Source organism: Triticum aestivum, chromosome 5B (genome assembly GCF_018294505.1).
Source record: "Triticum aestivum cultivar Chinese Spring chromosome 5B, IWGSC CS RefSeq v2.1, whole genome shotgun sequence".
NCBI lineage: Eukaryota > Viridiplantae > Streptophyta > Magnoliopsida > Poales > Poaceae > Triticum > Triticum aestivum.
This window is the reverse complement of record NC_057807.1, coordinates 287,786,056-287,930,234: the sequence shown is the minus strand read 5'-3', so window position 1 is coordinate 287,930,234 and position 144,179 is coordinate 287,786,056. Positions and strand designations below refer to the sequence as shown.

The window sequence follows — 144,179 nt, the reverse complement described above, 5'->3', positions numbered from 1 at the left end:
CTGGTGGTGGTAATCATTCCTTCTTGGCGGTGGCGGCAGAGGAGGAAGCCCTGCATTGCCCTGCGGGCGATCCTCACGAGGTTGATCCTTCCAAGCCCCCTCGCGAGGCTGGTCCTGCCAGTGATCCCCGCGAGGTCGGTCACGCCACTCCTGGCGAGGGCCTCGGTCATCCCATCGTCCTCCACCTCTTCCTCCTCCTCGATCGTAGCCTCGGTCATTATGCTCGGGGCGTCGACCGATGCGTCCTTCTCGAACGGCTCTGAGTTCCTGGCATTTGTTGGTGTTGTGGGTGTAGAGGTTGTGCTAGGCGCAGAATCGGCTACCCTTGGATGACTCTGGCTGGTCCCTGTCGCGCTTTGTATCTGGTTCTGCTGCAAGCACGACTGCTCCTTTCCACTTCACGTCCTTGGCCTTGGCTTTCTTCTCTTCTGGGTCAGCGGCTGGGAGCTCGAGGAGGGAGAGGCACCCTTCCTCAGCTCACGTGCACTTGGTCGCCAGGTTGAACAGCTCCAGAGATGTGCACAGATCCTCGTGGATGGCAAGCTCCTCCTTCATCTTGACGTCACGAACACCATCGGAGAACGCTGAGATGATGGCCTCCTCAGTCACCTTGGGAATCTTGAGGCGAGCGCTATTGAAGCGCTGGATGTACTTCTGCAGGGTCTCTCCAGGCTGCTGCTTGATGCGGCGCAGGTCACCCACGACCGGAGGATGGTCGCGAGTGCCCTGGAAGTTGGCGATGAAATGGCTGTGCATCTCGTCCCAAGTGGAGATCGAGCCGGGAGGCAGGTTCAGGAGCCAGGTGCGGGCACCGTCCTTGAGCGCCATGGGAAACCAGTTCGCCATGACCTTTTTGTCCCTGTTGGCCGCCTCGATGCCCAGCTCGTAGAGCTGCAGGAACTCTGCGGGGTCGGCAGTGTCGTCGTAGCAAGGAGGCAGATTCAACTTGAACTTGCTTGACCAAGCGACGCTGCATAGCTTGGTGGTGAAGGCACGACAACCTGCCGTGGCCACCGGAGTTTTTTGCAGACACGGGGCCTGCTCTGGATGGCTCCCACGTGCCGCCGCCAGGGGCAGCACAGGGTCTTGGCATGCCGGTGTAGGGATGCGGTCTTGCCATGCTGGAGCAGGGAGCACGTGAGCGCCTTCTTGAGGCCGAGGGATTTCTTGGCAGCTCCTTTCTTGTCGCCCGGGCACTGGACGCAGCGGGTCTCGTCCAGGGGCCGCGCGCCTTGGAGCCAGGGCGCCTTCTTGGGGAGGAGGTGGCGGAGGCACCCCCTAAGCCGCATCGCCCATGCAGGACGGAGGGCGAGACATCGAGAGGGACGGCGCAGGAGAGCCCCCTGCGGTGCTGACAAGCTTAGTGATGCGAGCAAGCCACTCCTCGTAGAGCTCATCGATGGGGCGGTAGTGCAGGAGCTCACGTGTCAGGAGCTACGCGGCCTGCGCGTCCGTGGGGGTGCGACGAGTGTGAGACAACGAACCAGCTGGGGTCAGCGATGGAGTGGCGGTGCGGCCTTCCCGCCGCACCGAGGTATGCAGCGACGATGCTTGCTGCTTGTTCCCCGCCGGTCCGGTGGTGGCGTTGGCGGCAGGCGACGGAGAACGACAAGGAGGCCCACCGACGGGAGCCGTCTGGGTGATGCGGGCGGCAAGACTAGCTCGATGCTCGACGTGAGCTCGGGGAGCATCCGCCATGGATGCGACGAAGCGATGGAACGCAGAACAGCGGAAGGAAGATTCCGGCGGACCCCTACCTGGCACGCCAAATGTCAGATATCGGGTTCTAGCAAAACCCTTGAGGTTCGAACTCTGGGGTGCGCACGAAGATCTTCTCCCTACCGATTCACGCCCCCAAAACCTCGCCGCGATTCTAAGCTAGCACGATGAACAACACAAGGGACACGAGATTTATATAGGTTTGAGCCACCGTTGTGGTGTAATACCCTACTCCTGTGTGTGGCGTGGTGGATTGCCTCTGGGGCTGATGATGAACGGTACAGAGGATGAACAACCTCGCGAGGGGTGTTCTTGTGGTGGTGGTCTATGGATCTCCCTCTCTACTGTGGTGGCTATCTCTATTTATAGAGGCCCTGGTCCTCTTCCCAAATATTGAGCGGGAAGGGAGCCAACAATGGCCATTTTGAAAGGGGACAGCTAGTACAAGCTATCCTGACTAAAGGTGGTCTTCGACTGCCAAAGGCACTGGCGATGACGCCGTCTTGGGCTCCACGGTGACCTCCGTCCTGCTGCTTTATTGGTCTTGGTCTTGTTGCACCGATATGGAAACCTTTGCCCGATGCCTCGGTACTCCGCGCCTGCGCTTGCCCCCTTTGCACCAAAGAGGAAACGAGGACACTGCGCAGGCTGGCGCCCGCCTGGTCTTGATCGTCATGGCTTGCGTCCTGAGCACCTCGCGAGGTACTCCTTGCCTTGATCTCTCCGCCTCCTGGCGAGGCCGCCCCTCAGGAGGCCTTGCGTCGTCCGCCCCGCGAGGCTTGGCCCCTCGCGAGGGTCGTGAGTGTTTGTAGATGAAGATGAGCCGTACTGGGCCACTGGTTGAGCCACGACGCAGGCCGCAGGCAGGCAAGTCTGGGGACCCCTGTTCCCAGAATGCCGACAGAGGCCGGAGGAGGTCGATGGTGGAGATAAACAACAGCCCATGGAGTCCCGTTTTGCGGTACGCCACACCCCTCCTGATGAATAGGACCCCCATTTTGACCATAGCGCTCGAACACAAGTCCATTTCCTCCCTTTTGTGGTACGCCACACCCCTCCCGATCAACAAGACTCTGTTTCGACCGTACGCACTCGAACACAAGTCTGTTTCCTCTGTTTTGTGGTACGCCAGACCCCTCCTGATGAACAGGATCCCGTTTCGACCCTAGGCTGTCGAACACAAGGTCGTTCCTCCGTTCTCCGGTACGCCAGGCCTTGTTTCGATCGGCTGTTCCGTCCAAGCCGGTTTCCTCCCGATGATCACAACGACGTAGTTTCTTCGATCTGAACCAACTGGTTGGCTGCCGATGAACAGGATGTCGTCGCTGCCTCTCCATGTACATGAGCCCTGGCCATATGTATGCGCGAGTAGGCGTTCGAGACCCCGCCCGTATGTACATATGTGGCCGTATTTACTTTCTTGCACCCTGGCTGTACATACATGTACATGCTACATGCGCGCCTCTACTACGACATGTGCGTGCCTCTACTATCACGTGCCCTTCCTTACTCGGCCACGGTTCATCGTTGCAGCCTACAGACAGAAGGATCGACAGTATGTACGTACACGTTCGCGACCAAAATGACAACGCTACGTACGCTTCGACCAGATGGGTCCCGACTGTCAGGCACTTCCTTGCGTGTGAAGATGTAGCTGGTGGGTCCCAGCAGTCAGGGAGAACGTTTTTTCACGAAATACGGTGGCCCGTCCGGTGGGTCCCTGCTGTCAGGTGGTGGAATCATTATTTTGCGCGTAATAAGGAGGCACTTCCTTGCTGCGGCCGTGGACCCAGCTGTCATCCTCTCCACGTACAGTACTCTTCAGATGGAAGTCGTTCCTTGACCACATTGACCACGTCGTGCCGAGAGCACCAAGGCGGTGGACAATGGCGAGGCCTAGAAAGGGGACGATGCAGAGCTGGGGAAGACGCGGAAGTGGATGCCCACGTGGAGAGGAGTATGAGGGTTCGCTGGTTCGGCTGCGGTTTGAGGCTGTCATCGGTGCAGAATACCAGGGGGTGTGGGTGAGTAGAGGGATGGCCTGGCCAGCGGCTGGAGTAGTAGGGGCGATGAGGCCTCCGCGGCAACATAGCCGGCCACGGAAGGCAGGAGCATGCGGCACGACCGGCGCTGGTTTGGGTCGCTGGAGCAGGAAGACTAGAGGTTGAAGAAGCACTACGGCCGTTGGATGGACATCGTATGGTCATTGGAGCTAGAATCATTCATGTTTATTAATTAAGTTGAGAAAGCCCTCCGTCCGCGTCAACTTAGTAGGCCCACAAGTCAGCCTCCCACTATGGTGGGTCCCAGGTAGCAAGGGGGGTATTCATTTTTTTGTGCGTAATAAGGAGGCACTTCCTTGCATGCAAAGGTATAGCTGGTGGGTCCGAGCTGTCAGCAGGGGGTATGTTTTTTCGCAAAATATAGAGGCCCTTCCGGTGGGTCCCATCTGTCAGGTGGAGGAATCATTATTTTGCACATAATAAGGAGGCATTTCCTTGTGTGCGGTCGTGGACCCAGCTGTCGGTCTCTCCATGTACAGTCCACTTTCGATGGATGTCGTTCGTTGACCACGCCACCTCGAGAGCACCAGGGCGGTGGACGAGGCGAGGCCTAGGAAGGAAACGACACGGAGCCAGGGAAGACTCGGCAGTTGTTTCCCACACGGAGGGGAGTATGAGGGTTTACTGGTTCATCTGCCATCGCTGGAGAATAACAACAGGTGTGGGTGAGTAGAGGGATGTCTAGGCCAGCGATGGGAGTATGGTGGGGTGGTGAGGCCTGCGCGGTAGCACAGCCGGCCGCGGGAGTAGGGAGCAGTCTTGCTGGCGCTTGTTTGAGTGGCTGGAGTAGGAAGTGCAGAGATTGAAGAAGCACGACGGCTGTTGGATGGACATCCAACAGTCACTGCTCTCGTGTGTTGACTAAGTTGACACGACGTTGCGTGTGCGTCAACCTTTTTTTAGGAAAGCATACGCGTCAACCTATAGTAGGTGCACAAGTCAGCCTCAAATGTGTGGAAAACAACATACAACCCATCTGCCATTATTTTTAATAATATACAACCCATTCGCTAATTCTTAAGGATATTTTTGGAGCCCATCTTCTTTTTGTTAGCGTTACAGCCCATATTATGGCCATGGTTAAAAATTATAAGAAATTTTGCATATTTCGGTGTGGTGAACTGTTTTTAATCCTGACATTCAAGTCACATTCAAACTAATTTGAAAAATAAATTCATATCAATATAAAATCCAAATAATTGTCCACACATAAAAATCAATGGAATTTAAAATCTCAATGAAAAAAAATTGAAACTAATTGCCGGTTTGATTTGTTTTAAAAATGTACAGCCCATTTCTCATTACTGATAGCCCATTTTCTCATCTTGAAAGATTTGCAGCCCAACAGGGCTGACAAAGCAAGTAGGCCTCGGTTGGGTATTCTGCAAAAGAACAAAAAAATTGGGCTAGCCATTTTCAAAAAGAAAAAAAACTACTGGGCTGGTCTTGTGGTAAACATAAAGAAAAGTCTGGCTAGACAGGCCAGAGTGCCCCACACAGCCCAGTTGACACCCTACTTTCGTCTAAAAAACAAAGATAACTGGGCAAGCTACTGGGTCCCTTGTGTCAGCTGCTCGTTGATCAATTCTCTCGTTTATTGACTACGTTGACAATGGCGTGGGACCCAGATGTCAGAAATCCATTAGGAGGAACCATTTTTCTGGCTTGAAATAAGGAGGCACTTGTTTGCATACTGCCATGACCCTGGTGGGTCCCTGATGTCATCCTCTCCACGTGCAATCATCTCCTGATTGTGTATGCGTCAACCTAGTAGGCCCAAAAGTCAGCCTCTAAACCTGTGGCCGACAAATACAGCCCATTTAAAAAAAATAACAGCCCATTCCATACGTTCACATGGAAAGTTCAACATACAGAGCAAAGTAACAGGTCTGACCAGATATAGAGTACTGAACTTCCACGTTGACAACCATCTACTCCCCTCTTTCTTCTAACGACCATCGGTAATTTTACTTGGAGCTATATTTTTATTCATCACATATCATGAGTTTTGATTGTAGCATCTTCTATTATATGAGTCTTTGCCTATTTTGCTTTTTAGTTTGTCGCAATAATCCTTGCTGGACACACCTATTTGAGAGAGCCATAATTATGTTATGATTTGCTCTGTGTGCTTCACTTAAACTTCTCGAGCTATGGAATTGCTCTAGTACTTCACTTATATCATTTTGAGCACGGTGGTGCTTTTAAAGAAATAGCCTTTCGTTTGTTTCACTTATATTATTTTGAGAGATGAAAATTATTTTGAAGAAATATTTGTGCTCTCGTTCTTCACTTAAATTTGTTCGAGAGCTTTGTTAGTAGCAATGTATGAAATTAGTCCCAAAGTGATAGCTAATCAAGAGGGATATAATAAAAACTTTCTTGAAGATCATTTGCTATTAAAAACTTGATTCCTTGCAATAGTTTTGAGATATGATGATGATGATGATATGTGAGTCATGTTAATGAGTAATTATGCCTTAGTAAGAATATTGGTGTTAAGGTTTGTGATTCCCTATGCAAGCACAAAAGTCAATAGTTATGCAATGAAGTTACAACCTACTTGTGGTGCATTATTCGGTGTTAGTTATGTTTAATGCTCTTTTATGATCGTTTTCATTTCTTGGTTGGTCGATTCTCAATCTATTTGCTAGCCTCCATTTGTACTAAGTGGGAATACTACTTGTGCACCCAAATCCTTAAACCCAAAGTTGTGCCAAATGAGTCCACCATAGCTACCTATATGCGGTGTTTCCATGACGTTCCAAGAAAATTTGTATGTGCCAACCCTAATGTTCAAAATAAACTTCCCTTTTGTGTGCCCGTACCGCTCATGAAGCAGCAGGGGGTGGCCAATATTTTCCATGCTAGATATTTTATTCTCAAGATGAGTGTTTATTCACTTGTCATTGCATGAGAGTGTGGCAAAGGTAATAGGGATGCCCATTCCCGAAATGCAAAAAAAATATTATTTATGTTGTTCAATAATAAATTCCTTGGAAAGTGTTGGTATGGAAGGCACCCGTGGATATGGCTAGCCATGGATTGTGAAAGAATGGTGGAAAAAGGAATAAACTTTATTTTCTGTTTGGGAACTGCCTATGATCTATCTAACATGGAAAGTATTGGGAATTTCGAGTAGTTTTCATTAAAGGGAAAAGCATGGCACTCAAAATAATTTTATCTCTCAATTTAACCCTTGAACTCTGGCACATCTATAAATCTCTTCTTCCCCCTGCGAAGGACCTATCTATTTACTTTATGCAATTTTTATTTTTATTGAGCCTCCATCTTCTCTTATAAAGCACCAACTAGGGAACACTATTATCATGCTTGTGCATTGGGCATAGTTAATATTTGAGTGTGTTTCATGAATGGATCAATGATTGAGCATAATGGGCTAGGGTTAGCTTTATTTAGCGTTGATATTTTGAATGACATGGTTGCTTGTTGATATGCTTGAGTATTGATGTCTTCATGTCAAATATAGACTATTGCTTTGAATCATCTAAAAGTCCAAATGTCAATGCTACAAAAGAAAATTTTATGATATGAACATTTTAGGCAGCATTACACATAAAAAATTCTGTTTTTTTATCATTTACCTACTCGAGGACGAGCAGGAATTAAGCTTGGGGATGCTGATACGTATCCAACGTATCTATAATTTTGTATTGTTCCATGTTGTTATATTATTAATCTTGGATGTTTTATACTCATTTTGTAGCTATTTTATATCATTTTATGGGACAAACCTATTGACATAGTGCCTAGTGCCAGTTGCTATTTTTGCTTATTTTTTACTTTGCAGAATATCAGTACCAAACGAAGTCCAAATGCCACGAAACTTTTTGGTGATTTTTTTCTGGATAGAAGACAACTTGGGAGCTAAGGAAATGCCCGAGGGGAGGCCCGTGGGGCCCACAAGGCACCAGGGCGCGCCAGAGGCCCCTAGCCTGCCCTAGTGGGTAGTGGGGCCCACAGGCCCCTCTCCACCACCTATCAGCTCTATAAATACTCTAAAATCCCAAAAACCCTAGGAGAGCAGAGAGATCAGAATTTCCATCGCTGCAAGTTCCAGAACCACGAGATCCAATCTAGAGGCCTTTTCCGGCACCTTGCCATAGGGGTCAACGATCACAGAGGGGTTCTTGATCAACACCCTTGCCCCTCTGATGATGTGTGAGTAGTTTACCACAGACCTACGGGTCTGTAGGCAGTAGCTAGATGGCTTCTTCTCTCTTTTTGATTCTCAATACAATGTTCTCCACGATGTTGTTGGAGATCTATTTGATGCAACTCTTTTTTGTGGTGTGTTTGTTTGGATCGGATGAATTGTGAGTTTATGATCAGATCTATCTATGAATATTATCTGAGTTTTTGTTGAACTCTCTTATACATGATTATTATAGCCCCGTATTTCTTCTCTAAAACTTTGATTTGGTTTGGCCAACTAGATTGATTTTTCTTGCAATGGGAAGAGGTTCTTTGTGATTGGTTCGATCTTACGGTGTCCTCACCCAGTGACAGAAGGAGTAGTGAGGCATGCATGTATCATTGCTATCAAGTATAAAAAGATGGGTTCTATTCCTACATGAATAGATCGTGTCTACATCATGTCACCGTTCTTATTGAATTACTCCATTTCTCCATGAACTTAATACACTAGATGCATGCTGGATAGCGGTCGATGTGTGGAGTAATAGTAGTAGGTGCAGGCAGGAGTCGGTCTACTAATCTTGGAAGTGATGCCTATATACATGATCATTACCTTGGATATCGTCATAATTATTTGCTCTTCTATTAATTTCCCAATAGTAATTTGTTTACCCACCGTATGCTATTTTCTTGAGAGAAGCCTCTAGTGAAATCTACGAACCCCAGGTCTATTTCCTATCATATTATTTTCAGATATATTATTCCAAAAATCCAAAAATACCTTGCTGCACTTTTTCTTTACCTATTTTATTTTGTGTTTTTGTTATATCTATTTATCCAATCTCATACAATTTAATCTATCTCAATACCGAGGAGGGATTGACATCCCCTCTTACGCATTGAGTTGCAAGTTTTTGTTATTTGTGTGAAGGTACTGCTTACATAGTTTGGTGGATCCTCCTACTGGATTGATACCTTGGTTTCATAACTGAGGGAAATACTTACCATTGTTGTGCTGCATCATCCTCTCCTCTTTGGGGAAATACCAACGCAGATACAAGCAATCAAGTCCCCCTTGCCACGCCGATATAAATGCCACTCCCTCGCAAAGATGTTGTTGACCATATGGGAGAAACAAAATCTTGATGATAACCCTGCAAAAACGGTCATGATCTCCACCTCGATGGGACATACCAGTAAAAAGGCCGCCTCGAGCCATGATTTAGGGGGAGCAGCAACTGCCCGACCGATCATGGGTTGTGTCGTTTCGACAAAGTTGTCAGACTAGGTGGAACTATTCACACCTAGGTCAGTGGCCTTCGAGGTTAAGTTACCCAATCTTTTCGGGCAGGTTACAAGCTCGGTTGAGCCTTGGTTGACACCGCTCCTTTAGGAGAGTGGTTTGAGAATCGTAAAGGGGCACTCTTCTGTAGAGCCAAGGACTTTGGATCTGATGTTGTTTTTGTCAAGAGCGCCATCCTCGACATGCAAGACCAGTTCGGGTGCTACTGGCGGTGTCCCGGACTAGGGGGTACTAACCCAGCCGGTCCATGCTCCTCGGATTGGGCCAATGGACCTTCATTCATATTCAAGATGGACTCCGGAGGATGTACGTCGGGGGCGTGCTCAAGATTATCTTCGTCGAGGACTTGTCATACACTCCAAGATTTCTCGTGCCGCCTTGTGCCTAGATACCGACCTTGTAACCCCAGATACCCTACCTGGCGTGTATATAAGCCGTGGGGTTTAGCCCGTAGGGGGAGAAAAAATGCTATATCATTCACCTAGCCCTAGAGTAAGACCACATCCTACGATCTCGAGGTAGATCAACTCTTTACTTGATAAATCCCCATTAATATAAACAAGAGAAGGACATAGGGTTTTACCTCCATTAAGAGGGCCCGAACCTGGGTAAAACATCATCTCTCTGTTCCTATTACCATTTGTCCGAGATCCACAGCTCGCGACCCCCTACCCCGAGGTCTGCCGGTTTTGACACCGACACCGTCTGACTCAACATCATAGTTGGTCATGTCATTATTAGAGCAACTCTAATAGTTGTCAAAACAAGAGCCATCATCAATTGGTCATATGTAGCGTGCTTAATAACGTTTTGGAGGCACGTGAGTCTGTGTGCAAACACAAAATCACCAAATGTGAGCCTCTATTATTTTTTCTTCAAATCTATAGTTCCAATTGAAGCGATATTTAATCCAACCAAACTGTGAATAAACATCATCAAATACGGCGCCTTAATAAGCAAATATATTAGTGACAAAAATTCATTGGGCCACATATATTTTGTGAATGTCGTTAAGTGACTATTTCCAAATATGCAATGTAAAAATGTCGCTATTTGACATTGCTAGCTACTACCACAACGAGCTACTCCGAAGCCAATGCCACCTAGTCATGATTGTTCTCATTTGAATCATTGAGCTCGTCTAAGTAGTCGAAGCAGTGGTCCTCGTCCTTGTTGGAATGACAAGTGAGGAGGGCGATCTTCTGCTCCTCCTCCTCCTTGTTGGTTGCAGAAATGGTGTCTTATATATAATAGACATCAAATATAGTTTTTAAATGGCCAACTTCTCAGTAAAAATAAAGACTTGTAGTTTAATTACTTTTAGGGTTTTGGGCGAGAAAATGGCTTTAAATATTTTTGGGCCAAAATAACTTGTAGGAAAATATTTTTTATGACCTAGCCACAAGGCATGGTCTTTGTGTGCAATATGAGGCAAAGGCATGGAAGGATTTGACCTAGGGATTTCTATGAATTATGAGCACACAATAGTAAGCATGATCCAGAAAATCCAAATAAAAGTCAAATGAAACTTAAAAACCTTTGAAGATCAAAATTAAATTCTTTATTATCTCAAAACATCTTATACAAAACATAGGGTGTTCTAGAAACCCAAGTTAATTCCCACGTATACACGGGGATCTTTATTGAGTAAACCTTTTATTTTCGGATACACTTCCCTTTGCTTCATGATACGTTACAAAGTCCGAGGCGAGACTTATCGGCATCTAATACTTTATCATCATTATTGGTTTTGTTCTCTTTTTATTCTTTCTACATTCTAGTATCCCCGTGATCAATATCATGCTTGTGCCTGGCCATACGATGATGGATACCATAATATTGACAGGGTCTGAAGAGTATCTCTCCATCGTTCAGCAAATCTCAGTCTTGAATCATCAACAACCTTAACATAATTTTCTGGTGCACCCTTATGTTATCCTTATGATCTCCCAGTTACGTGAAACATTTGGCAACCCCAAGTAACCATTTGGTATGAAGGTCGACGATATTCTCATGGTCTAAGGAGGTGAGCAAGCATTATTGTATGTTAATATCGATAACTAAGTTACAATGGGACCTCATGGTATATCATAAATTGAGTCCATCCAACCCAATCGTTCAACCAATAATGTGTTCTCATTATTTTTGGTCTTTGTTACTTTAGCAATGCCCGTGATCAAAAAAACATGATCATCTATAATATAAGAGCTAGTCTTAGAGGCAAGACTAGAAATTTATTTGGTGTTTATGTTTCCAGATATGCAAAGAAGTTTTCCTCCAAATTGTTGGGAAACATTGTAGAAAACAAAAAAATCGTCCTATGATCAAACCAGGAACACTATGAATATGCAATAACGATTTATATTGGAGCGTTACCAACTTCGAGATGCAGTGGAAGAAGAATTGGTGTAGATTGTTCTTTGAGTCCCTCGAACCGATCCCTCAAACAAAAGACTGAAAGCACAGTCTCTCTGCAGACTGTAAGCGTATAGGCTTCATGATCTAGCAGCGCTTCGCCGTCTGCTACTTGTGAGATGCACTGGGATTTCCTCAAAGAGGGGAGGATGATGCAGTACAGTAGAGATAAGTATTTCCTCAGTTAAGAACCAAGGTTAATTATCAATCCAGTAGGAGAACCACACAAGATGTCATGAACATCACCTACACACAAAAGAACAAATACTTGCACCCAATGCAAACAATGGGTTGTCAATTCCTTGGCAGTTAATTGCAAGGATAAAATCTCGTAGTGATAGATAGACAAACAAAACCAAAAAATAAAATAATGGTAAATAAATTGCAGCAAGGTATTTTTGGATTTAAATACATGATAAAGATAGACCCGGGGGCCATAGTTTTCCCTAGAGGCTTCTCTCTTGAACATATCATACATGGGTAAACAAATTACTCTAGGGCAATTAATAGAAAAGCGCATAGTTATGACGATATTCAAGGCAATGATCATGTATATAGGCATCACGTCCGAGACAAGTAGACCGACTCTGCCTACATTGATAACCCACAAGTGTAGGGGGTCAATTGTAGCTTTTTTGATAAATAAGAGTGTCAAACCTAATGAGAAGCTAATGGTAGAGTTTATATTCTCTTCAAGTTATATCGACCACCGATACAACTCTACGCACACTTAATGTTTGCTTTACCTAGAAAAGTATGAATCTAGAAGTACTTTGTAGGTGTGATGCTAGAACTACTTTGCAAGAATAAATCTAGGAGTACTTTGTGAGATAACAAAAGTTAGTTGTTTAGTAAAAAGATTTTTGTAACACAAGAGAAGGATTTGTCCCTAGGTAATCAATAACTAGACCGGTAGTCATTATTGCGATTGTATATGAGGGAGAGGCATGAGATAACATAGTTTTCGCACTTGTATCATATGAACGTATGATTGGAACTCTAGCAAGCATCCACAACTACTAAAGATCATTAAGGTAAAACCCAACCATAGCATTAAGTAGCAAGTCCTCTTTACTCCCATACGCAACAACCGCCTTACCCGGGTATAAGTTTCTGTCACTCTCGCCACCCACTATAAGGGAATCATGAACGTATTGTAACACCCTACAGCGGTAATCCCACATGATTGCGTGACACAGAGAGCACCATAGGACAGCACCAAAATAAAACATACAACTCAAACCAATCACGATCATCAATCAACCCATAGGACAAAAAGGATCAACTCAAACATCATAGGATGGCCATACGTCATTGGATAATAATATATAGCATTAAGCACGATGTTTAAGTAGAGATTACAACGGGGAGAAGAGGTGTTACACCGCTGCATACAGGGAGGAAGAGTTGGTGATAACGGGGGTAGAGTTGTTGGTGTAGATCGTCGTCATCACGATTGCCCAGGTGGTGTTCCAGTGCCACCGGGAGAGAGGGGGGAGAGCCCCCCTCCTTATTCTTATTACTTAGCCTCCTCCTAGATGGGAGGAGGGTTTCCCCTCTGGTTCATGGTCTCCATGGCTCCCGGAGGGCACGAGCCTCTCCGAGATTGGATCTCTCTCTCTCTCTCTCTCTCTCTCTCTCTGTTCTCTTCTATTTCACGTTCCTTTTTTCTGGCCCTTCACCGTTTCTTAAATTCTCAGAGATCCATAACTACCATTGGGCTGAAATTTTAACACCATTTTCTTCAGGATATTATCTTTCTTGCGGCGAAAGAAGGGCAACAACTGACTTATGAGGGCCCCACGAGCTACCTGGGCATGCCCAGATTCCTCGTGGCCCCCTCGGGTACTGTCTTGCGTTGATTCTTCTTCCCAAAAATCATATATATTTCAAAATAAATCTTCGTAATTTTTTATCGCATTTGGACTTCGTTTGGTATGGATATTCTGTGAAACAAAAAACATGCAACAAATAGGAGCTGGCACTGGGCACTGGATCAATAGGTTAGTCCTAAAAATAATATAAAATGTTGCCAAAAGTATATGAAAGTTGTAGAATATTGGCATGAAACAATCAAAAATTATAGATAGGAATCACGTCCAAGATTATTAGACCGGCTCCTGCCTGCATCTACTACTATTACTCCACACATCGACCGATATCTAGCATGCATCTAGAGTATTAAGTTCATAAGGAACGGAGTAATGCCTTAAGCAAGATGAGATGATGCAGACAAAGTAAACCCAATCAATATGAATAAACCACATCTTTTTATCCTTAATGGCCACGATACAAATACGTGTCATGTCCCTATTTGTCACTGGGATTGGTCCCCCTCACATATATATAGGTGGAGGGAGGGCTAGGTTGACTTGGAGGAGGGAAAACCCTCCCTTGGGTCGTGGCCAAGGTGGAGTACTTCTCCAACTCCCCTGCACCCCCATAGCTTCTCAAATAAGCTAAAAGGGGGCACCATCCTTACATGGGTCTTCATGGTCCATTAGCTCTTCACTAATAGGCCGATTGATATTTCCTTTAGCCCATTGACTCTAAATAAATTCTAGGGACTCCTAGATCATTATCTAAGTCTTCTATTATTTATTAGGTCCTCGAGAGCAACTTCCGCCTATATTGTCATTTCCCGGTACTACCCGTATTCCCCGAAATGCTTTCGGTTTCTCTCATAACTATTTCTAATGTTCCGGAAACTATTACGAGAATATTTTCTCATTACTCTTATTCCACTAAAACTCAACAGACCGTGATTCCCTTAAGCTTGTGACCCTATAGGTTTGGTAAGACATAGACATGAACAAAAACCCTTTCATTCAATGATTAATAGCGGAACCTTGGACATCCATATTGACCCCTGTGAATACAAGAATGGCATTCGAGTGAACCTTTGGTTATCATGTGCTATTTCCTTTGCTTTCTGATACTTTACAAAACCCGAGGTGAGATATATCGATATCCTCTTGAGTCATTCTCATGCTCATTATACCGGTCTCTTAGTTACCAGTTTTGTTCTTCTTTCTTGTTGGCATGTTCTGACCTCCTTGTGACCTAGTCACCTATGTCTGATCATACGATGATGGATGCCGTCACACCGAGAGGGCCCTAAGAATATCTCTTCATCGTCGGGGGAGCAAATCCCACTCTTAAGCTATCTAGCTCCTTGTCAAACTTTCGGATGAACCTGTAAGTTGTCATTATGATCACCGTGTTACAGATGATGTTTGAGAAACCCCAAAGTGCATCGTACGGTAATAAGTGATTATGATACTCTCGTGGTCTAAGGAAGTAAAGCATACGTTAACTATCCGTGTTATAATGATTGACTTATGATGATTGTATCTCAAAGTATAACAAACAAGTTTGGATCAATTCACCATTGTCCTTCTAACATCATATTCTCAAAGTTAATTTAGGACTATCGTTACACTTAACAATATCCTAAGGTCAAACATGATCACTAATAACACTTGAGCTAGTCTTAGAGGAAAAACTAGGAATCACGTTTTATCGTTTATCATTCTACACGTGCATATAAGTTTTTCATCGAATCGCATATTCCAGGATTTTAGCAGTTATAAAAAAGAACATAATCTTTTAATCATAACCATGGAAATATAATAATACAATATTACTGCATCTAGGGCATATTTCCAACATGAATCTCATATTCTAGAACCATTGCAATTATAGCATAGAATTATAAAATTAAATATGAACATGAAAGTAGCATAATAACATTTTATTATTGCATTTGTGGCATATTTTCAACAGGGACCACGGTGGTACATTGCTTGTTGGCTTGACATGACTGTATTGAGGAGTTTACCACGCCTGAATAAGCCGAGGCACTGGCGCTTCACCACGTAGCGCTCTCACTCGTCAAGATTTTCAGCCCATATTTGCTTCAGATAGTCTCTTGGTTATTAGAGAATTCAATCTTCATCCACGGGTTGTTCGAGCATTGGTACGGTGATCATCGATCCTGGTTTTGCCGAATAATTTCTGGTCTTGTAGCTTTAGTTATGTTAATTGCGTGTTCAATATCGTGACTCATGCATTAGCTCAACCTTGTGCTTTATCTGGTAATTCTATCCCGCACAATGTAACTCAAGATTGAATCTGGAAAAATCTTTGTAATGATATTTTTATACTCAATAAAGAGCGACATCTCTATCTCTACTTACCTAAAAAAGACGCAAGGTTCCATCTTACGTCAATTTTTGTTCCGCCAATCCTTCGTCCACCCTCCTTCCATATGTTACCTCCACCACTCCATCGGTTTTCTATCCCTCCCGATCTTCTTTGGCAATTTTTTTTATCTAACCGCTCAAACAAATTAATATTTTGTAACACAATGAATTCATAGTCGATAATCAATATCTTATTTGACAATAAATATTTGCTAACACAATAAATTCATGAGAAGAAATCAATCATGATCAGTAATTATTTGGTAACACAATGAATTCACGGGAAGGAATCGATCACAGTTGGTCATCGTTCCTTTCCTATCTCAGTCTCTATTATTAAAAATAAGTAAAGTTCTTTAATTATTTTGAGGCTCTCCAGTATGCCAACTGGTAGAAAAATGACATGTATAACTTAGCCATTTTGAATAGAAAATAGTGTTCTTAAGGAGAGAAAGATGAAACGACGCGAACGAGGATCCTAAAGGTGTATGTAAGATGTCCTACTCCCTCCGATCCATATTAATATGGATCAGAGAGCCCCGCAAAAAATTGGATTAGAGGGAGTAATTCTTTTTGAATCGATATAGACACATTAAGGTGCGTTTGTTTACTCATTTAAGTCCGTATGTATTTTTTGCGAGAGAAATTTACAATCTATTCATCAATTATGATAGAAATTTTCAATCTATTTATCAATCATGGTTGTACAGAGATCACTAGAAGTAATAAACATTACAACCAGGTCCATGGACCACCTTGCAACAACTACAAGCACTGGAGCGAGCCGAAGGCGTACTGCCGTCATCGTCCCTCGCTCACCGGAGCCAGGCAAACCTTCTAGTAGACAGTCGAGAAGTCGTCGTGCTAAGGCCCAAAGGACAAGCACACCAGAGCAGCAACCATCGCCGATGAAGGGAGTTGTAAATCGGAAAGATCAAACATGTAATCACACAAACGAAGACGAACTGGATCCAAATAGTTTCACCGAAGACCAACACCAACCGAATCCCATGAGATCATGTGTCAACGCCGTCTGTGTCAATTTCCTCCGCTCAAAAAACCAAAAACGAGCAATTTCCTCAGCAAAAGCCATGTCGCCGCCGGCCGTCCTGGTTTCCAACGGCGCCGTCTCCCCGCACGCTCCTCCTTCCGCGGCTGCTTTCCTCGAGTCCACTCCGGGCGCCTACACTACCGCGCGCGCATCCTCCACAGGCCTCATCCTCTGGTGGCCACGCCACCTCCTCCGCCTCGCCGACTCCGCGCGCCTCCTCGCCCAATCCCGTCCCCACCTCCTCGGCCTCCCTGCAAAGCCGCCGGGTGCCCTCTCCACAGCGCCCATCGAGCCTCTCGTTAACCAATCCGTGCGGGTCGGCGTCCACGAGATGCGGAGCCGGATGCTGGCGCTTGGGGAGTGCTGCCCGGGGGAAGATATGGCGCTCACAGCGTTGGTTCGAGCTGGTCGGGCGGCGGATGGGCTGGAGGTATGCGTCCACCTGGGTGTGTACGTGCCTCCGGTGTTCGGGGACGCCGGGGCGAAGCTTGCAGTGGCCGGGAGCGGAAGGGAGGCCGCCGCCGCCAAGTACGCTCCTTGGGCCAGGATGAGGAAGAGTATGGAGAAGATGAGGCCTCCTGGAGCCACGGAGCTCTTGCTGACCAACGATGGGGATCATCTTCTTGAAGGCAGTGTTACAAACTTCTTCGTCGTCTGCCAGAAGGTTAGAGACATTCTCACTTCAACGGCAACTGCAAGGATTCAGATTTCTCCCAGTGCAAACAAGTTAAAGTGGAACTAAACAACCCACCTAAAATTGGAACGCGATTTCATCTGTAGTTGCAATGCACAAGTGAAAGGCAATCTCTCAAATATCCTTAGGAGCGGTTCTAACTGGTACAAGGTTCACTCATATCTGTGTGACAGTCGGGTGGTTGTCATGTTGCCATATACTCCCTCCATCCCAAAATTCTTGTCTTAGATTTGCCTAAATACAGATGCATCAAGTCACATTTTAGTATTAGATACATCCGTATCTAGACAAATCTAAGACAAGAATTTTGGGACGGAGGGAGTAATATAAATCGTGATACTTGAGTCAGGTTAAAAGGATGAACCTTGGCGTCTCCTTTGCGTTAAATTTAAGATGGTGAAAACAAGGACCAAAGATCTTTATAGGTCTCTATGTTATTACTAATTTTACTCTTATCTTTTTATTGGTAGTTTCCTTGCTTGTCTTCCTGCACTCTATGAATAATAGCACTCCGAATTATTTACTCTGCCTTTTCAAGATAATAGTTATGTTATTCACTGTGTTTTTATTTTATAATCTCAACTTTTCTGTAGGAGGAACGTCAGTCAAAGGAACCCTTGTCTGTTCAAACAATGGCAAATAAGTTTGAAGTACAAACAGCTCCACTAAGAGATGGAGTTCTCCCTGGAATTATGCGCCAGATAGTCATTGAGTAAATATTCTCTGCTTGCTCTAAATTCTATGCTCTTTGTATAAATGACCAGATAGTGGAGGAAAATTCAGACTAACAAACATTAACTGGTGTCAACTTTGAGGTACCTGCATGTGTTTTTCTTGGTATCATGATGCGCAATGGTCCCTTCTATATGGAAGACTCCTAAGAATAGAATCCCAACTGTATTAACAAACCATAACTTTACCAACCTGTTCGACAGTGCCCTTGTCTTCATCTCACAAGTTTACAGACTTGTTATCACACTTACCTTGGCTATGCCCTATGTAATTTTCCTTTTGGTCAGGGTTGTTTCTGTAGGGCCAGTTTTGCCCCTAATTTGTTCTGTGAGATGAATTAATATACGGGGACGCCCTCCTTTGTAGGGTTTAATTTTGCCAAAAAAGTATTTGTTGCTAAAAAAGTTCATCATTAGAAACAATTGATTCTTGAATTCTTTTTTAGATTTTTTGTGTTGCACATACTGAACTCTTGTAACACAAGTTTATTTCTTTGGAATAGGGAGTGCCATGATCTTGGGATCCCAGTACGTGAGGTCTCACCGTCATGGTCCAAGCGTGAACTTTGGGAAGAAGCCTTTGTTACAAGTAAGAAGTCTTTTTCAAATGAGGAATGTGTCCCTCCTGAGACATTGTGATCCCCTTTTTAGCCTAATCTGCAGCTCACTCACTCCAATTTATCGTATAACAGGTAGCTTAAGGCTTATCCAGCACGTGGGGACAGTTCAAGCACCTTTACTATGGGAGGACATAGAAACAAAAACCTGGAGGGATGTATCTTGGGCGGTGAAGCAATTTCAGGTACACATTATTTCTTTCTCGGACTTCCGCAGTTATATTTTCTGCGATATTGTACTTGTTTTGTTAATAATATCATGCAATTTAAATTAGGGCGCTGGACACATCACCACACTGATACAGGTTAGTTCTCCTGTGCTCCCATGGCGTATTTAACCTCGTATCCAAGTTATATCGAATAGAACTTTTTAAGATATGAGAACAGGAGTGCTTGTATTCGATAGATCAATAGAAACTATCTATATGTTTCAAAGTACTCCGTCCATCCCAAAATAAGTGTCGCAGATTTAGTACAAAGTTATACTAAATCAGCGACGCTTATTTTGGGACGGAGGGAGTGTTAGATTAATAATTCAGCAACCCTGCATTTCTGCCTAATAATGACATCTGAACTGCCCACCTTGCAGAGGAAAATATCGGAGAGAGCAATAACTGAGGAATATGACATAAACTATTTCTTGTGATTTATCAGTTGTCATGATTTCTGGGTGATGGGTCTTGGCTTGACCTTCATTTGTTCTTCAGATAAGGTGAAGCTAACTTTGCTGTTATCTTATGTTTTGCTGAGACTCCTTTACAAAGTAATCCGTCCTTTTTTTTTTTTTTGAAACTTGCGATCCTTCCATTATTGAGACCAGGTTGTTACCAAGTCAAAACTATTCATTTGCTCCTCCGTTTACGCAGGCTGCCTAATCAAAACGGAGCTTCTAGTGTTGCCTTCATGCAAGGACTATTCAAGAATTTAGAGAAATGGTTCCATGTTGTACGTGAGAGATGCGTACCGTGTCCAGGGGCAGCTCGACTGGGCCGGCCCATGAAGCTTCACCGCGGGACGAAAAAGAAAAGTCAGGCGCAACGAGGATTCGAACTTGCGACCAAGTGCTTGCAACAGCGCATACGTCGCCAACACACTAGACGCCAACACACTAGACTAGCACAGTTGGTCAAAGTGCAGCGCATGTGTTAAAGAACTAAACCTGACTTGTGCACTGTAGCAAACAGTAACCAATTACTGCAGTGAACCCAAAATTACTTGTTGTATTGATTTGTTTTAAAGTATAGTTTCTTTGAATATGTCTCTTTAAAAAAGTGCGCACATTTTTTGAATTCATGAAAAAAATAGAGACAAGAACATTTTTCGAATATGTGAACAAAAAAATTGAAAAGTCAAAATTGTTTTTGTGATAACGTGAACAATTTTATGATTTTGTGAAAAAATTATGAAATTCTGAACAAATTTGAAACCGTGTGAACAAATTATAAAATTCCAAAGAAATTTTAACCATGAACATTTTTTGAATTTGTGAACAAATTATGAAATTGCAAACAAATTTGAAACCGAGAAGATTTTTTGAATTTGTGATTTTTTTTTGAAAAATGGAACATTTCGTGATATTCCAAACAAAAATTCAAACAACGAACATTTTTTGAATTGGTGAACAAAAAAATTAAAAATGGAAAATTTCATGAAAGTATGAACAAAAGTTTATAACCACAAACATTTTTTAAAATTCTTGAACATTTTTAAAATATCTATCCAATTTTTGAAAACGTGAACATTTTTTGAAAATGCGAATAATCTTTTGAAAAACACGAACAATTTTCAAAAATTGGGAACAAATCTGAAATTCCAAAACTATTTTGAAAATTAGAACAAATTTGAAAACACAAACACTTTTTGAAAATCACGAGCAAGTTTTGAAAAATGGGAACAAATGTAAAATTCCAAAACTTTTTGAAATCTAAACAAATTTGAGAACACGAACATTTTCTGAAAATCACGAACAAATTTTGAAACACCGAACACATTTTGAAACACGAACAAATTTTGTACATTTTTTAAAAGAACGGAATGTTATTTGAAACCTGAACAAAAAAATCAAACATTTTTTTTAAAAAGCCGAATAAAGTATTGAATATATTGAACTTTTTTGAAGTTGCGATATTTCTAAAACAAAAATAAAATAATGAAAGAAACAGGAAAATGAAAAACGAAAAAACGTGAAAGAAAGGAACATATAATAGGAGACCTCTTTGCAATCATAGAATACTATTATTGTTAAGGTCGAGTGGCTAGACTCGCATCTCCAGAAGTGGGAGATTTGAGCTTCGAGTCCTCCCTCTCTTCATTTTTTAGCGATTTTCTCTGTGGGATGCATCCGACACGGGCCGACCCACGAACGGTCGAGGGGTGTGCGGCAGGTCGACATTTTGCTGCAAAATGCGGCGGATAGGGAATTCCTGTTTGCTGTGCCTGGGAGGAGAGAACGACCAGCTCCACCTCTTCTAGGTCAGCACATGGGTAGGGTCCATACCGGTTTAACACTTCCTCTCAAGATGACAAGATGGATGGTAGATATAGATCAATTCCATCTTGTCACATGCAAGTTACAGTCCTTTTCTCCCAGTCGCTTTGTCAAGCAGTCTGCAACCTGCTGTCTAGAGCTGACATGAGTAAGCCTGATGATCACAATATTAAGTTTCTTATTACTGAAAAAGCGATCAATTTCTACATGTTTTTTCATGTCATGTTGAGCTGGGTTATTGACAATGCTTATAGCAGACTGATTGGCGCACCACACTCTCAAGGGTCTCTTCCTCGAAAGTTTCAACTCGCTCAGTTGATTCTTCACCTAAAGCATCTCACTCAACCCTTGAGATAATGCTCTAATCTTAGCTTCCTCTGTTGATCTAGACGCAACGGTCTTTTTCTTGCTTCCCCATGATACCAAATTTCCTCCCACAATCACACAATAGCATGAAGTTGATATTCTATCATCTTGACAACTGGCCAGATCAGAATCATTATTGTCATCCACCTTAAGATGTCCACTCTTCGCAAACCGCAACCCTTTGCTTCGAATGCCCTTCAAGAGTCTTGAAATTCTGTGTTGTATCAAGATGCCCACTCCTTGGTTCATGCTTGTATCTACTCACCACACACACATGGTATATGTGATGTAAGGCCTGGTGCGACACAAGTATAATAACCTCCCAACCAGTTTATGATAACCTTCTTTATGCACCAGCTCACTTGATTGTGTTGTAACTTGATGATTTTGTTCAATCTGATTAGGGGTTGCATGACATCTCATCATGCCCATATCACTTAAGAGATTCAAGGTGTGTTTTCATTGGCACGAAGATATTCCCTTCTCTCTCCAGGTCACTTCTATGATAAGGAAGTATTTTAGATTGCCCAAATCCTTTACCCCAAACTCCTTGCTCATACACCCCTTCAATCTCTTTATTTCCTCATTATCAACTTCAGTGATGATAATTTCATCAACATACACCACAAGAATGGCCATCTTATCAGTGTATCTATAGAACACCATTTGATCACCATTATATCGACCATACCCCATATCACAAACAACCCACCCGAACCTATAAAACCATGCCATCGGCGATTGTTTCAATAAACCTCGCCCCCTTGTCTTTCTTGGTGTAGTGCTCCCAATTTTCTTTGGGAACTTGTAAATGCTTAGAAAAATATTTTATGGTCTACAAAACAAAGTCAAAGTCCACATAAAAATCTCTGCTCATATAATCTATTTCGCCAGATTCAAAGAAGGTTTTAACACAACCATAACCAGGCTCTACTCTGTTACCCCCTTTACCTAAATCCCAAGATTCTTGATTCAATCGATTTTTTCTAGCAACCTCGAGCTCGAGTAACACTATAGTCCATAAATGTCCCTCCAGATGTGTCGGCGTTCTGGGAACGGGGGTCCCCAGACTTGCCTGCCTGCGGCCTGCGGCGTGGCTCAAGCGGAGGCCCAGTGCAGCCCAACTTCATCAGCTCAAATTCAAGACCCTCGCAAGGGGCCGAGCCTCGCGGGGCGGACGACAGGAAGCTTCCTCAGGAGCAGCCTCATCAGGCGGGCTCGCGAGGAGGCAGAGAGATCAAGGCAGGGTACCTCGCGAGGTGCCCGTGGCGCAAGCCATGACGATCGAGACCAGGCGGGCGCCGGCCTGCGCGGTGTCCTTGTTTCCCCTTCGGTGCAAAGGGGGCAAGCACAGTCCAAGGCATCAGGCAAAGGTTATCGTTTCGGTGCAACAAGACCAAGACCAGAGGGACGGCATGATGGAGGTCACCGTGGAGCCCAGGACGGCGTCACCGTCAGAGTCTTTGGCAGCCGAAGACCAACTTTAATCAGGATAAGTGTACTAGATGTTCCCCTTCAAAATGGCCAATTGTTGGCGCCCTTCCCGCTCATTTTTTGGGAAGAGGCCTAGGGCCTCCCTCTATAAATAGGACTAGCCACCACAGTAGAGAGGCAGCTGATCCAGACTTTGGGGAAGCCTACAGAGAGAGAGAGAGGCGATCGAACTCACCCAAGCAGTTCATCGCACCAGCTCAAGAACACCTCTCGCGAGGCTGTTCTTACTTTGTACTGTTCAGCATCAGCCCCTGAGGCAATCCACCACAGCACACACTGGAGTAGTGTCGGCGTTCTAGGAACAGGGGTCCCCAGTCTTGCCTGCCTGCGGCCTGCGGCGTGGCTCAAGTGGGGGCCCAGTGCAGCCCAGCTTCATCAGCTCAAGCTCAAGACCTTCACGAGGAGCCAAGCCTCGTGGGCCGGACGACAGGAAGCTTCCTCAGGAGCAGCCTCATCAGGTAGCCTCCACGAGGAGTCGGAGAGATCAAGGCAAGGGCACCTCGCGAGGAGCCCGTGATGCAAGCCATGACGATCGAGACCAGGCAGGCGCCAGGCGGGCGCTGGCCTGCGCAGTGTCCTTGTTTCCCCTTTGGTGTAAAGGGGGCAAGCACAGGCCAAGGCATCAGGCAAAGGTTACTATTTCGGTGCAACAAGACCAAGACCAGCAGAATGGCAGGATGGAGGTCATCGTGGAGCCTAGGACGGCGTCATCGTCAGAGCCTTTGGCAGTCGAAGACCAACTTTAGTTAGGATAAGTGTACTAGATGTTCCCCTTCAAAATGGCCAATTGTTGGCGCCCTTCCCGCTCATTATTTGGGAAGAGGCCCATGGCCTTCCTCTATAAATAGGACTAGCCACCACCGTAAAAGGGGGATCTGAGAGGGACACAGACAGATCGATCAAAGAGAGAGAGAGAAGCGATTGAATTCACCCAAGCTGTTCATCGCACTAGCTCAAGAACAGCCCCTCGCAAGGCTGTTCTCCCGTTGTATTGTTCATCATCAGCCCCTGAGGCAATCCACCACACACACACTGGAGTAGGGTATTACACCACAATGGTGGCCTGAACTAGTATAAATCTTGTGTCCCTTGTGTGTTCTTCTTTCTAGCCTAGATTCCTTGCGAGCCATCGAGACGTGAGCCGGTAGGGGAAAGATCTTCGTGCGCACCCCAGAGTTCGAACCTCAAGGGTCTGTCGGAACCCGAAATCTGACATTTGGCGCGCCAGGTAGGGGTGCGCCGGAATCTTTCTTCCGCTATTCGCGTGTGATCTTCTGTCGTGTCCATGGCTGACGCTCGTCGGGCTCGCGCCGAGCGTCGGGCTGCTCTCGCCACCCGCGTCGCCCAGACGGCGCCCGTTGGCGGTCGCCCCCGTCGTTCCCCGTCGCCTGCCGCCAACGCCGCCACTAGCTCGGTGGGGAACGAGCAGCAGGCCTCGTCCCTGCATCCTTCAGTGCGGCGGGAAGGCCTCACCACCACCCCGTCGCTGACTCCAGCCGGTTCGTCATCCCACGCCCGTCGCGCCCCCACGGACGCGCACGCTGCGCTGCTCCTGGCGCGTGAGCTCCTACACTACCGTCCCGTCGACGACCTCTATGAGGACTAGCTCGCCTGCATCACCGAGCTCGTCAGCACCGCAGTGGGCTCCCCTTTGCCATCCCTCTCGCTGCCTTGCCCTCCATCCTGCGCAGGAGGCGAGGATCAGGAGGTGCCTCCGCCACCTCCTCCCCAAGAAGGTACCCTGGCTCCAAGGCACGCGGTCCTAGGACGAGACCCTCCACGTCCGGCGCCTGCGTGGCAAGAAAGGAACTGCCAAGAAATCCCTCGTCCCCAAGAAGGTGCTCGCGTGCTCCCAGCACCGGTGCGCCATGACCGCATCCCTGCGCCACCACGTCAAGACCCTGCGCTGCTCCAAGCGGCGGCGCGTGGGAATTTCCAGGAGCAAGCCCAGCACCAGCAAAAGGCTCTGGTGGCCACAGCAAGCTACCGCGCCTTCACCCCCGAGCTATGCAGTGTCGCATGGCCAGGCAAGTTCAAGCCTGACCTGCCCCCTCGCTACGATGGCACTGCAGACCCCGCGAAGTTCCTACAGCTCTACAAGCTGGGCATCGAAGCCGCCAACGGGGATGAAAAGGTCATGGCGAACTGGTTTCCCATGGCGCTCAAGGACGGTGCCCGCACCTGGCTCCTGAACCTGGCTCCTGGCACGATCTCCTCCTGGGACGAGATGCATACTCGCTTCATCGCTAACTTCCAAGGTACTCGCGACCGGCCCCCGGCCATGAGCGACCTGCGCCGCATCAAGCAACAGCCAGGAGAGAACCTGCAGAAGTATATCCAGCGCTTCAACAACGCTCGCCTCAAGATCCCTAGGGTGACTGAAGAAGCCATCATCTCAGCCTTCTCCGATGGCGTGCGTGACATCAAGATGAAAGAGGAGCTAGAAATCCATGAAGACCTGTGCACATCCCTGGAGCTGTTCAACTTGGCGACCAAGTGCGCCAGGGCTGAGGAAGGGCGCCTCTCCCTCCTCGAGCTTCCGGCTACCGATCCAGAAGAGAAGAAGCCCAAGGTCAAGGACGTGAAGCGTAAGGGAGCCGCCGTGCTCGCAGCAGAGCCAGACACCAAGCAAGTGATATGTCTCCAACGTATCTATAATTTTTGATTGTTCCATGCTATTATATTACCTCTTTTGGATGTTTATGGGCTTTATTTTACACATTTATATCATTTTGGGACTAACCTACTAACCGGAGGCCCAACCCATATTGCTGTTTTTTTGCCTATTTCAGTATTTCGAAGAAAAGGAATATCAAACGGAGTCCAAACGGAATGAAACCTTCGGGAGCGTGATTTTTGGAACGAACGTGATCCGGAGAGCTTGGAGTGCAAGTCAAGAAGCAGTCGAGGCCCCCACGAGATAGGAGGCCGCCCCCACTGTAGGGTGCGCCCCCTGTCTCGTGGGCCCCTTGGGCAGCCACCGACGTACTTCTTCCTCCTATATATACCTACGTACCCCGAAAACATCCAGGGGCACCACGAAACACAATTTCCACCACCGTAACCTTCTGTATCCGCGAGATCTCATCTTGGAGCCTTCGCCGGCACTCTGCCGGAGGGGGAATCGACCATGGAGGGCCTCTACATCAACATCCTTGCCCCTCCGATGAGTTGTGAGTAGTTTACCACAGACCTACGGGTCCATAGTTATTAGCTAGATGGCTTCTTCTCTCTTTTTGGATCTCAATACAATGTTCTCCCCCTCTCTTGTGGAGATCTATTAGATGTAAACTCTTTTTGCGGTGTGTTTGTCGAGATCCGATGAATTGAAGGTTTATGATCAAGTTTATCTATGAATAATATTTGAATCTTCTCTTAATTCTTTTATTTATGATTGAGTTATCTTTGCAAGTCTCTTCGAATTATCAGTTTGGATTGGCCTACTAGATTGATCTTTCTTGCCATGGGAGAAGTGCTTAGCTTTGGGTTCAATCTTGCGGTGTCCTTACCCAGTGACAGAAAGGGTTGCAAGGCACGTATTGTATTGTTGCCATCGAGGATAACAAGATGGGGTTTATATTATATTGCTTGAGTTTATCCCTCTACATCATGTCATCTTGCTTAATGCGTTACTCTGTTCTTATGAACTTAATACTCTAGATGCAGGCAGGAGTCGGTCGATGTGTGGAGTAATAGTAGTAGATGCAGGCAGGAGTCGGTCTACTTGTTATGGACGTGAGGCCTATATACTTGATCATGCCTAGATAATCTCATAACTATGCGCTTTTCTATCAATTGCTCGACAGTAATTTGTTCACCGACCGTAATACTTATGCTATCTCGAGATAAGCCACTAGTGAAACCTATGGCCCCCGGGTCTATCTCCTATCATATTTGCTTTCAATCTACTTTTATTTGCATCTTTAATTTTTGCATCTATATTATAAAATACCAAAAATATATTTATCTTATCATACTATCTTTATTAGATCTCACTTTTGCAAGTGGTCGTGAAGGGATTGACAACCCCTTTATTGCGTTGGTTGCGAGTTCTCAGTTTGTTTGTGTAGGTGCGTGGGACTTTTGAGAAGCCTCCTACTGGATTGATACCTTGGTTCTCAAAACTGAGGGAAATACTTACGCTACACTTGCTGCATCACCCTCTCCTCTTCGAGGAAAACCAACACAAGCTCAAGACGTAGCAAGAAGGATTTCTGGCGCTGTTGCCGGGGAGGTCTTCGCTCAAGTCAAGACATACCAAGTACCCTCACAAACCCATCTCCCTCGCATTTACATTATTTGCCATTTGCCTCTCGTTTTCCTCTCCCCCACTTCACCCTTGCCGTTTTATTCGCCCTCTCTTTCCCAATCTTCTCTCCTCTCTTTTGCTTGCCCTTTCGTTTGCTTGTTTTGTTGGAATAGATGCTTATTTATTGCTAAACAGAGAACCTAAGATCTATGGATCCTCATCTGCTTGCTAATCTTTTTAAGAGATCCAATTATGATGAACACATTGCCAGTGAGTTTTGTGCACTAGATTATCTTTATGAAGTTTTGCTTGAAATTTATGAATCCGAAAACTGTGATGAAGAAATTTATGAAGAGATTCACGATGGCTCCTTGAATAAAAAGCATGATTGCAATGATTTTACTATAAATTCTCTTGATGCCAATTGTGCTAATAATATGCAAAACCCTAAGCTCGGGGTTGCTAGTTTTGCTATGTCTACTATTTGTTGCCATGATCATGATTGGGGTGATTCTTCTTATGATCTTGAAAATTTATTTAAGCCCCATGATGACTATGAGATTGATAATAGTGTTTGCAATAATATTGAAAGTGGGTTTGGAAGAGTGTCAACTTTAGATCCCACATATTTGGAGTATGTTCAGTCTTATGATATTTTTGATAAAAGTGGGTTTGGAGAGGTTATGGCTTTAGTTAATGTTAATCCCACTATCCTGGAAGAGTGTCAACTTCGCATGCATGTGGATCATGTTGGAAATATTTTATGTGATAGTTACTTTGTTGAATTTTCTTATGATCCTATACGCAATTATTATGAGAGAGGAAAATATGGTTGTAGAAATTTTGATGTTACTAAATTACCTCTCTTCATATTGAGATTGCTATCATCTTTTTGTTCTTCCTTGCATATGCTAGTTTTTGCTTACCTTGATAATTTGTTATCTTACAAGATGCCTATGCATAGGAAGTATGTTAGACTTAAGTGTGTTTGTCACATGTTTTATGATGCTCTCTTTGTGCTTCAATTCTTGTCTTTCATGTGAGCATCATTGAAATCTCAATGCCTAGCTAAAAAGGCTTTAAAGAAAAGCGCTAGTTGGGAGACAACCCAATATTCTTACTTGCTGTTATTTAATAAATCTTGAATCTACCTTCTGTTTAGATGTGTTTTTATCTTTTAATTAGTGTTTGTGCCAAGTAGAACCTATAGGATAACCTACGATGATAGTTGATTTGATTCTGCTGAAAAACAGAAACTTTGCACGCACGAATATAATTTTTTTAAATCACAGGAACGTGATTTTGCGTTGATTCTTTTTGATGTTGTTCAATAAACAAATTGTACAGGACTTCCTATTTTGGTAGGATTTTTAGAGTTCCAGAAGTTTGCGTTAGTTACAGATTGCTACAGACTGTTCTGTTTTTGACAGATTCTGTTTTTTCGTGTGTTGTTTGCTTATTTCAATGCATCTATGGCTAGTAAATTAGTTTATAAACCATAAGGAAGTTGGAATACAGTAGGTTTAACACCAAAATAAATAAATAATGAGTTAATTACAGTACCTTATGTGGTGGTTTTGTTTTCTTTCACTAACAGAGCTTATAAGATTTCCTGTTGAGTTTTGTGTGGTGAAGTTTTCAAGTTTTGGGTAAAGCTTTTATGGACTATGGAATAAAGGGTGGCAAGAGCCTAAGCTTGGGGATGCCCAAGGCACCCCAAGATATTCAAGAATAGCCAAAAGCCTAAGCTTGGGGATGCCCCGGGAAGGCATCCCCTCTTTCGTCTTCGTTCATTGGTAACTTTACTTGGAGCTATATTTTTATTCGCTACATGATATGTGTTTTGCTTGGAGCGTCGTGTATTATATTAGTCTTTGCCTTTTAGTTTACCACAATCGTCCTTGCTGTACACACCTTTTGGGAGAAGCCTATTTGATTAGAATTTGCTAGAATACTCTATGTGCTTCACTTATATCTTTTGAGCTTGATAGTTTTTGCTCTAGTGCTTCACTTATATCTTTCAGAGCACAGTGGTGTCTTAATTTGGAAGAAATTATTAGTCTTTTAGAACAGCATGGTATTTGCTATGGTCATAAAGTTGGTCCTAGAATGGTAGGCATCCAAGTTGGGTATAATAAAAACTATCATAGGAAGTGAATTGGATGCTATGATCAATTTGATACTAGATAATTGTTTTGAGATATGGAGGTAGTGATATTAAAGTCATGCTAGTTGGGTGATTATGAATTTAAAGAATGCTTGTGTTGAAGTTAGCAAGTCCCTTAGCATGCACGTATGGTTAAAGTTGTGTAACAAATTTGAAACATGAAGTGTACCTGGCTTGTGCATCCTTATGGGTGGCGGTCAGGGACAAGAGATGGTCTTTTCCTACCAATCTATCCCCCTAGGAGCATGCGCGTAGTACTTGGTTTTTGATTACTTCTAAATTTTTGCAATAAGTATATGAGTTCTTTTGACTAATGTTGAGTCCATGGATTATACGCACTTTTACCTTTCCGCCTTTGCTAGCCTCTTCGGTACCGTGCATTGCCCTGTCTCACCTTGAGAGTTGGTGCAAACTTCGCTGGTGCATCCAAACCCCGTGACACGATGCGCTCTATCACACATAAACCTTCCTATATCTTCCTCAAAACAGCCACCATACCTACCTATTATGGCATTTCCATAGCCATTCCGAGATATATTGCCATGCAACTTTCCACCGTTCCGCTCATCATTATCATGACATACTTTACTTTTGTCATATTGCCATTGCATGATCATGTAGTTGATATTGTATTTGTGGCAAAGCCACCATGCATTATTTTTCATACATGTCACTCTTGATTCATTGCACCATCCCCGTACACCGCCGGAGGCATTCATATAGAGTCATATCTTGTTCTAGTTTTGAGTTGTAATTCTTATGTTGTAATCAATAGAAGTGTGATGATCATCATTATTAGAACATTGCCCCAAAAAAGGCCAAAAAGAAAAAAAGAAAGGCCCAGAAAAAAGGAAAAAAAGAAAAAAAGAAAAAAAGAAAATAAATAAAAAGGGCAATATTACTATCTCTATTTCCACACTTGTGCTTCAAAGTAGCACCTTGTACTTCATGTAGTGAGTCTCATATATTGTGCTTCAAAGTAGCACCATGTTTATCATATAGTGAGTCTCATAAGTTGTCTTTTTCATACTAGTGGGAGTTTTTCATTATAGAACTTCGCTTGTATATTCCTACGATGGGCTTCCTCAAATGCCCTAGGTCTTCGTGAGCAAGCAAGTTGGATGCACACCCACTAGTTTTCTTTTGTTGAGCATTCATTTATAGCTCTAGTGCATCCATTGCATGGCAATCCCTACTCCTCATGTTGACATCAATTGATGGGCATCTCCATAGCCCGTTGATTATCCTCGTCAATGTGAGACTTTCTTTTTTTGTCTTCTCCACACAATCCCCATCATCATATTCTATTCCACCCATAGTGCTATATCCATGGCACACGCTCATGTATTGCGTGAAGGTTGAAAAAGTTTGAGATTATTTAAGTATGAAACAATTGCTTAGCTTGTCATCGGGGGTATAGAAGTTGGGAACATCTTTGTGTGACGAAAATGAAGCATACCCTAACTATATGATTTCGTAGGGATGAACTTTCTTTTGCCATGTTATTTTGAGAAGACATGATTACTTTGATTAGTATGCTTGAAGTGTTACTATTTCTTTTATCAATACGAACTTTTATTTGGAATCATTTGGATCTGAACATTCATGCCACAATAAAGAAAATTACATTATGAATTATGCTAGGTAGCATTCCACATCAAAAATTCTCTTTTTATCATTTACCTACTCGAGGACGAGCAGGAATTAAGCTTGGGGATGCTTGATACGCCTCCAACGTATCTATAATTTTTGATTGTTCCATGCTATTATATTACCTCTTTTGGATGTTTATGGGCTTTATTTTACACATTTATATCATTTTTGGGACTAACCTACTAACCGGAGGCCCAGCCCATATTGCTGTTTTTTGCCTATTTCAGTATTTCAAAGAAAAGGAATATCAAACAGAGTCCAAACGGAATGAAACCTTCGGGAGCGTGATTTTTGGAACGAACGTGATCCGGAGAGCTTGGAGTGCAAGTCAAGAAGCAGCTGAGGCCCCCACGAGATAGGTGGCCGCCCCCCCTGTAGGGTGCGCCCCCTGTCTCATGGGCCCCTTGGGCGGCCACCGACGTACTTCTTCCGCCTATATATACCTACGTACCCCGAAAACATTGAGGGGCACCACGAAACACAATTTCCACCACCGTAACCTTCTGTATCTATGAGATCTCATCTTGGAGCCTTCGCCGGCACTCTGCCGGAGGGGGAATCGACCATGGAGGGCCTCTAAATCAACATCCTTGCCCCTCCGATGAGTTTTGAGTAGTTTACCACAGACCTACGGGTCCTTAGTTATTAGCTAGATGGCTTCTTCTCTCTTTTTGGATCTCAATACAATGTTCCCCCCTCTCTTGTGGAGATCAATTCGATGTAAACTCTTTTTGCGGTGTGTTTGTCGAGATCCGATGAATTGTGGGTTTATGATCAAGTTTATCTATGAATAATATTTGAATCTTCTCTGAATTCTTTTATGTATGATTGAGTTATCTTTGCAAGTCTCTTATAATTATCAGTTTGGTTTGGCCTACTAGATTGATCTTTATTGCCATGGGAGAAGTGCTTAGCTTTAGGTTCAATCTTGCAGTGTCCTTACCCAGTGATAGAAAGGGTTGCAAGGCACGTATTGTATTGTTGCCATCGAGGATAACAAGATGGGGTTTATATCATATTGCTTGAGTTTATCCCTCTACATCATGTCATCTTGCTTAATGCGTTACTTTGTTCTTATGAACTTAATACTCTAGATGCAGGCAGGAGTCGGTCGATGTGTGGAGTAATAGTAGTAGATGCAGGTAGGAGTCGGTCTACTTGGTATGGACGTGATGCCTATATACATGATCATGCCTAGATAATCTCATAACTATGCGCTTTTCTATCAATTGCTCGACAATAATTTGTTCACCCACCGTAATACTTATGCTATCTTGAGAGAAGCCACTAGTGAAACCTATGGCCCCCCGGGTCTATCTCCTATCGTATTTGCTTTCAATCTACTTTTATTTGCATCTTTACTTTTTGCATCTATATTATAAAATACCAAAAATATATTTATCTTATCATACTATCTTTATTAGATCTCACTTTCGCAAGTGGCCGTGAAGGGATTGACAACCCCTTTATTGCATTGGTTGCGAGTTCTCAGTTTATTTGTGTAGGTGCGTGGGACTTTTGAGAAGCCTCCTACTGGATTGATACCTTGGTTCTCAAAACTGAGGGAAATACTTACGCTACACTTGCTGCATCACCCTCTCCTCTTCGAGGAAAACCAACACAAGCTCAAGACGTAGAAGCAAGGCAGGGATCAGCCTGAGTCATCCAAGGGCAGCCGGTACTGCGTATACCACGACCTCCACACCCACAACACCAATGAATGCCAAGAGCTCAGGGCCGTGCGAGATGGGCGTATCGGCCGACGCCCCGAGCGCAACGACCGGGGCTATGGCCAAGGAGGAGGAAGAGGTGGAGGACGATGGGAAGACCGTGGCCCTCGCCAAGGGTGGCGTGACCGACCCCGCGAGGATCGCTGGCAGGACCATCCTCGCGAGGGAGGCTGGAGTGATCAGCCTCGTGAGGATCGCCCGCACGACAACGCAGGCCTCCCTCCTCTGCCACCACCACCAAGGAGGAATGAAGACCAACATCAGGACGAGGGGGCTGGGGGCTTCCAGGAGCCGCGCGCAATCGCTTGCATCCTGGGCGGCGCCCAGGCCCCAGCCTCACAACGCATCTTCAAGCAGTTTGCTCGCCAGGTGAATGCAGTCCTTCCCAAGCTTGAGGCCACGCGCCCCCTCAGGTGGTCTGCATGCGCTATCACGTTCAGCTCAGTGGACCAGCTCAAGTGCGCAGCAATGGCTGAAGTGCTCCCGATGCTTTGCTCCCCAGTCATCAGCAATGTGCAAGTCACCAGGACCCTCATCGATGGCGGAGCAGGACTCAACGTCCTGTCCGTCGAGATGTTCAACAATCTCCAAGTGCCATATGATCAACTTCAGCCGACCAAGCCTTTCTCAGGAGTCACTGATGGTTCCACTGTTCCGATAGGGCAGGTTCGCCTTCCAGTCACCTTTGGGCAGCGCAACAACTACCGCATCGAGCTCATTGACTTCGACGTCACCCACATTCGCCTGCCATACAATGCCTTCCTCGTGGCCAAGTTCATGGCAGTGACTCACCATGGCTACAATGTCCTCAAGATGCCAGGAAGCGGTGGAGTCATCATAGTACCTTGTGAGGAAAGGGATGTAGTGTGTTCTCTTGAGTGTGCCTTCCAAGCCGCGGCAATCGAAGACCCAGATCGCAGGAGCGAAAGACTTCCCGAGGTGGTCCCTAAGAAGAAGAAGGCTTCGCTTGGCCCAAGCCATCAGGAGGCGGGTGCCTCCAGAGGCGTTGCGTCAGGATTCGCGCCCGTTCAGGGGGCGCCACCCTCTGTCGCATAGGAAGGCGTGCCCGACGCCCTCCTCGGGCAGGGCTCGGGGGCTCTTTCTTGGAGAGCCACCGACTTTGCCAAGGTCACGAGGGAGGCGCTCGAGCACCACTTGGAGGCGTGCTTCAAGGCACGTTTCCCTCAGGAAGGTATGAGGCAAGGAGGGCCAAACCCTCAGGAGTTCATCACGAAAAATACTCAGGAGCTGCAGGAGTCAAGAGTCATGCACGGCAGCAGCCGCCTGCCTGCCGTAGCCCCACATCCAGGCGAGGATGGTGGGCTGCGTGTCTGCATCGACGTACCAGGGCTCAACTGAGCCACGTCTCAGGAGCGCCTCTGGCCTTCGCGCGTGGGGCGTTGTGAGGGTCCACCTCACAACTATGTTCGCATGCCTTTCGGCCTGCCGAACGCGGTCGCCACTCATCAGCGCCTGCTGAGGAGCATTCTGGAGGCTCAGGAGGTCAGGCGTTGCGCGGTCCTCGCGGAGATGGAGATGGTCCTCGAAGATCCACTTGTGCCCCCGGAGCCTCCCGAGGCTCCTGGTCCCAGGAGCTCGTGAGGATCGGCTTCCTCACCGCGCGTCGCCCGCTACTTCAGCATCCCTTCATCTTCAACCGTATCAGGTGACATCTTTCAAGTTCCATTTTCAGCTGGGAGCGCCCACAGGGCTGCATCATTCCCATGTCGCGTGGATCCGTCCCTGCGGCATGTATCCGTTTTGCTTATGCTCTTTACCTACCTTGTTGGGAGCGCCCCTCGGGCTGCATTATCCCCAAGCTGCTCGGGCCTGACCCAGTGGCGTTTGCTTTTTCTGCATCTATCTAAATGGATTTGCTCCTTCATGCTTAACATGCTTGACCTAATCGCCTGCTCGATTGACACCAACCTTTGGAGCCGCTCGCTCTGGCACGACACTTGCGTACGGGTCCGTCCTTGCAATGCCGATAAATCTGAGTGGTCGAGCTCTGGCCGCGGCAGCCCCACAAGGCGCCACCTCACCAGGCCCTCAGTGCCCCAATCACTCCCTCGGAGCGACCAATGGTTGGCTGGCAACCTTAACGACAGACCTTGTTTCCCCTCGTGATTGGTATGCAGGACCCACTCCAGAAGCAATGATGGGGACGTCGCGAGCTTTCTCTCCTTCTCTCCGGCACGATCCGCTTGCACATTAAAAGGGGGGCGCCTGAGCATCACGAATCATGGGCTCTTACTCGCTCTCCAGCCCTTACCCCCTGGCCTTGACCCACGACATCACGACCTGTCATACCAGTGGTGGCTGAGCTCGCTCGAGGGCCGGGACCTGAGGATGTAGAGCATGAAGGAAAGTGCGGGGGAGAGGGAAGAAGCTCGCGAGGACCTAACCCAGCAACACCTCAGCTGCCGCCACGCAGGCCCGACACTTCGCCGAAAACTACCCCAACCTACAAGATAAGTCACACGAAAACTAAACCGACTCAGCGCTAAACCCTCGCCTACTACAGCTCTGTCACGGCGATGCTGCCTGCCTTTCTTGCCTAGCGGAGGCTGCTTGAGCGCTAAAGGGGACCTCCTGAGCATCGCAACTCATGGGCTCTTACTGGACCTTGGACCGCTCACCTCCCGGTCTTGACCACGGCATCGCGACCTGGCATACCAGCGACGGCTGAAGCTTGCCTGGGGACTGGGACCTATCGGCGTAGAGCACCGAGCCCTCGTGAGGAAAGAAAGGGGGAGCCGAGCTAGGACAGGACAAGCATCTCGCATCAATTCATAATGAGGATAAGAATATTCACAAAAGATATGACAGGCTCCTTACATACCCCCATGGGGTGTCATTTCGATTCCTCGCAGGGAGCAAAAGGTGCTAATCCTGAGGAGCGTTAACTACGCGCGCCTCCGTAGGAGACGCCATCATCAACAGTGGGCCGTCAGGCGCCGACGCCAACCCCATCCAGAACAGTGGCGTCGGCGACCTGATACGGCTGCCCTGCTTCGGGCGCGACGCGAGCTCGGGGGCTCGTAGCTGTCGTCGCTCGTCTCCGGAGTCACGTGAAGCTTGGCGGAGTCGCTGGACCCTCCGGCTCCTCCGCTGCTGCCTGAGGGGCTCCTGGGGAAGCGGTTGGCAGGCCTGGTCCTCGCCACTCCGATGCCCCGGCCGCCTTCCTTGGGGCAGCATTCCAGCCGGTGTCCTTCCACGTTGAAGACCTTGAAGAACATCAAGGAGGCACCATCGTATTCGAAATGAATCACGAGGGCACTTCCAGTTCGGCAGACCCGGGCGATCTCGCCCCAGCCTCGGGTCATGTAGACCCCGCCCGGAGCGACAACCTCAACCTCCGCTCCGGTCGCTGGGGTACTGCAGTCAGCATGCTGGAGCCAGAGCTCAAGAGGACCCCTCGGCGGGATCTCTAAGGCGAAGGAGGGAGGAAGGCGAATCCAAGATCGAGGAGGCATGGCGGCGTGAAGCACAAGCTCGCGAGAGGAGCCCTCGGCATGGACTCCAGGAGGAACGATGCGCACCGCCGTAACTCGCCGCCGGTGGCGGCGGCACCATCGGTGTTGCTCGACGCCTTCCTATCCAGGGCCCTCGATTCGGGCGTACAAGGGCAGCGGAAACCCAGGCGGCGGCCACTCGTACCAGGGCCTCGACGCCTCCTGCCGGGCACCCTCATCTCGGCGGCAAAGGACTAGCCGCTTCTTCGGTGGAAGCGGGTCGGGACCCTCTCGGGGGGCCTTTCCCTTCTCTTCTGTAGAAAATCGGCGGATTGGTGCCACTAGCGTAATGTGGAGCAAGGGCAAGGAAGAAGAAGAAAAGGAGTAGCAGGAAGGGATGGACTGGAAGGGCTCGCGCCGTTCCGTACTTATAGCCGGAGAAGGACAACCGTCGGCCACCACGACCGCAGGTAATCATGACCCATTTTTGCATGCACGGACTTGTCAAGTCGTGCGGTTGCCGAGGCATCATGGGAAAGTGGAGACGCCCATGTCCAATCAATCACCACGCGGCACCCAAGGCCGCAGGCTATTGGGGCCCGCGACGCTTCGCACTTGCCCCTTCGCTTCTCTGCTAAGCCAAGTCCGGGCACGCCTTGGGCCCGGGGGCTACTGTCAGCGTTCTGGGAATGGGGGTCCCCAGACTTGCTTGCCTGCAGCCTACGGCGTGGCTCAAGTGGGGGCCCAGTGCAGCCCAGCTTCATCAGCTCAAGCTCAAGACCCTCGCGAGGGGCCAAGCCTTGCAGGGCGGATGATAGGAAGCTTCCTCAGGAGCAGCCTCATCAGACAGGCTCGCAAGGAGGCGGACAGATCAAGGCAAGGGCACCTCGTGAGGAGCCCGTGACGCAAGCCATGACGATCGAGACCAGGCAGGCGCCAGGCGGGCGCCGGCCTGCGCAGTGTCCTTGTTTCCCCTTCGGTGCAAAGGGGGCAAGCACAGGCCAAGGCATCAGGCAAAGGTTACCGTTCCGGTGCAACAAGACCAAGACCAGCAGAACGGCAGGATGGATGTCATCGTGGAGCCCAGGACGGCGTCATTGTCAGAGCCTTTGGCAGTCGAAGACCAACTTTAGTCAGGATAAGTGTACTAGATTTTCCCCTTCGAAATGGCCAATTGTTGGCGCCCTTCCCGCTCATTATTTGGGAAGAGGCCCATGGCCTCCCTCTATAAATAGGACTAGCCACCACCGTATAAGGGGGGATCCGAGAGGGACACAGACAGATCGATCAGAGAGAAAGAGAGAGAGAGAGAGAGAGAGAGAGAGAGAGAGAGAGAGAGAGAGAGAGAGAGAGAGAGAGAGAAGCGATTGAACTCACCCAAGCACTTCATCGCACCAGCTCAAGAACAGCCCCTCGTTAGGCTGTTCTCCCGTTGTATTGTTCATCATCAGCCCCTGAGGCAATCCACCACACCACACACTGGAGTAGGGTATTACACCACAATGGTGGCCTGAACCAGTATAAATCTCGTGTCCCTTGTGTGTTCTTCTTTCTAGCCTAGATTCCTTTCAAGCCATCGAGATGTGAGCCGGTAGGGGAAAGATCTTCGTGCGCACCCCAGAGTTCGAACCTCAAGGGTCTGCCGGAACCCAAAATCCGACAAGTAGGGTATTACACCACAATGGTGGCCTGAACTAGTATAAACCTCGTGTCCCTTGTGTGTTCTTCTTTCTAGCCTAGATTCCTTGCGAGGCTTCGAGACGTGAGTTGGTAGGGGAAAGATCTTCGTGCGCACCCCAGAGTTTGAACCTCAAGGGTCTGCCGGAACCCAAAATCCGACATTTGGCACGCCAGGTAGGGGTGCGCCGGAATCCTTCTTCCACCACCTCGCGTTCGTCATCCGTCGCGCCCATGTCTGACGCTCGCCTAGCCCACGCCGAGCATCGGGCTGCTCTCGCGGCCCATGTTGCCCAGACGGCCCCTGTCGGTAGGCCTCCCTGTCGTTCCCCGTCGCCTGCCGCCCACGCTACCACCGGCCCGGCGGGGAACGAGCAGCAGGCATCGTCGCTGCATCCCTCGGTGCGGCGGGAAGGCCGCACCGCCATCTCGTCGCTGACTCCGGCAGGCTCGTCGTCGCACGCTCGTCGCGCTCCCACGGACGCGCACACCGCGTTGCTCCTGGCACGTGAGCTCCTACACCATCGCCCCGTCGACGACCTCTACGACGAGTGGCTCGCTCACATCACCGAGCTCATCAGCGCCGTAGGGGGCTCCCCTGCACCGTCCCTCTCGCTGCATCGCCCTCCACCCTGCGTGGGCAACGCAGCTCCGGAGGCACCTCCGCCGCCTCCTCCTCAAGAAGGCACCTTGCCCCCAAGGCGCGCGGTCCCTGGACGAGACCCACCGCGTCCAGCGCTCGCGCAGCAAGAAAGGCGTTGCCAAGAGGCCCCTCGCCCTCAAGAAGTCGCTCGCGTGCTCCCAGCGCCAGCACGCCATGACCGCGTTCCTGCTCCAGCACGCCAAGACCCCGTGCTGCTGCTGGCGACAGCGCGCGGGGACCTCCAAGATAAAGCCCTTCGTCACCAAAGGCCCCCTGTAGCCACTGTAGGCTGACGCGCCTTCACTGCGGAGCTGTGCAGCGTGGCCTGGCCAGGCAAGTTCAAGCCAGATCTTCCTCCTCACTACGACGGTACTGCCGACCCCACAGAGTTCCTCCAGCTCTACACCTGGCTCCTAAACCTGCCTCCCAGCATGATCTCCTCTTGGGACGAGATTGTTGGGGATCGTAGCAGAAATTAAAAAAATTCTATGCATCACCAAGATCAATCTATGGAGTTATCTAGAACCGAGAGAGAGAGAGGAGTGCATCTACATACCCTTGTAGATCGCGAGCGGAAGCGTTCAAGGGAACAGGGTTGATGGAGTCGTACTCGTCGTGATCCAAATCACCGATGATCCTAGCGCCGAACGGACGGCACCTCCGCGTTCAACACACATACGGAGCGGAGACGTCTCCCGTGACTTGATCCAGCAAGGAGGAGGGAGAGTTTGTGGAAGAGAGCTCCAACAGTAGCACGACGGCGTGGTGGTGATGAAGCGGCAGTACTCCGGCAGGGCTTCGCCAAGCTCTTAACGGAGGAGGAGAGGTGTTGGGAGGGGAGGGGCTGCGCCTTTGGTGTGGTGTTCAACCCTCCCCTCGCCCCTCTATTTATAGGGGAAGGGGGAAGGGGGCCGGCCCCCTCTAGATGAGATCTAGAGGGGGGGGCGGCGGCCAAGGGGAGGGGGCTTGCCCCCCAAGCAAGGGGGATGCCCCCTCTAGGGTTTCCCCCCCAACCCTAGGCACATGGGCCCAGGGGGGATGCGCCCAGCCCTCCAAGGGCTAGTTCCCTTTCCCCCACGGCCCATGAGGCCCTCCGAGAGAGGTGGCCCCTCCCGGTGGACCCCCGGAACCCCTCCGGTGGCCCCGGTATAATACCGATATGACCCCGAACTTTTCCGGTGACCGTATGACAACTTCCCATATATAAATCTTCACCTCCGGACCATTCCGGAACTCCTCGTGACATCCGAGATCTCATCTGGGACTCTGAACAACATTCAGTAATCACTCACAAGTCTTCCTAATAACCCTAGTGTCACCGAACCTTAAGTGTGTAGACCCTACGGGTTCGGGAATCATGCAGACATGACCGAGACAGCTCTCCGGCCAATAACCAACAACGGGATCTGGATACCCATGTTGGCTCCCACATGTTCCACGATGATCTCGTAGGATGAACCACGATGTCAAGGATTCAAGCAATCCCGTATACAATTCCCTTTGTCAATCGGTATGTTACTTGCCCGAGATTCGATCATCGGTATCCCAATACCTCGTTCAATCTCGTTACCGGCAAGTCACTTTACTTGTACCGTAATGCATGATCCCGTGACCAACCACTTGGTCAGATTGAGCTCATTATGATGATGCATTACCGAGTGGGCCCAGAGATACCTCTCCGTCATACGGAGTGACAAATCCCAGTCTCGATCCGTGTCAACCCAACAGACACCTTCGGAGATACCTGTAGTATACCTTTATAGCCACCCAGTTACGTTGTGACATTTGGTACACCCAAAGCACTCCTATGGTATCCGGGAGCTACATGATCTCATGGTCTAAGTAAATGATACTTGACATTAGAAAAGCTCTAGCAAACGAACTACACGATCTTGTGCTATGCTTAGGATTGGGTCTTGTCCATCACATCATTCTCCCAATGATGTGATCCCGTTATCAATGACATCCAATGTCCATGGTTAGCAAACCGTAACCATCCATTGATCAACGAGCTAGTCAACTAGAGGCTCACTAGGGACATGTTGTGGTCTATGTATTCACACATGTATTATGATTTCCGGATAACACAATTATAGCATGAACAATAGAAAATTATCATGAACAAGGAAATATAATAATAACCATTTTATTATTGCCTCTAGGGAATATTTCCAACAGTCTCCCACTTGCACTAGAGTCAATAATCTAGTTACATTGTGATGAATCGAACACCCATAGAGTTCTGGTGTTGATCATGTTTTGCTCGTGGAAGAGGTTTAGTCAACGGATCTGCGACATTCAGATCTGTATGCACTTTGCAAATATCTATGTCTCCATCTTGAACATTTTCACGAATGGAGTTGAAGCGACACTTGATGTGCCTGGTCTTTTTGTGAAACCTGGGCTCCTTGGAAAGGGCAATGGCTCCAGTGTTGTCACAGAAGAGAGTCATCGGCCCCGACGCATTTGGAATAACTCCTAGGTCGGTAATGAACTCCTTCATCCAGATTGCTTCATGTGCTGCCTCCGAGGCTGCCATGTACTCCGCTTCACATGTAGATCCCTCTAGGACGCTTTGCTTGCAAATGCACCAGCTTACTGCCCCACCATTCAAAATATATACGTATCTGGTTTGTGACTTAGAGTCATCCAGATCTGTGTCGAAGCTAGCATCGACGTATCCCTTTACGACAAGCTCTTCGTCACCTCCATAAACGAGAAACATATCCTTAGTCCTTTTCACGTACTTCAGGATACTCTTGACCGCTGTCTAGTGTTCCATGTCGGGATTACTTTGGTACCTTCCTACCAAACTTACGGCAAGGTTTACATCAGGTCTGGTACACAGCATGGCATACATAATAGACCCAATAGCCGAGGCATAGGGGATGACACTCATCTTTTCTCTATCTTCTGCCGTGGTCGGGCATTGAGCTGAGCTCAATTTCACACCTTGCAACACAGGCAAGAACCCCTTCTTGGACTGATCCATATTGAACTTCTTCAATATCTTATCAAGGTATGTACTTTGTGAAAGACCTATGAGGCGTCTCGATCTATCTCTATAGATCTTGATGCCTTATATGTAAGAAGCTTCTCCAAGGTCCTTCATTGAAAAACACTTATTCAAGTAGGCCTTAATGCTGTCCAAAAGTTCTATATCATTTCCCATCGGAAGTATGTCATCTACATATAATATGAGAAATGCTACAGAGCTCCCACTCACTTTCTTGTAAACGCAGGCTTCTCCATAAGTCTGCATAAACCCAAACGCTTTGATCATTTCATCAAAGAGAATGTTCCAACTCCGAGATGCTTGCACTAGCCCATAGATGGAGCGCTGGAGCTTGCATACCTTGTTAGCATTCTTAGGATCGACAAAACCTTCCGGCTGCATCATATACAATTCTTCCTTAAGGAAGCTATTAAGGAATGCCGTTTTGACGTCCATTTGCCATATCTCATAATCGTAGAATGCGGCAATTGCTAAAATGATTCGGACGGACTTCAGATTCACTACGGATGAGAAGGTCTCATCGTAGTCAACTCCTTGAACTTGTCGATAACCCTTAGCGACAAGTCAAGCTTTATAGATTGTAACATTACCATCCGCGTCCGTCTTCTTCTTAAAGATCCATTTATTTTCTATCGCTCGCCGATCATCGAGCAAGTCTGTCAAAGTCCATACTTTGTTTTCATACATGGATCCTATCTCGGATTGCATGGCTTCAAGCCATTTGTTGGAATCTGGGCCCGCCATCGCTTCTTCATAGTTCAAAGGTTCACCGTTGTCTAACAACATGATTTCCAGGACAGGGTTGCCATACCATTTTGGTGTGGAACGTGTCCTTGTGGACCTTTGAAGTTCAGTAGCAACTTGATCCGAAGTACCTTGATCATCATCATTAACTTCCTCTCTAGTCGGTGCAGGCACCACAGGAACATCTTCCTGAGCTGCGCTACTTTTCGGTTCAAGAGGTAGTACTTCATCGAGTTCTACTTTCGTCCCACTTATTTCTTTTGAGAGAAACTCTTTCTCCAGAGAGGACCCGTTCTTGGCAACAAAGATCTTGCCTTCGGATCTAAGGTAGAAGGTATACCCAATGGTTTCCTTAGGGTATCCTATGAAGACCTATTTTTCTGACTTGGGTTCGAGCTTTTCAGGTTGTAGTTTCTTGACATAAGCATCGCATCCCCAAACTTTTATAAATGACAACTTAGGTTTCTTCCCAAACCATAATTCATACAGGGTCGTCTCTACGGATTTAGACGGTGCCCTATTTAAAGTGAATGTAGCTGTCTCTAGAGCATATCCCCAAAATGATAGCGGTAAATCGGTGAGTGACATCATAGATCGCATCATATCTAATAGAGTGCGATTACGACGTTTGGACACACCATTACACTAAGGTGTTCCAGGCGGCGTGAGTTATGAAATGATTCCACATTTCCTTAAGTGTGTACCAAACTCGTGACTTAAATATTCTCCCCCACGATCTGATCGTAAGAACTTTATTTTTCGGTCACGTTGATTCTCTACCTCATTCTGAAATTCCTTGAACTTTTCAAAGGTCTCAGACTTGTGTTTCATCAAGTAGACATACCCATATCTACTTAAGTCATCAGTGAGGGTGAGAACGTAACTATAGCCACCGTGAGCCTCAACACTCATTGGACCACACACATCAGTATGTATAATTTCCAATAAATTGGTTGCTCGCTCCATTGTTCCGTAGAACGGAGTCTTGGTCATTTTGCCCATGAGGCATGGTTTGCATGTGTCAAATGATTCGTAATCAAGAGACTCCAAAAGTCCATCAGCATGGAGCTTCTTCATGCGTTTGACACCAATGTGACCAAGGTGGTAGTGCCATAAGTATGTGGGACTATCATTATCAACCTTACATCTTTTGGTATTCACACTATGAATATGTGTAACATCACGTTCGAGATTCATTAAGAATAAACCATTGACCAGCGGGGCATGAACATAAAACATATCTCTCATATAAATGGAACAACCATTATTCTCGGATTTAAACGAGTAGCCATCTCGTATTAAACGAGATCCAGATACAATGTTCATGCTCAAAGCTGGCACTAAATAACAATATTGAGGTTTAAAACTAATCCCGTAGGTAAATGTAGAGGTAGCGTGCCAATGGCGATCACATCAACCTTGGAACCATTCCCGACACGCAACGTCACCTCGTCCTTCGCCTGTCTCCGCTTATTCCGCAGCTCCTGTTTTGAGTTAAAAATATGAGCAACCGCACCGATATCAAATACCCAGGAGCTACTACGAGTACTGGTAAGGTACACATCAATTACATGTATATCACATATACCTTTGGTGTTGCCGGCCTTCTTGTCCGCTAAGTACTTGGGGCAGTTCCGTTTCCAGTGTCCGCTTCCCTTGCAATAAAAGCACTCAGTCTCAGTTTTGGGTCCATGCTTTGGCTTCTTCCCGGCAACTGGCTTACCAGGCGCGGCAACTCCCTTGCCGTCCTTCTTGAAGTTCTTCTTACCCTTTCCTTTCTTGAAACTAGTGGTTTTATTGACCATCAACACTTGATGTTCCTTTTTGATCTCCACCTCCGCTGATTTCAGCATTGAAAATACCTCAGGAATGGTTTTCACCATCCCCTACATATTGTAGTTCATCACAAAGCTCTTGTAGCTAGGTGGGAGCGACTGGAGGATTCTTTCAATGACCGCGTCATCCGGGAGATTAACTCCCAGTTGAGACAAGCGGTTGTGCAACCCAGACATTTTGAGTATGTGCTCGCTGACAGAACCATTCTCCTCCATCTTACAACTATAGAACTTGTCAGAGACTTCATATATCTCGACACGGGCATGAGCTTGGAAAACCATTTTCAGCTCTTGGAACATCTCATATGCTCCGTGCTGCTCAAAACGCTTTTGGAGCCTCGGTTCTAAGCTGTAAAGCATGCTGCACTGAACTAGGGAGTAATCATCACTATGCGACTGCCAGGCGTTCATAATGTCTTGAGTTGCTGGGAAAATGGGTGCTTCACCTAGCGGTGCATCTAGGACATATGTTCTTTTGGCAGCTATGAGGATGACCCTCAAGTTCCAGACCCAGTCCGTATAGTTGCTGCCATCGTCTTTCAGCTTGGTTTTCTCTAGGAATGCATTGAAGTTGAGGGCAACATTAGCGTGGGCCATTTGATCTACAAGACATATTGCAAAAGTTTTAGACTAAGTTCATGATAATTAAGTTCATCTAATCAAATTATTTAATGAACTCCCACTCAGATAGACATCCCTCTAGTCATCTAAGTGATCCATGATTCGAGTCAACTAGGCCGTGTCCGATCATCACGTGAGACGGACTAGTCATCATCGGTGAACATCTTCATGTTGATCGTATCTTCTATACGACTCATGTTTGACCTTTCGGTCTCTTGTGTTCCGAGGCCATGTCTGTACATGCCAGGCTCGTCAAGTCAACCTAAGTGTTTTTGCATGTGTAAATCTGTCTTACACCCGTTGTATGTGAACGTTAGAATCTATCACACCCGATCATCACGTGGTGCTTCGAAACAACGAACTTTCGCAATGGCGCACAATTAGGGGGGACACTTTCTTGAAGTTATTATGAGGGATTCATCTTATTTACTACCGTCGTTCTAAGCAAACAATATGCAAAAACATGATAAACATCACATGCAATCAAATAGTGACATGATATTGGCAATATCATTTTGCTCCTTTTGATCTCCATCTTCGGGGCGCCATGATCATCATCGTCACCGGCATGACACCATGATCTCCATCATCGTGTCTTCATGAAGTTGTCACGCCAACGATTACTTCTACTACTATGGCTAACGGTTTAGCAATGAAGTAAAGTAATTACATGGTGTTATTCAATGACACGCAGGTTAACAAAAAATAAAGACAACTCCTATGGCTCCTTCCGGTTGTCATACTCATCGACATGCAAGTCGTGATTCCTATTACAAGAACATGATCAATCTCATACATCACATATATTTCATTCATCACATCCTTTCGGCCATATCACATCACAAGGCATATGCTGCAAAAACAAGTTAGACGTCCTCTAATTGTTGTTGCATGTTTTTACGTGGCTGCAATAGGGTTCTAGCAAGAACGTTTCTTACCTACGCCAAAACCACAACATGATATGCCAATTTCTAATTACCCTTCATAAGGACCCTTTTCATCAAATCCGATCCGACTAAAGTGGGAGAGACAGACACCCGCTAGCCACCTTATGCAACTAGTGCATGTCAGTCGGTGGAACCTGTCTCACATAAGCGTACGTGTAAGGTCGGTCCGGGCCGCTTCATCCCACGATGCCGCCGAAACAAGATAAGACTAGTAGTGGCAAGAAAAATGACAACATCTACACCCACAACAAAATTATGTTCTACTCGTGCATAGAAACTACGCATAGACCTAGCTCATGATGCCACTGTTGGGGATCGTAGCAGAAATTAAAAAAAATTCTACGCATCACCAAGATCAATCTATGGACTTATCTAGCACCGAGAGAGAGAGGAGTGCATCTACATACCCTTGTAGATCGCGAGCGGAAGAGTTCAAGAGAACGGGGTTGATGGAGTCATACTCGTCGTGATCCAAATCACCAATGATCCTAGCGCTGAACGGACGGCACCTCCGCGTTCAACACACGTACGGAGCGGAGACGTCTCCCGCGCCTTGATCCAGCAATGAGGAGGGAGAGGTTGAGGAAGAGAGCTCCAACAGCAGCACGACGGCGTGGTGGTGATGAAGCGGCAGTACTCCGGCAGGGCTTTGCCAAGCTCTTAACGGAGGAGGAGAGGTGTTGGGGAGGGGAGGGGCTGCGCCTTTGGTGTGGTGTTCAGCCCTCCCCTCGCTCCTCAATTTATAGGGGAAGGGGGAAGGGGTCCGGCCCCCTCTAGATGAGATCTAGAGGGGGGGCGGCGGCCAAGGGGAGGGGGCTTAACCCCCAAGCAAGGGGGACGCCCCCTCTAGGGTTTCCCCCCAACCCTAGGCGCATGGGCCCAGGGGGGATGCGCCCAGCCCTCCAAGGGCTGGTTCCCTTTCCCCCACAGCCCATGAGGCCCTACGATAGAGGTGGCCCCTCCTGGTGGACCCCCGGAACCCCTCCGGTGGCCCCGGTACAATACCGATATGACCCCGAACTTTTCCGGTGACCGTATGACAACTTCCCATATATGAATCTTCACCTCCGGACCATTCCGGAACTCCTCGTGACGTCCGGGATCTCATCTGGGACTCCGAACAACATTTGGTAATCACTCACAAGTCTTCCTAATAACCCTAGCGTCACCGAACCTTAAGTGTGTAGATCCTACGGGTTCGGGAATCATGCAGACATGACTGAGACAGCTCTCCGGCCAATAACCAACAGCGGGATCTGGATACCCATGTTGGCTCCCACATGTTCCAATATGATCTCATCGGATGAACCACGATGTCAAGGATTCAAGCAATCCTGTATACAATTCCCTTTGTCATTTGGTACGTTACTTGCCCGAGATTCGATTGTCGGTATCCCAATACCTCGTTCAATCTCGTTACCGGCAAGTCACTTTACTCATACCGTAATGCATGAACCCATGACCAACCACTTGGTCACATTGAGCTCATTATGATGATACATTACCTAGTGGGCCCAGAGATACCTCTCCGTCATACGGAGTGACAAATCCCAGTCTCGATCCGTGTCAACCCAACAGACACCTTCGGAGATACCTGTACTATACCTTTATAGGCACCCAGTTACGTTGTGACGTTTGGTACACCCAAAGCACTCCTACGGTATCCGGGAGCTACACGATCTCATGGTCTAAGGAAATGATACTTGACATTAGAAAAGCTCTAGCAAACGAACTACACGATCTTGTGCTATGCTTAGGATTGGGTCTTGCCCATCACATCATTCTCCCAATGATGTGATCCCGTTATCAATGACATCCAATGTCCATGGTCAGGAAACTGTAACCATCCATTGATCAACGAGCTAGTCAACTAGAGGCTCACTAGGGACATGTTGTGGCCTGATAACCCACAAGTGTAGGGGATCGCAACAGCTTTCGAGGGTAAAGTATTCAACCCAGATTTATTGATTCGACACAAGGGGAGCCAAAGAATATTCTTGAGTATTAGCAGTTGAGTTGTCAATTCAACCACACCTGGATAACCTAGTATCTACAGCAAAGTATTTAGTAGCAAAAGTGGTATGATAATAAAGGTAATGGTAGCAGAAGTAAAGATAAATGTTTTTGAGTTTTTGTAGTAGTTGTAACAGTAGCAACGGAAAAGTAAATAAGCGAAGAACAATATGTGAAAAGCTCGTAGGCAATGGATCAGTGATGGATAATTATGCCGGATGCAATTCCTCATGTAATAGCTATAACATAGGGTGACACAGAACTAGCTCCAATTCATCAATGTAATGTAGGCATGTATTCCGTAAATAGTCATACGTGCTTATGGAAAAGAACTTGCATGACATCTTTTGTCCTACCCTCCCGTGGAAGCGGGGTCCTAGCGGAAAATAAGGGATATTAAGGCCTCCTTTTAATAGAGAACCGGAACAAAGCATTAGCACATAATGAATACATGAACTCATCAAACTACGGTCATCACCGAGAAGTATCCCGATTATTGTCACTTCGGGGTTGTCAGATCATAACACATAATAGGTGACTATAGACTTGCAAGATAGGATCAAGAACACACATATATCCATGAAAACAAAATAGGTTCAGATCTGAAATCATGGCACTCGGGCCCTAGTGACAAGCATTAAGCATATCAAAGTCATAGCAACGTCAATCTCAGAACATAGTGGATACTGGGGATCAAACCCTAACAAAACTAACTTGATTACATGGTAAATCTCATCCAACCCATCACCGTCCAGCAAGCCTATGATGGAATTACTCACGCACGGCGGTGAGCATCATGAAATTGGCGATGGAGGATGGTTGATGATGACGACGGCGACGAATCCCTCTCTCCGGAGCCCCAAATGGACTCTAGATCAGCCCTCCCGAGAGAGATTACGGCTTGGCGGCGGCTCCGTGTTGTAAAACACAATGAAACTTTCTCTTTGATTTTTTTCTCCCTGAACGTGAATATATGGAGTTGGAGTTGAGGTCGGTGGAGGTCTAGGGGGCACACAAGATAGGAGGGCACGCCCTAGGGGGGGCCCTGTCTCGTGGATAGCCTGTGGGCCCCCTGGTGTTGATTCTTTCGCCAAAAATTCTTATTAATTCCAAAAAGTGCCTCCGTGGATTTCCAGGACATTCCGAGAACTTTTCTTTTCTACACATAAAACAACATCATGGCAGTTCTGCTAAAAACAGCGTCAGTCCGGGTTAGTTTCATTCAAATCATGCAAGTTAGAGCCAAAACAAGAGCAAAAGTGTTTGGAAAAGTAGATACATTGGAGACGTATCAACTCCCCCAAGATTAACCCTTTGCTTGTCCTCAAGCAATTCAGTAGATAAACTAAAAGTGATAAAGAAAAAAAATTTACAAACTCTGTTTGCTCTTGTTGTTGTAAACATGAAAAGCAAGCATTCAAGTTTCAGCAAATATTATGAACTAGCCATACTCACAATAACACTTAGGTCTCACAATCACTTGTATCTATAGCATAATTAGCTAGCGAGCCATAATAATAAAACTCGGATGACAACACTTTCTCAAAATAATCATAACATGATATAGCAAAATGGTATCTCGCTAGCCCTTTCTGAGACTGCAAAACATAAATGCATAGCACCTTTAAAGATCAAGGACTGACTAAACATTGTAATTCATGGTAAAAGAGATCCAGTCAAGTCATACCCAATATAAACCAAAAGTAATGAATGCAAATGACAGTGTGCTCTCCAGCGGGTGCTTTTAATAAGAAGGGTGATGACTCAACATAAAAGTAAATAGATAGGCCCTTCGCAGAGGGAAGCAGGGATTTGTAGAGGTGCCAGAGCTCGATTTTAAAATAGAGATTGAATAACATTTTGAGCGGCATACTTTTGTTGTCAACGCAACAACTATGAGATGGTTGTATCTTCCATACTACATGCATTATAGGCGGTTCCCAAACAGAATGGTAAAGGTTTATACTCCCCCAACCACCAACATGCATCAATCCATGGCTTGCTCGAAACAACGAGTGCCTCCAACTAACAACAGCCCTGGGGGAGTTTTGTTTAATTATATTGATTTGCTTTGATCTTTTTGGATCATGGGACTGGGCATCCCGGTTACCGGCCCTTTCTCGTGAATGAGGAGCGGAGTCCACTCCTCTTGAGAATAACCCACCTAGCATGGAAGATATAGGCAGCCCTAGTTGAAACATGAGTTGCTCGAGCATACAAAACAGAATTTCATTTGAAGGTTTGGAGTTTGGCACATACAGATTTACTTGGAACGACAGATAAATACCGCATATAGGTAGGTATGGTGGACTCATATGGAATAACTTTGGGGTTTAAGGAGTTTGGATGCACAAGCAGTATTCCTGCTTAGTACAGGTGAAGGCTAGCAAAAGACTGGGAAGCGACCAACTGAGAGAGCAACAACAGTCATAAACATGCATTAAAATTAATTTACACCGAGTACAAGCATGAGTAGGATATAATCCACCATGAACATAAATATCGTGAAGGCTATGTTGATTTGATTCAACTACATGCGTGAACATGTGCCAAGTCGAGTCACTCAATTCATTCAAAGGAGGATACCATCCCATCATACCACATCATAATCATTCTAATAGCATGTTGGCACGCAAGGTAAACCATTATAACTCATAGCTAATCAAGCATGGCACAAGCAACTATAATCTCTAAATGTCATTGCAAATATGCTTACTTCATAATAAGCTGACTCAGAAACGATGAACTCATCATATTTACAAAAACAAGAGAGGTCGAGTTCATACCAGCTTTTCTCATCCCAATAAGTCCATCATATATCGTCATTTTTGCCTTTCACTCGCACGACCGAATGATGTGTATAATAATAAGGGTGCACGTGCATTGGACTAAGCTGGAATCTACAAGCATTCAACTCAAAAGAGAAGACAAGTAATATGGGCTCTAAGTTAAATAAACAATCATGCATATGAGAGCCACTAAACATTTTCAATATGGTCTTCTTGACCCCCAAAGGAAAGAAAATAAAATAAAACTATTTACACGGGAAAGCTCCCAACAAGTAAGAAGAAGAACCTAAAAATCTTTTTGGGTTTTCATATTAATTCTACTACAAGCATGGAAATTAAACTAACTCATTTTTTTGGTTTTTCTTAAGTTTATCAAACACACAAGAAGAAAACTAGAAAAAGAAATTTAAACTAGCATGGATAATACAATGAAAGAGTATGAGCACCGATGACTAGTGTGTGAACATGAATGTAAAGTCGGTGAGAAATACGTACTTCCCCAAGCTTAGGCTTTTGGCCTAAGTTGGTCTAGTACCAAGGACCGCCTGGCTGATAACCATAAGTGAAACTGGGGTTGTACTGAGATGCAGAGGCAACAACCTCCTGAGCAGCAGCGTGTTGGCGAGCTGCCTCCTTCCCCCTCTTGTATTCAGCTGCTTCTTCCCTGGTGACAACATATCTTCCTTTTTCCTGATAATCAAAAAGGTAGGGGATAGGAAGAGTAACAGGGACGACGTTGCGCCTGTCATAGATTAGTCGATAATGGAGGAATTGTTCATTCCTCTCAAGAAAATGATGATCGAACATAGCTTCTTTATCCAAATAAACAGGAGGTAAAATCATATCCCCTCTCGTGGGGCTATATTAAGAAAGTTAGCCACACGGGTTGCATAAATTCCTCCAAATAAATCCCCCCTTTTACTATTATTCTGCAACCTACGTGCAACTATTGCCCCCAAGTTATAACCTTTATAACCTGACACAGCACTCTTGAGGACACAAAGATCAGGGACACACATGTGACATGCTTCGTCCTTACCGTTAATTCATCTACCAATAAAGAGAGCAAAGTAATGTATAGCAGGAAAATGAATGCTTCCTATGGTAGCTTGTGCTATGTCCCTAGATTCTCCCACAGTAATACTAGCAAGAAAATCCCTAAATTCAGATTTGCGAGGATCATTAATATTACCCCACTGCGGGAGTTTGCAAGAGGTTGTAAAATCCTCTAAATCCATGGTATAAGATGTATCATAAATATCAAACATGACACTAGGAGAATTACGCGCACAGATATATTGGAACCTCCGCACAAAGGAATTAGTCAATTGATAGTATTGAGGACACTTATCTTGTAAGAAGTCCTCCAGTTCGGCATTACGCACATACATGTCAAATTCCTCCTTGAAGCCTGTTTCGACCATAAAATCATCGGATGGCCACTCACAAGCTCGTACATTTGCGTCCCTCGGCAATTCAACATCTTGCTCACGTATAGAAATCCTTGGCCCTTTCTTTGCCGAGGAACCACCTTGGTAAATTCTTCTAAGCATATTTCTTTTTCTGTAATTTTAGTAACTTCAAAATAAAAGTGAATAAAACTAAACAAGATTGATAGCAACTACTCCTACAAGAGCCTAGAGCCTATATCATGCATTGGAATTGCTTGGGACCTCAAAATTTTAACATGCAAGCTCAAGAACATGGTTACCTATGCAGCAAAAATTTGCAATGAATAAAGCACTAGAACAAAAACTAATTGGACGAATGGAAGAGTCACATACCAAGCAACAATCTCCCAAAGCAGTTTTGTGAATGGAGCTTTGAGCTAAGAGATCGAAAATCGCAGCAAAATGAGCTAGAACTCGTGCTTGAGCTGGATGGGGATTTTTTTGGGTAGAAGATGAAGTGTGTGGGTGCTGGCATAAGTGGAGGGGGGCCACCAGGGGCCCACGAGACAGGGGGTGCGCCCTATAGGGGGGGGCAGACCCTCCTCTCTGGTGGCCTGGTGCTTGCCCCTCCTGAAGTGTTTTCAGTGCCTAAAATCCTCAAATATTCCAGAAAAAATCATACTAAATTTACAGGGCATTTGGATCACTTTTATTTTCGAACTATTTTTTAATGCACGGATAATTCAGAAAACAGACAGATAATACTATTTTTCTTTATTTATTCTAAATAATAGAAAGGAAAAAGAGGGTACAGAAGGTTGTGCCTTCTAGTTTCATCCATCTCATGATCATCAAAATGAACCCACTAACAAGGTTGATCAAGTCTTGTTAACAAACTCATTCCGAATAACACAGAACCGGAGAAATTTCGAATAACACTAAGTTACCTCAACGGGGATATGAAAATCCCCAACAATAAGAATATCATACTTTTTCTTGACAGTAGGGAGAGGAAATTCAAAACCTCCAATAATAATAGTTGGAACTTGTCCAATAGAATTGATGCTATGAACTTGAGATTGTTTCCTCGGAAAGTGTACCGTATGCTCATTACCATTAACATGAAAAGTGACATTGCCTTTGTTGCAATCAATAACAGCCCCTGCAGTATTAAGAAAAGGTCTACCAAGGATAATAGACATACTATCATCCTCGGGAATATCAAGAATAACAAAGTCCGTTAAGATAGTGACATTTGCAACCACAACAGGCACATCCTCACAAACACCGACAGGTATAGCAGTTGATTTATCAGCCATTTGCAAAGATATTTCAGTAGGTGTCAACTTATTCAATTCAAGTCTACGATATAAAGAGAGAGGCATAACACTAACACCAGCTCCAAGATCACATAAAGTAGTTCTAACATAATTTCTTTTAATGGAGCATGGTATAGTTGGCACACCCGGATCTCGAAGTTTCTTTGGTATTCCACCCTTAAAAGTGTAATTAGCAAGCATGGTGGAAATTTCAGCTTCCGGTATCTTTCTTTTATTTGTGATGATATCATTCATATACTTCGCATAAGGATTTACTTTCAGCATATCAATTAAGCGCATACGTAAGAAAATAGGTCTAATCATTTCAGCAAAGCGCTCAAAATCCTCATCATCCTTTGTCTTGGATGGTTTAGGAGGAAAGGGCATGGGTTTCTGAACCCATGGTTCTCTTTCTTTACCGTGCTTCCTAGCAACAAAATCTCTCTTATCATAACATTGATTCTTTGATTGTGGGTTATCAAGATCAACAATAGGTACAATCTCTACATCATTGTTTTTGATAGGTTGAGCATCAACATGAACATTATCATTAACGTTATCACTAGGTTCATGTTCATCACCTAATTGAGTTTCAGTATCAGAAATAGAAATATCATTGGGATTCTCAGGTGTGTCTACAGTAGGTTCACTAGAAGCATGAAAGGTTCTATCATATTTCTTTTTCTTCTTTTTAGAAGAACTAGGTGCCTCTAAATTATTTCTCTGAGAATCTTGCTCGATTCTCTTAGGGTGGCCTTCAGGATACAAAGGTTCCTGAGTCATTCTACCAGTTCTAGTAGCCACTCTAACAGCAAAGTCATTTTTATTATTTAATTCATTAAGCAAATCATTTTGAGCTTTAAGTACTTGCTCAGCTTGAGTAGCAACCATAGAAGCATATTTGCTAACGAGGTGTGGTTCATCTTTAACTCTAGCCAGATTATCGCTTACACATCCTATCTCGAAAGCATTATTCTTTAACTCTCTACCAACATAAGCATTAAAACTTTCTTGTCTAGCCATAAAGTCATCAAATTCATCTAAGCATGGTCTATGAAATTTAGTAGAGGGAATTTCAACTTTATCATATCTATAGAGAGAATTTACCTTTACTACCTATGTCGGGTTATCAAGACAATATGGTTCTTCAACAGGCAGTATATTAAGACCATGTATTTCTTCAATAGGAGGTAAATTTTTAACATCTTCAGCTTTAACACCCTTTTCTTTCATTGATTTCTTTGCCTCTTGCATATCTTCAGGACTGAGAAATAAAACACCTCTCTTCTTCGGAGTGGGTTTAGGAATAGGCTCAGGAGTTGGCTCAATTAATTTAGGAATTGCTTCAGGAATTGGCTTAGGAAGAGTCCAATTATTTTCATTAGTCAACATATTATTCAATAATATTTCATCTTCGTTGATTGTTCTTTCCCTGAAAACACAACCAGCACAACTATCCAAGTAGTCCTTGGAAGCATCTGTTAGTCCATTATAAAAGATATCGAGTATTTCATTTTTCTTAAGAGGATGATCAGGAAAAGCATTAAGTAACCGGAGTAGCCTCCCCCAAGCTTGTGGGAGACTCTCTTCTTTGATTTGCACAGAATTATATATTTCTTGCAAGGCAGCTTGTTTCTTATGAGCAGGGAAATATTTAGCAGAGAAGTAATAAATCATATCCTGGGGACTACGCACACAACCAGGAGCAAGAGAATTATACCAAGTCTTAGCATCACCCTTTAATGAGAACGGAAATATCTTAAGGATATAAAAATAGCGAGACTTCTCATCATTAGTAAACAGGGTGGCTATATCATTCAACTTGGTAAGATGTGCCACAGCAGTTTCAGATTCAAGGCCATAAAAAGGATCAGATTCAACTAAAGTAATAATTTCAGGATCAACAGAGAATTCATAATCCTTATCAGTAACACAGATAGGTGAAGTAGCAAAAGCAGGGTCGGGTTTCATTCTAGCATTAAGAGACTGTTGCTTCCATTTAGCTAATAACTTCTTAAGATCAAATCTATCATTGCAAGCAAAGATTTCCCTAGCAGCTTCTTCATTCATAACATAACCCTTAGGAACAACAAGCAATACATAATCATTGGGAGAACCTTCATCATCACTATCATCAATAATAGGTTCTTCAATATTTTCATTCCCCCTAACTCTAGCAAGTTGTTCATCAAGAAATTCACCTAATGGCAAAGTAGTATCACGCACAGAAGTAGTTTCATCATGCATAGCAGAAGTGGCATCATCAATAACATGCGACATATCAGAATTCATAGCAGTAGCAGGTTTAGGTGTCGCAAGCCTACTAATAACGGAAGGAGAATCTAGTGCAGAGCTAGATGGCAGTTCCTTACCTCCCCTCGTAGTTGAGGGCAAAATAGTAGTTCGGTCGTCTTTCAAGTTCTTCATAGTGATCAACAGATATAAATCCCAAGTGACTCAGAGAATAGAGCTATGCTCCCCGGCAACAGCGCCAAAAATTAGTCTTGATAACACACAAGTGTAGGGGATCGCAACAACTTTCGAGGGTAAAGTATTCAACCCAAATTTATTGATTTGACACAAGGGGAGCCAAAGAATATTCTTGAGTATTAGCAGTTGAGTTGTCAATTCAACCACACCTGGATAACTTAGTATCTGCAGCAAAGTATTTAGTAGCAAAAGTGGTATGATAATAAAGGTAACGGTAGCAAAAGTAAAGATAAATGTTTTTTATTTTTTGTAGTAGTTGTAACAGTAGCAATGGAAAAGTAAATAAGCAAAGAACAATATGTGAAAAGCTCGTAGGAAATGGATAAGTGATGGATAATTATGCCGGATGCGATTCCTCATGTAATAGCTATAACATAGGGTGACACAGAACTAGCTCCAATTCATCAGTGTAATGTAGGCATGTATTCCGTAAATAGTCATACGTGCTTATGGAAAAGAACTTGCATGACATCTTTTGTCCTACCCTCCCGTGGAAGCGGGGTCCTAGCAGAAACTAAGGGATATTAAGGCCTCCTTTTAATAGAGAACCGGAACAAAGCATTAGCACATAGTGAATACATGAACTCCTCAAACTACGGTCATCACCGAGAAGTATCCCTATTATTGTCACTTCGGGGTTGTCGGATCATAACACATAATACGTGACTATAGACTTGCAAGATAGGATCAAGAACACACATATATTCATGAAAACAAAATAGGTTCAGATCTGAAATCATGGTACTCGGGCCCTAGTGACAAGCATTAAGCATAGCAAAGTCATAGCAACATCAATCTCAGAACATAGTGGATACTAGGGATCAAACCCTAACAAAACTAACTTGATTACATGGTAAACCTCATCCAACCCATCACCGTCCAGCAAGCCTACGATGGAATTACTCACGCACGGCAGTGAGCATCATGAAATTGGTGATGGAGGATGGTTGATGATGACGACGGTGACGAATCCCCCTCTCCGGAGCCCCGAACGGACTCCAGATCAGCCCTCCCGAGAGAGATTACGGCTTGGCGGCGGCTCCATGTCGTAAAATGCGATGAAACTTTCTCTCTGATTTTTTTCTCCCTGAACGTGAATATATGGAGTTGGAGCAGAGGTCAGTGGAGGTCCAGGGGGCCCATGAGATAGGAGGGCGCGCCCTAGGGGGGCGCCCCTGTCTCGTGGACAACCTGTGCCCCCCCTAGTGTTGATTCTTTCGCCAAAAATTCTTATTAATTCCAAAAAGTGCCTCCGTGGATTTCCAGGACATTCTGAGAACTTTTCTTTTCTACACATAAAACAACATCATGGCAGTTCTGCTGAAAACAGCGTCAGTCCGGGTTAGTTTCATTCAAATCATGCAAGTTAGAGTCCAAAACAAGGGCAAAAGTGTTTGGAAAAGTAGATACGTTGGAGACTTATCATGGTCTATGTATTCACACATGTATTACGATTTCGGGATAACACAATTATAGCATGAACAATAGACAATTATCATGAACAAGGAAATATAATAATAACCATTTTATTATTGCCTCTAGGGCGTATTTCCAACAGAGATGCGCACTCGCTTCGTCGCCAACTTCCAAGGCACTCGCGACCAGCCCCCAGCCATGAGTGACCTGCGCTGCATCAAGCAACAGCCAAGAGAGACCCTGCAGAAGTACATCCAATGCTTCAACAACATCCGCCTCAAGATCCCCAGGGTGACTGAGGAAGCCATCATCTCAGCCTTCTCCGACGGCATGCGTGACACCAAGATGAAAGAGGAGCTAGCAATCCATGAAGACCTGTGCACATCTCTGGAGCTGTTCAACTTGGCGAGCAAGTGCGCCAGGCCTGAGGAAGGGCGCCTCTCCCTCCTCGAGCTTCCGGCTGCTGATTCGGAAGAGAAGAAGCCCAAGGTCAAGGACGTGAAGCGCAAAGGAGCTGATGTGCCCGTAGCGGAGCCAGACACCAAGCGAGGCAGGGATCAGCCGGAGTCATCCAGGGGCAGCCGGTACTGCGTGTACCACGACCTCCACACCCACAACACGAACGAATGCCAAGAGCTCAGGGCTGTGCGAGATGGGCGTATCGGCCGATGCCCTGAGCGCAACGATCGGGGCTATGGACGAGGAGGAGGAAGAAGTGGAGGACGATGGGAAGACTGTGGCCCTCTTTAGGACCTTGAAGTATGTCTAGAGGGGGGGTGATTAGACTACTTGACCAACTAAAAACTTAGCCTTTTCCCAATTGTAGAGTTTGGAAGATTTTAGCTATCTTAGGACAAGTCAAGCAATCATCACACAAATCAAGCAAGCATGCAAGAGTATATAGGCAGCGGAAATTAAAGCATGCAACTTGCAATAAAGTAAAGGGAAGGGTTTGGAGGATTCAAACGCAATTGGAGACATGGATGTTTTTGTCGTGGTTCCGATAGGTGGTGCTATCGTACATCCATGTTGATGGAGACTTCAACCCACGAAGGGTAACGGTTGCGCGAGTCCATGGAGGGCTCCACCCACGAAGGGTCCACGAAGAAGCAATCTTGTCTATCCCACCATGGCCGTCGCCCACGAAGGACTTGCCTCACTAGTGGTAGATCTTCACGAAGTAGGCGATCTCCTTGCCCTTACAAACTACTTGGTTCAACTCCACAATCTTGTCGGAGGCTCCCAAGTGACACATAGCCAATCTAGGAGACACCACTCTCCAAGAAGTAACAAATGGTGCGTTGATGATGAACTCCTTGCTCTTGTGCTTCAAATGATAGTCTCCCCAACACTCAACTCTCTCTCATAGGATTTGGATCTGGTGGAAAGAAGATTTGAGTGGAAAGCAACTTGGGAAGGCTAGAGATCAAGATTCATATGGTCGGAATGGAATATCTTGGCCTCAACACATGAGTAGGTGGTTCTCTCTCAGAAATGGTAAGTTGGAAGTGTAGGTTTGTTCTGATGGCTCTCTCCACGAATGAAGAGGAGGTGGAGGGGTATATATAGCCTCCACAGAAAATCTAACCGTTACACACAATTTACCAAACTCGGTGGGACCGAATCAACAAACTCGGTCAGACTGATTTAGTAAACCTAATGACCGTTAGGGTTTTCGGTGGGACCGACATGCAACTCGGTAGGACCGATATGGTTAGGGTTAGGGCATAACATAATCTCGGTGAGACCGATTACACAAACTCGGTGAGACCGACTTTGGTAATTAGCTAACCAGAGAGTTGGTCAGGTAAACTCGGTGGGACCGATTTGCTCTTTTCGGTGAGACCGAAATGTTACAAAAAGGAAATAGAGAGTTTACATTGCAATCTCAGTGGGACCGATCGCTCACTTCGGTTAGACCGAAATGTTACGAAGGGAAACAAAGAGATTAAAATCCCATCTCGGTGAGACCAAGATCCCTATCGAGAAGACCGATTTGCCTAGGGATTGTGGCAGTGGCTATGACATATGAACTCGGTGGCGCCGGATAGAAAGAATAGGTGTGACCGATTTTGGCTTTGGGTTTAGGTCATATGAGGATGTGAGGAAGTAGTTGAGGGTATTTGGAGCATATCACTAAGCACTTGAAGCAAGAGGCTCATTAAGCAACACCTCATCCCTCCTTGATAGTATTGGCTTTTCCTATAGACTCAATGTGATCTTGGATCACTAAAATATAAAATGAAGAGTCTTGAGCTTTTGAGCTTGAGCCAGTCCTTTGTCCTTGATATTTTGAGGGATCCACTTTCATCATCCATGCCATGCCATTCATTGAGCTTTCCTGAAATAATAGTCTTGGAATAGCATTAGCTCAATGAGCTATATGTTGTTATGAATTACCAAAACCACCTAGGGATGGTTGCACTTTCAATCTCCCCCTTTTTGGTAATTGATGACAACATATAGATCAAAGCTTGGACAAATGATAATAAGATTGAAAAACATCGTCACTTTGAGAAGTATGTGATAAGCAAGAGCTCCCCCTAAATTTGTGCATAGTTTAAGATTTGCTTTGGACTGCAAATGCACAAGGAATTAGGCTCATGGGTTACTCTTTCATGTCACATACATCTTGGTGGAGCGCTCAAAATGATAAAGATTGAATACATGCACTCATCACCAAGCAAAGTGAATGATCATATAAGGATAGATAAGATAATATCATCAAGCATGCATAAGTGTAGCTTATGATCAAACACATGATCATCAATGTCTCACAGATAATAGCATAGTATCTCAAGCAATCAAAAGCAAACAAAGTTTAACCACCAAAGCAAGAGAGAACAAAAGCAACACTCTCTCTCTCGAAGCCTATGATCTATACATTTTTCTCCCCCTTTGGCAACAAGTTACCAAAAAGTTCATAGAAAATGCATAGTGCTAGATCGACTCTCAGGCTTGATCTTCAGGTGGTGGTGCCCGGAGAACTCCAAGAACGAAGGCTTCAGTTGATGTAGAGGGAGCTGGAGGAGTTGGTGCTGGAGCTGGTTGCCCTGGAGCTGTAGGAGCTGTAGCTGGTGCAGATGATGTGGCTCTAGTGTCTGTCACAGGCACTGCAACTGACCTCTGAGCTCTAGGCACTCTGGCAAATGCATCAGTGGTTGTCTTGCCCTTCCTATCCTGCATGTCTTCCTGAAGCTGCTCCACAACTGACTGAATCTCAGTTACTTTGACATCTAGATCATAGAATTTTTGTTCCATGATTCTTTCCAAGCTCTCCTGGTTTTGAGTTAGGGTGGCCAACCCCTTCTCAATCCTCAGTGTTGATGCTATCAAGTAACCAAGCTGCTCCTGCTTGTTCTTCAAAAAGTACTCAGATGCCTCCTCTTGAGTTGGCATCTTGGCAGCCTTCTCTCTCTTTGCCTTCTCCTTCTTCTCTTGAGCTTGCACTGATGATGGGTCATCCTCATTCATGACAACCTGATTGTCCTCAAAGTCTGGATAAAGAGCAAAGTGTTCCTTATCCAATAGATATTTCCCTGTGCCCATCTTTGAGTTAATCAACTCCTGAATCTGTGGGGCATATCCACAACTCCTCTTCTGGTCTGCTGCAGTCCTCTTAATGGTCTCAACCATAAGGCTCATGACCTTGAATTTCTGTGGCACATCAAATATATGCAGCAAGTTGATTGCATGCCCTCTAATCATGTTGTGGTCACCTGACTTGGGCAAAAGAGTGTGCCTTAGGATCCAGTTGATCGTAGGCAGCCCAGACAGAAGAAAGTGGACTGATCCAAACGAGAAACTCTCAAGAGCTTTGTTTGGGATCTCCTTGTACATATGTGACATAGTATTGTGTCCCATTTTCTTCTTGGCGTAGACATCCAAGTCATCTTCACTCTCTTTGGGGGCATTGATCAGACTAGCCCATTCCTCTATGGTTGACTGGTACCTTGTACCTTCTGACATCCACACTATCCTGCCATCTGGATAGAAGTGTGTTGTGGAGTAGAATTGCATAATGAGTTCATCATTCCAGTTGGTGAGCTTTTGCCCAACAAAATCTGCAACTCCACAAGCTTCAAAACTGTCATACACTCGAGGATAGTGTTCTTCATTCTCCTTCATGTAGGTCCAGTCGACCCACGTCATATCACACACCATGGGCTTCTTGTCCAACAAGATTGTCTCATAGAAGTCCTGCTGTTCCTTTGTATGGAACCTGTAATCAACAGCAGTCCTTCTCCTGGTGGCATATGGATCTGTCATCCTCCATAGCCTCAACCCTGAGTCTCTCCTGATATTCATGTCCTCAGCCACATGATGAGCATCACTGTGGTCTGGAATCTTTGGCTTTAGCTTCCTCGGGACTTGTCCTTCTTCACCTTCATCATCAGCAACTTCAGGCACTAGGGCCTTGTTCTTCTCAGCAGCTGGAATACTCCTAGTATTCCTCTTTGGTGCATTCTTGGGCTTGGGGGCAGCTTTGGGTGCTTCTTTTGGCTTTGATGTTGCAGCCCCTGATCTTATAGCATCACCCACCAGCTTTTGTGCCTTGGGTGCTGGTGCAGCAACCTCTTCTTCCTCTTCCATCATGGAAGGTTGCCCAACAACTCTGGCTATGGTCTTTTTGACCCTTTCTTTTCTTTTCTTTCCTTCAGCAGCAGCTGGCTCTTTGGGATCAGGCTTTTCAGGTATTTGAGTTAATCCTCTGACCTTCAGCATAGGTGTCCTCTTGGCAGGGACCTTCCTATTGAGTCCAGGCTTAGTAGTCTTTGCTGAGCCATACTCCTTTTTGAGCACTACCTTCTTGGAAGTAGCCTCATCTTCTTCTGCCATATAATCCTCATCCTCAGATTCTGAGGTTCTCTTATTCCTTGACCTGGTGGCAGCTTTAGGCAGATTGCTTGGGGTGCTTCTGCTTCCTTCATCTGAGCTGCTAGAGGGACTAGTGCCCTCACTCATGTGCACCTGCTCTTCTGACTTGTTTTGACTATCACTTTGGTCTGACATGCTGCAAAGCACCGACTGCTGACCCTGTGAATAGTTATAGATGAGATAGAATGGATGAGCATCACAAAATGCAGAGATTTTTGCAAAAGAATGATTCAAAAACTCAGTTTTAGTTTTCCATAGAAAGCATTTCGGATCAACCGATTTTCAAACTCGGTGATACCAAAGCAGTTTTGGAACCTAAACTGGTGAACTTGGTGGGACCGAGTCATAGTTCGGTGGCACCGAGACTGCTAGGGTTTCACAAAGTTCTAAAATCAGTCACACCGATTTGTAATTCTCGGTCAGACTGAGAGTTACTAGTGCAATGGCATTAGCCAAATCGGTGGGACCGAGTTTTTTAACTCGGTGGGTCCGAGATGGTTTCGGCGGAAACCTAACCCTAAATTCTCAAATCGCATCTATTCTAAGGATCATATTGACTGGATAGGAGTGTTTCAATCGTGGCAAGATACATGATGAACACAATGTGTTAGGAATCGGACGAGGATAGCACTGTGATCGAGTCCATACCCTAGCTTGGCGATGAACTTGCTACGGCGGCAACAGCGGGGGTGAATTCCGTTGACGGCGGCGGAGACCAGCGACAGGAGGCGGCTGGCGACGAGGAGACGATTCGGAGACCCTGGTGGCAGAGCGAGCTATTGCGCGGGCGAAGAGGTTCGGAGAAATTTCCAAATTTTTGCCCGTGACTATATATAGCCCGACCCTGTCGGTGTGACCGAGTGGAACAACTCGGTGACACCGAGATGCATAACTGTATACAGTTATAGCAACTCGGTGGGACCGAAAAGTTCAAATCGGTTGCATCGACATTGAAAACCTAGATCGACTTAGTGATCTCGGTGAGACCGAAATGGAGGAATCAGTCAGACCGAGAATCACAAAGAAGTTTTGTAAGTTTAAGTCTCTGACGAATCGGGGACTCCGAGTGCTCCTCACACAGAGTGGTTCGAATCTGACTTGATCAAATTTTGTGATGTAGCATGAATAGAGTTTGAGACGAGAAAAGCATAGATAGCTAGAGAAGGTTCTTAGGCACTCTTGTCCATCCACTTGGCAAAAGGAAAAGAACCCAAACAATCAAAGCAACAAGTGGATGTCCTCGAATGAGTAAAGTATGCAACCAACATGCTCACACAATAGAATGGCAAATGAAATATGTGGCAAAGCATGCACAACCAATTCTAGCATCTATCAAACAATTGGCGATGACTAGGTCATCTATATATGAGTATATTGACTTAGGAGTCAAATGAGAACATTTGATCATAGGTCATACTCATAGTTTAAGCTCAAGTGGGGTTACCACTTTTACATAATGCATTGATGTGTTCACACCATTAGAGTTGCTTTGACTCATTTCTTAGAGTTAAGCTCCCCCTAGATGTGAGATCCCCTTTTAGAGGGATGAACTAACCTTGGGTTTTGTCGATGATGACTTCATGTAGGTGTTGAAGATGTGGATGCTCAATGTTGATGTAGATCATTTGGAGCAATCCTTTGGAGTGAGTTGCACTTTCAACATACCTACATGGGTTAGTCCCTCAAGGAACAAACAAGAATATCCATAGACATAGAGTGATGCACACACATGATGATGTCCATGAAATCATTAGGTTACCTTGTCCCTTCCTTACCAACATGAGGGTTTGTGACTCCTTGAACTAGTGCAAGATGTGGAAGTTGATTGCACTTGTCCTTGCCATAATGATATGAGTGAAGAATGTTGGCAGAGTCACCCTCAAGAACTCTCTAGTTCTTCTTCTTCGGAATCCACATCATCTTGATGGGAATCCTTGGAGTTGTAGTTGTACTTGATGAAGTAGAACTTGTCGTAGTCTTGGGAACCCACTTGACCAAGGCCTTGGGTGCTTCTTCAAATGCATCAATCTCCTCTTGAAGCTTGTCCTTGCCTTTGTTCTTGTGGTCTTGTGGTGGAAGATCATCTTAAGCTTGTGTTCCCTTGAAGGAAGTAGGATCATACTTCTCTTGTTGAGGAACAAACTTCGTCTTGGGGTATTGATCTTCTTCCCACTCAACTCCATTGGCATTGAACTTTCGTTCAAAAACAACACCTTTATTCTTCCGGTGCCTTCCTTGCTTGCGTACAATTTCCTCGAATTACTTACTCCCGGCAAGGCTCTTGTATACACCTTTCTCTATAATTCCCTTCAATAAGCTATTTTCTTGCTCAAGTGTAACTTGGCTAAGAGAATCATTAGTGGAATCAAGAGAACTACTAGAAGCAACAATATTTGATTTAGCATAATTATTGTTACTACTAGAGGAAGAATCTTTCTTGTTCTTGTTACTAGACTTGACTTGAGGCATGTAAGTGGATAAGAGTAAATGCTTGGCAATGTAAGAAGAACTTTTCTTACGGAGATCATCATTGATTGCTTTTAAGAACTCATGCTCTTGCTCAAGATTGAGCTTTTCAAAGTGTAACTTCTCATGAGCCCTTAAAAGTTCTCGATGATCTTCGAAGATAGTTTCATGAGCTAACTTAAGAGTGTTTAGTTCTTTAGTTAGAAGCTCAATTTTCTCCTTATCATTGTCATTCATTTTACCTTGATTAGCATGATTAATTGACGTTTCATCATAGTATTCATCACTAGAGTTGTCAACAAGTAAATCATCATCACCTAGCAAGTCATCTTCATCACTATTGAAATCAACATACTCGGGATGTGTTACCTTTGGACCTTTGGCCATGAAGCATCTTCCAATTCCTTCATTTGGAGAGTCAAATATGTCGTAGGAGTTGGTTGACACAAGTGCTAGACCGGCAACACCTTCATCTTGAGTATATTCGGAGTCGGAGTGATAGCTTCTCTCGGAGTGATGTCGGAGTCGGAGCCGGATACCCATTCACCAACATGAGCTTGATGTCTTCGTTTTGTGTAGCTCCTTGATGACTTGTCCTTCCTTTCCGAATCCTTGCTTCTCCGTGAGGGTCTTCGTTCATAACGATCATCTCTACTCCTCCTCTCTCTTGGTGGTGATTCTTCTCTTTTGCTTCTTCTTTTTGGAGAATCTTGTCTTCTTTTGTAGGGTGTCGTACACTCATTGGAGTAGTGTCCGGGTCTCCCACAATTGTAGCAATTGCGCTCTCGGCTAGAAGATCTTTTGTCATTGTATGACCTTGACTTTGAGCTTCTTTCTTTGCTTCTACTCTTGTAGAATTTGTTGAAGTTCTTCACCATTAAGCTCAGTTCTTCATTGAAGGTTTGTTTCTCACTTGATGATTTGGGGGCTTCACAAGAGGCTTTGTAAGCACCACTTGACTTGTTGTGAAGTTCTTCCTTATCCTTGAGTGACATCTCATGAGCAACAATTCTTCCAATGACTTCCGTTGGCTTGAGATCTTTGTAGTTTGGCATCATTTGGATCAATGTGCACACGGTATCATACTTTCCATCCAATGCTCTTAGGATCTTCTTGATGATGAATCTGTCGGTCATCTCTTCGCTCCCTAAGCCGGCAATCTCATTTGTGATAAGAGCAAGCCTAGAGTACATTTCAGCGACATCTTCACCATCCTTCATCTTGAACTTGTCAAGCTGACTTTGGAGCACATCCAGCTTGGATTCCTTGACAGAGTCAGTACCTTCATGCATATCAATCAAAGTATCCCAAATTTACTTTGCATTCTCAAGACGGCTGATTTTGTTGAATTCTTCGGGGCACAATCCGTTGAAGATGATATCACAAGCTTGAGCGTTGTATTGCAGCATCTTCAATTCTTCCACATTAGCTTCACGGTTCGGCTCTCTCCCATCAAAGAATTCACCTTGCAAGCCAATACAAATAATAGCCCAAACGGCGGGGCTATGTCCGAGAATATGCATTTTCATCTTATGTTTCCAACTAGCAAAATTAGTGTCATCAAAGTAAGGACCTCTACGGTGATAATTTCCCTCGCTAGACACCATACTCTCCTAGGTTGTGAAACCAAGGCTATGACCACCAAAAGATATGGGAATCAAAGCAAATGGAGACCAAGGCTCTGATACCACTTGTAGGACCTTGAAGTATGTCTAGAGGGGGGGTGATTAGACTACTTGACCAATTAAAAACTTAGCCTTTTCCCAATTTTAGAGTTTGGCAGAGTTTAGCTATCTTAGGACAAGTCAAGCAATCATCACACAAATCAAACAAGCATGCAAGAGTATATAGGTAGCGAAAATTAAAGCATGCAACTTGCAATAAAGTAAAGGGAAGGGTTTGGAGGATTCAAATGCAATTGGAGACACGGATGTTTTTGTCGTGGTTCCAATAGGTGGTGCTATCGTACATCCACGTTGATGGAGACTTCAACCCACGAAGGGTAACGGTTGCACGACTCCATGGAGGGCTCCACCAACGAAGGGTTCACGAAGAAGCAACCTTGTCTATCCCACCATGGCCGTCGCCCATGAAGGACTTGCCTCAGTAGCGGTAGATCTTCATGAAGTAGGCGATCTCCTTGCCCTTACAAACTCCTTGGTTCAACTCCACAATCTTGTCGGAGGCTCCCAAGTGACACCTAGCCAATTTAGGAGGCACCACTCTCCAAGAAGTAACAAATAGTGCGTTGATGATGAACTCCTTGCTCTTGTGCTTCAAATGATAGTCTCCCCAACACTCAACTCTCTCTCATAGGATTTGGATCTGGTGGAAAGAAGATTTGAGTGGAAAGCAACTTGGGAGGGCTAGAGATCAAGATTCATATGGTAGGAATGGAATATCTTGGCGTCAACACATGAGTAGGTGGTTCTCTCTCAGAAATGGTAAGTTGGAAGTGTAGGTTTGTTCTGATGGCTCTCTCCACGAATGAAGAGGAGGTGGAGGGGTATATATAGCCTCCACACAAAATCTAACCGTTACACACAATTTACCAAACTCGGTGGGACCGAATCAACAAACTCGGTCAGACCGATTTAGTAAACCTAGTGACTGTTAGGGTTTTCGATGGGACCGACATGCAACTTGGTAGGACCGATATGGTTAGGGTTAGGGCATAATGTAATCTCGTTGAGACCGATCACACAAACTCGGTGAGACCGATTTTGGTAATTAGCTAACCAGAGAGTTGGTCAGGTAAACTCGGTGGGACCGATTTGCTCTTTTCGCTGAGACCGAAATGTTACAAAAAGGAAACAGAGAGTTTACATTGCAATCTCGGTGGGACCGATCGCTCACTTCGGTTAGACCGAAACGTTACGAAGGGAAACAGAGAGATTACAATCCCATCTCGATGAGATCGAGATCCCTATCGGTAAGACCGATTTGCCTAGGGTTTATGGCAGTGGCTATGACATATGAACTCGGTGGCGCCGGATAGAAAGAATCGGTGTGACCGATTTTGGCTTTGGGTTTAGGTCATATGAGGATGTGAGAAAGTAGTTGAGGGTATTTGGAGCATATCACTAAGCACTTGAAGCAAGAGGCTCATTAAGCAACACCTCATCCCTCCTTGATAGTATTGACTTTTCCTATAGACTCAATGTGATCTTGGATCACTAAAATATAAAATGAAGAGTCTTGAGCTTTTGAGCTTGAGCCAATCCTTTGTCCTTGATATTTTGAGGGATCCACTTTCATCATCAATGCCATGCCATTCATTGAGCTTTCCTGAAATAATAGTCTTGGAATAGCATTAGCTCAATGAGCTATATGTTGTTATGAATTACCAAAACCACGTAGGGATAGTTGCACTTTCACCCTCGCCAAGGGTGGCGTGACCGACCTCGCGAGGACTGTTGGCAGGACCAGCCTCGCGAGGGAGGTTGGAGGGATCAGCCTCATGAGGATCGCCCACAACGCAACACAGGCCTCCCTCCTCTGCCACCACCGCCAAGGAGGAATGAAGACCAGCATCAGGACGAGGGGGCTGGGGGCTTCCTGGAGCCGTGCGCAATCGCTTGCATCCTGGGCGGCACCCAGGACCCAGCCTCACAGTGCATCTTCAAGCAGTTTGCTCGTGAGGTGAATGCAGTCCTCCCCAAGCTTGAGGCCACACGCCCTCTCAGGTGGTCTGCGTGCGCTATCACGTTCAGCTCAGTGGATCAGCTCAAGTGCGCGGCAACGGCCGGAGTCCTCCTAATGCTTTGTTCCCCAGTCATCAGCAATGTGCAAGTCACCAGGACCCTCATCGATGGCGGAGGAGGACTCATCATCTTGTCCGTCGAGACGTTCAACAATCTCCAAGTGACATATGATCAGCTTCTGCCGACCAAGCCTTTCTCAGGAGTCACTGATGGTTCCACCATTCCGATAGGGCAGGTTCGCCTTCCTGTCACCTTTGGGCAGCGCAACAACTATCGCACCGAGGTCATTGACTTCGACGTCGCCCACATTCGCCTGCCATACAATGCCATCCTCGGGTACCCAGCCCTGTCCAAGTTCATGGCAGTGACCCACCATGGCTACAATGTCCTTAAGATGCCTGGAAGTGTGTTCTCTTGAGCGTGCCTTCCAGGCCGCGACAATCAAAGACCCGGATCACAGGAGCGGGAGCCTTCCTGAGGCGGTCCCTAAGAAGAAGAAGACTTCACCTGGCCCAAACCATCAGGAGGCAGGCACCTCCAGAGGCGTTGTGTCAGGATCCGCGCCCGTTCAAGGGGCGCCACCCTCTGTCGCATAGGAAGGCGCGCTCGGCGCCCTCCTTGGGCAGGGCTCGGGCGCTCTTTCTTGGAGGGCCGCCGACTTTGCCAGGGTCACGAGGGAGGCGCTCGGGCACCACTTGGAGGCGTGCTTCAAAGCACGTTTCCCTCAGGAAGGTATGAGGCAAGGAGGGACAAACCCTCAGGAGTCATCGTGAGAAACACTCAGGAGCTACATGAGTCAAGGGTCATGCGCGGCAGCCGCCGCTTGCCCGCCGTAGCCCCCCATCCAGGCGAGGATGGTGGGTTGCGCGTCTGCATCGACGTGCCAGGGCTCAACCGAGCCGCGTCTCAGGAGCGCCTCTCGCCTTCGCGCGTGGGGCGTTGCGAGGGTCCACCTCACAGCTACGTTCGCATGCCTTTCAGCCTGCCGAACGCGGCTGCTGCTCATCAGCACCTGCTGAGGAGCATTATGGAGGCTCATGAGGTCAGGCATTGCGTGGTCCTGGCGGAGATGGAGATGGTCCTCGAAGATCCACCTGCGCCCCCGGAGCCTCCCGAGGCTCCTGGTCCCAGGAGGTCGTGAGGGTCGGCTTCCTCACCGCGCGCCGTCCGCTACTTCAGCATTCTTTCATCTTCATCGGTATCAGGTGACATCTTTCAAAGTTCCATTTTCAGCTGGGAGCGCCCACAGGGCTGCATCATTGCCAGGTCGCGTGGGTTCGTCCCTGAGGCATGTATCCATTTTGCTTATGTTCTCTGCTTACCTTGATTGGGGGAACCCCTCGGGCTGCATTATCCCCAAGCTGCTCGGGCCTGACCCAGTGGCATTTGCTTTTTCCGCATCTATGTAAATGGATTTTCTCCTTCATGCTTAACCTGCTTGACTTAATCGCCTGCTCGATTGACACCTACCTTTGGAGCTGCTCGCTCTGGCACGACGCTTGCGTATGGGTCCGTCCCTGCGACACCGACAAATCTGAGTGGCCGAGCTCTAGCCGCGGCAGCCCCGCAAGGCGCCACCTCACCAGGCCCTGAGTGCCCCAATCACTCCCTCGGAGCAACCAGTGGTTGGCTGACAACCGTAATGGCAGACCTTGTTTTCCCTTGTTTTCCAACCGTATGCAGGACCCGCTCCAGGAGTAATGCTGGGGGCGTCGCGAGCTTTCTCTCCCTCTCTCCGGCAGGATCCACTCACGTGTTAAAAGGGAGGAGCCTGAGCATCGTGACTCATGGGCTCTTACTGGCTCTCCAGCCCTCACCCCCTGGCCTTGACCCACGGCATCGCGACCTGTCATACCAGCGGCGGCTGAGCTCGCTCGAGGGCCAGGACCTGAGGACGTAGAGCATGAAGGAAAGTGCGGGGAAGAGGGAAGAAGCTCACGCGGACCTAACCTAGCAACACCCCAGCTGCCAGCACGCAGGCCTGGCACCTCGCCGAAAACTACTCCCAAACCTATGAGATAAGTCACGCAAAAACTGAATCGACTATGCGCTAAACCCTGGCCTACTGTAGCTCTGTCACGGCAACGTTGCCTGCCTTTCTTGCCCAGCGGAGGCTGCTTGAGCGCTAAAGGGGACCTCCCGAGTATCGCGACTCAGGGGCTCTTACTGGACCTTGGGCTGCTCACCTCCTGGCCTTGACCACGGCATCGCGACCTGGCATACCAGCGATTGCTGAAGCCTGCCTGGGCACCGGGACCTGTCGGCGTAGAGCACCAAGCCCTCGTGAGGAAAGAAAGGGGGAGCTGAGCTGGGGCAGAATGCGCCTCTTGCATCGTTTCATGATAAGGATGTACAATTCACAAAAGACATGGCAGGCGCCTTACATACCCCCATGGGGTGTCATTTCGATTCTTCACAGGGAACAAAAGGTGCTAAGGAGCGATAACTACGCGCGCCTCCGCAGGAGACGCCATCATCAACAGTGGGTCATCAGGAGCCGGTGCCAACCCCATCCAAATCAGCAGCGCCGACGGCCTGATGCAGCCGCCCTGCTCCGGGCGCGACGCGAGCTCAGGGGCTCGTAGCTATCTTCGCTTGTCTCCGGAGTCGCTGAAGCTCGGCGGAGTCGCTGGACCCTCCAGCTCCTCCGCTGCTGCCTGAGGAGCTGCTGGGGAAGCGGTTGGCAGGCCTGGTCCTCGCCATTTCGATGCCCCGGCCGCCTCCCTTGGGGCAGCATTCCAGCCGGCGTCCTTCTGCGGCGAAGACCTTGAAGAACATCAAGGAGGCGCCATCGTATTCGAGATGTATTATGAGGGCGCCCCCTGTCCGGCAGACCCGGGCGATCTCGCCCCAGCCACGGGTCAGGAAGACCTTGCCCGGGGCGACAACCTCGACCTTCGCCTCGATTGTGGGGGTGTTGCAGTTGGCATGCTGCAGCCAGAGCTCCCGAGGCCCCCTTGGCGGAATCTTGAAGGCGAAGGAGGGAGGAAGGCGAATCCAAGATCGAGGAGGCATGGCGGCGTGAAGCACAAGCTCGTGAGAAGAGCCCTCGGCATGGACTCCAGGGGGAACGATGCGCACCGCCGTAACTCGCCGGCGTCGACGGCGGCACCGTCGGTGTCACTCGACGCCCTCTTCTCGAGGGCCCTTGATTTGGGCATACAAGGGCAGCGGAAACCCAGGAGGCGGCCGCTCGTACCAGGGCCTTGACGCCTCCTGCCAAGCACCCTCATCTCAGTGGCAGGGGATTGGTCGCTTCTTCGGCGGAAGCGGGTCGGGACCCTCTCGGGGGGCCTTTCCCTTCTCTTCTGCAAAAAACCGGCGGATCGGCACCATCGGCGTAAGGTGGATCAAGGGCGAGGAAGAAGAAGAAAGGGAGTAGCAGGGAGGAATGGATTGGAAGGGCTCGCGTCGTTCCGTACTTATAGCCGGAGGAGGCCAACCGTCGGCTACCACGATCGCAGGTAATCATGACCCGTTTTTGCATGCAGGGACTTGTCAAGTCATGCGGTTGCCGATGCGTCACGGGGAAGCGGGGACGCCCACGTCCAATCAATCGCCACGCGGCACCCAAGGCCGCAGGCTATTGGGGCCCGCGGCGCTTCGCACTTGCCCCTTCGCTTCTCTGCTAAGCCAAGTACGGCCGCGCCTTGGGCCCGGGGGCTACTGTCGGCGTTTTGGGAACGAGGGTCCCCAAACTTGCCTGCCTGCGGCCTGCAGCGTGGCTCAAGCGGAGGCCCAGTGCAGCCCAACTTCATCAGCTCAAGCTCAAGACCCTCGCGAGGGGCCGAGCCTCGCGGGGCGGACGACAGGAAGCTTCCTCAGGAGCAGCCTCATCAGGCGGGCTCACGAGGAGATGGAGAGATCAAGGCAGGGTACCTCGCGAGGTGCCCATGACGCAAGCCATGACAATCGAGACCAGGCGGGCGCCAGGTGGGCGCCGGCCTGCGCAGTGTCCTTGTTTCGCCTTCGGTGCAAAGGGGGCAAGCACAGGCCAAGGCATCAGGCAAAGGTTACCGCTTCGGTGCAACAAGACCAAGACCAGCGGGACAGCAGGATGGAGGTCACCGTGGAGCCCAGGACGGCGTCACCGTCAGAGTCTTTGGCAGCCGAAGACCAACTTTAGTCAGGATAAGTGTACTAGATGTTCCCCTTCAAAATGGCCAATTGTTGGCGCCCTTCCCGCTCATTTTTTGGGAAGAGGCCTAGGGCCTCCCTCTATAAATAGGACTAGCCACCACAGTAGAGAGGCAGCTGATCCAGACTTTGGGGAAGCCTAGAGAGAGAGAGGCGATCAAACTCACCCAAGCAGTTCATCGCACCAGCTCAAGAACACCTCTCACGAGGCTGTTCTTACTTTGTATTGTTCATCATCAGCCCCTGAGGCAATCCAGCACACCACACACTGGAGTAGGGTACTACACCACAATGGTGGCCTGAACCAGTATAAACCTCGTGTCCCTTGTGTGTTCTTCTTTCTAGCCTAGATTCCTTGCGAGGCTTCGAGACGTGAGTTGGTAGGGGAAAGATCTTCGTGCGCACCCTAGAGTTTGAACCTCAAGGGTCTACCGGAACCCGAAATCTGACAAGATGTCCAACCCTCCATAAAAGAAATGCAATATCATCCATGGTGGGTAATTGTGATGAGGGCTACGATCAAGAAGAGAGTGATTCCTTAGATAGGTTTTAACTATGCTTCACCTGGTTTTTGCAGAAAGTTTCCAATCATGCATCTTACTTTGTAAGTCTTCTTTTCTAGATAAAAGCGAGCGAATATAATGGACGACAGTGAAGATGGAGGATAGGAAGAACCACGAAAAGAGGACGAGATGGGAGATGGATGATGGTGAAGATGATGATGATAGAGAGGAAAGAAAAAAGTTCCTAGAAGTCCCACTCCAGCCTCTAGCACATGTCAGCCTGTGACAGGAGGAAGAGAGGAAAGGTGAATCTCTAGAGAGAAGAATAGATGGAGGCAATAAAAAAGATCAATGACTTGATGATGAAAAGAAATGAGTATGCCGAGAAGAGAAATCAAGAAAAGAGGACGAGATGGGATGCCATGAAAGAGAGTCGGCGACGTCAGGAAGAGATGGAAGCACGTATGCTCCAAATATTTAAATGTCGCTGGTTAGATGATTTTGTTCATGCAACTTCTTAAAAATTATGTATATGTTTGATTATTGGGTTAAACGTTTAACTTTGGATAGAATCAAAGTGTATGAACAAGAAAACGAAATAAATAAATAATGGAGGCTGAGATATGGCGACCATGAGTTAGCACGACGTCTGGCATCTTTCGAATGCATATGAAGCACGCTCCATATACATTATGGTGACTACCGACATTGCTCTCAGAGCATCTTCATTCTTCAACAACCACCCAGAAATAGCCATGTGCCCAAAAAAACTATGATTTTTTGGGGCAAAAAACGCCTCCAACAGCTGCCCTATAGGCATATGGTGGCATCTTTTTACATCATGCCACTAGTGCATGTTTATGGGAGGCTTCATGGCAGGATTTGAGGCTTTGGATGATTCGTGGGAAGAGGAAAGTGACATGTGAGGATTGATGGGTGGCAATGGTGCCAGAATTCAAACAATGAAGATATGCAAGCACTAGTAAGGGCAATTACGACCATGACATCTGATAGCTCTATGCATTAATGTTCTATGCGCTTTTGTTTGTGTTTCGGATGCACAATGCTTCCAATTTTTAGACTTAAATTCGAACTTGAACTTGAATTATGTGGACTTGAACTTGGCTTTTGTTCCTAGAGTATTTGAACTTGAATTTGATATGTTTTCTATGTGTGTTATGATTTTTACAAGAAAACTTCTGATCTATTCATCTTCAATTATGGTAGTACAACAAGCACTAGAAATAATAAAAATTACATCCAGATCCGTAGACCACCTAGCGTTGACTACAAGCACTGAAGTGAGCCGAAGGCGCGTCGCTGTCGTCGCCCCTCCCTCACCGGAGCCTGGAAAAATCTTGTTGTAGACATGTAGTACAGAGTCGAGAAGTCGTCGTGCTAAAGCAAGATATGACCAACGCACCAGAACAGCAACCGCGACCAATGAAGAGTAGTATAGATCAGAAGGATCCAGCCCGAAGACACACGGACATGACGAACAACGACCAAATCCACCAAAGACAAATCCCCAGAGGCACACCTCCACACGCCCAGTGATGATGCTAGACGCACCACCGGAAGGGGGTCTAGGCTAAGAGAACCTTATTCCATTTTCAGGGAACTGCCGTTGTCTCGCTTTTCTGAGTAGGACACAAACCCTAACAAAACTCAAAGAAAGATCTAAAAACAAAGCTTTGCCATTGGCAAAGGCCCGGATCCACTCCGCCCCCATGGCCCTAAGGCCACCGGAGATGAGGCAGGCCACTGGCGGCACCGAGGGGAGGCGGAGAAACCCTAGCATTTTTGATAAGGCAGCGGCTGCGTGCAACTACACTATTCCTTACCTCACCGCTCAATCTACTACGATCATGTGTGTTATGATATTGCAAATTTTTAATTATTTTGTCATAGATTATTTCATCATGTGTACAATTGTGAAGTGAACCAGAAGAAGATCACATGTTGAGGGCTACTTGTAAGTGCATCTAGTGCCACCCCTAGTTGGTTTTGGAGTATTGACGACAAGCATGGTTGAGGGACTAATGTGTTTGTGAGAATTGCAGGATAACACAGGTAGTAGTCCCTCAATGATTCGGTTTAGCTACCAGAGATGACCCCTAAAATGTATGAAGACATTGAAGACAATGGTGGTTCGTGAAGACATTCACATTGAAGATAATGACCTGTGAATACATTCACTTGAAGACTATGGAGTGTGAAGACATAGTTTGTTTTGTAGTTTCCTTTTCTTCTTTATCGAGTCATAGGAACCACTGTACTGTTAAGTGGGGTCCAAGTGAACAAAGTCAGATGATGGAAGTGATGCTCAACCAAAATCATATGTCTTCGAGCTTAGACAATGAGAGCAAATCTTATCCAGACTTGGATGTGTCAGCTTTGCTTGTAGCCCAAGCCAAGTTGCCGCGTGTGTTTAAAATCCGACCGTTGGACACGTGTCGGTTCCTTAGTGACCTAGGGTCATTTCAGACATATCATGTCGGGTTGCCCCATGGCTATAAATAGCCCACCCCCTACACCATAAATTGGTGGCTGCTCAAATTTAGTGCATGACTTTTGTCGTTTGAGAGCAACCCACCTCTGAAGCCTTTGAGAGAGAGATCCTTGCGAGGACAAAGCCAAAGAGTGATAGGCATCACTGAAGTCTTTCTGTTCACGTGACTTGAAGACTTGTTACACTTGAGGACTGTGTATCCTCCAGCCGGTTAGGCGTCACGTTCTGAGGATCCAAGAGTCATTGTGGTTCACTAGTGAATGGAGTTTCTGAAGGTTTGGAAGTCTACCTTGAAGACTTATGAGATTGATTGGGCGAGGACTGGGTGTCCTTAGCTCAAGGGGAATAAGGTGAAGACACGGTCTTCTGAGTTCAATCTCAGCCTCCCTAACTAGACATACAGTTGTCATAGCAACTGGAACTGGTCTACCAAATCCTTTTCTTCACCAAGCAACTGGTTCTATCCCCTACTTCCTTTACATTTCAGTTTGTCTTCGTGAAGTCATTGCTTGCTTGCCTGTTCTGTTTGACTTCACTGTGTGAAGATTATTACTTGTTTGGCTTCATAATGTCTTCTATTCTGATCCATACTACCTAGATGTTGTTAGTCTCTGTGCTTTCACTATACTACTTACCTAACTATGGCTTATCTAGATCTTCCGCTGCATATCATATAGGTTCATTTCAATAGTTTATCTTCAAAGACGTTGTGTTTTGAAGACGTTCATAAAAATCGCCGATTCACCGCCCCCTCTAGTCGATAACTAGCACTTTCAATTGGTATCAGAGCAAGGTTCTCCCTTGTTCTGTGTGATTCGGTTTAACCACCTGGAGTTTTAGCTATGTCGACTGCAGGGATAGTCAAGGTCTCCGCTGCGTGCCCAGTCTTCGATGGCACTGATTACCCCTACTTGAAGAATAAGATGTGTATGCATCTTGGAGCTATTGACATCGACCTCTGGTATGTCGTCAAGACAGGCGTTCCCAAGGTTAGTGAAGGTGTCACCATTTCTGATGTCAAGAGGTTCGCACAACTGGACTCAACCGCCAAGAACATCATCTGTGGTCATCTGACCAAAGGACAGTATGTCCGTGTGAGTGCACTGGAAACTGTGAAGCTAGTCTGGGACTGGCTGTCGAAGGTCAACGAAGGCATCTCAACACAGAGAGACTCAAGAATTGATGTTCTTCCCAACCTCTTCAACCACTTCAAGAGAAATGACAATGAGAATGTCCAACTCACGTTTGATCGCCTCACTGATATCACAAATGAGCTTCACACTCTTGGCGCCACTGAGATCACCAAGCATGAAACCGTGAAGAAGCTTTTGAGATCACTTGACAACTCATTTGACACTTTGGCACTGATGATACAAGAACGTCCTTACTTCAGAGAACTCGATCCATCTGACATACTCGAGAGGCTCAACACACATGAGTTCCAGCTATCCGAGAAGAGAGATATATATGGCCCCAACTATGGTCGATCCCGTGCTTTGAAGGCAAAGGTCGTTTCCTCATCTGAAGAAGAATATGATTGTAGTTCTAAAGATCCTGAAGACATTGGCAAAGAGCTAGAAATGCTTGTGAAGAAGTTCCAAAAGTTCTCTAAGAATAATTGCTTTGGAAAGTCTTCAAGATCCAGCTCAAGAAATGATGAGGCTTCCTCTCGTGACTACAAGAAGAGAACATGCGACAAATGCAAGAAGCCATGCCACTACATCTCTGAGTGTCCTCAATGGGACAAGGAATCTAAGAAGAAGAAGAAGATCAAGGAATGTGATTCTGACGACAAGAAGAAGAAGAAATCCTCAAAGTCTTCTTCAAAGTCTTCATCAAAGTCTTCGTCTCACAAGAAGAGCTCATCTGGCAAGGCTCGAGCATTCATTGGCAAGGAGATGGATCTAGAGGAGGATTCTGCTTCTGAGGAGGTGAAGGTGGAGTCTGAGGAGGAGTCCGATTCAGGCGTGGAAAGCCTGGCTCTAGCTTCGGCATTCATCGCCAAGTCCATCTTCAACACTGAAGACAATGGCCACGTCGGTGACACTGAAGTCATTGATGAGGATGACTCTACTCCGACCTAGCGCTTCACGGCACGAGGTGCCAAGTTAAACTCACGCGATGCTTACTTTCAAACCTCCAATGAAGATGACTCTGAGTGTGAATCCAAACCTAGCTATAAAACTCTTGCTAAAATTGCAACTGAACAACAAACTGCTATGGAACACATTAAAAGTTGCTAGACAAAAGCGATGACCTGTTTGACGTGAAAATGAATCGAACTCAGTCCTTAATCAAAGACATCAAAAATCTTCGTGTTAAGTACGAGGAACTTGAAAGTCATCATGAAACCCTCTCAGCTTCTCATGAGAAGCTTTCCTACGATTATCTTCAAAGGAAGCAAGATCTTGAGAAACTGAGAGTGTTTCATGAAGATCTTCAAAAGGAGAACGATTCACTACTCGCCCAACAGATCAGTTCCACTCAGGAAGATTTTGTGCCACCATGTTTAAAATGTCTTGAGCATCATAATGTTGTCTCTGTTGCTGGATGTTCCACTACTTCTGATGTTGCAATATCTTCAACTACTGATGTGGTAACTATCCCCTCTTCTGAGGATGCCACTACTATTGCTGATGAGAATGCTAGGTTGAAGACATTGCTTGAAACAGTCATGTACAAAAGCCTCAAAGGGCATCAAACACTATGTGATGTCCTCAAGAAATAGATTCTAAACCGAAACCCTAGGAAAGAGGGTGTTGGGTTCGAGAGGAAAATGAATGTTGATGGTTCTTACTGGAAGCCTGAGCAGTACCCCAAAACCACATGGGTTGATGCAAAGGTCCATTAAGTGGATCCATCCACCTTATTAGGCTTCACTTGCTAACCCCATTATCATTAATGAATTCTTTGACGCCAATTATAACCTGTTTAAGAATTAGAATGGTGAAGTGTTTACCAGGTTTATTGGTACTAACTACAGGAATGGGCCACCTTTGAAGAAGATCTGGGTGCCCAAAAGTTGTCTTGAGAAGCTTCCCGTGAATGTCATCATGACACCACCTATAGGAAGAAGACAAACCCCAGGCCAAGGGCTTCATATGGCCCAAAGGCTTCATACAGATAGAGGACCTCACAAGGTCACCCTAATGCCAATGTTTTGTAGGGAAACTATCATCAGACTGATGAATATGAGTGGGTTTCTTCTAACTGCTATGTTCATAAATCAAAGATTTTTTTGCATATTCTTATGAGTATTATTCACCTCCTGCAAAACTATTTGCTAGGGCTCCAAAGCCAAAGTTCTCAGATGCTGCACTTATTGCTTCTAAGTCACCCCTAAATATGTGGGTGGTTAAGAAGAATTAACTTCTCCTGCAGCGAAAGGTCTCCAACCGGAAATCAAAGACTTCTAACGCCAATGCTGGGCTGTCGGCGTTCTGGGAATGGGGGTCCCCAGACTTGCCTGCCTGTGGCCTGTGGCGTGGCTCAGGGGCGGCCCAGCAAGGCCCATCTTCATCAGCACGAGCTCAAGACCCTCGCGAGGGGCCAAGCCTCGCAGGGCGGACGACAGGAGGCTTCCTCAGGCACGGCCTCCTCAGGCTGGCTCGCAAGGAGGCGGAGAGATCAAGGCAGGGTACCTCGCGAGGTGCCCATGACGCAAGCCATGACTACCAAGGGCGCCAGGCGGGCGCCAGCCCGCGCAGTGTCCTTCTTTCCCCTTTGGTGCAAAGGGAGAAAGCGCAGGCGGGAGCATCAAGCAAAGGCATCCATTTTGGTGCAACAAGACGAAGACCAGCAGAACGGCCGGATGGAGGTCATCGTGGAGCCCAAGCCGGCGTCACCACCAGAGCCTTTAGCAGGCGAGGACCAACTTTAGTCAGGATAAGTGTACTAGATGTTCCCCTTCAAAATGGCCAATTGTTGGCGCCCTTCCCGCTCAATATTTGGGAGGAGGCCCAGGGCCTTTGCCTACAAATAGGGCTAGCCACCACAAGATAGAAACAAGGGAATCCTCACCAGGAACCCAGTAGAGAGAGCGACTGAACTCCCCCTAGTAGTTCATCGCACTAGCCAAGAATAGACCCTCGTGAGGCTGTTCTTCCTTGTATTGTTCATCATCAGCCCAAGAGGCAATCCACCACACCACACACTGGAGTAGGGTATTACACCACAATGGTGGCCCGAACCAGTATAAACTCTGTGTCTCTTGTGTTGTTCCTTTGATTGCTTAGATCATAGCGAGGCGGTGAGGTGTAGGTAGGCAGAGGGTGAAATCTCCACGTGCACCCCATAGTTCGAACCTAGAGGGTCTGCTGGAACCCGAAATCCGACATTTGGCGCGCCAGGTAGGGGGGCGCCGGAATTCGCCTTCCGGTGCCCTGTTCTTCACCGACCATCATGTCCATGTCAGATGCTCATCGGGCCCGCGCCAAGCGCCTAGCCGCTCTTGCTTCCCGCGTCGCCCAGACGGCCCCCGTCGGCGGCCACCCCCACCGTTCCCCGTCGCCCACCATCAACGCCACCACCGGCCCGGCGGGGAACGAGCAGCAAGCATCGTCCCAGCATCCATCCATGAGGCAAGACGGCCGCACTACCAGTCCCTCGCTCGCCCCGGCTGGTTCTTCGTCCCGCGCGCCCCACGCGGCCATGGAGGCTCGGGCTGCGCTCATCGCGGCAAATGAGCTCCTGCGCTACCGCCCAGTCGACGACGTCTATGAAGAGTGGCTCGACCGCATCGCCGAGCTTGTCCGCGCCGCAGGGGGCTCCCCTGCGCCGTCCTTCTCACTGCATCGCGCCCCGCCCTGCGCGGGCAATGAAGCTCCGGGGGCGCCTCAGCCGCCTCCTCCTCAAGAAGGCGCCCTGGCCCCAAGGCGCGTGGCCCCTGGACGGAACCCACCCCGTCCGGCACCCGTGCAGCAAGAGCGGAGCTGCCAAGAGGTTCCTCGCCCCCAAGAAGCTGCCCTAGTGCTCCCTGCTCCGGTCCGTCACGGCCACGCTCCTGTCCCAGCGCGCCAAGACCCCGCGCTGCTCCCAGCTGTAGCGCATGGTGGCCCGCAAGACCAAGCTCCCCGTCACCAGAGGCCTCCCGTGGCCACGGCAGGATGCCGCGCCTACACCGCCGGGCTGCGCAGCGTCGTGTGGCCCTGCAAGTTCAAGCCAGACCTGCCTCCTCGCTATGACGGCACGGCCGACCCTGCGGAGTTCCTCCAACTCTACAAGCTGGGCATCGAAGCCACCAACGGGGACGAGAAGGTCATGGCGAACTGGTTTCCCATGGCGCTCAAGGACGGGGCCCGCACCTGGCTCCTGAACCTGGCGCCAGGCACGATCTCCTCCTGGGACAAGATGCGCACCCGTTTCATCGCCAACTTTCAAGGTACTCGCGACCGGCCACCTGCCGTGAGCGACATGCGCCGCATCAAGCAGCAACCAGGGACACCCTGCAGAAGTACATCCAACGCTTCAACAACGCACGTCTCAAGATTCCCAAGGTGACCGAGGAGGCCATCATCTCAGCCTTCTCCAACGGCGTGCGCGACATCAAGATGAAGGAGGAGCTGGCGATGCATGAAGATCTATGCACTTCCTTGGAGCTGTTCAACTTGGCGACCAAGTGCGCCAGGGCTGAGGAAGGGCGCCTTTCCCTCCTCGAGCTGCCAGCCGCCGACCCAGAAGAGAAGAAATCCAAGGCCAAGGACGTGAAGCGCAAGGGGGATGTCGTGCTCGCGGCAGAACCAGACACCAAGCGGGGCATAGACCAGCCCGAGTCTTTCAAGGGCAGCCGGTACTGTGTGTACCACGACCTCCACACCCACAACACCAACGAATGCCAAGAGCTCCGAGCCGTGCGAGAAGGAAGGGTCGGCCGACGCCCTGACCACAACGATCGCGGCTATGACCGAGGAGAAGGAAGGAACGCAGGACACTGGGAAGACCGCGGCCCTCACCAAGGGTGGCGCGACCGACCTCGCGAGGATCGCTGGCAGGATCAGCCTCGCGAGGGAGACTGGAGGGATCGGCCTCGCGAGGATTGCCCGCAAGGAAACGCAGGCCTCCCTCCACTGCCACCGCAGCCAAGGAGAAATGAGGACCATCATCAGGACGAGGGGGCTGGGGGCTTCCAGGAGCCGCGCGCGATTGCCTGCATCCTGGGCGGAGCTCAAGCCCCAGCCTCTCAACGCATCTTCAAGCAGTTCGCCCGCGAAGTGAATGCAGTCCTCCCCAAGCTTGAAGCCACGCGCCCCCTCAGGTGGTCGGCATGCGCCATCACATTCAGCTCAGCGGATCAGCTCAAGTGCGCGGCCACAGCCGGAGTCCTCCCAATGCTTTGCTCCCCAGTCATCAGCAATGTGCAAGTCACCAGGACCCTCATCGATGGCGGGCCAGGGCTCAACGTCCTGTCCGTAGAGACATTCAACAACCTCCAAGTGCCTTACGATCAGCTTCAGCCAACCAAGCCCTTCTCCGGAGTCACCGACGGCTCCACGGTTCCAATTGGGCAGGTCCGCCTCCCAGTCACCTTCGGGGAGCGCAACAACTACCGCACCGAGCTCATCGACTTCGACGTCGCCCACATTCTCCTGGCGTACAACGCCATCCTCGGCTACCCATCTCTCGCCAAGTTCATGGCCGTGACTCATCACGGCTACAACGTCCTTAAGTTGCCAGGAAGCGGTGGAGTCATCACGGTGCCTTGTGAAGAAAGAGACGCGGTGTGCTCCCTGGAACGAGCTTTTCAGGCCGCCTCGCTTGAAGACCCAGATCGTGGGAGCGGGAGGCTCCCTAAGACCGCCCCCAAGAAGAAGAAGACATCACCAAGCCCGACCCCTCAGGAGGCAGGCCCCTCAGGGTCTGCGCCTGCTCAGGTGGCACCTCCTTCTATCGCATAGGGAGGCGTGCCTGGCGCCCTCCTCAAGCAGGTCTCAGGGGTTCCCACCTGGAGGGCCACCGACCTTGCTAAGGTCACGAGGGAGGCGCTTGGGAACCATTTGGAGGCGTGTTTCAGAACACGTTTCCCTCAGGAAGGAGTAAGGCAAGGAGGGCCAAACCCTCAGGAGTTCGTTAGTCAGATCACACAGGAGTTGCAAGAGTCAATAGTCATTAGTGGCAACCGCCGCTTACCCACCGCAACTCCCCATCCAGGTGAGGATGGCGGGCTGCGCGTCTGCATCGACATCCCAGGGCTCAACCGAGTCGCCTCTCAAGAGTGCTTCTGGCCCTCACGTGTGGGGCGCTGTGGAGGCCCACCCACAGCTACGTTCGCATGCCCTACGGCTTGCCGAACGCGGTTGCGGTGCGCCAGCGCCTCATGAGGAGCACCTGGAGGCTCAGGAGGCCAGGCGTTCTACAGTCCTGGCGGAGATGGAGATGGTCCGTGAGGAGCCACCAGTGCCTCCGGAGCCTCTCGAGGATCCTGGGCCTGGGGGCTCGTGAGGATCGGCTCCCGCAGCTCGCTACGTCTGCTAATTCAACACCCCTTCGTCATCAACACTATCAGGTGACATCTTTCAAGTTTCGTTTCCAGCTGGAAGCGCCCTCAGGGCTGCATCATTCCCAGGCCGCGTGGGTCCGTCCCTGCGGCGTGTATCCCTTTTGCTCGTGTTTTTAGCTTACTTTGTTGGGGGAGCCCCACAGGATGCATCATCCCCAAGTTGCTTGGGTCAGACCCAGCGGCGTGTATCCATCTTGCATTTATTTTCGGGCCATGCATTCGACCCATCATGCTTGTTATTTGGTGCCTGTCCGTGGCACCTCTTCTTCCTAGATGTCAGCAGCTTGCGCGTTAAAGGGGGGGGTGCCTGAGCATCGCAACTCAGGGCTCTTACCGGCTCTCCAGCCCTCATCCTCTGGCTTTGCCCACGGCATCGCGCCCTGGCAAACCAGCGACGACTGAGACCAGCTCGAGGGCCGGGACCCCAGGACGTAGAGCGCCAACATCTAACCCAGCTTGCGCGTTAAAGGGGGGGTGCCTGAGCATCGCGACTCAGGGCTCCTGCCGGCTCTCCAGCCCTCACCCTCTGGCTTTGCCCATGGCATCGCGCCCCGGCAAACCAGCGACGGCTGAGACCAGCTCGAGGGCCGGGATCCGAGGACGCAGAGCATCGACATCTGGCCAAATTTGCAGGAACATAGCACAAGTTAAGGCCCAGTGCCAGGCGCAACCCGCCTTGGGGTAGGGCCCCGTGAGTCCCGCACTGGCTCGCGGGTGCCCCAACACACCTCGTCAGGCCTTTTGTGCCTCGTTGCCTCTCCACAGCAACTAACGACTGACCGACGCTTGTCATAGCAGACTTTTGCTCTTTTGTGGTGGATCTGCAGGATCCCCCCCCCCCAAGGAGAAGCGCCAGGCGAGGCCCTCAAGGCGTCCTCTTCACTCTCGTCCGCGTGAACCGCTTGCGTGTTAAAGGGGGGCTGCCCGGGCATCGCGACTCAGGGCTCTTATCGGCTCTCCAGCCCTCACCCTCTGGCTTTGCCCACGGCATCGTGCCCCGGCAAACCAGCGACGGCTGAGACTCGCTCGAGGGCCGGGACCCGAGGACGTAGAGCAGAAAGGGGAGCAGAGGCGAGAGGAGAGAGGCACGCGGAGACCTCGCCAGGCAACCTCTCGCTGGCCAAGGCACGGTCCTAGCACCGCACCAGGAAGCGTCTCTTGAGATAAGTCACTCTCCGGAAACACTAGCTATCGCAACACCATCACCGCATCCAATGCAATCCCGTGTTAGCAACATCACATTCCTTTCTCACAGAACGATAGATGCTTGAGCGCCAAAGGGGACCTCCTGAGCACCGCGACTCAGGGGCTCTTACTGGACCCCGAGCCGCTCACCTCCTGGCCTTGACCACGGCATCGCGACCTGGCATACCAGTGACGGCTGAAGCCACCTTGGGACCGGGACCTGTCGGCGCAGAGCACCAAGCCCTCATGAGGTCTGAAAGGAAGAAACTAAGCTAGGACGGAATAAGCATCTCGCACCGCTTCAAGATAAGGATCATATTGACAAACGGAGCTACAGACACCTTACAAGCCCCCACGGGGTGTATTCTTGGCTCCTCGCAGGGACAAAAGATGCATATCCTAAGGAGTCCTAACTACAGGAACCGTCACGGCACACGCCATCATCAAGAGTGGGCCACTGGGCACCGGCGCCAACCTCATCCAGATCAGAGACGGCGACGGCCTAACGAGCCCGTCCTGCTCCAAGAGCGGCGCAGGCTCGGGGGCTCGTAGTTGTCATCACTCGTCTCCGGAGTCGCGAAGAGCTCGGCGGAGTCGCTGGATCCTCTGGCACCCTCGCCGCTCGAGGAGCTGCTGGAAGAACGCACAACGGCAGGCCTGGTCCTTGCCGCTCCGGGGCTTCTGCCACTGTCTCTGGGACAGCACTCCAGCTGACGCCCATCTTCGTCCAAGACCTTGAAGAGCATCATGGAAGCTCCGTCGAACTCCAGGTGGATCACGAGGGCGCCCCTCATCCTGCAAACCCGGGCAATCTCGCCCCAGCCCCGGGTCACGAAGACCTTACCTGGAGCGACGACCTCGACATCCGCATCGGTCGCAGGAGTCTGGCAATCGGTGTGCTGTAGCCAGAGCCTGAAAGGCCCCCTCGGCGGAATCTCGAAGGCGAAGGAAGGAGGAAGGCAAATCCAAGACTGAGGAGGCATGGTGGCGTGGAGCACAAACTCTCGGGAGGAGCCCTCGGTGTGAACTCCCGGAGGGACAACACGCACCGCCGTGACCCGCCGGCGCCGAGGGCGGCGCCGTCCATGGCGATCAGCATTAGCTCCTGCAGGGCCCTCAAGGCGGGCGTACAAGGGCAGCGGAAACCCTGGCGGTGGCTGCTCGCACCAAGGCCTCGACACCTCCTGCCGTGCGCCCACATCTCGGCGGCAGAGGACCAACCTCTTCTTTGGCGGAAGCGGGTCGGGGCCCTCTCGGGGGGCCTTTCCCTTCTCTTCCGCGGAGAACCGGTGTATCAGAGCCATGGCGGCAAGGCGGAGCAGCGGCGAAGATGAAGAAGAGGAGAAGTAGCAGAGGAAGATGAACTAGAATGGCTCACGCCGTTCCGTACTTATAGCCAGAGGAGGCCAACCGTCGACTTCCACGATGTAGGTAATCATGACCAGTTTTTGCATGCAGGGACTTGTCAGCTCATGCAGTTGCCGAGGCGTCGTGGGGGAGCGGGGCCGCCCACGTCCAATCAACTGCCACGCGGCGCTCGAGGCCGCAGGCTGTTAGGGCCCGCGGCGCTTCGCACTTGCCCCTTCGCCTCTCTGCTCAACCAAGTCCGGGCATGCCTTTGGCCCAGGGGCTACTGTTAATGTTTTGGGAACGGGGGTCCCCAGACTTGCCTGCCTGTGGCCTGCGGCGTGGCTCAAGGGGCGGCCCAGCATGGCCCATCTTCATCAGCACGAGCTCAAGACCCTCGTGAGGGTCCAAGCCTCGCGGGGCGGACGACAGGAGGCTTCCTCAGGAACGGCCTCGTCAAGCTGGCTCGCGAGGAGGCGGGGTACCTCGCGAGGTGCCCATGACGCAAACCATGACGACCAAGGGCGCCAGGCAAGCAATAGCCCGCGCAGTGTCCTTCTTTCCCCTTTGGTGCAAAGGGAGCAAGCGCAGGCGGGAGCATCAAGCAAAGGCATCCATTTCGGTGCAACAAGACCAAGACCAGAAGAACGGCAGGATGGAGGTCATCGTGGAGCCCAAGCCGACATCACAACCAGAGCCTTTAGCAGGTGAGGACCAACTTTAGTCAGGATAAGTGTACTAGATATTCCCCTTCAAAATGGCCAATTGTTGGCGCCCTTCCCGCTCAATATTTGGGAGGAGGCCCAGGGCCTTTGCCTACAAATAGGGCTAGCCACCACAAGATAGAAACAAGGGAATCCTCACCAGGAACCCAGTAGAGAGAGCGACTGAACTCCCCCTAGTAGTTCATCGCACTAGCCAAAAATAGACCCTCGCCAGGCTGTTCTTCCTTGTATTGTTCATCATCAGCCCAAGAGGCAATCCACCACACCACACACTAGAGTAGGGTATTACACCACAATGGTGGCGCGAACTAGTATAAACTCTGTGTCTCTTGTGTTGTTCTTTGACTGCTTAGATCATAGCGAGGCGGTGAGGTGTAGGTAGGCAGAGGGTGAAATCTCCACACGCACCCCAGAGTTCGAACCTAGAGGGTCTGCCGGAACCCGAAATCCGACATGGGCACCTAAAACATCTTGTGGGACGCAAGATAAAGTGTCAGAATGGTCTTACAATTTATTTCGTCCCAGGGTTTCTTGACGGGCATCCTATCTTACCAAACAAGAATCTTAACTTTGATAATATGCTTGTTCGTTATATGTTTGTGCTTCACAATACTCTTGGTGAGGCCTATCCCATTAACTGCAGTGTAGGGTACGACTCCGAAAGCTACTGAGTGGGTAATGGACAGTGGATGCACTAACCACATGACTGGTGATCGAAGTCTTCTCATGGATTCAACCCTACGTTCATCTACTAAAAGTCACATCACGTTCGCTGACACTAGTAAAAGCAAGGTATTGGGCCTAGGTAGAGTTGCAATCTCAAAGGATCAACACATGGATAAAGTGATGCTTGTTGAATCCATTGGATTCAACTTAATGTCTGTCTCAATGCTTTGTGATCTGAACATGATTGTGATATTTGGAAAATATTGTTGCCTTGTGCTTATGGAATCTGACAAATCTCTAGTCTTCAAAGGTTATCAAAGAGATGATCTGTATATGGTAGATTTCTCCGCAGGACCACAGCTTGCCGTATGTCTTCTAGTAAAAGCTTCAAAGTGTTGGCTTTGGCATCGAAGGCTAGGACATGCGGGTATGACGAACTTGCACACTCTCGTGAAGAACAAGCATACCATTGGCATCGAGGGCATCAAGTTCAAGAAGGATCATCTATGTGGTGCTTGTGAAGCCAGAAAGATGACTAGATCCAAGCATCCCTCGAAGACAATCATGACTACATCACACCCCTTTGAGCTGCTACACATGAACTTATTTGGCCCTACTCACTACTCTACCCTTACTACCACTGCACATCTTTATGGCTTCGTTATTGTTGATGATTATTCGAGATATACCTGGGTGCACATAATTCTTTACAAGATTGAAGTGCGGGATGTCTTCAGACGCTTCGCCAATCATGCCACGAACAATTATGGCATCAAGATCAAGCACATCAGGAGTGACAATGGCATAGAATTCAAGAACACTGGCCTCGACACTTATCTTGATACATTGGGCATCACACATGAGTTCTCTACTCCATACACACCTAAGCAAAATGGCATCATGGAGCGCAAGAACAGAACCTCATTGAGATGGCACGTACGATGCTCGATGAGTACAAGACTCCAAGGAAGTTCTGGCCTGAAGCCATTGATATTGCGTGCCACATCATCAGTAGAGTTTATCTTCATAAATTCCTCAAGAAGACATCATATGAACTCCTGACTGGTAAGAAGCCAAATGTAAGCTATTTCAAGATCTTTGGTGCTAGGTGCTGGATCAAGGATCCACATCACACTTCAAAATTTGCACCGAAAGCACATGAAGGTTTTATGCTTGGTCACGGAAAGGATTCGCACACCTACAGAGTCTTCAACCTCTTTCACTATAAAGTGGTTGAAACTGTAGATGTGCGGTTCGATGAGACTAACGACTCGCAAAGAGAGCACCTACCAAATGTGCTAGTTGAAGCTACACCAAGTGAATCTATCAAGCTAATGGGTACTGGAGAAATCATACCCACCAAGGAACATGCTGAAGAGGAAATCATCATTTCAGAACCAAATCAACATGAAGACAATGGTCAATCTGAAGATAATGCTGAAACTGACGACAATCAACAATAGCAAAGTCTTCGTCCTGCCCATCCTTGCGTGGCCAATGAAGTACAGTTTGAGAAGATCATTGGTAGTATCAATGCACCTGGTCCACTCACTCATTCAAGAGTAACACAGCCAGCAAATTTCTGTGGTCACTTTGCATTTGTCTCTATATCTAAACCCAATAAAGTTGATGAAGCCTTCATGGAACCTGAATGGATTCAAGCTATGCAAGAAGAGCTTCAACAGTTTGAGCTGAATAATGTCTAGGAGCTAGTTAAGCATACTGATCCTCGCAAGCACAACATTATTGACACCAAATGGATCTACCGCAACAAGAAAGATGAGCATGGTAAAGTTGTCAGAAACAAGGCTCGTCTCATTGCTCAAGGTTACATACAAGTGGAAGGAGTTGACTTTGATGAAACATTTGCTCCTGTGGCTAGGCTTGAAGCCACCCGTATACTGCTAGCCTATGCTAACCACAACAATATTCTTCTGTACCAAATGGATGTGAAGAGTGCCTTCATCAACGACAAACTTGAAGAAGAAGTATATGTTGCTCAACCCCCTAGTTTTGAAGATCCATATCATCCTAACATGGTGTACAAGATCAAGAAGGCACTGTATGACCTCAAACAAACACCTCGAGCTTGGCATGACACACTCAAAGACTTCCTGAAGAGCAAAGGCCTCAAACCTGGTTCTCTAGATCCCACTCACTTCACGAAGACATATGATGGTAAACTATTTGTATGCCAAATCTATGTGGATGACATTATCATTGGCTACACTGACAAGAGATACAGTGATGAGTTTGGGCATAGATGTCCATGATGGGAGAGCTGAAATTCTTCCTTGGTCTTCAAATTCATCAACAAAGAAATGGCATCTTCAATCACAAAAGAAATACCTCAAAGACTGTCTGAAGAAGTTTGGAATGCAAGACTGCAAAGGGTACATGACGCCAATGCCAACGAAAGGCCAATTGGGCCCCGACGACAATGGTAAAGAGTTTGATCAAAAGGTATACTGCTCCATGATTGGTTCTCTATTGTACTTATGTGCATCTAGGCCTGATATAATGCTTAGTGTTTGCATGTGTGCCCGATTCCAAATGGCACCAAAGGAATTGCATCACCTCGCTGTGAAGCGAATTCTCGGTGTTTGGCTCACACACCAACACTAGGATTATGGTATCCAAAGGGCTCAGAGTTTGATCTAGTTGGATTCTCATATATTGATTATGCTGGTGACAAGGTTGATCGCAAGTCCACATCAGGCACATGTCACTTTCTTGGACGATATCTTGTCTGTTGGTCTTCAAAGAAGCAGAACTGTGTATCACTCTCCACAGCTGAATCTGAATACATTGCTCCTAGATCATGTTGCTCAACTTCTCTGGATGAAGCAAACTCTCAAGGATTATGGCATCAACTTGAAGCATGTGCCACTCTACTACGACAATGAAAGCGCCATCAAGATTGCCAATAATCTAGTTCAGCACTCGAAGACAAAGCACATTCAGATCCGTCATCACTTTCTCAGATATCATGTCATGAAGGAAGACATTGATATCATTCACATCAACACTGAAGAGCAATTGGCAGATATCTTCACGAAGCCCTTGGATGAGAAAAGGTTTTGCAAGCTGTGGTGTGAGCTAAATATCTTAGAATCCTCAAATGTCCTGTGAATGGACACACATCCTAACGCTTATGCATATTGATGACTTAGCTGTACAACACACAAAGTAACATATATATTCAATTCATGAATACTTACCCTCTGAGTGTGAATACATTAATGTGGAATTTGACTTTGGAGCACCATGGTAATTGTGCGCCATGTCTGGGTCTAATATTTCCTATACGTTGGGTAACGCCACCACCACACCTTCTTGAAGATTTTCATTTGGCATCATGATTGCATTTATCTTCGTATTTGGTTTGTCTTCAACATTGATTTGACTTCAAAGTTTATCCTCGCAACATTGATTTGGCCTTCACTGATATATATATATATATATATATATATATATATATATATATATATATATATATATAGACACACACATAAACACTATTCACTATTCTGATCATGGGATCAGAATAATATTCTGATCACAACATGAACTTCCCGAGTAACGCGCCTGACCTTCCCCGAGTACTAGGTTGAACTTCAGCTAAAATGTGTCCAAATGGGGCTTGCGATATACCATTGGAAAGCTATGGACACCAGTATCATGACCCAAGTTAAATTTTTGGCAAAATGTATGCGGTTTAAGAGCAGTTTTGAAAACCGTTTTTTCTTCATACAAAAAACGTGAATCATATTTTCGATCGCATTTCTAAACCGTTTATCGGAATGAGGTAAATAATATGGTGTTGGAAAGCTGCTGCAAACCCGCTCCTTCGACATGTTGAAAGTTTTCTCTAATTCCCTATGGATAAATAGTAATTTGGAAAATCGTAAAATTTCGTAAACCGAACAACCGAGTTCGTATTTTCAATGTAATTTCTAAACTGCTAATCTAATTGAGGCAAATGATATGGCATTAGAAAGCTTGTGAAAATGTGCTACTTTTTCGTGTTGAAAGTCTTTTCTAATTTGGTACGGTTTTAAAGTAATTCAGAAAATGGTACAAGTTCCACCAAGTTCGTATTTTCAAACTAATTTTTCAACCGTATGTCTGAATGCAACAAATGATACGGCGTTGGAAAGCTTGAGGAAATGCGAAACTTTCTTGTATATATTGTTTCTCCCAATTCCTTACGGTTTTATGTCAATTTTGAAAATGGCTAAAAACGTATTTTTGCAATAATTTCTACAAACTTTATCGGAATGGGGCAAATAATATACCGCTGAAAAGCTACAGAAAATGTGAAACTGTTTCATGTTGATGGTTTTCTCTGATTTCTAGCCGTTTTTAAGTAATTTCAAAAACAGTGAGATCATGCATTCTGCCTTTATCGCGAAACGAAATCTTCAAAATTGCACCGCGTGAAGAACTTGAACTTCTCGGCATGCTTACCTAAACTTCACTCTGTTTTTGACGTGTTTTTTCTGCTCATAGATCTCCATCCACTGCTCGTAGCTCTCCATGCACTCACCGGAATTGAGCAAATGATATCTAGATCGAAAGATGCTGTAAACACGCAACTTTCTCATGTTGATCATTTTTTCATACTCGCGACGGTTTTAAAAGTTTTTCATCTGAAATTCATTCAGTGTAGTAGTTGAACTTCCTGCTGTTTTCAGGTTGACCTTCTATGACATGTTTTCATTTGTAATTTTCTCATCTATTCGTTAATGTTATACAAATGATATTCATTTTGTACAAACCCTTCTCACAATAATTTTTTTTAACATTCTCCGACCAAGGACTTGAACTTATAACAACAACAAAATTGGACTTTGCCTTTTATTCATTTTTTTATGAAACACACACGTGATTCATATTTGGACTTTGCCTTTTCTCTGTTATTTCAATTTGAACTTCACCTTTTTATATTTTGAGTAAAGAATTGTATTCGATTTTTATACAGAAAAAATTGAACATGGAAATACAAGGTGAACCTCTCTCGTAAGAATTTTTGAACTTCTCCGGACAGAGCACTTGAACTTCTTTCAACAAACCTTTTAAGCTTTTATTTTTCTATACTTTTATTCTCACCTGAAATGCATTCCTTGCAGTACTTGAATTTCTCGTTGTTTTCACTATGAACTTCTGTCGCATTTTTGTGTATACGTCGAATTACACGCAATTGAAAGTTGGATGTCATTTTTTGCCATTTTAAAACATGTAATTGGAGGTCGGACGTCCTGCAATATAAATTCTGAACCATCCACGGAGATGCACGTGAACCTCTTGCAACAAATATAAGTTTTTTATATACCTCAAACTTATCTACTATTTTGGATTGAACTTCTTAGTCTTATTCTTATAAATATGTTTTCAAATAAGCATCAAACACTTTTTTTAAATTGAACCCCATACATTTTTCCTAGAAATGGAAAGAATTTTAGTTTTCCGTAAACATCAAACTACTCCCTTCATTTTAATTTGAACTTCTTTAATTTTATTCTTTAGTAACGAAGAAAAGTTGTGTTTTTTTTATAAATATCGAACTTCTATATGTTTATAATTTGGACTTCTTGGTTTAGTTGAAATACTTTTTTTCCATTTTTTGAAACCGTAAAACAATGTTCTTTTTAATTTGATCAGAAAAATTGAGTTATTTTTATAAATATCAAACTTCTATATTTTCATAATTTGGACTTCTTGGTTTATTTGAAATACTTTCTTTTTCCATTTTTTTGAAACCGTAAAACAATGTTCTTGTTCATTTGATCAGAAAATTTGAGTTTTTATAAACATCGAGCCGCTTCATTTTTTTAATTTGGACTTCTTGGTGTTATTCATTAGTAATGGGAAAATTCCTAGTTATACCATAAACATAGGACCGCCGAGTTATTTAAAGTTGAACTTCTAATTCTTTTTTTAAAAAGGGCAAATTTTGTTTTATAAACTTTTTGAACTTGCTAGTTTTTTTAGAACAAGGATGATTTCAAAAAAAAAATTAACACTGAAATGATATGTTTTTTAATGTGAGCCTCTTGGTTTTATTATTAGAAACAGAAAAAATCTGTTATTTTTTCTAAGATTGAACTATTCCGTTATTTTAATTTGAACTTCTTTGGTTTTATTTATAGAAACAAAAAAATTGATTTTTTACCTTGCATGTTTAATTTTATTTGAACTTGCTCAGATAACACATTCGACCTTCTCGGATACAACATTTTGACCTTCGGAAAAAAGCCAAAATTTTGACTTAAAGAGCATGTACAATTTTCTCCACATTTTTCAAGAACTTTCAAGAATAGCCAAAGCTACATCATCGGATCTGGATTTCAGAGCAAATACTTTTTAGAAAAGAAAAGAAAAGAATACAAAATAATAAGGGCAATCTAGCTGAAGAAATCAGTGTTGAGGTGGAGTGAATTATTTAACGGTGATGAAGACCATCCCAAGAAAAAATCAATAGTGGCAGCATCAACCACTGAATAATCCATCAACTCCACATAAAGTTATTGTAGGTTCTATACATGTATATATCTAATTTTTTTTACATGTGACGGTAGCATTGGGACTATCATATTTGTAGGCAATATGGTTTTGAGGCTCCACACTGGGAGGCCATCTCAAGAATACACAGGATGTGAGATCGCATCCATCTCCCTGCCTCTGGTGAACTTCTTCCTGCCTCCGTGGTGACCTTCTCCCCTGCATCTATGGTGAACTTCTTCATCGATCTGTTCTGTCGGAGTTTCTGGTCTTTTTTTCTCTGACGGACATTGAAATATGTTAGTAATTTATATGCTGTCAGTACATGAACTTCTCACACACGCTAGAACAATTATTGAGATAGTAGAAAAAGAGTAGGAGTAAGTTGTAGAAGCCGTCACACTGACACAAGAGAAAACAACATTAGAGAGCTGAATCGCTATTGCACACATGTACTAAGAGAGAGAGAGAGAAGAGTAGTTGTGTGCGTGCACAAGCGGACACATATGCAAAGAGCTGCAGCTGCACCCGCAGTAACTCATGGGCACTTGCGCTCAACATACACGCGCTAGGAGGCAGAGCATCAGCGAGTTGTGGACTGTAGCCAAGGCACAATTTGAACGGCGGTCGGGTGATGTCATGTGTGCCGTGTGCGGCTGCAAAGAGACTAGCTGAAGAAGTTCAAAGAGGCGCAGGTGCTTGTGGAGATGGGAACTGCGGGTGGAGATGGAGGCGGTTGGCTGCAGCGGCAAGCTCGGATAGAGGGAGGCACGCACGTGAGGGTGCCGCGCGGGCTAGCTGGAGTGGCGCGCCGGCGAGTTGGGGGTGGAGGCACGCCGGCGGGTTGGGCGTGGAGGCGTGCGGGGACGGAAAGATGCAGGCTCGCTGTGCTTTTTGTGGATCCTTATGCGGCGACCGGGAAGGTAAGCGGCGATGTGCCGGGCGGGGCGGGGCGGCGCGGACGCCGACGTGGAGACGGGATTTGGCCGGCTTCAGCCGGATCCATGTGTGGCGGCGCTCAAGGGTGACCTGCATCGGGCGGCGATTCTTAGGGTTGGTGGCGGGGCGCGCGCAGTCGGCCGCCGACGCCGGCGGGCTGGGTGAGCCTCGCTGCGCGGGGGTCTGTGGGGAGGCCGACGGGTGCGGGTCGGGAGGATAGGGATGGTGTGTGGGGGTGGGGGAAGGCAAGTGTTTATATATATGTGTGTGTTGCCGCGACATCTCTGATGCCGTCTTCATGCCGGCCACGGACACCGTCTTCTACGCCGCCGCCGTAGGTGTCTTCCGCCACCAAGTTAGGGTGCGGGAGATTGGGCTGCTCAGCCTCCTTCCCGCTTCGTCTAGCAGTTCTTCGTGTGGTAAATAAAACTCACTTTTTACCACTTATTTGATCCGTTGAATCTGTCCACTTCTTCCAAAAGTGGTTTCTAAACTTACAAATCTATATCTTTCTATTTCTGCATCTCATATCTTGCAAGTGTATTCACTGATACAACACAACTAGTTAGATTCCTCACTTGTACTTATTCACGTATTCGTACAAATCTGGAACCAACTCACTTCAATAAGCGAATGTCTTCGCACTATGAGGTCAAAGTCTTCAAACTGATTTATCTTCAAAATCTTCTGAGAATGCATATGACCTCTTCCCCTTCCCTCGCATCTCTAATGCTGTCACAGGTACATGTCCGTGGGAGAATACCTTGGTTCTCATAGTCTGCATTCATTTGCAGAGTTCTTACAGCACCACATTGAGTCACCTAAAGCTAGTTCCTGTCTGACCAGTCGTTTGAAGCCAATCACAGTTGTGAAGACTTTCAATCTAAATCCAGTGGCATCTGATAAATCCAGAAAGAAAGGGGGCAGGCAACGCCGTAGCAATACTACTTTGGATCTGCCACCAGATCTATATGAACTGTACAACTCTGATCTAGAAGAAACTTATACAAAGCGCAAATCTAGAATCCAATGGATTCGAAGATATTGGGCTGAACAGTGGTTCAAGTATCGCTTCGTAACTCCTAAATATGCAGAAAAGAATGCTATAAAGCGCTCGTGGGGTGACATTCTCTACAAGAAACTGCAGCCCAAGACCAAGGCTAAAGCCATAGCTCAAGGCTTTTACCCAAGCATTGTCAGAGGTCAATCACCAGAAGATGCTGACCCATCAGCTCTTCGATGGTGTCGAGATGATGATATATTCAAGAGAAACTATGAGTTTGCAAAGGAGTCTACAGCTAAGAACAAGAAGGCATTCAGACTCAACTTCAACCCAGGTCTAGCTGATCCAAGGCCTAATGGCACTCGTGAAGCCAATTCGAATGTCATTGGTCCCTTCAATAGCCTCGATGGGATTCTATCCCATATTGCTGCACAAAGGGATACAGTTGATTAATCCGTTGAAGAAGCAGACTCTGAGGATGCTCCTGAGCCCCCAAAGCAAAAGAAGAAGTCAAAAGCTTCAAAGCCCTCTGCTGCTCCAAAAGCTTCTAGAGTGAAGCCATTGCAATCTGCACCTCCTGAGTCCAGCGTGCAGCCTGAAGATCAATCCCGTATTTCCAAGAAGACCAAGAAGCCCAAGAAGATTTCTGGGCATGATCTTACTCCAGCCAACATTTTATGCAATGAAGAAAATGCTATTAATCTGTCAAGTGATGAAGATCTTGCTGATGATGCTCTGGAGATGCTCATCAAGAGCAAGCAAGAGGCTGAAATCTTCAAGCACTTGCCTCTGTTCGATGCAGATATCCTCAACAACTTCATTGATTAGTGGTTTGAAGATCCCACTCTTATCATCGATGATCCGCAGCTACCCATTGGCATAAGTGTCACATTTCAAGGCAGCATCGTCGAGGAGCTTGCTATAGCTCAGAAAATTGTCGAGTTGAAGAACAAAATCGACTATGAGAAGGCCCAGTTCAAGAAGCAATGGCAAAACTCAACGTCGTTGATGTTCAAAACTTCAAGCAGATGATGATTGACCTCAAGGCACAGTTCAACAAGAAGCGTGAGGAAGCCAAAGGCTCTTGCGAGCGCATGAAGTATTATGCTGAGAAATGCGTTCAGGCTCACAATGACGCTGTGAAGAGAAAGGCACTTGGGCATCCAGGCATCGACCCCAAGCTTGCTGTCAAGAAAAAGCCTGGTGAAGCTAAACCCGAACCCGCAAGGCAGGAAAGGCCAAGCATTGTCTTCCCTGCTAGTATGACTGGCTCGAAGCCAAAGGTCCCTTCAGCAGCTTCAGAGAAGAAAAAGACTAGGCAAGCTGAGGCTGAAGCCATGAAGAGGAAGCACTACGATACTTCTGATGCTGCTCCCTCCCAGAAGAAGGTGAAGACAAAGTCTTCACGCAAAGAGCATACTACCCCCCAAGAGCCATTGAATGTTGAACCCATTTCGGTTGCACTTCCTGCCTCCTCCAATCGCGAGCATCGTGTCGTTATGCATGAGCTTGCTTCCACAGAGGCTCCTGTGTCTAAAGAAATTCTAGTTGCCGATTCCACCGCAGCTGAAGACATTGGTCAAGATGACAATGTTGATGATGATGAAGTCCTTCCTTAGCTCGAGCCCAATCCAGTATCATCGCCTACTCCAACAAGCAGTGAATTGATAAGCATTGGTGGTGCCACGACGCCAATCACACAAGATGTGTTCTGGGAAGAGCACCACCCCCACTCCCCTCTGCATGAAGTGATTCTGCGCACACCACCGGCTCATGTCATGGATACGTCTCCAACGTATGTACCTTTCCTAACCCTTTTCCTCTTGTTTTGGACTCTAATTTGCATGATTTGAACGAAACTGACCCCGGACTGGCATTGTTTTCAATAGAACTACCTTGGTGTTATTTTTGTGCAGAAATAAAAGTTCTCGGAATGGAACGAAACTTTACGAGGATATTTTTATGCAATATATCAGAATTTCTGGAGCCAAGAACCACCAGAGGGGGGCACCTGGGTGGGCACAACCCACCAGTGCGTGCCTGCCCCCCAGGCGAGCCCAGGTGGGTTGTCCCCACCTGGCGGCCCCGCAGACCCTGGAACCAATGCTATAAAATCACATATTTCGAGAACAAAATAAAGGAGAAAGAATTATCATGTTTCATGAGACGGAGCCGCCGCCACCTCCTATTCTTCATCGGGAGGCCAGATCTGGAGTCCGTTTGGGGCTCCGGAGAGGGGGATCTTCGATCTTCGTCATCACCAACCCTTCTCCATCACCAATTCCATGATGCTCCCCACCGGGAGTAAGTAATTCCTTCGTAGGCTCGCTGGTCGGTGAGGAGTTGGATAAGATTCATCATGTAATCTAGTTAGTTTTGTTAGGGCTTGATCCCTAGTATCCACTATGTTGTGAGATTAATGTTGCTATGACTTTGCCATGCTTAATGCTTGTCACTTTGGGCCCGGGTGCCATGATTTCAGATCTGAACCATTTATGTTATCACCATTATATCCATGTTCTAGATCCGATCTTGCAAGTTATAGTCACCTACTATGTGTTATGATCCGGCAACCCCGGAGTGACAATAGTCAGGACCACTCCCGGTGATGACCGTAGTTTGAGGAGTTCATGTATTCATCGTGTGTTAATGCTTTGTTCCGGTTCTCTATTAAAAGGAGGCCTTAATATCCCTTAGTTTCCAATTGGACCCCGCTGCCACGGGAGGGTAGGACAAAAGTGTCATGCAAGTTCTTTCCATAAGCACATATGACTATTTACGAAATACATGCCTACATTATATTTATGAACTAGAGCTAGTGTTGTATCGCCCTAGGTTATGACTGTCACATGATGAATATCATCCAACAAATTACCAATCCAATGCCTATGAATTTATCGCATATTAATCTTGCTAAGTTACAACTGCTATCGTTACTGCTGCACTTGCTACAAAACTACCGCTATCACTATTACCGTTACCATTGCTACTGTCACTACTATCAAAACTATCATATTACTTTGCTACTAATCACTTTGCTGCAGATAATTAATCTCCAGGTGTCGTTGAATTGACAACTCAGCTGCTAATACTTGCAAATGTTCTTTGGCTCCCCTTGTGTTGAATCTATAAATTTGGGTTGAATACTCTACCCTCGAAAACTGTTGCGACCCCCTATACTTGTGGGTTATCAAGACCTTTTTCTGGTTCCGTTGCTGGGGAGCATAGCTATATTTGTTGAGTCACTTGGGATTATTACCAATTTATCACCATGAAGAATCTGAAGGATGCTAAGACTAAGATTTATCCCTCTAATTAAGACGAGGGGAGGTAAGTAACTGCCATGTAGCTCTGCTTTAGATTCACCTTCTGTTATAAGTAAACTTGCAACACCACCACATGCTATCAATCCTGATATGTCGCAAGTTATTGATGATGCTACTTCTGCTATGAATGATACTTATGATGATGCTAGTACCTTGCTTGATGATGATGTGCCACTAGGTGATTTTCTTGATGAACAAATTGCTAGAGTAAGACAACATGACATTGTGGAAACTGATGATGAGCTTGAAACTGAAAATGTTGAAATACCTACTAGAACTAGTCCTCCTAGATATGAATTGCCTAAAGTACCAGAAGGTTATGTTATGAATGAGACAACTAGAGATATTTTGCTTGTAAGGATAGAGATGATCTAGAGAAATTATTATGCAAGTATAAAGAAAACTCTGAATGCTAGAATGCAATATGATCCTAAGTTTGCTACTTCACATATCTCTATTGATGATAAGGATTATGAATTCTCTGTCGACCCAGAGTTAATTACTTTGGTTGAATCTGATCCTTTCCATGGTTATGAAACTGAAACTATTGTGGTACATCTTACTAAGCTGAATGACATAGCCACCCTTTTTACTCATGATGAGAAAACTCGCTGCTACTATATTCTCAAATTATTTTAATTATCATTAAAGGGTGATGCTAAAGCTTGGTACAATACTCTTGCTCCTAGTTGTGTGCGTAGTCCCCAGGATATGATTTACTACTTTTCTGAAAAATATTTCCTTGCTCATAAGAAACAAGCTGCCTTACAGGAAATATTTAACTTTGTGCAAATTAAAGAAGAGAGTCTCCCACAAGCTTGGGGGAGGCTTTGCCAATTGTTTAATTCTTTGCCTCACCATACTCTTAAGAAAAATGAAATACTTGATATCTTCTATAATGGACCAACCGATGTTTCTAGGAACTTCCTAGATAGTTGTCACTACAAAAAAATACACTTCCGTGATGATACGTGTTTGTCACAGTAGGTCGCGTTTTCTGTCATGCATGTACATCCATGACGATTTTATGACAGAATCAAGATAGTCATACCTGTGTTGTCGTAGAAGTGTTCCATGACATTACCAAAATTATCATCACGGAAGTGTCCACAGAAGTGCTTTCGTCAAGGGTGACCGACACGTGGCATCCACCGTAATGGAACATCGTTAAGCTATCGGGTCGGGTTTTGGACCCGATAACCCGTTAACAGCCCCGACCAATGGGAATTTTCCACGTGTAAAATCATCATTGGCTGGAGGAAACACGTGTCGGCTCATCGTTGGGACAGATGTCATCCACTCATTGGACAGAAGGCGCCTATGATACGTCGACACGTGGCACGACCCAATAGAGGCCCATTCCTGTGAAAAGGCCGGCCCGTTTGACTTGGTCAAAAGGTGGCAGGCCGGCCCATGGAAAGCCTGTTAACGGCCTGTTCGCATATAGCCCATTTACAACCCGCTAACCCAAGGCCCATTACGCCCTATCGGAATTAGGCCCAGTAGCGTCATCTGGGCCATCCAGTATGATTCCAGCCCGTTTTCACTTCTGGCCCTTGTATGGCGCATGACGTCTTTCGGCCCATATGAGGCCTATGTAACTCTTGGCCTATTAATGGCCTGTGGTGAAACTGGCCCATAATGAATAGTGTATCACTTTACACCCATTAACAGCCCGTGGTGAAACTGGCCCGTAATGAACAATGTATCACTTTATATCCATTAACGGCCCGTTATTCCGTTGGGACGTTTCCAACCCATGTTATCTTTCAGCCTTCTTAGAGCCCATTTATTCTTGGGCTCATTTCCAGCATTCTTTTACTTACGGCCCGTTACTGTCATTTTCTGCTTGTGGGCCAAATTCAGCCCGTGGTTACAGTCGGCCCGGTTGTGGTCCGTTAATACATTGGGCCGTTTTCATAGCATCATCAAATACGGCCTATTAACGATGTCCCGTTATGGTCGGCCCATGAACGGACGATTCCAACTCTGGCCCGTTACGGCCATAATGCGGTCTGTTTGGCCCATGTTTGGCCAATCGATCATACGGCCTGTATAAGGCCCATTGATGACACGGCCCATACAAGGCCCATTGTTTCTACGGGCCGTAGAAGGCCCATTGTTTCTATGGCCCGTAGAAGGCCCACTGTTTCTATGGCCCATAGGAGGCCCAGTGTCACTACAGTAAATATTAGCCCATGGTTATTGTGGCCTAGTTTTAAAAAATAAGTTATTGCAGCCACTAGCAAACCGCGGAAAAAGAACTGCACTGACTACAATCAAACAAATAAACAAGACAACAAGGAAATAAATAAGCAAGCAACTTATGCTAGGCTATCACGGCTATTACACATATTACATCCACTGGGCATCAAAGTTCGCCACCAGTGCAAATATAGGGAACAAAGCAGCATATAAATGCCGCAGCAAAATAAGTCCAGAACTGAAACCACTTCAGAAGAGTTCAAGAAACAATATGCTGGGTACACATAATGCTGGCAAGATGCTTAGCAAGCTTATTAACTTTCTCTTGTTTGGTGCTTAAATCCTCCAGCGCTTGGTGTTGCACAAGAAAGTACACATCTGAATTCTGCAGGGACTTCCTCAGTCCTTCGGCTTCTTGCCGCAGCACAGCTGACTGATGCCTTTCAGCTTGTAGCTGAGACTGAATAAGCCGAAGTGATTCAGGCAGCGAGTTCGAAGAGCTTGTGCCAGCAGTATTGGCCAGTAACTCGAACACTACATCTACGCGGGACTGTGGGGTTTTCTCACTGTCTACAAGATCGTTTTTATCACCTTTCTTGGAGACCAACAGGGTTGTCTCACTATCTTGAACCTTATCTGCATTACTTTCTCTACCGTTGCATAGTGGGGTGCTCTTCTCCAATATTCTGTTTGCATACTACAAGAGAAACAAGCAGACACATCACAGGTTTAGCTTGTAGTATACGAAACTCATTTTGGTGAACCAGTTCAATAGTAAGGTGGACAGGATAATAGCATGAAACAAACATATATCTATGTACTATGGTCACTATATTGTCCATATCATTTTAGTTTATGTTCCCTAATCAAGATAGAGACACAGTTCAACTCATATATTTTTAAGACATAGCATCATAGACAGAATATAAGTGTGAGAAACTACACAGCATTGGCAACACTTGTAATGTGCATCACATGAGAACATAATTGTTTATACAACTTAAACTGAAATCAACATAGAGCAAGAAGTTAGAACAGTAATCCAGTTAAAGAAATAGGTTTAAAACATACTTGTTGCGCCATTGGAGTTTCAGTTGGATCCTTCAAATTCGAAAGTAGTTGGTATGAGTAAAGACAATGATGCAACAATAAAGGATTATGGACCATAGCTACGGAATATGACCTGAGAACATTTGCTCTTCTGCTTTAAACGTGGAGTTTGGGTTAGCTGTGGTGGTCTTCGTGCTTTGGGCACTGCAGTAGCTTTACAAACTGCTCGTGTGGGGTACTCTGTGGTGGAGATGGTGCTTTGTCAACTAGTAGTGGGTTACTATCCGCTGGGGTTGCGGTTAGATGGGTTGTAGCTGGTTCTCTGCCCAATGGTGTAAGTGTGCAATCTAGAAGAGTCTCGATTATGTGTGGTGGGGCTAGTCTGTGGGCCAGTACAACCATGGTTCTATCTGCATCGATGGGTAGCACTGTATTTTGTGAAGAATGGGTTTTTGCTCCCTTAGATACTGCCATCACCCCCTCCAATTCAAATGGCCGATAAACAAGAAAAGAAATTGAACGTACAGACATTGTATGATAGACAAATGTGGTAATTCACATATATGTTGTCTAACCAAACAGGACAGCATGACACAATTTCACATATATGATGCCTAACTAAACAGGATAGCATGACACAGTTTCAGATATATGATGGATAACTTAACAGGATATAATGGCATAATTCAACATATGATGAGTACCTAAATAGGATGACATGACAAAACTATATGATGTCTTTCTAAAATAGGTTGGGATGAAATAATTCACATACATGTTGTCTAAGTATACAGGATGGCATGCTATAATTGACATAATTGATTCATATACTAAGCAGCTGGCACTCGCATGTATGATCTCTAAACTAAGCAGATGGAATTCAATATTGTGCATATGATGTCTAAACTAAGAAATACAAGACACCATATGCATCATATGAGAAATATAAATATTGCAACTTAGAGCATACACCTCAGGTGGGATATAGGACTGGTCATCTGTCTCTGAATCCTACTCTGAGGAGCTCCCTGTAACCATCGAGATATATGCTTCAACAGGTACCACTGCCTTCTCTGAAGACCTTGTTTTCACTCCAGATTTTTCCATAACCGGCTCGAAGAGTAGTTCAATATACACAGATTGTCGACAAATGGAATACGTAATGAAAAAAAGAGATGGCATGAGATAATTCACATATATGATGCCTGGCTCCATGGCAGTGCATAATTCACATATATGATAACTGGCTGAAAAACATGGCATTGCATAATTCACATATCTGATATAGAAAGCAAACAGGAGGCATTCACACAAAGCATGTCTAATCTAAGCAGATGGCATGGCAATGCAAGACACCATATGCATGATATGAGCAATATAACCCAGCCAAGTTAGAGCATGCACCTCAGGGGGGGGGGGAATATGACTGATCATCTGTCTCTGAATCCTCCTCTGAGGAGCTATTTGTAACCAGCAAGAAATCTGCATCGACAGGTAGCACTGACTGCTCAGAAGACCTTGTTTTCACTCCAGATTTTCCCATGACCGACTCAAATGGCTGATGCACAGGAAGAGTAGACGAATGTATAAACATTGTTGACAAATGGAATACATTATGGAAAAAATATGGCATGATACAATTCACATATACGATGACTGGCTAAATAGGATGGCATTGCATGATTCACGTATATGATGCCCGGCTAAAGAAGATGGCATTGCATAATTCCCATATACTCCCTCCGTTCCTAAATATTTGTCTTTTTAGAGATTTCAAATGGACTACCACATATGGATGTATATAGACATTTTTAGAGTGTAGATTCACTCATTTTGTTCCGTATGTAGTCACTTGTTGAAATCTCTAAAAAGACAAATATTTAGGAATGGTGGGAGTATGATATAGAAACCAAACAGGTGGCATTCACACAAAGCAAATCTAAACTAAGCTGATGACATATAAGATGTATAATGTGAGCAATGCAAGGCGCCATATGCATGATATGACCAACATCAGCATGCCAGGTTAGAGCAAACACCTCATGTGGTAAACAGGCATGGTCGACTCCTTCCGAATCTCCATCTGAACAATTATCTTCCTCTGGAATACAATCTGGAAATGCAGTGGGGGGGGCACTTCGCCACCATGGAGCGGCGTCTGCATGACATTATATTCCCACACAATGGTCTTCTGTTTTTCTCTACATGTCCAGTACGATTGTGTACAATATCTGACATGCATAACAAAAAAAAATAGTTAGATTTTGTAAGGCCTAAGGGGTGCATGCAAAAATCAAGACTGAAGGTAGCAAACGAGTGGATGGATCCAAAACTAATGATAGAAGGTAGATTATAGCTTCAGTTTAAAAAGATAGACAATGAATCATCTATTGTTTGTGGCCCACCCAACATGAACCACATAGAAGACCCCAGATGAACCAGCTAGTAGACATATACTATTCGTTGCTAGCTCGATATGAGACCCATGGGCATTTCAAAACTCAAGTTAGAACGATAAAGTAGAAGGTAATAATAACCGATGTATAATGTAAGCAAACACGAAAGACTGCGACCTCTCTTCCGGAACTGTGTAGTCCTCGGGTTCATCTGCTCAGTCGATGATGGTAATGCAGTGGCGTGGCTGCCGGCAACGGGGAAGATGATCTGAGGCAGCGAAAGAAAGTCTGTAGGGGGGATCTCTGCTGCAGTGAACGCTTATGTCGATGGTGCACCTCAGGTGGGATGGATGACGGCACGGCAGGAGCAGGACATAACACACATAGTTTTCTTTGACGCCTGTCTGAAAATGAAGTAAATCTGTAAGGGCTCCTTAGAATTGGAGGATTATATAAACGCAAGGATAGGAAAAACACAGGAATAGGATAGGAATGCACGTGCAAAACATAGCATTTGGAAACATAGGATTTCAGTCAACCTGGGTGTTTGGTTCACATGAATTGGAAGAACACATGAATGGAGAAACGTGGTCAAATTAAAGTCAAACCACATGAAAATGAAAAAATAAGAATCTTATTATGCCAGTAATGCAATTAGTTCTGTTCTTCATGCATATTAATTTGAAAAGGATGTCCAAGTGAATAAAATTCCTACATTTTTTCTTCGAAAGAGACACCAAAGGAAAAAAATCCTCCAGTTTTGCTTTGCTCTACTCCTTCTAACAGATTTGGACGAATAGTAGTTCCATAGCAAAGGATCCCTGAGGGATCGACATGAATGTAGAGTAACAAAGTGATGCGACGAGTGTACAACCTCTTTGGCATAGCCTTGTGGACCTCAGCATCATTGGGTTGGACGTGGAGGATGGTGATGATGCTGGTGTGACTGTCGGAGGCGGGGAAGAAGATCCAAGGCCTTTGGAAACGGCGCCGAGGGTACTGCTCCGCTGTGATGGACGGTTCCATCATTGGAGCAGCTCCACTAAGGTGTACGGTGATGAGGCTGAAGCAGGACAAGACAGACAACGTTAATCTGAAGTGGGACCCTAATATCATCTGCAATAGATGATGTAAAATACACCAAAAAGTCCTAGATGTAAAACGCATCAGCCGCACCATGGCCGCTCCGACAGATGCTGTAAGTACTGTTCACTCTGAACTTAACTGAAGAAAATGAACTTTATAGTCAAAACTGAATTTTACCGTCGAAACTGATTGAACTAGTAATAGAGCATTGCAATAGATGTTTAGGGCGTTCGAGCACTAGTAGCAGAGAAGCAGTGATCTAAATCAGCAGACGCTCAAGCAGGGAACACACTAGCATAGAGCAAGTCGTGAAGTAGCATCGCGAGCGAGTGCTAAAGCAGCAACTCTTGTAGCTGCCGGAGGTCGTGCAGCAGTAGCAGCAGCGCAAGCGAGAGCAAGAGCAGAGCAGCAGCACGAACGAAAGCAAAAGCAGTGTAGCAGCATGACCGACAGCAAGAACAGAGCCGTAGCGCGAGCGAGAGCCGGAGCAGTTGCAGCTAGTTCTGTTGTGGAAGTCGCCGCCGAGGAAGCAACGACATGGGGGAGAGACGCCGTGGATGATGTGGCCGGCGACGGCACCGTCGATGGAGACCCGCCATGTCTGCTCGATATCGAGCACCGGCAGCCCCGTGAGATCGAATAAAAGATAAAATGCAGCGGTGAGTGCAGAACCTCCTTGGTGGGGCCGAGTTGGCCTCGGCTTCATCGGAGGAATTGTTAAGGGTGATGCGGTTCCAGTGGGGCAGGTCAAGACGGTGCTGTGGGGATTGAGGTGGCGCGATAGACGAGGCGAACGTCGGGGCAGCTCCTTGGAGGTGGAGGACAGGGCGGCTGATCCGGCGGGACGACGATATCGACAACGGATCCTCATCCGGTGCGGTGGATGAGGGACGGCGAGCTATTGCGGTGGATGAGGGACGACGAGCTATTGCGGTGGATGACGTAGTTGGGGAAGAGTCTCCGGCTGGGCGGCGGTCGGGAGGTTGGGGAAGAGTCTCCGGCTGGGCGGCGGTCCGGAGGTTGGGGATGAGGGACGGCGAGCTATTGCGGTGGATTACGTAGCGTGGGGTTTCGCGGGTTTTGGTGGCCTTGGTTTACGAATGGGGGCCGAAGGGGGAGGGGGAGCCAAGCTTAGGGACGCGTTTGTTTGAAATGTAGGGTAAGTTACTAGCGTACGCCCACCGGTTTTGACACCGACGTGGAGCTTCATTTTCGGCTGAGGGGTAGACGGGGGATTTTGCGTGTCTGGGCTGCGGGGCCGATTTCGGATGAGGAGGGAGTTCTCGCGCGCGTCCAAATTTCGGGATAACAAGGCGCGGCGCGAGTTGAAGAGGCGGGAGTTTCAAAGCAGGTGAGACAAAAGATGCTCGAGCTTGAAAATTTCGGGATAACAAGGCGCGACGCGGGTTGAAGAGGCGGGAGTTTCAAAGCAGGTGAGACAAAAGATACTCGAGCTTGAAAATTTCGGGATAACAAGGTGCGGATTCCTTGTTCGGCAGAACAAACTTAATGTGTAAAAAAACAATTCATACAAGACACAAGAGAGTCATGTCCCCTTTTACTATATTGCTATAGATGCCATTGAAAAAACTACAAGAAAAATGTAAAAAAAATCGGGAGAACAAGATTACCCTGCACAGTACCAAATCGATTCTCACTTCCCTCAACAACAACAAAAAACAAATCAATTCCCACCAAAGAAAGAGTAATGTCCCTTTCTATATGATTACAAATGCCAAGATCTCGAATTTCAATTTTTGAATCCACGTTATGTTGAATTCGAATATATCGTTAGGTGACCTTGCGGTTTATAATTGATGTAGTCGTACATTTTGATCTTCCATCATATATGAACATTTTACTCCACCATGTGAACATTTATATGGTCGTCTACCATATGGACTAAATTTGAATCAATTTTCCTTATTTGAATACGATTATTGTCAAGTTATACAATAATTTAAATATTATCTTGATAACAAAAACATGCATATAGCAGTAATCATATTTCACTATGAACTACATGTACCATACGCTCTCCAATTCAAATATTCGTATCCATTTTATGTTGAATTCAAATCATAGTACATTATTGGTCTAGGTAGCGAGATGTTCGAGATAATCTAAACCATGTTTTCATATGTATATTTTTTGGCTGAATTGGGACAAGTTTTGGTATAAGCTTCTTGCAAAACCGGAGATTCTCTCAACAAGCATCGTGGTTTCAAGAGGGAACGTGTCACCTTTGTGTGCAAAACGATATACGCTGCCCCCCTGATTTTCTTTACAGAGGCAACATAGAACTATAAGAGTGCCTTGTTAAATTTTGGAATTATTTCGGGTTCATTTGGCCTTTTTATACATTAATTGTAGCGACCCGATCTCAGACGGTCAAGTCTCTGTGCTTTAGTGTCATCCCTGGATCGGTATGCTGACACACACAGTACTCGAGGATTTATAACAGAGGTAAATCACATGTATAAAGTAACATAAATACTATTACCTCAATCCAAATAGCGGAAGTAACAACAAGGTTGTGGATTCCCATCAACACCAACGACAAAGTTGAGTGAAGAAATCATAACCCTAACGTATCACTTACTCGTCGTAAGATTCCTGCAACATGAGACGTTGCAGCCACAAATGGTCAGTACATTGAATGTACTGGCAAATTCACACCATAGGATAATGATGAATAATAGCTATCACTACATGCATATTTGGCTGGTGGAAAAGCTCTATGGTTATAATGTTTTTGTGAAAAGCCAATTTTTCCCTACATCAAAGGAATATATTTTATTTAACTACAAAGTTTGTTAAAAACATTGAGAATGGTAAATCTCCATCTCAATCCCAATTAAAAAGTAATTAACCCAACAAATTAATTTAGAGTGATGAGATCAAATCAATAATTCAAGTACCAGATACTCAAGATGTCCATAATCAGGGACACGGCTAACCATGATTAGTTTGTACACTCTGCAGAGGTTTGCGCACGTTTCCCCACAAGACTCGACCTCCTCCGTTGGATTCCTCGCACTACATGGTGTTTGAGAAACTATGACCGAGAGACAGTCTATTAGAAGCATTAACTCTTTACTCTGGGTAGACAGTACCAACCTACATTCCCTACATCTGCTAGCCTACCACTGAAAGAGGTCACGCAACATACTCAACTATGCTAGAGCCCATAATAGCTTGTGGCTGCACATGGAAGTTTCTAGCATGAATAATCTTATGATCCCTTTGAGCCTGGGTGGTAGTCCATAGGATAATCACACAGAACCCCGGGATTTCCAAAAAAACAGGCAACACTGGGTTCCCCAGGTGCCTCAATCCATCTAGATGTGTATTTAAGTAGCCACTCTAAGTTAACCATCAATTAAACACTCACATCTGTCATGGATACACTCAAAACCCAATCCACGTCTACGAGCATAGCATAGCAATATAAGCATAACGTAGAAATAACTCCCAAGGTTTGAATGCAGGTCAATAGGTTCCTACCTCATCAACTACTTCCCAAAACCCACATGTTATCAATTCCTAACCATGCAATGTTTGAGGGGTTGAAACTAATGCATAAAAATCTGGGTGATGAAAAGTATGATCAAAGTGTGAACTTGCCTGTACTGTTGATGAAGATGATTCGCACTCAACTCCTCATAGTTCTATTCGTCACACTTCGTTCAATCTGTCGTAAGCAAGCAATAGTAACCACACATAAGCAATCATTTAAAAGATCGGAAAGAACGGAGAAAACATTTTGGAAAACATCAAAACCAAGCAAATAACTCTTGCAACATAAAACAATTTCTAACAGTACCAAAATTATGTGAATTTGGCCTTATCAGAAAGTTTATGTCAAGAGCTTCGATTTGCAGAAATAATCAACTAAAACGGAGTTATGAAACTCAAGAAACGGACAAAACAAGATCGAATACTAATCTGAACTAAACTCAAATTTTAAATTGACAAAAACATGTTCAAGTTGGTTTACTAGACAAAGGGGATCATTACGAAGAGTTAGGCGCTGGTTTCACCGAAAACGGAGGTACGGATAACAAAAGAAATTTGAGTATGAATCTGAACAAATTTCGAAATTTGAAAATTTCAAAAGGTTGTTGGATAGGTTCACTGGATAGGTGGAATCAAGACGAAAATGTAGGCGCTGGTTTCATCTAATTTGGATGAACGAATAAAAAGTTATGACTATTTGAAAAATCAGGGCCAAGCTATTTTACGGAAAAAACGGGCTATGGCTAAAAAAGTCCAAAAATGTAAATATAGGGACTAAAATTATAAATCTAATTATTCTACCGTACTATTTTAGGAATAATAAGCTACGGGTGTGTATATAAAAAACGAAGAAAAATACCTTTATAAGGTAGAAAAAAGATGACTTCAGAGAGAGGAGACGACTTTCAGAATTTTCGCCGGAGAGGAGAAATATATATTTTTAGTGAATCTAGTCAAATCAAAATATATTGATTTAACCCGAATCGGATGATTTTTGGAGTCTCTATGGGTCTATATTTATAGGTGGAAAAGACGTTTAGAGGTCAAAGGCTGGGCAATGTGGAATAAACGTAGACGAAAATAGAAAGAAAAAAGGAACCGCATGGGCTAAAAAGCAATGCGGGCCGGCCGCGCGCGTACATTGTGCGCTGTAGTTTTTTTCGGCTAGAGAAGAAAAGAGAAAAAAAACTGGGAAGGATTATGGCTGGCTGGGCCTGGCCCATGTAGGAAAAAGAAAAAGAAAAGATGGGGCGCCCGCTGCCACTATGCTGCGCACGTGCGCGACAGTTAGATCCAGGCGCACACGCAGTTTTTTCTAAAATAGAAACAGAAAGGTAAACGGAATAACGAAAATAAAATAAAATATTATATAGGCATATTATATATCACAATTTTCATAAAAATATTTGATACAACTTGAACATTTTTCTAGCGTCAAAAAGATATACAAAATTTTAAATAAATCAAAAAGTGCTACAGCTATAGTAAAACCCAATAAAAATCATTTTAAAAATACCAAAATGATTTCAAATTTATTTCTCAACAAATTTTCTGATGTAGGGAATCATTTTACCCTATTTTCCAAATATTTTATTTTGGAGAAAAATAATTTGAATAAAACCCAAATAACTCCAAATTGGAAATAATTTCAAAAGGACTTTAAATTGGATTTATTTTAAACTCCCAACTCATATTTCATATGTTTTGAAGAAGTCATTTTATCTCTCCTCTCATGAAAATCATCGAGTTGCTTAAAGTTTCTGAATTTAAAACATTTCCAAATGAAATTCAGATCTTTCCAAAAACCCTTTTTCATTTATTTAAATGGAAGAAGTCATTTCATCTTCTCTCTAGGGTTTTGCGTTGAAATGAATTTGAATTCCGGGAGATCAGAAAGCAAAGGTGAAAGTTTGGGAAAGTCCTTTTATTCCCTCTCATTTAACTTTCAAAAGTTTCAAATTTCACTCAATTTCACATGGCACATCACACCACAATCAAACAATCAATCAAAACTATCTATTTAATATAACAGTCCAAAATTTAGAATTTTTGGATGTTACAAACCTACCACCCTTAAAATGAATCTCGTCCTTGAGATTCGGAGAGGCTAGCAAGAAAATAGGTTAGGGTCGGGGTCTTCTCAAAATCCATCGATCGTCTCCAGAGGTCTCAGGTGCTACCACCCTTATAAACATGGTTACGATTCCATCAAAACTTATATACTCCATCCTTTTTGTTGACAGGGTCGGTCTCCTCAGATTCTCGGGAAAATTCCTTCTCTGGGCTCTTCCGGTGGTGGCATAACCTTTTCCTCAATTCTCCTGTCCTTTCATCTTGATAAGGTTATTCCATGACTGGGTCTTCTTGGCTGACAGGTCTGGCGCCAATACTAAACAACTATCAATATCTCATGGTGGTCAACAATTTATAGTTCCTCCTGCAGGAAATGGGTCTGGGTTGAACCTCACCGTATATCCTGCGGTTGGCAACAGCTGCCTTGTACAAGGGAAAATACTTACACCATTCTAAGGTTTAAACAAGGTTTAATATCGTCGTCTCTCTACTATAGGCAAGTCACTCAGATTTACCATCCCATATATCAGAGGCGAATAATACGAGTAAGTCGGTATGGTGATCAATCCATCCCGCACCCAAATCATTGCCTTGTATATGGTTTAGCGAACCTCGCATTCTAACACTCAAGTCAAGCTCACAAGCATTGCATAATTTCTCTTGTCAACGAACTATGTTCGGATAAATCCATGGATTCTGCAAGCCAAACAAACATCTATCGTTCCTTCACAACTCTCAGGTTTTACGTCACTCCTATAAGATCGTCGGTTGATAAAGGCATATCCTTTTCCAGGTTTTTTCCTTCAGCAAGAGTGTGCTTGCTTCTTGGCAGGTCCTGGGGCCTGTGCGTTATGGCCCATCTCATCACTTGTAAACCTTGAACGCATCATCGGGGCAACTGATCCTTATTCCAACATAAAGCTTCCAGCATTCTTAAATCCATCCAATTTTACTGTCTCCCTTCCTTCTATTGGCACCAAACTACTCATCATGGAGTTACAATTGCTCCACATCACCAGCATTATACCTCCTTTATATCCAATAGTACTTCATTCCTTCATACTCTTGGGGTATCCCACATATCGAGAAAAACTCCTTATTTTGTCCGAAGTTCACTCCATGGAATATCATAATCCTCTCCAGAGGTCAAGGGTCCTCACAGGGTACTACCACCCTTAAAATGAACAAATCTTCCATAGACCATATTTCTCATATCCTCGAAAATGGTCAAAATCTTCCTTCATACAGTCACTGCTCATAAAATTCAAATCTTTACCAATGATGCTAACTTTATTGATTCTCCAATGATTACAATCTCTTGCTTTTCCATTACATGCCTCAACTCATCGCCTCAATATAAAGCAAAATGTTCTCACTACTACTACTATACTTCTCACAGACTCAACTAATTACCACAAGTCTCCTTCTCATTGGGACAATCTCTGGCAAAGTGCCCTGCTTCATTACAGCAGAAACATACTACCTCCGACAAGTCTCGTGGTTTCCTTATGACTACATAGCCTCCTTGGGTCCTCGGCTTCCTTTTTGGCCAACTGCTGAAGTAGTGCCCTGACTCCTTGCACCTAAAATAGGTGATATGACTTAGGTTCTTCCTGGTATCCAATCTATTTCTCTTCCTGGACTTTTCCGTTCCAATCAGGGCTTCTATTTCCTGTGGGTCATACTCTACTTCCTTTGTTGGAAATTCTACTAGATCCCCATTCAGACAATTCTGGGAGATGTATCCTTCTTATCCACATGAATAGCAAGACTTGGTGCAGGGTTTAATTGGGTTTTCTTCAGGTGTGTCCTTCACCTCTTCCTTCATCACAGGTTCTTCTAAAATTTCCATGAGGGCTCCTTTCATTGCTTCTTTCTTCTGCTGGATGGTTCTTTGTACCATGGGGTAAATGTGACACTGAGCAGGGTAGTGGGTAGTCCCTTCACACAAGAAACAAATGATCTACCTAGTTGGGCGTTCTTCAGCTGGGTGACTTCCTTCACAATTAGGGCATTCATCCTTGTGCTCTTTATGGTTGTGTCCTATTTCTCCATAGATCTTGCATGTGATCCTCCATGTTTTGAATCCATCGGTCTGTCTCCAACTGACTCGTCGGTCCAGAAAATATAAGCTCATCTCCATTCATCCTCTATTGGGTCCATGGGTTTTTGGGTGGGATAAGAGAGATAGAGAGGGATGCACACAATACAAACAAAAGTGATTTTATCTTGTGGTTGTCGGAAAACAACAAACAAATGACAGCTCACAATCGTCACATCTAACGTAGGTATATAACAGGGGTTTTGGTCTTCTAGAGGTTAATAAATCTTCAAGGTTGTCAAACTCTTCAAGTCTTGGTCATGTCTCCGATAGATTCTTTCGATCGTACTTGTCCTTATCAAGTTCTTTTGCCAGATCATCTTTGTTGACGCGAGGTCTCTCATGACGTCCTCTAATATTTCTGGAGTTGCATTTTAAACTTCAGGGTTTCAACATCCTTAGCATGAACCATGTCCTTCTATTCTTCAGCTCCTGACGAATCTCCGATATCTCAAGGTTTTGCTCCTCCAGCTTGGCTGCTTTCATCTTCTGGGTCCTGAGTTCTTCACAAACTGCTTCCTTGTCAAATACGGCTTCCTGCAGATCCACCCTAAACTTCTTGATGTAATACTCCAGATCCTAGTGATACACCAGCTAAGGTTAAAACTTGATCTCTTGCTAGTAGGTGCTCCATTAGCCCTTTTGTCATCCAATTCTTCCGAAAGATGCATGCTTAACACCTCATGGTGACAATAACATGAGCGAGCGATAGCATCATGGATATCCATGTTTCTCCTCTTGTCATTTCCATGAGCTATCATTCCATAGTTGATATCTCCTGCCTTAGGGTTTTCTTGACAAAAACTTTGAGTTCTAATGCTCCATGTTCCGGTCTTTCTCCGACACCTTGATCTTGGGTATTGGCAACTCTAATAGTCTCACAAGTTCCATAAGGGTAGCTTTCCTAGGTCATACCAATCTGTGAGTTCTTCAAAGCCTTCAAATTCTCCTAGTCTTCAGAGTCTTCAATCGTTGCAGTTTCCATTAGTATAATGCACGTCAAAATCCTCTTCATTCCAAAGTGGTCTTAGTTGTTCGATATCTTGTCCTTCTTGAAGTGGTCTCATCAGTCGAATCTTCATGTCGTCAACTGGGGAAAGGGGTATAGTCTCACTAAAAGTTAATATTTGAATAAGCTCAGAAGAGAAGAAAGGTACGAGATCTTTTTGAAAAGAAAATTGTAGAGAAAAATTCTTTTCCTATGGACTTGCCAGTTTCTAGGGTCACGTCCAACAGTCAACATGTGCTCTGATACCATCTTGTAGCGACCCGACCTCAGGTCAAGTCTCTGTGCTTTAGTGTCATCCCTGGACCGGTATGCTGACACACACAGTACTTGAGGATTTATAATAGAGGTAAATCACATGTATAAAGTAACGTAAATACTATTACCTCAATCCAAATAGCAGAAGTAACAACAAGGTTGTGGATTCCCATTAACACCAACGGCAAAGTTGAGTGAAGAAATCATAACCCTAACGTATCACTTACTCGTCGTAAGATTCCTGCAACATGAGACGTTGCAGCCACAAACGGTCAGTACATTGAATGTACTGGCAAATTCACACCATAGGATAATGATGAATAATAGCTATCACTACATGCATATTTGGCTGGTGGAAAAGCTCTATGGTTATAATGTTTTTGTGAAAAGCCAATTTTTCCCTACATCAAAGGAATATATTTTATTTAACTACAAAGTTTGTTAAAAAGATTGAGAATGGTAAATCTCCATCTCAATCCCAATTAAAAAGTAATTAACCCAACAAATTAATTTAGAGTGATGAGATCAAATCAATAATTCAAGTACCAGATACTCAAGATGTCCATAACCGGGGACACGGCTAACCATGATTAGTTTGTACACTCTACAGAGGTTTGCGCACGTTTCCCCACAAGACTCGACCTCCTCCGTTGGATTCCTCGCACTACACGGTGTTTGAGAAACGATGACCGAGACACAGTCTTTTAGAAGCATTAACTCTTTACTCTGGGTAGACAGTACCAACCTACATCCCCTACATCTGCTAGCCTACCACTGAAAGAGGTCACGCAACATACTCAACTATGCTAGATCCCATAATAGCTTGTGGCTGCACACGAAAGTTTCTAGCATGAATAATCTTATGATCCCTTTGAGCCTGGGTGGCAGTCCATAGGATAATCACACGGAACCCCGGGATTTCCAAAAAAATAGGCAACACTGGGTTCCCCAGGTGCCTCAATCCACCTAGATGTGTATTTAAGTAGCCACTCTAAGTTAACCATCAATTAAACACTCACATCTGTCATGGATACACTCAAAACCTAATCCACGTCTACGAGCATAGCATAACAATATAAGCATAACGTAGAAATAACTCCCAAGGTTTGAATGCAGGTCAATAGGTTCCTACCTCATCAACTACTTCCCAAAACCCACATGTTATCAATTCCTAACCATGCAATGTTTGAGGGGTTGAAACTAATGCATAAAAATCTGGGTAATGAAAATTATGATCAAAGTGTGAACTTGCCTGTACTGTTGATGAAGATGATTTGCACTCAACTCCTCATAGTTCTATTCGTCACACTTCGTTCAACCTGTCGTAAGCAAGCAGTAGTAACCACACATAAGCAATCATTTAAAAGATCGGAAAGAACGGAGAAAACATTTCGAAAAACATCAAAACCAAGCAAATAACTCTTGCAACATAAAACAATTTCTAACAGTACCAAAATTATGTGAATTTGGCCTTATCAGAAAGTTTATGCCAAGAGCTTCGATTTGCAAAAATAATCAACTAAAACGGAGTTACGAAACTCAAGAAACGGACGAAACAAGATCGAATACTAATCTGAACTAAACTCAAATTTTAAATTGTCAAAAACATGTTCAAGTTGGTTTACTAGACAAAGGGGATCATTACGAAGAGTTAGGCGCTGGTTTCACCAAAAACGGAGGTACGGATAACAAAAGAAATTTGAGTATGAATCTGAACAAATTTTGAAATTTCAAAATTTCAAAAGGTTGTTGGATAGGTTCACTAGATAGGTGGAATCAAGATGAAATTGTAGGTGCTTGTTTCATCTAATTTGGATGAATGAGTAAAAAGTTATGGCTATTTGAAAAATCAGGGCCAAGCTGTTTTACGGAAGAAAATGGGCTATGGCTAAAAGAATTATAGTCCAGAAATGTAAATATAGGGACTAATTTATAAATCTAATTATTCTACCGTACTAGTTTAGAAATAATAAGCTACGGGAGTATATATTAAAAAAACGAAGAAAGATACCTTTATAAGGTAGAGAAAAGACGAGTTCAGAGAGAGGAGACGACTTCCAGAATTTCCGCCGGAGAGGAGAAATATATATTTTTAATGAATCTAGTCAAACCAAAATATATTGATTTAACCCGAATCGGATGATTTTTGGAGGTCTATGGATTTATATTTATAGATGGAAAAGACGTTTAGAGGTCAAAGGCTAGGCAATGTGGGACTAGACGAGAATAGAAAGAAAAGAGGAACCGCATGGGCTAAAAAGCAACGCGGGCCGGCCACACGTGTACACTGTGCGCTGCAGTTTTTTTTTCGGCAAAAGATGAAAAGAGAAAAAAAACTGGGAAGGATTATGGCTGGCTGGGCCTGGCCCATGTAGGAAAAAGAAAAAGAAAAGATGGGGCGCCCGCTGCCACTATGCTGCGCACGTGGGCGACAGTTAGATCCAGGCGCACGTGCAGTTTTTTCTAAAATAGAAACAGAAAGGTAAACGGACTAACGAAAATAAAATAAAATATTATACAGGTATATTATAGATCAAAATTTTCAGAAAAAGATTTTCCACAACTTGAACATTTTTCTAGTGTCAAAACAGCACACAAAATTTTAAATAAATCAAAAAGTGCTACAGCTATAGTAAAACCCAATAAAAATCATTTTAAAAATACGAAAATGATTTCAAATTTATTTCTATTTAATTTTCTGATGTAGGGAATCATTTTACCCTATTTTCAAAATATTTTATTTTTGGAGAAAAATAATTTGAATAAAACCCAAATAACTCCAAATTGAAATAATTTCAAAAGGACTTTAAATTGGATTTATTTTAAACTCCCAACTCATATTTCATATATTTTGAAGAATTCATTTTATCTCCTCTCATGAAAATCATTGAGTTGCTTAAAGTTTCTGAATTTAAAACTTTTCCAAATGAAATTCTTTTTTCATTTATTTAAATGGAAGAAGTCATATCATCTTCTCTCTAGGGTTTTGGGTTGAAATGAATTTGAATTCCGGGAGATCAGAAAGCAAAGGTGAAAGTTTGGGAAAGTCCTTTTATTCCCTCTCATTTAACTTTCAAAAGTTTCAAATTTCACTCAATTTCACACAGCACATCACACCACAATCAAACAGTGAATCAAAACTATCTATTTAATATAACATTCCAAAATTTGAAATTTGGGATGTTACATTCATTGAGTTTCTAGACTTTTAATGTGTATAATCTAAATATGAATTGCATGCACATGCTCCGGTGCACCAAAGTGGGTTGAAAAATCACATGTGTGTCCTTGGTTGAATTTCTAGGTCCCATGGAAGAAATGAGAATGAAATTCAAACATCTGGGCGTCATGACTAGGCCGAGAACATCGAGAAACTTAGATTTTAAATTCATGTAAATCCAAAACTCACCTGGAAATCATGAAACTTGGCATGGTGTCAGGTCATGGCACTAACATGTTGTGGTAAAAAATTGGGCCGATTTGGAAGCTCGTCGTTCTAAGAGGGAACGTGCCACCTTTGAGTGTGAAACGATATACGCTGCCCCCCCCCCCCTTGAGTTTCTTAACAAAGGCAACATAGAACTACATGAGTGCCCTGTTAAATTTTGGAATTATTCCGGGTTCGTTTGTCATTTTTATACATTAATTGAGTTTCTGGTCATTTAATGTGCATAAGTAAAATTTGAACTACAAGAACATTCTCTCGTGCACCAAAGTTGGTTGAAAAATCACATTTGTGTCCTCGGGTGAATTTCTAGGTCCCATGCAAGAAATGAGAATAAAATTAAAACATCTGGGCATCGTGGCTCGGCCGAGAATATTGAGAAACTTGGTTTTAAAATTCTTGTAAATCCAAAACACGTCTGAAAATCATGAAACTTGGCATGGGTGTCATGTCATGGTACTACCATGTTGTGGTAAAAAAATTGGCCGAATAGGAACATATTTTGGTATAAGCTTCTTGCAAACCGAATCTTCTCTCAAGAAGGCTCGTGGTTCTAAGAGGGAACGTGCCACCTTTGAGTGCAAAACGATATACGCCATCCCCCTTGAGTTTATTTACAAAGGCAACATAGAACTGCATGAGTGCCCTGTTAAATTTTGGAATTATTCCGGTTTCGTTTGGCCTTATTTACACATTAATTGAGTTTTTGGTCATTTAATGTGCATAATTCAAATTTGAACTACAAGCACATGCTCCCGTGCACCAAAGTTGGTTCAAAAATCACATTTGTGTCCTCGGACGAATTTCTAGGTCCCATGCAAAAAATAAGAATAAAATTTAAACATCTGGGCATCGTGGCTCGGTCGAGAACATTGAGAAACTTGGTTTTAAAATCATGAAACTTGGCATGGTGTCATGTCATGGTAGTACCATGCCGTGGTAAAAAAATTTGGCCGAATAGGAACAATTTTGGTATAAGCTTCTTGCAAATCAGAGCTTCGCTCAAGAAGGCTCGTGGTTCTGGGAGGGAACGTGTCACCTTTGTGTGCATAATTCAAATTTGAAATACAAGCACATGTTTCAGTGCACCAAAGTTGGTTGAAAAATCACAAGTGTGTCCTCGGGTAAATTTCTAGGTTCCATGCAAGAAATGGGAATGAAATTCAAAATTCTGGGCGTCGTGGCTGGGTTGGAAACATTGAGAAACTTAGTTTTTTAATTCCTGTAAATCCAAAACACGCATGAAAATAATGAAACTTGGCTTGGTGCCATGACATGGCACCAACATGCTGTGGTAATTTTGCAGTCCGATTTGCGAGGGGCACACATTAACAATCAACAAAGTAATTTTGGAACAAGTGTTGTCACGTTACAATCAGAAATACAAGCATTATTGAAACCGTGGGCGTTCTACTTACTAGTACCATTTACGTGCCGCCACGCGTCCCCATTTTTTATTAGCTAGGAGGCGCCGTGCAGGGTAGCTATTTGAGTACGAGAGGCGTGCGATCATACCCCTGCGCGTGCTTATCGGGAGGAGAGCCCTTTGACCTCCATCTGTCGTCCACCTCTCTCCCAAGGTCTCCATTAATGGCGCCCGAGCCTCTGTTTAATGGCGTAGCTATGTCTCACTCACTGAGATTTAAGAGAGAAAAAAATCTGAAAGCACGGATCTTGATGTAAGATCCGACGGACCTATATAGCATCTACTGCGACTTATAGCAAGACTGATGAATATATAAGGACGATTAATTGTCTTACATAATTAGAAAGATAGTTAAAAAAGCCACATGCGGCTACGCCCGAAATACACAAGGGCAAAAGAATAAGGAAGACAAGGATCTGGCTCGCTGATCTCTACTTTCTTGATGCGTTGCTGCAGGCCGCGGGAACTAGTCTCCGCGGCGAGTGGCAATGAGCTCTTTCGTGTCCTCAAGACGCTGCTTGAGAACATCCACGGATTCCTCCACCAGCCTTTGGCGCTCGTTGCGGAGCATGTCATTCTCGTCCATAATTTCTTGACGATGACGCCAGTCCTCTTCAACAAGGCACTGGTCTCCTCCTGCTGGTCTGCACTTCGGACGATCTTCGCCCTCAGCAGGTCGCGCTCGGCCCGGAGCCTCTCATTGCCCTCCCTTAGTTGCCGAATGATGTCGGTAGCCTGTTCAAACGAGGCTTTCATGTCGTCCTGCAACCTCGCCCAGCTGGAGATCTGATCCATCTGGCTATGGATGATCGCATGCATGCGCCTGTAACAGTCGTCGCCTGCCCGCGAGAAATTTTCCCAGGCCTCCACGACGCGGCGGGACATCTCTGCTGCTTCCGTAGCACGGCCGGACCAGTCTGCTGCATCGACGGCGCGACGGGACCTCCGTGCTGCTTCAGCAGCGCGGCGGACCTCTGTGCTGCTACTTCCGTGCGGAGGGACATGTCGGCTTGAAAGCACAAGTGCTCCCTAGGTGGTTTTGGTAATTAATGTCAACATATCTCTTGTTGGACTAACACTTTATCTAGTATGTTTCAGATAAGTTCAACAATGGAGTGGCATGGACTAAGGATGTGGGAACTCCTTCAAGATGCTAAGGACAAAGGATTGGCCCAAGCTTCAAGCTCAACACTCTTCATTTTACATTTCAATGATCCAAGATCACATTGAGTCTATAGGAAAAGCCAATACTATCAAGAAGGGATGAGGTGTTGCTTAATGAGTTTCTTGCTCCACAGTGCTTAGTGATATGCTCCAAAGCCCTCAACTACTTTCCCACTTCCACACGTATGACCTAAACCTAAAGTCAAACTCGGCCTCACCGATTCTTTCTATCCGGCGCCACCGAGTTCAGATGTCATAGCCACTGCCACAAACCCTAGACAAATCGGTATCACCGATAGGGATCTCGGTCTCACCGAGATGGGATTGTAATCTCTCTGTGTATGTCCATTACCAAAATCGGTCTCACCGTGAGCAATCGGTACTACCGAGATTACAATGCAAACTCTCTGGTTAACTTATTACCAAAATTGGTCCCACCGAGTTTGAGTAATCGGTCCCATCGAGTTTGCCTGACCAACTCTCTGGTTAGCTTATTACCAAAATCGGTCTCACCGAGTTTGTGTAATCGGTCTCACCGAGATTACGTTATGCCCTAACCCTAACCATATCGGTCCTACCGAGTTGCATATCGGTCCCACCGAAAATCCTAACAGTCACTAGATTTCCTAAATCGGTCCGACCGAGTTTCTCGATTCGGTCCCACCGAGTTTGGTAAATTGTGTGTAACGGTTAGATTTTGTGTGGAGGCTATATATACCCCGCCACCTCCTCTTCATTCGTGAAGAGTGCCATCAGAACAAACCTACACTTCCAACTTACCAGTTCTGAGAGAGAACTACCTACTCATGTGTTGAGGCCAAGATATTCCATTCCTACCATATGAATCTTGATCTCTAGCCTTCCCCAAGTTGCTTTCCACTCAAATCTTCTTTCCACCTGATCCAAATCCTATGAGAGAGAGTTGAGTGTTGGGGAGACTATCATTTGAAGCACAAGAGCAAGGAGTTCATCATCAACGCACCATTTGTTACTTCTTGGAGAGTGGTGTCTCCTAGATTGGCTAGGTGTCACTTGGGAGACTCCGACAAGATTGTGGAGTTGAACCAAGGAGTTTGTAAGGGCAAGGAGATCGCCTACTTCGTGAAGATCTACCCTAGTGAGGCAAGTCCTTCGTGGGCGACGACCATGGTGGGATAGACAAGGTTGCTTCTTCGTGGACCCTTCGTGGGTGGAGCCCTCCGTGGACTCGCGCAACCGTTACCCTTCGTGGGTTGAAGTCTCCATCAACGTGGATGTACGATAGCACCACCTATCGGAACCACGACAAAAACATCCGTGTTTCTAATTGCGTTTGAATCCTCCAAAACCCTTCCCTTTACATTCTTGCAAGTTGCATGCTTTACTTTCCGCTGCTCATATACTCTTTGCATGCTTGCTTGTTATGTATTGTGAATGTTAAACTTGTGCCTAAACTCCACTTAAACTCAAAGAAGTTAAAAACTGCAACTTTGATACTTAGTGTCTAATCACCCCCCTCTAGACACCTCTTCTCAAGGTCCTACAAGTGGTATCAGAGCTTTGGTCTCCATTGCCTTGGTTGAATCACCATTGGAGGAAGATGGACGAGTCTACTTTGGGGAGTTTTAGACATAGAGTGCCTATACTTCATGAGAGTATTTTCATGAGTGAAAAAATGAGATGCTTGTAATTTTCAATCAATATCATTTGAACAAGTACATTGCTAGCCCTTGTGCACCTCATGTTGATCCTATGCATCCTACTCTAGATGAGTCAATTGACATGATCCGCAATCTTAGAACTGCCAAACTTATCATTAGAGGATTGCCTAAAAACTTGATTGGATGTTTGCCTACCCTTAAATGTGCCTACACTATATGGAAATTTCTTGAGGAACGCTTTCTGAATTATTCGTTGAAAAATCTTGATGAAATTCTCCATAAGTCTATTGCCTTGAGTAAGATGAATTCTAGTGATCCTATGTTTGCTGATTGTTTGTTTGAGCTTACAAACCTTATGCGTGCCAAAGGAGATGTTGGAATTATTAGTGATATTATTTCTGAAGCTATAAAAATTCATAAGCAAGATCATTGTCAAACTCACTCTAACGAATCACCCTCTCTAGGATTTGATCCACCACATGACTATGTTGAACATGGATACTATGATGAGGATGATGATAGTGACTTCAATCTTGATGATGCAATGAGACACTTTGGTCTTATGGCAAATCTTCGGGGATATATGTCAGGAGGAAAGGAATGGGTTCTTGATAGTGGATGTGCCGATCACATGACCGGAGATAAAGACATGTTTCGTGAGCTTGCTGAAAACGATGGTCCTCGAAAGTATGTCACCTTCGGTGACAACTCAAAGGGTAAGGTGGTTGGCCTCGGTAAGGTGGCCATATCACATGATAGCTCCGTACAAAATGTCATGCTCGTTGAATCTCTTGGATACAACTTACTTTCAGTATCTAGACTTGCTGATTTTGGTTTCATTGTCCTATTTACTGAAGTAGATTGCCAAGTGTTTCGTAGAGATAATCATAAAATGGTCTTTACCGGTGTGCGTAGAGGTGATCTATACATTGTTGATTTCACTAAAAAGGCTCAACCTAAAACTTGCTTCATTGCTAAATCCTCAAAAGGTTGGTTATGGCATAGACGATTAGGTCATGTTGGCATGCCAAACCTTGACCAGCTTATTAAAGGAAATCATATCCTTGGTGTTAACGATGTCATATTTGATAAGGATAGACTTTGCAGCGCTTGTCAGGCAGGTAAACAGGTTGGAGGGAGGCATCCCGTGAAGAACATCATGACCACAAGGAGGCCACTTGAGCTACTTCACATGGATCTCTTTGGTCCCAATGCCTACAAGAGTCTCGGTGGAAATTCTTTAGGTCTAGTTATAGTTGATGATTTTTCAAGATTTACGTGGGTGTTCTTTCTCAATGATAAATCGCAGGTCCAAAAGATCTTCAAAAACTTCGCTAGGAAGGCCCAAAATCAAATTGAAGTGAAGATCAAGAAGGTTCGCAGCGACAACGGAATGGAGTTCAAGAACGCAAATGTGGACACCTTTCTTGACGAAGAAGGGATTTCACACGAGTTCTCGGCTACGTACACACCTCAACAAAATGGAGTTGTTGAGAGGAAGAACCGGACGCTCATCGAAATGACGAGAACGATGCTTGATGAGTACAAGACACCGAAGCACTTCTGGGCAGAAGCGCTTGAGACAACTTGTCATGCAACAAATCTCTTGTATCTTCACAAGCTACTCGGCAAGACGGCATACGAGCTCCTCACCGGTAACAAACCCCAAGTTGGATAATTTCGAGTATTTGGCTCAAAGTGCTACATTCTTTATAAGCATCATCGTTCTAAATTTGCTCCTAAGTCTCATGAAGGTTTCCTACTAGGTTATGGCTCAAATTCTCACACTTGCCGTGTCTATAACAATTTCACCCGAAAGGCTGAAGAGACGGTAGATGTGAAGTTTGATGAATCTAACAGCTCGCAAGTAGAGCAATTGCCAATTGATGTAGGAGACAAAGATCCTTCGAAAGTAATCCAAGACTTGTCTATTGGCAAGGTCCGTCCAACGGAGGTGAAGGAGAGTACCTCGTCCGTCCAAGTGGAAGCTTCTACTTCACGACAAGGTGAACCAAGAGTTGATACAGAAGCATCCACAAGTGGGACACACCAAGATGAAGAAAACGAGGAAGTGCATCAAGATGAACGTCAACAACCTCCTTCTCCACCACGACAAGAGAACGACAACGCCAACAATGAAGAATGCCAAGAAGAAGAACAAGATGAAGAAGAAGTTCAACCAAGAACCAAGCAAAAGCTTTCACGAGTTCGAGCAAGAATTTCTAAAGACCATCCCGTCGAGCAAATATACAATGATATTCAAACCAGGAGAATCACTCGCTCTAAAACTCGTTTAGCTAACTTTTGTGAAAACTATTCTTTCATATCTAGCATTGAACCTATGAAGGTCGAAGAAGCATTGGAAGATCCGGATTGGATAAATGCTATGCATGAGGAGCTACACAACTTTGAGAGGAACCAAGTTTGTACATTGGTTGAGAAGCCCGACAACAACCACAACATCATCGGTACCAAATGGGTGTTTCACAATAAGCAAGATGAAGATGGACAAGTAGTTCGCAACAAAGCACGTCTCGTCGCCCAAGGCTACACACAAGTAGAAGTGTTTTGCAGGTTGAGAGGAGAATTGAACATCATATATGCTTCAAACTTGGAGTAGAAACTCCATTGGATACATGCAAGACATGAGCCTATGACTAATCCTTGATATTTCTCTTATGATGAAAATCTTATGTCTTGGATATATTTGCATCTTGCATGTTATATAACCCATGCAGGTACTTGGTTGGATCAAATTCCATGAGATTGTAATCTACTCACATCTTGAGAGATCTCTACATCACCAAGTTTCTACACTATGGTGGTTGAAGACAAGGAAGCACGGAACCTTTCAAACATATCCTTTGACAAATTCTATGTTAAGCTTCATGATTGTCATTTTTGGATACACAAGTGCTCTTCCTTGCAAGAACTAACCCATGTAGGTAGATGGACTCAAATTCCAAGTGGTACTCCCAATTCTTGATGAGCTACATCAACCTTGAGCAACCCACACAAGGTCAACTACATGTTCAACACCACCAATCAAGGTATGTTATTCCATCTTAGAGAAGCTTTACTCCAAGTCATGAGCTAAAGCAACTCGACAAGATGTGAATACATCAAGATGCTTAAACGAAAAATGGCAACCCCATTTTGAGCTTAAACGATGAGTATGACCTATGATCAAGTGATCTCACTTGACTCCTAAATCAATATACTCTAACATAGGTGACTTTGTCGCCGACCATCTCTAGATGAAGTTCTCTTGTGTACTTTTCTGTGTTTTTGCATTTGTCTCATGCATATTTGTTTCCCCTTTGAAAAAAAACTTCATCTAGATTTCTTTCTGTTTGCTTTGCATTTTCTGCATCCGATTCATTGCATATCATTCAGTAAATTCCTTGCAAATCTTTGTGAGATCTTACTAGTCTAGTGAGCTGATGTAACAAGTGTTTTCTCTGTGATGAACTCGGTTCCACCAATTTGTTGTTTTCGGTTCAACCAAATCCTTTCGGTACAAACGAAGCATACCACTCGGTGCCACCGATTTCACAACAGGAAAAACAGTTTGCCACTTATTTTGTGTTTCTTCTGATCCAGCTCCACTCAATGAATCTTGTCCTCTACAAGAATCACATTTATATAAATGCTTTGTGCTGTGACTCAAGGATCAAACCTTCTTGGAAATTGATGTCAAAGGGGGAGAGAGAGATCACATTAAAGCTTATCACTTAGAGAGATCACATCAGAGAGAGAGAGAGAGTATCACCTCCTCAGGGGAAGAAAGAGATCTCCAGGGGGAGAGAATACTCAAGTAGAAAGTATTTCTCAAGGATCCCAGATGCTTGGTGATCAAGAGGAGAGATGCCACATGTCTTCTTGATAGGAAAGACATGTTCATATGTGCTTATTTGCATTAGCTCTGTTCATTTATATCTTTCAGCTCTGATTTTCTGTTCCCTATCTTCTCCTAGTATCCCATGCTAGATTCAGGGGGAGCAAGACATCTAAGGGAAAGAAATCATTTAAATTCATTGCATATCTTTACTCTTGGGGACATGTCTAATCCAATGTGGTACTTAGTACTCACTCTCTACATGTCATCCCAATCTTGGTATTCTTGTGGTTTGTTTTGTTTGCGCTGGCTAGTAGATGTACCTGTGTTATTTAAACTTGTTTACGCAGGTTCATTCCATCCTAAGCCAACTCAAGACTACAAGGTAAGTATATGCATCACAATCATGTGTATGAGGAATTCTTGCTGATGTACATATTTTTTGCAAGAAGGACTCATGGGCATGAAGGTATTTTCTTTAATATTCTTTGCTCTGATGCATATGGCCAAGATACATGTAACACATTGCCTACTGTATCATGGTTATGCTCTCACATGCTTATATATTCCATATTCACATGATTGCATACATGTAGGGGGAGCCTATGCTTGTTACATGTCTTTCCAAAGCTTTACTTGCTATTCTTTATATCTTTATCTAAAGCTTTGATGTATGTTGTCATCAATTACCAAAAAGGGGGAGATTGAAAGCACAAGTGCTCCCTAGGTGGTTTTGGTAATTAATGTCAACATATCTCTTGTTGGACTAACACTTTTATCTAGTATGTTTCAGATAAGTTCAACAATGGAGTGCCATGGACTAAGGATGTGGGAACTCCTTCAAGATGCTAAGGACAAAGGATTGGCTCAAGCTTCAAGCTCAAGACTCTTCATTTTACATTTTAGTGATCCAAGATCACATTGAGTCTATAGAAAAAGCCAATACTATCAAGAAGGGATGAGGTGTTGCTTAATGAGTTTCTTGCTCCATAGTGCTTAGTGATATGCTCCAAAGCCCTCAACTACTTTCCCACTTCCACACATATGACCTAAACCTAAATTCAAACTCGGCCCCACCGATTCTTTCTATCCGGCGCCACCGAGGTCGGATGTCATAGCCACTGCCACAAACCCTAGACAAATCGGTATCACCGATAGGGATCTCGGTCTCACCGAGATGGGATTGTAATCTCTCTGTGTATGTCCATTACCAAAATCGGTCTCACCGAGTTTGAGCAATCGGTACTACCGAGATTACAATGCAAACTCTCTGGTTAACTTATTACCAAAATTGGTCCCACCAAGTTTGAGTAATCGGTCCCACCGAGTTTGCCTGACCAAGTCTCTGGTTAGCCTATTACCAAAATCGGTCTCACCGAGTTTGTGTAATCAGTCTCACCGAGATTACGTTATGCCCTAACCCTAACCATATCAGTCCTACCGAGTTGCATATCAGTCCCACCAAAAATCCTAACGGTCACTAGATTTGCTAAATCGGTCCGACCGAGTTGCTCGATTCGGTCCCACCGACTTTGGTAAATTGTGTATAACGGTTAGATTTTGTGTGGAGGCTATATATACCCCTCCACCTCCTCTTCATTTGTGAAGAGAGCCATCAGAACAAACCTACACTTCCAACTTACCAGTTATGAGAGAGAACTACCTACTCATGTGTTGAGGCCAAGATATTCCATTCCTACCATATGAATCTTGATCTCTAGCCTTCCCCAAGTTGCTTTCCACTCAAATCTTCTTTCCACCAGATCCAAATCCTATGAGAGAGAGTTGAGTGTTGGGGAGACTATCATTTGAAGCACAAGAGCAAGGAGTTCATCATCAATGCACCATTTGTTACTTCTTGGAGAGTGGTGTCTCCTAGATTGGCTAGGTGTCACTTGGGAGCCTCCGACAAGATTGTAGAGTTGAACTAAGGAGTTTGTAAGGGCAAGGAGATCGCGTACTTCGTGAAGATCTACCGCTAGTGAGGCAAGTCCTTCGTGGGCGACGACCATAATGGGATATACAAGGTTGCTTCTTCATGGACCCTTCATGGTTGGAGCCCTCCGTGGACTCGCGCAACCGTTATCTTCGTGGGTTGAAGTCTCCATCAACGTGGATGTACGATAGCACCACTTATCGAAACCACGACAAAAACATCCGTGTCTCCAATTGCGTTTGAATCCTCCAAAACCCTTCCCTTTACATTTTTGCAAGTTGCATGCTTTACTTTCCGCTGCTCATACACTCTTTGCATGCTTGCTTGTTATGTATTGTGAATGTTAAACTTGTGCCTAAACTCCACTTAAACTTAAAGAAGTTAAAAACTGCAACTTTGATACTTAGTGTCTAATCACCCCCCTCTAGACACCTCTTCTCAAGGTCCTACACGGCTGCTCTAGCAACGAGGCGGGACATCTCTCGTGCTTCCGCTTCCATGCTCGCCTCTCCCTGGTGGGAATCTCTCGACCTAGAACTCACACTTGCCATGGCAGACACAAGGGAAGGATGCTGAATGACTTGTTTATTTTTGTGGATGAGGAGTTAAGGAGGAGTGTGCAGTCATCTTGGCATACTAGTATTTATAACCGAGTACTAATACGCTCCTAAGTGGGAAACCGTTTAGGTTGTGATCGGTGTGAACAAGTTTGCAATTCAATATAGCGTGGTACTAATATGCTTCTAAGTGGGAAACTGTTTAGGTTGTGATCCGTGTGAACAGGTTTGCAATTCAATATAGAGTAATTTGGAATGTGACGAGACCCAAGCTCAAAATTTATTGACGGTTCTAGTTTCGAAGTGCGGCACTATTCCCGGATGGAGTAGTTCTTTTTCTACTCCCTCCTTTCCGGTTTATAGGGCTTATCTCAAAATTTTAGTTTTTCCATTTTATAAGACTCAATTTGGCTGTTCCCCATCACATGTTCAGATTCCAAGGTTCATTAAATCATTGCATGCAAGTATTAAGAGAAAATTGACCAATGCATGTACTTTATGCATGCATGCATTGCAATTAATGCATTGATAAACATAATTTTTGAGAAAAACATGAGCATTAATTAGGTGCTTTTGCAAACTACAAAAAATATTCCACCACTCACCATGTTGGTCGGTGAGATTTTTGAATTAAGCCCTATAAACCGGAAAGGAGAGAGTACTACTGTATACGTGCAATAACTGGCACCGTCGTATACATATCTTACGGTTAATGGGGCGTTCGACAGGAATAGCCGCGTGGCGAGCTCTAGGCTAGTCTTTTTTTCAGACGCATTAAACCTATCTCTCGGGGCTTCTCGCACGCACCATTGTGCCACCCACAAAAACTTGTACTCTGAGTTTAGTATGTTATACAGGAAGAGAAGAGGTGCACGCACGCACTCGTCCTCTCACACACGCGTCTATTTTTTCTCGAAAAGGAGGATGATGACCCCCGGCCTCTGCATCTGGGAGTCACACACGCATCTGTAGCTACGAATTGTAGTGTTCTTAACCATCCGATTGGCTCTATCATGGATGTACCTATATACTAAAACATGTCTAGATACATCTATATTTTGACAAATGGAAGGCATGTATTGTGGAACGAAGGGAGTGCTTGTCATCAAAATGGATAAAAAGGAACGTATCTAGAACTAAAATACGTCTACATACATCTCCTTTTATCCATTTTGATGACAAGTAGTACTACTTACCCAAAGGAACTTTATATCCAACAGACACAAAATATCCGTTCGACTATTGGAAATTACTGATCTGATGTCGAAGTAATTGTTGCATCGCCACCAAAACCCACCATTTCTTAAGCTAAAGTAGACTGAGGTAATCCCTATATTAGCATATTATACTAAGATAAATAGAAGGCACTGTAGAAACATTTAGGACGTGAGCTCGTCAATTTGAATGTGGAGGCACACCAGCTTAGCCCCGGCTAGCAGCTTGGGCGGAACTATGAAGAAGGTCAGCTCCTGTACGTCGACATCGCCGGGATCCTTGCTGCTTGTCACCTCCATTTCCACCTTGACGGCGTCGGTCGTTCCTTTGGGCTCCCCCGGCGGCCGTTCGCCCACAGCTTGGCCATGTAGAGCGGCAGTGGGGATGCCCCCGCTCTGATGCAGACGTCTGACACGGGCGCGCCGATGTCGAGCACGCAGCCGACCAAGAAAAATGCGCGGCCGTCCTCCTCCGCGAACAGCAAGAGCCGTGGCTCCGACAGTGGCACTTGTAGCTGGAGCACCTTGCCGTACTGGATCCTATGCACGGGCATGGGTTACGTGGTGCTGATGTGGTGGTAGAGCGCTGGCGGCGGGCCTTCATAGCCGTAGACGGGCACGGGGCATTTGCAGGGCGCGAGCGGACACACGCTCTCGTGATCGGCGAGCTTGTGGTAAGTGACATAGAGCCCACAGCCTTCGTGCGGGCACTCCACCCTCACCGACGAAAGGATGGAGTCCACTGCCGTGTTCCGCATGTCAAAGCCACCGCTGCGCTCGCACTTCTGGCACTGCCGCTGGTTCCCGGGGCGCTCGACGCGGCAGTCCGCGCAGGCCAGATGCCCTCCCTTGCACTGAGAAATCAATCGAACAACACATCAATTAAGAAACCTGCATGTTGCTCAATCAGCCGAACGGACGAGGTGTATTCGAACCTCATACACTGGAGGTGTCAAGGGGCGGAGGCACAAGGGGCAGTGGAGCACGGTGAGGTCCATCGAGACCTTAGAGAGCTCCATCGTCGGGTCCTGTTCGATCTGCATGATCTCGCCCTCCTCATGCACAACCATCTCTTGACTTGGGCCAGGGCATTACAAAGCTTTACCGTCACATATTTTATACTACTTCAAGGTGCATTAAATCAACACATGCAAGTATCAAAAGGAGAGTCACGGCATGCATGCATGCGTTGTAATTAATGCATCGGTAAACGCAAATTATTGAAATATATCGAGTGCAGTGCTTTGATGTGTCGCGTCAACTCGTACATCAACGAGGAGTTTGATTATCCTCTCCCTCGCAGACTTAACTGCACCTGCCTTTGCCTGTATGACAGGTTGGACACACACCTGTCGGGCCCACCTGTCATACACGCAAAGGCAGGAGCGTCCCTCCCTCGCCCGTGAGCGTGGTGGCTGGCAAGACTAGGAGAAGCTTTCGCTACACGCTCTCCCTCCCGCACGCGGTGGACATGCAGCAGTTCAATCGGTGTCAGATGGCCAGAAGCGACTGTAGTACTCCTCCAGTGCAGTAGTACTCCATCATTGTTCGACTTCCTGAAGAGGCAAAGATCCAAGCACAGCCCGGACGCTCGTGTGGCAGTTTCATGTGTAGAGTAGTCTAGGATAGCGTGTATTGTCCGTGTAAGCTTAAAATCGTTGGGGTCGGCTCCATGTTATGTGGCCGTCTCGAAGTTTAAAAAATATGTTAAAATAGTCTTCTGGCCCTACCTGTCACCCTGGTGATTGTAGTTTGCACGCTCATCTGGTCAAGACAGGAATATATATTTTAATTTGTTTTTTTCGAAAAAGGGGGACTCCCCGGCCTCTGCATCAGAACGATGCATACGGCCACATATATTTTAATTTGTGTTGGGTAAATGTTAGAGGTTGCAGCAAATATATTGTACACTGCGGGTCTTTCAGCCAAGTTTAGAGGCAAGCATGTGGGGCCAGTGCTATGATGTGTCGCGTCAACTCGTACAACAAGGAGAAGCTTGATTTTACTACTACACGCCTTCTCCCTCGCCGATGCGCATGGTTGCTCGCAAACGAGGACAGGCTTTTGCTTAGTAGTACTTCTACAACAAGCTATCCATCCCGCTCACGGTGGATGGACATGCTGTAGTGGATTCAACACTGTAGAAGTAGTAGTAGTAACATCATTGTTCGTCTTCTCGAAGAGGCGAAGAGCTAAGCGCAAACTGAACGTTGCAGTTGCGAACATTGGAGCACGCATATAGCCAGGCTCTTGCATGAGACAAAATTGCTATGTGAGCCCACTATCGTACTAGTACGTACAACTACTTGCTAGTATAGCCCTATAAACCAGAAAGGAGTATTTGCCCTTCTAGAGATTTCAACAAGTGACTAGACTACACCGAGATGGAGTACATATGGAGCAAAATGAGTGAATCTGCACCGTAAATAAATACGTACTAGTTCTATCGTTTTCCTCTCAGTGGTGGACAATATTGAGTATACTGACTACTCTCTTTTTGACACGCATTTACGTTTTTTTGACACAGTACAGACGCAAGCGCTCATATACACGCGCATACACTCAACACTATGAACGCACACACACACACGACACTATCATCTTGAAATTTACGAAGTCAACATAGGCACCTCGTCGTCGACGGGTCCATAGGTGCTTGAATGCCAAGGAGGGAGAGGGTAGCGGTTCCTAAGACGTTGAACGGTCAATGCTGCATCCTTAAACATGCAGAGGGAATTAATTGGAGAAGCAGAATAGAGCCAACACGATGTGAATGCAACAGAGTTTGGACTCTCATATAATAAAGGCGCCCCACCACTCCAATCCATCTACTCCCAAGTCTCTGCGCAACACTGCTCACTCCAATCCAAGACCAAGTGACCAGAAGCCACAAGCACCTATAGAGGCGATGGACGCGAGCGGCAGTCGGCTATGCCAAATCATCCAAGGCAGCACCCTGCGGCCCTGCACCGTGCAGCGTTTCCAAACGGTGCTGACGACCGCCGGCATCGTAGCCCTCGCCGACGCCGGCTTCGCCTCTTGCATGGACGACATGATGGTCAACTCCATCTGCAAGTTCACCGCTGTCAAGAAGCGCGCGGACGACCTTGCCGTACTGCTCTAGCCCGCGCACCTAGGCTCCTCCACCCTCATCGGCCTCCATGGTGATGAACTCTTTGAAGCCCTGGTGGCCCTGCAGGTGCCGGAGGTCGCGACGAAGAATGTGCACCTCGGGGCCCCGCTCGCCGCGCAGCGCCTCGCCATGCAAGAAACCGTCGACCTGCACATCCACGTCTATGAGGAAATCATCTACATAGGCCACTACTAGGCAAGCGAGGACAGAAAGACGTTGGCCTTCTTCCAGCAGCTGGAATCTTTGGACGCCATTGTTCAGAAGCACGTCGACCTGGCCACGAAAACCGCTTCTACTTAGGCGTCGTACGGTGGGCCGGCGCCCTGAGTCGAGGAGGTGGACGTCATCGATGGATGCATCTCTTCTTCTTGCCTCCTGTAACCAACACTACATCGCCTCATGGCCTTAATGTTTTATTAGTATAGTACTCCCACCATTCCCAAATATAAGTCTTTCTAAAGATTCCAGCAAGTGAGTACTACATATGGAGCAAAATGAGTGAATCTACACTCTACACTATGTCTACATACATCTGTATGTTGTATTCCATTTGAAATAGTATCTAAAAACGATTATATTTAGGAACGGAGGGAGTATATGGCATTTTTATTCCAGTCGTAACGTTTTCACTGTGAGGTGGGGCCGCAGTTGAGCAAACCCACCCCGCCCACCGGGCGTCGGCCGAGTTTAGAATTAGAAGAGAGAAACGAGGGAGGAGAGCTAGCTGTAGCACGGACACTATTGTCATATGGGACTCATGTTTATAGAATAGGAGTACTGAGCACTCGTGCCTCTTTTTTTTGAGGGAAAAATTAGTCGTATGTCTAGTACCACTAGTTGGGTGCGTGCGGCCTATAGCTGTCATCACTTTAGGTCTCCTTTTCAAACCGCAGCTACGCTTCACAGTACATATTTTTTCATGCATTTATCCTCCTATATGTACTCCTAGGCTATTTCCACGTGCTCCCATTCGCCGACATGTGGGACATAGAGCATCTGGGTCATAGTGCATGCACGACTCGGAGCATATGTCGGGGTATTTTACATTTCAGACCTCACGAATTACATGCAAAGCCCCCATAGAAGAATAAATAAATGAATGAATTACTACATGAAACTGGATTATTTTCATAGAAACCGGAGCACGTTCATTAAATTTTGGACATAACACGTTTATAAAAAATGACCGGACCTAAACCAGTCTAAGGGCCTCTTTGATTTTTCCCGCAAAAAGGGCCTCTTTGATTCGCAGGATACTGAAAACACATGAATGGGGAAAGTATGATGGCGATGAACCGAGACGAGAAGAACTCTAACTCAGTTAGAGGTTAGAGTTAGATTCTAACCCTAAACTAACTCTAAACCAAAGAGGTGTATGGATGGCAGGGTTAGATTGACAATAAATGCTCTTTCTCAATCATTTGAGTACTTTGGACCCTATTTCTTGCCGGATTTGGTGTGGCCGGCTCTTTTATGGCCTCCTCCCACTCACAATTGACATAAACGAACCATCTATACAAATCAAGCATGCAAAACATGATAATTTTTACTTTGTCCATACAAATGAGATATCCCACTTAAACATACAAGTCGTCAATCAAGCTTCACAAAATAAAAAAACACTTCATGAAACAAAGCATGAGCTAACTCATCACGGAAGTCATTCACGATAGGGAGGGAGCCCGGAGCCCCTCACGCACCGAGGGAGGAGCTCGCCATCGTCGCTCTGGAGGAAGGCTATGCAGAGCCCAAGCCCCGGGAGGCCGGGAACCCCTCCGACGCCGGCCCTTGCGAATTGAGGTCAACACCGGCATGGGTAGCAGGGCCGCTTGCCGCCGACTGGGAACTTAATCTTTGGGCCTCTAGAAATAATGCAAGCCTGTAACTAAAATACCTAGAAAGGTGAACTGATTCTTTGGGACTCTAGAAATAATGCAAGCCTGAAACTGAAATACCTAGAAAGGTGAACTGAATCTTTGGGCCTCTAGAAATAATGCAAGCCTGAAATTGAAATACCTAGAGAGGTGAACTGAATCTTTGGCCCTCTAGAAAGATTTATTACCTCCTCAAGCAGCATCAAACAATTCCATGCGTGCACCACAAATCTATACCAAGTTTGATCAGGATCTACTTTTCCAAATCAAAATTAGCGCTAGAGCAAGCAAGATCAATGATATGGCCATGAGACAGAGAAGGAATGAACAAACTCACCCCTCTCGTGACCTCCCTGGTAGATGCGCCGCCACCGCGCACGACAGAGGGAGAAAAACGACTGGTGAAGGGGGAGCAGGGCGACCTTTGAAGGCCGGAGGGAGAGGGCGGCCGGAGTAGGGCGGCGGAGGCCGGAAGGAGAGGGCGGCCGGAGGAGAGAGAGGGCGAGCGGCACTTGGGCGGATGGCCCTATGGGGAACAGAGAGGAGTCGTGCGAGAGGGAGGGGAGTGATCTGGTGCGGGCAGGGGAGATTTTTTAGTTCTCTTTTAGTGGGCTGAGGATAACTAACCCAATTAGAACCTCTCCACTGGGCTAGTTTTTTTAGCTGGGTTAGAGAAAACTAGCTCAAACTAACCCCTCTTGTTTCGATAATTTGAGGCTATTTGAACCCAAACTACCTCTAACTCAGGGATCCAAACAAAGAGGAGTGTTACTGTACGTGCTACAGTGTGGACCGTAGCACATTGTTTTTTATGGCCATATCACCACATTGTTTTCTACTGCTGGTTCACTGGGCTACCATGGTTCGCACTGCTGGTTCACTGGGCTGCCGTGGTTTGCACTGCTGGTTCACTGGGCTGCCATGGTTCACACTCCTCCGACCTGAGTAGTAGTAGTACTAGTATATACCGCATCATTCTTTGCTCCTTCTTACTACTCCGACATGTGGGAGAGCCAGCATCCGGGTCGACGTGTCATGCGCGGAACGGAAGGGGGGCATCACCCCAGTCGGAGCACCAGTAATTCATGACTATAGTGAGTGGTCATATCACAAGTCTTTCGAGCAGTAACGCGCCGTCAAATTGCACAGCCCGACCTTTCCAGCAGTATGTTTGAGAATCTGCCACTCGCTCACCCTCCTCGCCTCTCTGTCAAACCGCCTACCCGAAAACTGCCACACGTACTGCCCGGGAAAAGCCCTGCCCTCAACTTTTAACTATGCGAAAATAGTCCGAGCTTGTTCATTCTATATAAATATAGTACTTACTATATGTTTATTCACCCGTGGGGTTGTTCAATGAACTGAGGGGTGGGGAGCACAAGTGAACAATACTGTAGTACTACTAGTAGTAAGTAGGAGTTGTAGAGTAGTCACCTTAAATAGAGAGTTTCTTTTCTTTAATGCCACGTACACAAATTGAAACGCTTGTTGTGGAGAGAAAAAAGATAATCACTCCACTATATATGTATGAAGGGGCCTGAGTGCTTGCTTTACTAGGGTTGTTCTCTTCATTCTCTCATCCTCTCCAGATATAAACAAGACAGCGGTAGCGACATTTTCTCTCTGCTCACCGCTGGTCACAGATCCAGCTGGATCCCTTCGGCCGGTGTGTGTAGAGGACTAAAAGGTGCATCATTCACGCGGTCATCACCACCGAGGGAGGAAACCCACAGCTGCCGGAGGGGCCCGATCCTATGCCCATGCCATTCTCTCCGACACAGCGCCGGCTCGGGAGGTCCTCCGACCCTTCTTCCTCCCTGTCGTATTGTCCGTAGATCCGACCTGCCGCTGCCGACATCCCGGCGACCCTCAGGTATAAGTTCTTCGAAAGCGGCCTTGCTCTACTGCCCCAGCTCCCCACGTGTCTGCATGTGCATCTTTTTCTACTCCCATCAGCTCTTCCAAAGCCACCTAAATTTTTAGTATTATTAGAGGTAATGCTACTTCATGCATTCGAATCTAGGGCTTTGTTCAAACAACGAAGAAGGGGGAGAAATTGTAGCATGAATCTAGGACTTGATTCAAAGAGGAAATAATATGGTGAAAGTAGTAGAGGCCGGATACCCAACCAATCTCTTGGTTGAAAAGGGAAATAATTGGAAAACGCAGTACAAACTGGATAAGGAACAGATCTATTATTGGTTGAAAAAAGGATAGAAAGTGGTGGCTGGTGGACAAGTCAACAGAGTATGTCCAGGATTAGATTTGCTGCCATCACATAGTAAAAGGTCTCCAGGATTAGATTTGCTGCACTCACATAGTAAAAGGTCTCCAGGATTAGATTTGCTGCCCTCACATAGTAAAAGGTCTCCAATATTAGATTTGCTGCCCTCACATAGTAAAAGGTCTCCAGGATTAGATTTGCTGCCCTCACATATTAAAAGGTCTCCAGGATTAGATTTGCTGCCCTCACATAGTACAAGGTCTCCAAGATTAGGTTTGCTGCCCTCACATAGCATGAACAAACTCGGCATCACCACTTTATGCCTCCTTGTAGGTACATTGTGCTGATGCGTCCACTGTCGCATGTCCTTATACCAACCTTTTGCTTTTGTTAATGTAAGGGCGCATGTAAAATGAAGCGATCACACTGTTACCTTAGGGACATGTCTAACCAGTGTTATTGTTAATCTAATGCCTCCAGTGATAAGATGCAATTAAACTATGTTACAAATGGCACTCCTGCTGTTTTCCCCAGTATGATAAGTAAGTTGCTCCTTTATGCTGCTGAGTTTCCTGGTGTCCCCGCGGTCCCATGCCCTTAAACCAACTCTTTAGCTGCTGTTGATTTACTGTGTCTGGTAAACAAGCAATGCCACCATTAAAGTAATCCCATATTTGAGGAATCTCATTGTTGATCGTAATGCTTCTGGTAACATGAAGCATTACTGACGTTTTAAAATTTCTACTGTCCTTGCGCGATTGCCATGAACATAATTAAGATGCTTCTTTTCATTTTGTATATGTTTCATATATTCTTATTGACCAGCAACTGTTTACTTTCTATCTTTTTGTGCAGATAGGGATATCCATTTCACCTTGTTGCTATTGTGACCTTTTGGTGAACTGCACAAAACACTTTTTTTGGAATGAGTGTCTTGTGCAGTTCAACTAAAATGTCATGTGGGCAACATCTCTCACTTTTGGTGGAACTGCACAAAATGGTGATTGGAGTTTCCAAAATCTCCATCAAGTTCTGCGGGTAATCTTGTGCAACATTTTATTAGCCTTTGCAAGATGGAGCCATCACTGTCACCACAATGGCACTTTATTTTAGTGGAACTGCATAAAAGGATAAGAAAATTATAGTTGCACCTTACATGAGCCGGACATCCAACCTTATGTTCCTCAATTTTAGTGCAACTACTAAAGAAGAACCTGCCAGCTCATGAGAGCAAGTACTTCTTGCTAGCTGAATGATGCAATCTTTGCTTCATTTCAGGTGAACTACAGAAAAAGGCGCATGAATTGAATCATGGAACTCCAGGCAGACCTCATCCTAGTGGAGCTGCAGGTTGAGTTCAAGGAGGCCACTATTAAAGCGAAATCATGCTTTCCTGTCTCCTTGGTTGTGCTGTGCAAACAGGAATACACAACTACAGATGTTGTGCGGTCAGGAGCATTCGCTAAGTTCTTCGATTGTATGACATGGCTAGCCAAGATGGATTTAATCCTGATATTCACTTTATCAAAAGGCTCTAATGGGTTGGTTCTGAATCTTGCAAGCTGAGAATCAATGAGATGTGTAGGCATCTTTGTTGTACTTATTATTTGAATCTTATTTGTTGGTTCTAAATCTTGCAAGCTGGGAATCAATGAGATGTGTAGGCATCTTTGTGGTACTTATTATTTGTATCTTATTTGTTGGTTCTGAATCTTGCAAGATGGGAAACATGGCATGATGATGCAGAGGACAACAACCATAACAAACAGTTCAAACTTGGTAGTATTATCTTTGTGAAAGTGCGACAAATGTGTTGATCGTGTGCGTCATGAGAATAATAATTCTAATTGTTGTGCATGTTGATCATGTGGCACTGATAGAACGAGACAATGCATTGCTTGTTTTAAGTATAAATTTCTATTAAAGCTAATTAAATTTAAGTAAAGTGACCACTAACTCCTGTTATTACAGTACCAATACAGACCCGCTCGTGAACCGACGCGTGGCCGGAGTAGGTTTCTTAATGGAGGCGTTTGAGTGCGCCGAGGGTGCATCTTCTGCCGGGCGTGTGGCGGACAAGGGAGGGGTAGTAACTGTTGTCGCCTATACACACTCAACTTACTGTTGAATCCAGTTCCCCAAGAGCTGGAAAACGAACTGTTGCCGCCGCCTACACACTCGTTCACTCGAAGAGACTCCAATGGCGATCCGAGGGGTAAGCCTGCTGGATATGGACCTCAGCAAGGAGTTCCCCTTTGAGTTCGCCATTTAGTCCTATGGCTGCACCAAGTTGAATGTGATGTACACCAACGATACGGACTCGGTGAAGCTCTGCCTCGCCTCAGTCCTATGGCTGCACCAGGTTCTGGAGCATTCGCCCGTTTCATCGGCAGCGCTGATTGCACCTTCTCTACAATGGAGAGAAGGAAGAACGCGACGATTCGCCATCTGGTGCAACAAGCTTGTCGACATCTAGAAGCAATACAAGATCATCAGCAACGGGCAGGAGAAGGACTCCATGGTTGACCTCGCTGAGACCATCATCGACCCCTGATACGCCAACATGAAAGAAGACGACCTGAACACGTGGGAGGTACCTCTGAATCTAGCCTACATAACCTACGCAGTCAAGGATGCATACGCATGCTACGACATGTACAGGCAGATCTTGGACATGAGGGCGTGTCTGCTTCCTGTAACCGAGGAGTACACGGACAGCCGCAGCATCATGATCAAGCATGCCAGGAAGGTCTAGATGTTATGCTTTATCTGTTTATAAGCACCTTTATCATCTGAGTGTTTCATGCATTAGCCTATGTGTCGTAATTATCTATTTTGTCCGAAATATTTATTTTAAGAACCCATTAACCTGATTGCTTTTTTAGTGGCTATTTGCTTATGTATGTAACTAGTTCACTTGCCCATTAAAAAAAACTAGTTCACTCGGCTGTCGTGCTTTGAATCTCCTTCCTCCCAACATATTCCCCTCCTCAGGTGGACCCAGCAGTTCTCTGAATTTTCTCCCACTTTCTTTTTCGATGTAAACTGAGTTTTCTCCAAGTACTTTTCCCTAGAACCAACTCAACTGTCCCACGTCTAGCCTAAAAAATAATAATACCCCATGTACTATTAACTCATCAAATTTAAATGATATTTTATTTCGTAAGTTGAAAGTTCTTACAAAATAATAATAATAATTGTTTATATATAACTTGGCAAGTTAACTCCTAGTGATTGCGTACATAAGCTTGCAAAGATTTTACTGACCAATGTAGTAATAGACGTGCAATCATGTGTTTATGTTTTTATAACATTTCTCGGTCTAGCCCAACATGATATTTTCACCCAGCCCAGCAAGTCCATGGATTTCGAGAAAAATGCAAATGGGATTTAAACGGGCTGCATAGATGCTACATCATTGTTTCACCCAGCCCACCAAATGGACTAAAAACAAGTGGACTAGCTGACATGTGGGCCAGTAGGTAGAAGCCTAAGAAGGCGTTGGATTTACATCCAATGGCCGGCATTCTTCTTCAATCTCTCGTCTTCTTCCCCCAGTGCTGCCGGAACCGCCTGCTCTAGCCTTCGGCGTCCAGTGGCGTTGATTTGCGCTCCTCAGTGAAACGCTACCCCGCCGACGGCCAGGCCATCCCTCCACTCCGCACCTCCTGTTATTCTCTGCCGAGTGTAGGCCCACCCTGCACCCGAACCAGTCAATTTTCCCACTCCTCTCCGTCTGCGACTCCACTGCCGCGTCTTCTCCATCTCCGAGTCATTCTAGTCTGGGGCCTCGCCATCGTCCACCGCCTTGGTGCGCTCGGCGCGCGTGGTCAACATACGAGAGTCATCGGAAGAGGACTATACATGGAGAGCCTGACGGCTGGTACCCACGAGGTCCATGGTCGCACGCAAGGAAAGTTCCTCCTTATTACGCACTGTATGTGGACTGTACGTGGGAAGGGCTTCTGTATTTCGCGAAAAAAACGTTCCCCCCGCTGACAGGTCAGACCAACCAGCTATATCTTCGCACGCAAGGAAGTGCCTCCTTATTATGCACAAAAAAATGAATACCCCCTGCTAGCTGGGACCCACCATAGTGGGTGGCTGACTTGTGGGCCTACTAAGTTGACGAGGACGGAGGGCTTTGTCAACTTAGTCAATATGAACGATTCTAGCTCCAGTGACCGTATGATGTCCATCCAACGACCGTAGTGCTTCTTCAACCTCTGGTCTTCTTGCTCCAGCCGCTCAAAGCAGCGCCGGTCGTGCCGCGTGCTCCTGCCTCTTGTGGCCGGCTGTGATGCCGCGTAGGAATCACCACCCCTAATATCCCCACCGCTGGCCCAGGGCATCCCTCTACTGACCCACACCCCCTGTTATTCTGCGGTGACGGCAGCCTCACGCCGCAGCCAAACTAGTGAACCCTCGTACTCCTCTCCGCGTGGGAACCACTGTCACGTCTTCCCCGGCTTCGCGTCGTCCCCTTCCTAGGCCTCGCCTCGTCCACTGCCTTGGTGCTCTTGGCGTGGCGTGGTCAATGTGGTCAACGACTGACTTGCATCGGAAGAGTACTATACGTGGAGAGGCTGACAGCTGGGTTCACGGCCGCAGCTGGGTCCATGGCCACATCCCAGTTTTTTTGTGATTTGCCAAGTAAGTCGCTTTGTCAGGCCTGTTGGGCTGCAAATCTTTCAAGACGAGGAGAGCTTCATTCGGCTGGCCGAGAAAATGGCCTATCAGTAATGAGAAATGGGCTGTACATTTTTAAAACACATCAAACCGTCAATTAGTTTCAAATATCTTTTTTTCATTTTGAGATTTTAAATTGCATTTATTTTTATGCGTGGAAAATTTGTTGGATTTTATATTGCTATACATTTATTTTTAAAATCATTTTGAATGTGACTCGAAATTTCGGGATTAAAAACAGTTCAGAACACACCGAAATATGCAAAATTTCGTATAATTTTTTAACCGTGGCCACAATATGGGCTGTAATGCTAACAAAAAGAATATGGGCTCCAAAAAAACCTTAAGAATTAGCAAATGGGCTATAAATTATTAGAAATAATGGCAGATGGGCTGTATGTTGTTTTCCACAGATTTGAGGCTTTCCTAAAAATAGGTTGACGCACAAGCAGTGACTGTTGGATTTCCATCCAACGACCATCGTGCTTCTTCAATCTCTGCTCTTCCTGCTCCAGCCGCTCAAACAAGCACCGACGGGACTGCCTGCTCCCTCCTCCCCGCGGCCGGCTGTGCTGCCGCGCAGGCCTCACCACCCCATCATACTCCCATCGCTGGCCTAGCCATCCCTCTACTCACCCACACCTGATGTTATTCTTCGGCGACGACAGACAAACCAGTAAACCCTCATACAGTCGTACTCCCCTCCGCGTGGGAAACAACTACCGAGTCTTCCCTGCCTCCGTGTTGTTCCCTTCCTAGGCCTCGCCGTCATCCACCGCCCTGGTGCTCTCGGCACAGCCTGGTCAACATGGTCAATGACTCACATGCATCTGAAGTGGACTGTACGTGGAGAGGCTGACAACTGGGTCCACGGCCGCATGCAAGGAAATGCCTCCTTATTACGCGCAAAATAATGATTCCTCCACCTGACATCTGGGACCCACTGAAAGGGCCTCTGTATTTCGCGAAAAAAACGTTACCGCCACTGACAGCTTGGACCCACCAGTTATATCTTCGCAAGCAAGGAAGTGCCTCCTTATTATGCGAAAAAATGAATACTCCCCCTGCTAGCTGGGACCCAGTATAGTGGCAGGCTGACTTGTGGGCATACTAAGTTGATGGGGATGGAGGGCTTTGTCAACTTAGTCAATACTCCAGTGACCGTACGATGTCCATCCAACGGCCGTAGTGCTTCTTCAACCTCTGGTCTTCGTTCTCCAGCTGCCCAAAGCAGCGCCTGTCGTGCCGCATGCTCCTGCCTCCCGTAGCTGGCTGTGATACCGTGGAGGCCTCACCACTCCTACTACTCCCACCACTAGCCAGGCCATCCCTCTACTCACCGACATCCCCTGTTATTTTGCGGCGACGACAGCCTCACATCGCAGCCGAACCAGTGAACCCTCGTACTCCTCTTCGTGTGGGCATCCACTGCTGCGTCTTCCTCGGTTCCGTGTCGTCCCCTTCCTAGGCCTCGCCGTCGTCCACTGCCGTGGTGCTCTCGGTGAGGCGTGGTCAATGTGGTCAACGACCGACTTCCATCGGAAGAGTACTGTGCATGGAGAGGCTGACAGCTGGGTCCATGGTGGCCGCAAGGAAGTGCCTCCTTATTACGCGCAAAATAATTATTCCTCCACCTGACAGCAGGGACCCACCGAACAGGCCACCATATTTCGCGAAAAAATGTCTCCCCCCTGACTGCTGGGACCCACCAGCTACACCTTCGCATGCAAGGAAGTGCGTCCGGGCAAAAAAAAACGATTCGCCCCCTTGACTGCTGGGACCCACCAGCTACATCTTCGCACGCAAGGAAGTGCCTAACAGTCGGGACCCAGCTGGTCGAAGCATACGTAGCGCTGTCATTCTGGTCGCGAACGTGTACGTACATATATACTGGTCGATGTAGAGGCGCGCACGTGTCGTAGTAGAGGCGCGTACGTGTCGTAGTAGAGGCGCGCACGTAGCATGTACACATATGTACAACGGCCAGCATGGAAGAAAGAAAATACGGCCACGTATGTGTACGTATGGGTGGGGTCTCGAACGCCTACTCGCGCATACGTATGGCCAGGGCTCGTGTACATGGCTGGGTCGGAACGGAGAAACATCGTCGTCGTGTTCATATTGAGCCAACCGACTGGGTCAGAACGGAATGCGTCGTCGTGTTCATTGGGAGGGCTTGGATGGAACAGGCGATGGAAACGAGGCCTGGGGTGCCGCAGAACGGAGGAAACGGCCTTGTGTTCGACCGACCACGTTCGGAATGGGATCCTGTTCATCGGGAGGGGTCTGGTGTACTGTAAAATGTAGGAAACAGACCTCCTACGGTCGAAATGGGGGTCCTGTTGATCGGGAGGGGTGTGGTGTACCACAAAACGGACGAAACAGACTTGTGTTGGAGCGCTACAGTCGAAACGGGGGTCCTGTTGATCAGGAGGGGTGTGGCGTATCGCAAAACGGATGAAACGGACTTGTGTTGGAGCGCTACGGTCGAAACGG

The 144,179-nt window shown here is 45.9% G+C and overlaps 1 protein-coding gene across 1 annotated transcript; it reads left to right on the top strand.

The window, feature by feature from the left end:
• The first annotated feature begins 16,849 nt into the window (after window positions 1-16,849).
• Window positions 16,850-20,199, top strand: LOC123111437 (uncharacterized). The gene is made up of 7 exons (XM_044532238.1): window positions 16,850-17,578; window positions 18,202-18,320; window positions 18,843-18,928; window positions 19,032-19,141; window positions 19,232-19,261; window positions 19,546-19,668; window positions 19,823-20,199. Exons 1-6 carry the CDS (start codon window positions 16,874-16,876, stop codon window positions 19,600-19,602), a joined length of 1,107 nt encoding a protein of 368 aa, XP_044388173.1. The 5' UTR covers window positions 16,850-16,873; the 3' UTR covers window positions 19,603-19,668; window positions 19,823-20,199.
• The last annotated feature ends 123,980 nt before the right edge of the window (window positions 20,200-144,179 follow it).

What these genes read in the sequence shown, in the direction of transcription:
- LOC123111437 (XM_044532238.1), top strand. Translation starts at nt 16,874, where the DNA reads ATGAGATCATGTGTCAACGCCGTCTGTGTCAATTTCCTCCGCTCAAAA. An exon ending in GGGCGGTGAAGCAATTTCAG is followed by an intron (nt 19,142 to 19,231) that starts GTACACATTATT and finishes AATTTAAATTAG; the next exon opens with GGCGCTGGACACATCACCAC. An exon ending in ACATCACCACACTGATACAG is followed by an intron (nt 19,262 to 19,545) that starts GTTAGTTCTCCT and finishes CCCACCTTGCAG; the next exon opens with AGGAAAATATCGGAGAGAGC.